The sequence below is a fragment of the Hakea prostrata genome, chromosome 1 (genome assembly GCF_041222555.1).
Source record: "Hakea prostrata isolate BN-2017 chromosome 1, UWA_Hpros_2, whole genome shotgun sequence".
NCBI lineage: Eukaryota > Viridiplantae > Streptophyta > Magnoliopsida > Proteales > Proteaceae > Hakea > Hakea prostrata.
The window spans coordinates 25,959,057-26,072,666 of NC_142600.1; the positions used below are offsets into that span (position 1 = coordinate 25,959,057).

At 37.7% G+C, this 113,610-nt stretch overlaps 2 protein-coding genes across 2 annotated transcripts; both read right to left on the reverse strand.

The window, feature by feature from the left end:
• Positions 1 to 14,021: 14,021 nt before the first annotated feature.
• Positions 14,022 to 16,291, reverse strand: LOC149028485 (heat stress transcription factor A-7a-like). Its single transcript, XM_089148566.1, has 2 exons — positions 15,515 to 16,291; positions 14,022 to 15,191 (listed from the first exon to the last, which is right to left on the reverse strand). The coding sequence occupies exons 1-2, from the start codon at positions 15,794 to 15,796 to the stop codon at positions 14,394 to 14,396; spliced, it is 1,080 nt and encodes a 359-aa protein (XP_089004692.1). The 5' UTR covers positions 15,797 to 16,291; the 3' UTR covers positions 14,022 to 14,393.
• Positions 16,292 to 33,022: 16,731 nt separating this feature from the next.
• On the reverse strand, positions 33,023 to 101,098 carry LOC149028486 (uncharacterized). The gene is made up of 22 exons (XM_089137067.1): positions 100,669 to 101,098; positions 99,087 to 99,321; positions 85,974 to 86,079; positions 85,755 to 85,896; positions 84,876 to 85,140; positions 83,535 to 83,902; positions 80,840 to 80,913; positions 75,459 to 75,612; positions 74,919 to 75,108; positions 59,172 to 59,351; positions 59,110 to 59,131; positions 51,601 to 52,107; positions 48,114 to 48,171; positions 47,116 to 47,203; positions 45,319 to 45,393; positions 42,019 to 42,102; positions 41,433 to 41,576; positions 40,784 to 40,865; positions 34,778 to 34,860; positions 34,635 to 34,689; positions 34,394 to 34,523; positions 33,023 to 34,288 (listed from the first exon to the last, which is right to left on the reverse strand). The coding sequence occupies exons 1-21, from the start codon at positions 100,934 to 100,936 to the stop codon at positions 34,461 to 34,463; spliced, it is 3,243 nt and encodes a 1,080-aa protein (XP_088993193.1). The 5' UTR covers positions 100,937 to 101,098; the 3' UTR covers positions 33,023 to 34,288; positions 34,394 to 34,460.
• Between the last annotated feature and the right edge of the window lie 12,512 nt (positions 101,099 to 113,610).

The following is a 113,610-nucleotide window of genomic DNA, read 5'->3' on the forward strand; positions in this document are numbered from 1 at the left end:
AGAAGAAGACCAGCTATGATGTGTAGACTGATCGAAATGCTAAGTATGATAAGGTAGCATAAGAATAAGTAAGTTTTTTTTTTTTTTTTTTTTTTTTTTTTTTAATAGAAATGAAGATATTTAAATCAAGGAACAAAAAAATTAGAAGATTTTTTGTTCGGGTAGTAAAATTTAAATGTAAACTAAGGAATAATCATACTAGAGCTAGGTTTGAGTAGCCCAAAAGAAGAGGATATTCAGGTGTTAATCAATTGCTCATCTTGGTGATGACTGATGAGAGTCCAACTTTATTTATAAAGTTCCTTCCAAGTTCTATACGTCTCAGAGTTCTACTTGAACCAGAATGGTTGGAGATAATTTAGGAAAGGATAAATATCATTTACCGCCCCTCTGTACGTCACAGAGTTCCACTTGAACCAGAATTGGTTGAAGATGTAGCTTGAGTGAAAATGGATTTGGGAAATAGACCTTGAGTACAGTGTTGATACATTCGAAAGGTCCTACACAATCAATTAAGACCCTTTTTTAAGTTGGATGAGGACCCAAGTGGTGAATTTGGCTTCCAGGAACCAAAATTCAGCAATTGACCTTGGACCACTGCCTTGGTGGATTGCCTTGGTCGCCCTACGCAACCAAAGCTGGCCAGGGATAGAATTGTCTCTTTTGGAAAAAATTAGGTTTTTGTAATCCTATATATTCAAACTTCAATCTAATCCGTATCACTTTGCCTCTTAGTTATTGGAGAACGTGAGAAGAATCTTAGAGCTTTCTTTTGAAGCCCAAGGTTGATCCCAAGCATCCGCGAGAGATTCCTCCATTGCATCTTCTTGTACAAGGTTAGTATTCACATCTACACTCTATTGATCTACTCTCTCTACTATTTCAACTCTTTATTTTGACTGTGAGGAAGGTTTTACACTACTGTAATGGCCTAAGTTTTTATCCTCATAGTCTTAGAGTGAATTCCCATTCACTCTATTCTTTTCGTGGAAAGCATGATATGATTTCGGTGTATAACCTAGCATGATGATCATGATTTATTCTCACTTGAGTTGTTTGATTTCTAATCTATGTTAGATTTGTTCCTAGGTTGTTTTATAATCATGATTACTGTTTTCTTATCTCTAGAATGAATCCTCATTCATTTTAGTCTTTTCTTCGAATCCACGGATCAAGCGTATTATGTGATTTATTAGATTTATATTCCAATGACTTTGTTTGATGTCTAGATCTTCATAGATAGTCTTCATATGTTATTTTAGAATTTCCTTATTAATTTCGGAGTGTTCCGATCGCGAAGAGTTTTCGACCAAAGTTGGAGTTTGTTGTCTATACACAGCAGGCTTGGTCGCCTACTTTGGTCGCCCCAAGAGACCAAGCCCAAGCGACCAAAGGGGTCTGTGACAGCAACTTCCTTTTGTTTTGTATCCATTTCGTCTCCGATCATTAGGGTTTGATCCTTATACCCTATACTTGTTTGTTTAATGCTATTTTGGTGATTTTGGATTTACCCTCTGATCTCATTCTTTGGAGTTTACGAATCAATTATAAGGTGAGTACGTTCACTCACAATTAATATGATTACATGCTTTGATATGCTAGGACTTGTATGCAAGTGTTAGCTACTGTAGTTATACTTCTTCTATAATGTTATACTTCTATAATTCCATAATATGTTTCATTAATTATGTAAATTGCTTACTTGTATGAATGTGATTGATTTGATTGTGAGTTGGACTTTGTTGTGATATTTATGGAATCATGATATGATGTGATTTGCCTAAGTGTGGTTGTGGATTGGGGAATGCACTTTTGGTGTTTCTGTCATTGGACACCAATGGAGGTGATATAAGACGCATTCCTATGGTGCCCCTTGGCACTTTTTGCAACTTCTAGATGACATACCTATGATTGGTTGGATGAGTTTGGCTAGAGAAACCTTGTCATATCTGACCCTATCGGAAGGGGTATTGACGCCAATTGACTCGTGGCAGCAATGTGGATTGATGGGCATTCAAGACTGGTAACCAACCCATGAGAGGACACAATCACATTGTGGGGGCCATTCATTGGTAGGGTCGCACATAATAAGCATAGGCTCATGAGTACTCAAGACCGGTAACAAACCCGTGAGAGGACATAAGAGCCTCCCGTTTATTATATGTGAATAGCCAATAGGGTTAAGAGTCTACGTAACCTAGAAAGAGATAGTAACTCTAGGGAGGGAGATACCTGAACGAACTGCCTAGGCATGGAAGGGAGGCTATCATACCATAACGGATTGTCTAGTGCACAGAAGGGAGGTATCCGACTCCGAGTAGTTTGACTCAGTAGATGACTTGCATTGGGCTAGGTATAACCTTGACAAGTGCCAATAGTCATACCAATGGCGGAGTGAGTGAGAGCGGTGACCTAAACCCCAACCATGGAATGTCCGAGAGGGATGCCCTGACCCAATTACTGCGAAGAACCCAAGATACCGAGATGGTTGAGGGAAGAGTGACTAAGACTACTCATAGGAGTATGGTGTTCTATCTTAATGCGTGTCTGCCACTAGAGATCATCATATAGAGAGTTAGAAGCATGCTTGCATTCATTGTTTCATATTATTTGCATTATGCTTGTTCTGAACTGCTTGTAGTTGTTTATTGTGATTGAACTACTTGCTGAGTTCTGTTAAGTTCACCCTTTGAGGGATATGTTTATAGATGATTTTGCATGTTCGGAAGAGATTCCGTGCACCAGCACGGAGGATCTTTCCTTATGTGATACAACTGCGGACTTAGTGGGAGAAACTGGTGACCAGTGGTACGACCTATACATCGATCTGGAACACTTTGATGGCTCCTATTGATAGCAGTAAACACCGTCTTGTTTGTCGTTGGGATCATGAGTTAGATGCTGATCCGAAAATGCAAGTGTATAAACCCAAGGTGAAGAAGATGAAGATTGAAGAAGAAGAAGAAGACGAAGAGCCAATGGAAGATTAGAATAGATTTAGTCTTATTCTTGTTCTTAGTTTATTTCGATTGTAATAGCTTTAGAGTTACTTTTGAGTTTTGATCTATTGTTCCTCATTTGATCTATAGATTATTTTTTGCAATACTCTATAGTTATTTTTTGATTAGTATTATTTTATTTTGCACTTTGATTATACTTTGAGATATATTTTGAAATCTTCATTTGATTAGTTTCTTAATATATATTTTTATACATTGATTATTCCTTGCTCGTAATAATGTTATTGTGCAATGTGGGTATATGATCGCCTTAAACTTGACCATGAGATTGTGGATCGCACCTTCAAGTATCGCGCTTAAGGTACTGGCTAGGGGATGTGACAAGAGGAATCAATATAAAATAATGCAATTTGACGGTCTAATGAAACAATAAATATGAACCATTAAATCAGGACAAAAGGATTGAATGGTAGGCGAAGAAAAGGGTGGAGTTCAGATAGAAGGTTAATTCATTTTCTGTTCTAAAAGAAGGAGAACGAGCTTTCTCTCTGCAACTCTAGATCTCAGTGCTCCAACACTCTTCCTCTCATAGGTTAAGCTCTTAGCTAACTTGATCATCGGAGATGGATCGCCAATCATAGCGATCGGCTCTATATCTAATGAATTCTCCTAGTGGTTGCAGAGTCAGAGTTGTTTGGTGACTCCCAGATTGTGTAGCTGAAGTTCGAACCAGATCAAATCATTTCAGTGTTGGAGTCAAGCGGTTCATCAACCTGCTAGATTTTACACCAACATTACGATTACAAATGAAATGAAGTTATTTAATGCCTATGCCAAGTTGTGTTTTAAACAAATGACTGAGCGCCATAGGGATGCTAGGATGAAGAAGGCTGCTAAGGCAGAGAAAGAAGACAATAAATAATAAGGTGTTGATCAGCTTTTTAATCTGTTGGTGGAGAGTTTTAGGTCATTGCCTTGGGGTTGATAAGTGTTCATTTACAGACAATACAATTGTGGTTTCTTAATCCTTCCGATAGAGGTTATTTTGTAGACCTTTTAATTTATTTCTGTTTGCCTTAAGAACCCGTATGCTAAGAACGGAAGTTGAAGAAGATGAGGATTTGTTTTTTTTTTTTTTTTTTTTTTAATTAATCAAAGGTGATTTAATTAAGAGTAATTAAGGTTTAAATTAAAATATGTTTCTAACCAAGGATAGTTTAGGGTCTTAGAAAAATGTTTAACATAAAAAGTTAACAGAGGGGAGGTGTTTGATATATTTATCCAAGTGAGAGGGGAGGTAAGTGATATTATCCAACTAAGTGGGGGTCAAAGTGCTATTTAGTCAACTAAGAGGAGAGGTAAGTGATATTATCCAACTAAGTGGGGTTCAAAGTGCTATTTAGTCAACTAAGAGGAGAGGTAAGTGATATTTAGCCTTTGGAGAATTACAAAAAGCACAAGAGTACAAAGATTTCAAATTTCAATTAACCAACGTGTATGGCTTTGTCTCTATCCGTTGGTTTATAAATCCCCCCCTCCAATTTTGGGGTGGTGACCACAATACTTTGGAACGGTGCTCCTTGAATATTGGAGATCGTATCCCTTTTGTAAAGATATCGACAACTTGAAATTGTGAGCACACGAAGTTGACTGAATTGTGTTGTTGAGGACTAATTCTCTAACAAAGTGGTATTTCACTTCTATATGCAAGAGGACTGGATTAGCACTCATTTGCGTGGTGGAGAGACTATCACAGTCCATTTTCATTGGTCATTTGATTGGTAATTGGAGATCCCGCATAAGATAAGATAGCCAAAGTAACTCAGATATTGTCACGACCAAGGCTTTGTACTCTTCCGCGTTGGATCTTGAAACAGTTGGTTGTTTCTTAGATGACTAGGAAATTATATTTTCACCAAGATAAGTACAAAACCCACTTGTAGATCTTCATGTATCAGAGCATTTTGCCTAGTCAGCATCCATGTATGCAGCTAGGTGAGACAATAAAGTTGGCTTTAAGTAAAGGCTTGCCCCTAGAGTGCTTTTAATATACTGCAAAATGCTCTTTGTTGCTTGGAAGTGTTCTAAAGTGAGATTGAGCATGTATTGGGATACTTGATTAACAAAATGTGAAATATCTGACCTAGTGATAGTAAGATACTGTAAAGCACCCACAACTTGTCTATACTCAGTGGGGTTGGTGAGAGGTGTCCCTTGGGAAGCAAACAATTTTGCTCCTAATGCAACTGGTGTGCTACAAGTTTTGGAATTCTCCATTCCTGTGTTATGTAGTAACTCTAGGATATAGTTGTTTTGAGCGAGGAGGGTCCCACTGGAGTCCTCTTGACTTGAATACCTAAGAAATAGTGAAGTTCTCCCAAGTCCGACATGGAAAATTCTGAATGTAATTTGTTGAGGACCTTTTTAATTAACCTGTGTTGGACTAGGCCCTGTTAAGATTATATAATCAACATATAATATAATAAGAGAGAAGTCACACCAGCTGAACTTTGTTTGGTGAACATGAAGTTGCCTGCTTGGCTTTGTAAAAAGCCTTCCGAGAAGATAAGTTTTGAACCTGTGAACCCAAGCGCTAGATACTTCTTGTAGGCCATAAATTGCTTTCTTCAAATGGCAAACATATAAGTGGGGTGATTTGGATCCACAAACTGTTAAGGTTGGGTCATATAAACATCTTCATTTAGCATTCCATTGAGGAACACATTCTTGATACCAAGCTAATGGATAGGCTAGTTGCAACAGCTTTGGGAACTGTTCGTATGGTTGCTGGCTTGACAACAGGGTTGAAGGTCTCATGAAAATCAATTCTAGGCTGTTAAATATAGCCATCTGCTACTAATATGGCCTTGTACCTCTCAATTGAGCTAGCACTCTTACTCTTGATTCGATACATCCATTTGCAGCCAACCGCATTCATGTCTGGGTGACGAGAAACCAACGTCCAAGTTCTATTGTCCGTTAAAAACTTCTGTACTACCAACATTGATCTCAACCATTTATGTCCTTCGAAGCCATTTTATAGGTCTTGGGTTCAGGTGGAATAATGTTTGTAGTGGCTATGAAGGCTTGAGGTAAGGGTGCCTAATGGTAAAAAGCATCATGGGAACTTTAGGTTTGGTGGATCTAGTTTGGCTTCTGGTAACCATTGGGTTTCTTGGGGCAGGTTGCGCACTAGTAGTAGGGGGTAATGTGAGTGGGAGTGGTGGCGGACTTGGTTGTGAAGTTGGAGAGGGTGTCTTTGGATGGTCAGATGTGGTGAGGGGTGGTGTGGGATCTATAGATGGAGGAGTGGAGTTAGAGGATTGGGTTGGATATTGTGGTTTAACTGATGTTGTAATAGGGCTTATGAGTGGGGGTGTGGATGATTGAAGTAGAGTTGGGCATGGCATTGGTATTTCTTTTGCATTACTTGATTTAGGAAAGGTTAGTGGAGTGAGATTGGCAAAGGGAAATTGGGTCTCATAAAAGTTGGCATGTTAGATATATAGATTCCTTTAGTGACTAGGTCTAAACATTGATACCCTTTGGGTGAAGGGTTGTAACCAAGAAATGCACACATGCAGTAGATTTTGGTGAGAGTTTATCTTCCCTTATAGCTTGAAGTTTGGATAGCAAAAACAGCCAAAATTTTGCAAGGCATTGTACCAAGTGGGACTTTATGGGGGTGAGTCCCCTTGTAACATAGGTGTTGGTAACCTGCTGATCAAATAGACTGCAGTTGTAAAGGCCTCCAACCAAAACCTTTTAGGCATTTTTGCCCAAAATAGCATAGGAAGACCCATCTCAGTGATATGTCGATGCTTTCTTTCAGCAATTCCATTCTGCTTGGATGTATGAGAGCAACTAATTCTGAAAATAATGCCACAATCATCAAGATATTTATTGAAAACAACTTTTGTAAGTTCATAGGCACCATCATTCTAAATTTATTTATTTATTTATTTATTTATAGTATGCAAAAGCATATTTTTTGCCATGGTTATAAAATGTTGAAGACAGTGAATGGCATTTGGTTTTTGTTTTAGAGGATAAAACCATGTGAATCTACTAAAGTCATCAATGAAAATTATGTAAGAATGAAATCCATAAACAAAATTGGCTCGAGTGGGTCCCAATAGATCACAATAAATAAGTTGCAATGGATGAGTGGTTTTACTTATTGAAATAGGAAATGGTAATTTGCAATGCTTACCAAGTTGACATGCTTCACACAAGGGTCTCTTTTTGAAAACACCAATGGAATCAAATGATAATCCAAAACATAATGATTTAAAACTTCAAGGGAGGGGTGACCAAGCTGGCGATGCCAAATCTGAGTGGAAATAGTTGTGTTGTAGAGAACCAAAGAGGCATAATTTTGGTCGAAAGTGTGAATAGATTATCCTTGACTAGACCTGTCAACTAAGTTTTGCTTATCTTCAAGTCCTTTATAGGAAATCCTTATGGGGGAAAAAAGTACAATCATTATCTCTTGTAAGTTGTGAAATAGAAACAAGATTCTTGGTAGGGGGATTGAAGCCGGATGACCCGTGACAACAGTGATGTGACAATGGTCCACTGTTGGTCATACAATGGTAGGGTTGCATATGTTAGGGTTGGGCTCATGGACATCCAAGGAACGGACTGGGTGTTGTGAGGAGTCATGAGAGCATTCCGCCCCAACAATATGTGGATGACCATAGGGTCAGGGAGTGTAGTCTAATAGCGGTAGCCAATCCGTGAGGGTTCTCATTCCTAGTGATGCGGATCAATTATGCTTCTGGATCCAACTGAGCCTCCTCTCGTATCCGGGACGATGAGTCCTGCAAGAAAGGTTAGATGCGGGCCGGCTTGTGTGCCGGGCAGCCGCCTCCGATGGCAAAGTTAGATGATGAACCGAATGAGGTCTCGTGCAAAAGCTACACAAGATTATGCTCAAAGTGTATTGTCCTGCTTAACGGAGGGGTAGATCTGTGCATTTATAGTGTGAGTGTTACCTTTCGTGTACATGTTAAGTCAGCTGGACGAGGGCTGATGTCTCTCCTTGGATCATGCTCCCTTGCCGTTAGTCCCTTTTAATTAGCTATTGAGTTGACCTTCTATAACAAGGACGATTGCCATATCTGTGGCGTGTGTTACGCTTTTGGTCATGGATGATCGGCATCCTTCCCGATTAACTGTCATGTGGAGCCCCATTCGGTCCGGACCCGATCACATTTCGTCCTGTTAGAACCAGGTGTAACCTGACTAATATGACAATGTGTAATATTCGGGTTATACCCGTTTGGTGCTCATCTTTCCGTATCACCTAGGTTGCGAAGGATACTGAACTGAGTTGGTTGGTGCCATAGGGGATGTATTTGGACTTCCTATAGTATGTCACCATTATGACTTGCATTGGATTAGAAATCTCGACATGCGCCAGTACTCATGCCAATGGTCGTGGTGAGAGAGTGTTGACTTAACCCCAGCCATGGTTTGAGAGCTAGGTGTGGGCTTACCCTTTTACCCAGGATCCCTACAGAGGTAGCCAGTCCTTGCCGGATCAGAGTGACTAGACCTACCCAGAGGAGGGCTGGTGTATATAAAGCATGTCAACTATTAGAGACTTGCATAGTTAGATCTTAGTGGCATTCATAATTTTGCACTTCATACATATTATATATGCATTTCTGATGATGATGACATACGGATGAGAATTATGTTGTTCTTACTGAGTTCGTCAAAACTCATTCTTTTGTTTTTCTATGTTATATTAGCCTGTACAAATGGAGGATATACGCCGGAAGATGGATTGGTTTCCAATGAAGGAACCTTTTTGCATGAAGAGGATGTGGCACCAGCAATGGAAAAAAGAGATAGCCTGTGCGGGAGCTCCTGTGAGTGCATGGAGTGCGCTTATAGCACCCATTGATGGGCGTAGGAGACAAGTTACTAGACATTTGCAGCCAACCACATTCATGTCTGAGTTACCAGACATTTTGTTGACCGTCTGGAGAAGAACTAGGGAACCCTTCACCTTGCTAAACTTGAGTCCCAGTTCTTAATTTTAGAGCAAGAAACTGGAAAGAAAATTATTTGAATTACTTCCGCTGAACTCATTATTCTTTTTGACCATTTATTCTTTCCTTGATTATTTTATTGGAGTATTTGTAATCCTTTTATTTAATTATTGAACTTATTCTTGCTCATCATTATCTTTACTTGCATTTATTATTATTGATGGGTAAGATCGTGGATCCTTTGACAGATCACTCTCACGGATTGTCGGGCAGATAACCGAGACCGGCGAGTGGGGTGTGACAATAAGCCAATTGTAATGGAAAAAACTTATGATAACTTGTTGGCCAGATGCGTATAAATGATGTTTTGTTCTCATAAACAATGGTTTAGCTCTTAATTATAAACATTTAGTAAATTTTGCCAAACTATTTTAGATATAAACATGAGCAATAAGCTATTCAACTGTGATCTCAGCTATTATACAAGAATCGTAAACCCTAAGATGTAAATTCACCAGTATTGCATTCACTTTAGGGAATGAAGCAGAACCAATAAGACGAACTTCATGATTTTTCATTTATAGTCAATTATTTTACTCAGCCACAAAAAGGCATGATATCATTCAGAATATTTCTTAAAATATTTTTTCATGATATTACTATTGTAATAGTACATTTGAAGCATGAAAAGTAAAAAAAATAAAATAATTGAGAACTGATTTTAAAAACTACAAAATTGTATTAATTTACAGTTTTAAATTTTGCAACTTCATGTGCATCTGCAAAACTGTATTCATTTACAGTTTCAAATCTTGCAATTTTATGTGCATCCAATAATATTTGTGGTACAAAATTCGCAAGTACAATATACAATAAATAAAATGTGAAATTAATTAATGATAAACCACAATTGTCAAAGCAACCAAAGTGTTATATGATCACATAAGTTACTATAACTAATATAACAATATAATTTTATATAATTACACTTATAAACAATACAGATTCCATACCAATAAATATTGGATATCATGCTAATACATATCTAATAGGATGGAATCAACAAATAATAAAACAAAACATGATATATAAATTATTTGTCAAAAAATGCACTTAACGTGTGTGTATATATATATATATATATATATTTTATATATATATATATATATATATATATATATATATATATATATTTTTTTTTTTTTTTTTTTATTTTTTTTTTTTTTTATATTTATTTATATATATATTTATATATATATATATATATATATATATATATATATATATTTATTTATTTATTTATTTATTTATTTATTTATTTACTTATATATAACACTTAACGTAATTATTAACCCAAGTGTCTAAAATCATAAAAGAAAATGTAAAAAAGGAAAATAGCAACAGAAAAAATTTAAGAATTAAAGCTTTAAATTATAGGTCATATCTAAAGAATTTTTTATTATCATATAAAAAATTCATATATTTTCAGTTTATCATAAGAATGAAATTTCTAAACATATTATCAATAAAATATTAAATCACAAAAAAGAAAAAGAAAAATACTAACAATCACCAAACTAATTAGAAGAAAAAAAAGAAGATGAAAAGATTCATGCAATAGTATTATAATATTTAATTTAATTTTAATTTTTTAACATGTTCAAATATTGATAAAACTCTCAAAAAGATCATATTATATCAATAAAACTTAATGATCTAATATCTTATCATGTTTTTATTTTAAGATTCAATAAATCACATACCTTAATCACGATGCACTTACATTATAAGATTGACAAGACAAACTCCATTGTTTACAAAAACGCGCGGGAAGGTTGATCATTTTTTTCACCTTGGAATAAAAAGCATAATGATACATAGTCTGTCGTCTTTCTTCTCAAATCTCAAAATGCAATACTTTGAGGGGAGTCGTTCACAATTACTTCGAGCGGAATCGTGCTGATAACGTGTTATAAAATAAATAAGATATATTGAATACAAAAAAGAAAGACAAGATGAGTTCAACTCTGTATTGAGTTATTAATTACATATTTATAATAGAACTAGCATTTTCACTGATATGGAATATCAGAGTCTACAAAGAAATACAATATATGATTTAGCACACAATAAGATATTCTTGATATGGAAGGATAGACTGCCGCCCAAGATAGAAGGTGCATAGAATGGAAATATTGACGGCCAACATTGTGTGTTGAGATGGCTGTGTTATTCAATTGAAAGTATAATCTCTTTGGAGGTAATGGACATCCATAAATAAATATTATTTATAACAAAAACTTAATTAGAAACTAATTTATTATCCATAAATTTATCCGTATTATTTATTCTCTCTTGAGTTTCCTTTTTTATTTCATGTATTTTTTTTTCTCTTCTTTCCTCACACCTCTCTCTCTCTCTCTCAATTTTTCTAGTATTCTTTTAGAAAACCTTAGAAAATCACCAAGGCATGAATCAATTAATTTTTCTTTTTCAATTTAATTACTGAACTAATTATTTTTTCTAACATTATATTTAAGTAATAGGTATTCTCAGTTTATATTTCTCAATTTATATTTCTCTCTCTATGTCTCTCTTTTTTCTGTTATTCATTTTAGAAAACAATGACCTAGTAGAATTTTTTTTTTAATTTAATTATCGAACAAATTGAATTATTTGTTTTTCTAACATAATATATTTGTATAGTTGTATTGAACTAATTATTGAAGTAATTGCTATATTAATTTTTTTTTTTTAAGTAATTGAACTAAAATATGATAAAATAACCCAATAGTGGGTTCCACATGAACCCATAAATTATGTGCGGTGGTTTAATGCTTGGTGATGGGGAGGTGATCCGGACTCATTATTCGCCCTCCCCCAAATGTTTAATCCTGACTCTTCCCCTAGGAGTGCAACTGCTATTTGGTCAATTACTAGGAAATTTTCAACCCAAAAAAAAAAAAAAAAAGTAAGGGAAGTTAAATGATATTTACCCTTTTTTTTTATGATACAAACTTTTATTATATATACCTATATATAGTCCAAGAAAAATAGAACTCCTGATCTCTTATTAAAAGGTGTTGATCTTTGCCAATCCAATAATTTCCTTAGTGATCGACAACCTTTTAGTTGTTTCTGTATGTATTCCTCTATTGTGACTAAAATATCCCAAATCCGGTTCAGGTCGGTTCGCTCCGATTTAAGGTGATTCGATTGATTTTAAGCTGATGAAGTAAAGCTATCTATGGGTCCGTTCAGGAACTAAGTGAAGGCCTAATCATGACCGTCCAACTCATCATTTTAATCTGACGATCACAGTTAAAAGGAGATGAGGCGGGAAATCTATATAAAGGGAAGACATGCTCACTCAAAGGGTAAGACACTCAGATCTATTAAAAACTCTCGTTCTTTCCTGTTTCATCCATTAAAGCTCTTGAGAAGCTCGCAAAGGGCTCAGAAACCCTACCTTAATCATCGTCTGACAAGATCGTCGGAGACGCGACGCCGATCAAGACGATTGGTTCCGTTTCTAACGAGTTCTCTGTTTACAGGAAGCAAGAGTTCAATGTTCAAATCAACCAGATTTGAGAGGTTTGGTGCTTGATTCACGGTCTAAGGATCACGGCAAAATTTACACCAACATCCTCTAAGCTCTTTATTATCTTAATCTACTGTTCATGATTGGTGGAAGTATTACAAAATATAAGGTTGGGTTTTTGCCCCTAACACCAGGAGAATTCAAACTCTGACCTTTACTTGGAAGCATTCATTTTTTTACCAACTAAACCACCCCTCCATGTTGACTTAGACACTGTTATATAATCTTTCTGCGGCTTCAGCACCACAGCAATGTGCATGTTATTGTGTTATCATAGGAAATAAACAGGACATATGCTTTAAATTTGTTATCATATAAAATGATACATGGATTAGAATTAATTGGGCATTAATGGAAGATCTTCGAGGAAACCATCCTACCAGAATGCTCTAACCCAGAAGATCTGATGCGAGTTTTGCAAAACCACCATTTACGTGCTTGGAAGAACAGTTTATGAGAATTAACCAACCCAAAAAAAAAAATAGAATTAATTGGGCATTAATGGAAGATCTTCGAGGAAACCATCCTACCTAGAACGCTCTAACCCAGAAGATCTGACGCGATTTTTGCGTAACCACCATTTACGTGATTGGAAGAATTAACCACCCCCCCCCCACCAAAAAAAAAAAAAAAAACACAAACACAACGCATGAGCAACAATGACTGAAACGATCCAAAAGACAATTTTCAACGATGTTACCTCGGCAGCTCAGGGCAAGGTGGTTTCGCTGAAGACAAAGGCTTTGATGGAACTGAAAGGGCAGGTATTTACTGTGAGTGATGAAACTTCTTCCTTTTTTTTTCCCCCTTTTCCTGGGGGTTCAGTGAGTGATGAAACTTTAGTACCTTATAAAAGCCATGTAGGTTGATGAATTTGTAGTCAGTCTGTCAGTCAATCTACCGATCTTCTGTTTGATAAATGGAGTCAACGGCAATCCATCCATCCACTGCTGTGAAAGAAAAATGAAAAAAAAAAAAAAAAAAAAAAATCCTTATCGGTAGAAAGAAAGCAATAAATATCTGACCGTTTACGTGCAAGTTGCAATTCTTTTTTGGATGAATTGCAAGTTGCAACTTTGGTCGGAGAAAAAAACCATCTTCCAGGTAGGGGTGGTAGACGGATCGATTCGGATTTTCTCCGGATTCGGATGATAACGGATGTTATTTCTTGAATAATTTTCTGGCATGTATGATGACGTTTCGCTCCGTAACATCTTCCACTTTATTTGTGTGTTGGTTTCAAATTTAAGATTTACACTTTATGTTATTTTATAAAAATCTGAAAATACTCACATATTTCAGTAAAATATATAAAATAAGAAAAACAAATCCAATAAGTAACCGGTATTCGGGGATCTTCCAGGTCCGCATCTCTGTTGGACGGATTCGGATCCTCCGGATGCGGATGCGACCCATTCTTCCGGGTTCTCCCGGGTCCGGGCCCAACCCTGACTTGCCCTTGTTGCCGGAAAGATCTACATTTCAATACTACAGATTTCAAAGGAAAGATGTTAAAACGGAAGATTGGATAAGTGGAATATACTGAATAGGTTAAGGCAAGGACTTCCCCCAAATTCTTTGTAGCAGAGCTTGCAATTTGACCCACTGAAGAGATGTCAACGATGGAGAACATCTGATGGTTGGGTTTCTTCTGATTACAGTACTCCCATCTTCGTCAAAATCTATTTCATTCTGATAATGGCAGAAGGAACCCAGATGACGTCTTGAGGATTCTAGACGCTAAACAGACTTGGACGTACGTTGCAGATTGTTGAAACGAAATAGAGGCTTGGAGTTAACAGCGCCAACTCTTCTCTAGCTACCTTTGAGCTAGAAGTCGAAATAATCGAACTCAGCCAAGACATTCATGTCTTCATCGGTAGCTAAGGAACCCATTTCTTCACCCAAACCCTCCTTAAACAGTTCTTCCCAGAACCCCGTATCCAGTGCTTTACCTTCTTCACTCTCAAGCTTCGTCGCTTGCCGCTTTTCTTCTCCTTCTTGTTGCTCCTTCCCAGCTTTACCCAATCCCTGCATCTCCATTGCTAGCTTCTCCAGCTCCGATTCTTCGAAAGGAAAGAAGCCTCCCAAGTCTTCTTGTTGGCTCTCGATTGGCTTCTGTCCTTTACATCCTCTTTGACTCGACTCGCCAACTTCAAAGACATTGCTGGGTCCATAATCGATGTGCCCCAGTTGCCTCCGTTTCCTTGTGATGGCTTCTTCTAGTTCCTTCCTTTTTTCTTTTTGTTGGGCTAACTGCTGGACAAAATTTGGGTTCCGCATTGCTCTTGCCAAGAAAGTCATCATTTGTTGCTGCTTTAACTCTGTCCCCTGTAGCTTTTTATCCATGGCTTGAAGGTGTGCACGGGTGTTCTGGTGTTGCTGTCTGAGTTTCATAAGTTCCATCAGGAGAACCTCTTTATCACGCCTCAGCCGTTCGACTTCTGCATCCAATCCAAATTGTCCGGAGACTTCGAGGTAAGGCTCCGGAGCTTGCTGCTGATGAGGAATGATTGATTGCAACGACGGTGCCTTTCTCCTCTTGATGTTCTTCAATAAACGCTTTTGACCTCTTAGAAATCCTTCATTTGCAAACTCCCATTTGTCTGGATCGATCTTTCTGAAGCCCTGCCAAAGAAAAATTCTCACATGAAATCAGAATGCTGGAAAATCCGACAACTTCCAGAGGATTGACGAACGAAGTTGGGCAATTCATTAAATTCTAACTGGAAGAGTGAAGAAACTGCGAAACAGTATCCAGAGTTATTTCGGGAAATTTAAAGATAACTGTGGAATGTACCATCCCTAGAGACTACGATAAATAAAAATACAATAATAGTAAGGATGATTAGGAAACAAACATTCTAGCTGTTTCATCAATCCTCCAGAGTCCAAACTTGAGACTCACTATAAGAATATAATGGGAATGGCTGATCAGGGGCGAAACTTACATAAGTGTTAAGTTGCCTGATGAAGCTTGAGAAGTTGTTGTGCTTGAAATTTCTGGGAAGAAGATTCATGGAGAATGTATTGGCATCCCAAACAACAAAGCTGTTGCCTGCTATACTCCAAGAAACTATATGGTCAGTGTTTGGGTCATCCACCATATCGAAGGTCTTAGTCAGGAAAGGTGGAGGGCCAATCTCATTAAGACCCTCCATAGGCTGGGGAGGCAGGAGATAAAAGCAATCCCCTTCAGGAAACTCTTCTTTGACTGAATGCGAAGGATCCATTGTTGGGAGTGAAGAAAAAAACGAAATTCAGAACTGCTCTGTAAATTTAATGGGTTATGTTCTTCACTATCTAGATTCTTAAACGACTAGCAATGCTGTAGAGAGATGTATTCATCGAAGGGCTTTCAACTTTCAAGTATTGGGGAGCTCCGCTAAAGGGTCCAATCAATTAGGTTGGAACAGAGATTTCCAAATGGGTTTTGAGAACTAGAATCTCTGAATTCGTCTGCAAGCAGCAACCAATTCGTTTTGGTCGATTATCTAATGCTGAGAAGAAAAGGATCATGATCAAATATGTGATGGAGCTGTAAGACTTGAAGAGGAAAAAATAAATCACCGACAGGAAAACAGAATATGATCTCAGTAAAATTATACTCCGAGAGACCTGAAAACGGAATTACGATTTCTGAGAGATGTTTTTCGCTGGGTAATTTCACTTCGTTACGTAGGAAGATTGTAGGTGCCGAGTTCCAAATAGCCGGAGCCGCATGAACACCAACGAACTACTGAAGATGGTAGTGGTGGAAGAGTTCCAAGCTTATATTGATCCACGAAGGAAACTTCTAGATTCCTTGGGCAATTGTTCAATTTTTTATTATGGTGGTGATTGGTGGCACCATTTCCTTTATTTATTGGGCAACTCATCCATGAAAAACAAATTAAAATTAGAAATAAAAATGGGGGCAACATCGAAAAAATTGCTTGGAAAGTTCTGGAAGAGTAGAACTTGGAAAGCGAAAAGGATTTTGGAACGAGAAAGGAGAAGGCAGAAAAAGGTTAGAATGTGGGACCTACTTAGCCCAGGAGCTAAGAACTAGAGCACCGGTTGGCCAGTAAATCAATCCGATCGGGTGGTTAGGTGGTAGCATACCTCTTCTTATGATTGGATGACATCATGGAAAATCTGTTCACTAGTTGTTGTGGGTAAAATCTTACCCAAAAAAAAAAAATAGAGTTGTTGTGGTAAACCACCCACTATCGATTCGTATCCTCGCTCATTGATTTAAGAATAATACAAGGCAAACTGTGAATTACATTGGAAGCTAATCCTGGCCTTCGATGGAGAAATAAACATCTGACGGTCCAAATGAGGTCTCACAGAAAGTAAAAACTATAAATAAGAAAGCGACGAAACCAAAGGTAGGTCATTTTGAAGAACCATTGAAGCTAGTCTGCAATTTCCCCACCTTTTGCTCTTTCAAACCTAGGCTTCTCAGGAGCTCTATATCTGATTCGTCCCAATCTCCATTGAATAGATCGTCGGAGGTGGATAGCCGATCAACTCGATAGGCTCCGTTTCTAGCTCTATTCTTCAAGTCATTCGCAGGTTAACAGTGATTCAATCAGTTAAGACTAAAGCAATCTAACTTGGTGCGGTTTACAATTTTGGGAGAACACAAATACTAATCAATATATTTTCGGCGCATTTTGCAGAGCCATGCTCCTAAGGCAATGTTGATTCAATGGTGCCTTTGACGTGGTGGTATCTATGTTATTCTTTGTTGGATAGTCGTCACCTACTCTTTCTTAAATCTCAGCTATTTAAGACGACACGTGCACTAAATACTGAATTAAGTGAAAGAAAATTGAAGCAAACCAACACAAATTGCATTTCAAGTATCACTTGGGATTTCAAACTTCATTCATTCACTTCAAAGAAGAAATAAAAGAAGAAAAAGGAGAACGAAACCGTCTGAACAACCCTAATTCTTGGATGTTGCTACACTTGCTTGGCATGAATGATAGCTGTTGCAACTTTTCTAAACTAAGCTTCGCACCATTGATCTGCCCTTCAACTTCATATATTCTTCCTCATTGTTAAACCGAATAGACAATCCCAATTGACTCTTCACCCTAACTGCTACAACTGTCCAACATTGCAGGTTCTCCCTTTTTACTTTTCAAGTTTCTCTTTTGGTCTACCTTTTTATGTTTTCCTAAGGGCATCTCTAGTTGGTACTTAGGTCTTTTTTTTTTTTTTGGAGGAAATCTCTTAATTACATGTGATGAGTGACGAAAATAGAACTTGAACAAGAAATGACCGCGTAAAACCAAACAAACCATTTTGTTCAATGGTGATCAGGCCTGTGGTTGGACCCTAGTAAGGCCAAAGGCATAAGTTAGAGAGACCCAATAATAGATCTTCAAGGATCCCACGAAATGCATAGGAAGAATCCAACCACTAAGGAAACTCTTGAGGATACCAGGATCTAAGTACACAAAGAACTCTTGCCTAAATAGGAAGGATTGGACCAAGGGCCTTCCAGAAGGAATAAAACTCTAGACCTAGATCAAATGTTGAAGAGCAAAGCAATCCCATTCCATTTGACAATCATCCTCCAGTAGGTGACAACTATAAATACCCTAAACCTATCCACACTAGAGGTAGCTGAATTCTCATCTCATTTGATCTAGAGGCTTTGCCAATTTACGAAGTCTCTCGGTGTTGCGTATTTACTGACTTGATCGTCGAAAACGGCTTCTTGACCACTTGAGGTTGGCCCAAGATCTAACATTGTTTTGCATGTTATAAAGGAGAACAACGACATAGTCTGAGTTTTAGACGCATCAATAAGTTATAAAATTTCATTCCAAATAATATTCTAATCTTAAGGTATGCATTAGTTTTATCTTATCCTTTAGACTAGAATATGTCACATAGCTGAATCCTATAACTCACTGGACCCTCACTGGGAGAGCCCATTAACGTAAAGAATCCAAACTTTCTCCAATCCTCCCAAATGATGTACATGTTTGTCCCATCAATGCCTAATGAGTATCTAAGGTATATGACCACCATGTTAACTATCCATATGGATGTCTTTCGCGGGGTACCTCATCGACATCTCGCATGGTCCCGTGGAGGACCAATGTCCTTTAAATGTTCCCCTAATTAGCAAGTATGAATTTTGCCATGCACACATTTCATGGTGCATCACCTAAAGATATTTTCTGAGTTGAGACTTGAGGTGAACCCATGGCTATGGGTTGAGGTTGGTCCAACTTCTCCACAAGGAGCACCCTGTCAAATGAGCATCCAGGGGGGATCAGGTGGGATTAATGAAAAATGAGACTATGCGATTCAATACATCCGTTGACTGTGTCACTGAAGAACACTTTGATAATATATCAATACCAAGGAATTAATAGAGTTATTACTGTTACCTAGAATTTAGATTCCACCTATCAGCCGGCCTTGTAGTTAATTAAACTATAAAAGGTTGGTCCCTCACCCATTCCCTCTCTTTGTAAGTCATCCAAAATAAAAAAGTATCAAAACCAACCAATGTCGTGTCAATTGCATAATACGGATAAGGGATAAAATGGTTAAAAAATGATTTTTTTTTTAATTTATTTTAAATCACAGGTAAATCAATTTCAATGGTATTGATCCCTGTCCATGTCCATTCAAAAACCGTATTGGTTTCTATGTCAACCATTAATGTTATGGTACCACATTGTTGGTGTGGGAATTGATTGGCAACAATCAACGGCCAAAAATCGAAGACTTTGTTGCCAATTTTATAATTTGATAGATTTTTAATTAAATCATTTGACTTTTTTTTTATCTAATTAACAAATATTACTTTACTTGTAAACATATATATTTTTTAGTTATGATGAATTTACAAATTTCTGTCACATGACTATTAGATAAAGCTGCGTTTAGATTATGTGGATAGAAGCCACAAGGAGGCCTCAACATTCGACTTTTGCATGTCAAATTTTGGTAAATTTAAAAAAATAATAATAATAAAAAAATTTGAATGACTGAATATGCAACAGAATTTAGCCACACATGATAAGGTGTAGCGAGAGACAAAGGCTCGCTAGACTACATGGTTTCAACTTGACTTTACTTATCATCGGTCTCATATTGAGATAATATTGTTAGTTTACATAAACAATGATAATGTTCTTTCGTCACCTCTCCTTCTCTCGAATGGTTGGTGTGGCTTTTGGAATGGAAATGAAGAGGTTCTGAAAAAAAGTAAGCGATCGTAGGTAAAGGACAGGGAAGACAACAAGAAACGTTAGGAGAACAATAATGAATTGGGACAACTCGTGCCACAAACTATCTGGTAGACTTGAGTCGACAAGTCACCATTCTTGAAAGCCTGAGACAAGTAAGCAGACTACGCTTTCTATTCTCGCCAGTCAATCCAGGGAAGGATTCCGAGAGTTTATTTTGAATTAGTAGGGCATTCTTTCCTTAGTTTATTTCTAGTTTACGTTGAAATAAGTAAGAGAACAAGGCATCAAACTAAACCAAAGAATCCATTTTCAACTTGAAGTTAGAGAATTGACTTTCGTAAACCAACTCTGGAAACTAAGAAAGAGGCTTTCCTATTTTCTTTGAGCCAAGCTTTTCGGTTAAGTCGAATGGCTTTTGCACCTATCCAATTCTGTCAAGGCGAGTGGTTTAGTATTGTTGTAAGCCCTTCCCTTGACGGGAGGTTGCCTTTTGGGTTGAAGATCTGGTTGCTTTAAAGACTTTTTGATCCCGGTATTCGATTTAAGTGTTGTTTCCCTTTCCTCTACCTTCCGAAGTGCATGAGAGACTTGTTGAAGTATCTTTCCTTGATTCTCTCGGAACTACTTCATTCAGTCTAGCATTTTTGCCCCTTGCCTCAAAGTCTTAGTCCAAAGGGTTGGACTTTGAATCTTGTCGATACCCAACTTTGTCTCGTACCCAAGTTTCTAAACAACAGTTGTAGCACCCAAAACCCTTGTGGGGGAATAGGTTTGGCACTAACGTCTTTAACCTCCAAACCTTGATTTGAACTGTCTGTCAACATCTACAAAGACCACCTTGAAAGAGAGGCTTTATCCCATACGAATAGTAAACAAAAGCATAGGTGGAAGTGGTGGTTGATGTTCATGAACTAGAAGCAGTCGAAGGAGTGAAAGCAAAGGCAAGGTGCTCAATAAACTTGGTTACAACCAGTTGTTTCGTATCCTTTGGCCCCTATCTCTCTCTATATATTGGAAAATCCAGTTGCAACTTATAATACAATGAATCCAACTATAGCACCTATTGAAAATGCAGCAGAAGAGCTAGCTTCAGATGACCTAGGCAAAGTTACTGGACGGGATCGAGATTAAGATTTTGATGATCAATAGAGAGATTATGATTTGGATTAGAGAGATGAAGATGAAGATTATTGAGCTGAAGATTCCGACCTTTGTGATCGTGATGCAATTACTGATGATTGTGATCCTACAGGTGTTCGAGATGCTTCGAATGTTCCAAATACAGTTATTCCTTTTTATAGGGATCTTCCAACCATAAATGACCAAAAATCTTAAAAATAATAAGACATTGCCAGTAAGAAAGATACTCCAAAAAAGGCCTACGCTATTTTTTCAACTTTAGCCCGTAGTTCTTCCAACTCAATAGGCCGTAGGAGATTGGCAATCTTAGCTGCATTGAGAATGTAGACAATAAAGAACAAATTAGTAATAGAGAACCTTGGAACTTGGGGTGTACACCAAAATCTTCTCCCGAATTCACATCTGCATCAGTTTAGCGATATTCGATTCCGTCCGATTACTAATAGGATGCGGATATGGTATATCCATTTCTTACCGATTATTATCTGTTTGATTAAATTATCTACTTAAGTTAGTCATTTGGATTTATTTTTCTTATTTTTATTATTTTTTACTTGAAATATGTGACTATTTTTCTAGATTTTCTATTAAAATAACTACAAAAATTGCTAAATTCCTAAATTTCAAACCTAGCCTCACAAATAAAATGGTAAAGATGTCAATAGGTAGTCAAAAACTTGTATTCAATTTGTATTCATGCCCATTTAGAAGAATCTACTAAAGAAAATAATTATCTGATTATCATCCGAATCCAACTGCATCCTTCCGAAAACCAATAGGATATTATCTGAATCCGTCAAATATGATAGGATGCGGATATGGTATTACCACTATCCGACCCAAATCGATCCGATCCTTTTACACCCCTACTTGGAACTGCAAACATGTGAAAAATAATCTCTTTTTATTATTTTTTTTTTCTTAAAAGAAATTTAAGCAAGTAACAATGGAGCATATACGAGTTTGGTCATACAATAGAGAGCTCTGGTGGTCTTGTAAGACTAGAAGATAAACTTGACAAATATAGAGAGGTATGCGAATAAAGAAAGTGGAGATGGTAACGTGATAAAAGATGGGCACTTCTTGTTAGTCAAATATATCTTCCCAAGAGGAAGGGCTCATGCGAATGTTAAAAAGTTGGATTAATAAACAGATAAATAGCCGTAATATTGTCAAACATATTAGACAATCGATAACTCACATAAACAGATAAATAGCCATAATATTGTTAGACATATTAGACAACCGATAACTCACAAAAGTAGATTTTAAGCTTCGTGAAGACATCCTTGAATACCTTACATCTTGAGAAAGAAAAAATTATGCATAATAATTACTAAATATGATTTTGTAATAGATAATATTTATTTATGGATGACCATCACTCCCAAAAATATCATATCAAAATATATTTCCAAATGAAGATCTCAGCCACCTTAGCGTGCAATCTTGGAGATTCACGTTGCCATATTAACTGAAGATCATAGCAATGCACCATTTAATATCAAGATTATCTTATTGTGTGCAAGAATCATATATTATATTTCCTAGTAGATTCTGATATTTTCATATCTGGAGAGATGTTACTTCTACTATAAATATGTAATGTACATAACTCAAAGATGAGTTTAATTCATCTTGTCCAAATTTTCTTTTTTGCATTTAATATATTTTATAACATGTTATCAGCACGACTTCGCTCAAAGTAATTGTGTTTTGAAAAAAATTACGACAGACTATATATCATTATGTTTTTCATTCAAATGTGAAAAGGATGATCGACCTCCCCACATCCACTTTGTGTAAACAATGGAGTTTGTCTTGTCTATCTTGCAATGTTAGTGTATCGTGATTAAAGTATGTGATTTATTGAATCTTAAAGTTAAATAAATGATAAGATATTAGATCACTAAGTGTTATTAGTACAATAAAGTTCCTTTGAAAGTTTTATCAATAGTTCATTCTTCTATTTTTAATTAGTTATTTGATTGGTATTGTCATTTTTTTAATAATTTAAGATTTTATTGATAATGTATTTAGAAAATTTTCATTTTTAGAGTAATCTAAAAATATATGAATCTTTCGATGTGATAATAGAAAATTAATTAGATATGACATATGATTCAATGTTTTAATTTTTAAATTTTTATATTGAAAGTAATGGTTTGCCATTATCCTTTCTTACATTTTCTTTTATGTTTCTGAACACTTGTTTTGATAATTACACTAAGTTTCATGATAAGTATCAGTTGTATATGTATGTATTTTGACATATAATTTATATTTCATGCTTTATTTTATTATGTATTGATTCCATCTTATTAGGTTTGCACTAATATTATATTCATTATTTTATTGGTATAAAATCCATATTGCTTATAGATACAATTATACAAAATTATAATGTTGTATTATTTATAGTAGCCTATGCGGTTGTACAATACTTTAGATTGCCTTGATAATTGTGGTTTGTCATTAATCAATATTAGGCATATTTTTGGAAATTCAACCAAAACCCAAGCTGTCACTCCATCTCAAGCTTATGCAACTAGGGTTGCTTCTAAGAGTTCCATAGTCAATCAAACACTAGCCTTTATACTCAAGAAGGTCTCTACAATTGGTACTCACAAAGACTCTAACTAATCCAAAGAAGAGTTTATAGATTACAATTGCTACAAAACCCTCGTCAATATTTTATATAATCTAAAACACTTACCTTCATGTAAATCCAAACATTGTAACTTAAGGAATCTAGAAGATCACAACTACAAGAGTCTTATAACACTGATCAACAATGACTTTATCTCTACATAAGGAACCCATGTGTACAACTCTTAACATAGTGAAAAATATCTGAAACTCTCCCGTGGACGTAGGTTGAATTCAACTAAACCATGTAAATTTGGTCTCTTGCCCTCTCTCTCTCTCTCTCTCTCTCTCTCTCTCTCTCTCTCTCTCTCTCTCTCTCTCTCTCTCTCTAGCATGGCATCAGAGCACCAAGTTCTTTCTTCCCCCTTGCTCCGCTTCCCTCCATCAACAATCTCCTAACCATTAAGCTCACGGACAACAACTACTTACTATAGAGGTCACAACTTGTTCCTCTCTTGAAGACTTATGACTTATTTCCTCTTGTGGATGGCTCCTCAATATGCCCTCTTGCAACTACCATCATTTAAGAAGACTCAATCCCATATGCAAACTGAATCTTGCCTATAATTCAAATATTCGTCAAGACCAACTTCTCATGTGTTGGCTTATTGCCTCACTCACAAAATTTGTTCATGCTCAAGTTGTTGGATGTTCTACCACCAGAGTAGTCTACATCATCTTGAAACTACCTACGCAACACCATCTACAACGGAGATTATGCAACTTTGTCTTCAGTTATAAAACATAAAACGAGGTAAGAGTACGATACATGACTATCTTTTTTCACATTAAGCATACTACCGATCAACTTGCGGCTGCCGATAAGACTATTTCAGATGATGATATTTGTTTGATGTTCTCAATGGTTTGGGCCTTGATTATTCAACCTATGTTACTCCTGTAACCACTGTGGCCTCCTTATCACTTTTTTTGAGTTAAAAGGAATGTTACTCACTCAAGAAATTTGTCTTAAAGATGTCTTAACCTATGACTCCTCTTCACCTTTGGCTAATCTCGCTCAGACAGCCAATGCTCGCCATTATCGTCCTCCCTTTCATGGTCGATCGCACAACAAAGGCATATCTTTTTGTGGATGTTCTTCTCGCTATTGTCATCCACTTCTTGCCACTCAATTTCACCCTTTATTGGTGGTTACAAACAACAACAACCGTCTCTCATTATTTGCCAAATTTGTGATCGTCACGATCATAAAGCTCGTGATTATCAACACTACAATCATGCTATTCAAAGTACAACCAATGCTCCATTTATGAACTCTTTGGAGGCACTTATGTAGACGAAACTTGGTATCCTGACTTTGGGGCTACACATCATATCACCAATGCCCTTGACAATCTTTAAATTCCTCAACCTTATACTGGTTCGGATCAGGTGTTAGTAGGTAACGGTACAGGCTTGCCGATCACTCACACTAGTAGCTTTTCTATTCCTACAAAGCATTCTCCTGTTTTTCTACATAATGTTTTTCATGTTCCTTCCATTCAGAAAAATTTATTATCAGCTTCTCAGTTTACTCGTGATAATAATGTTATTTCGAGTTTCATCCCGACATGTTTTATGTGAAGGATCGAGCAACAAGGATTTGTCTTCTCCAGGGAACCGTTAGGAATGGGCTTTACTAGATGCATTTGGGAAACTTTGTTCCACTGGTTTTCATTGGTGGATGAGTTTTTGTATCCCAATGACACTCCAGACTTGATCATCCTGCTTTTAAATTAGTCTTTAGTATTGTTTCTCAATTTAAATTACCTATTACTTTTGAGAAAGTTTAATTTCTATGTGATGCTTGTCAAAAGGGAAAGAGTCATAAACTCCCCTTCTCCTCTTCTACTTCTGTTTTTACAGCACCTTTGGATTTGATCTATTTGGATATGTGGGGACCTTCTGCAATTACTTCTATTGATGGATTTCGATATTATGTTATTTTTGTGGATGCCTTTAGTAAGCATACTTGGTTGTATCATATGCATCTAAAGTCTGAGGTTGTTGGGATTCTTCAAAAGTTTAAACTACTTGTTGATTTCAAAGTAATTGGGGGTGGTGAATATCACACTATCTCTACTTTTCTCACTTATTGTGGAATTGATCATCACCTTCTTGTCCTCACATGTATGAGCAAAATGGGGCTGTCGAGCGCCGTCATCGCCATATTGTTGAAACTGGCCTAATCCTGTTAGCCTATTTTCTTGCCCTATAAAATTTTGGAACTATGCTTTTGAAACTGCAGTATTTATTATCAATAGGACTCCTATCCCTGTTTTGGGCAATGTTTCATCCCATTACAAACTCTTTTAAGTCCATCCTGATTATGCTTCCTTAAGAGTAATTGGTTGTGCATGCTACCCTTACCTTCGCCCTTACAATAAACACAAGCTAGAGTTTCGATCTAACATGCATGTCTTTCTTGGGTACGGTCCTCGTCATCATGGTTATCGTTGCTTTAATCCTCAAACAAGTAAACTCTTAATCTCCCTCCATGTTATTTTTTTATGAAAAATAGTTTCACTTTCACCCTTAATCACCCACTGAGGTTACCCATCCATCTCAACCACCTTTATCCTCTCTCCTTGGTCCTACTCCTATGCTCCCTACTCTTACTCCATCTCCTCCACCTACGGTCCCACCACCCCTATCCCCACCCTTGGCCAAGTCCCCTCCCCTTGAGCTCCACGTCTCCCCTCCCCAACTAACACCTCCACCTCATCCTTATCCTCTTCTCCTTCTTTGGATCTCATAATTGATTTCCCTTATGATCCTCACCTTCCATCTCATTCCCCACCTCCTCTAAGCTCTTCTCTTAATACTCACCCCATGGTTACTCGCTCCAAAGCCCACCCACTACCTAGAGCCCTTCTTACGTCCATCTCTGATGACAGCCAACTTGAGCCTATCTCCTTCATTATTGCCCAACGAATACCCTCACTGGCGAATGGCTATGGATGAAGAATTTAATGCCCTACTAAAGAATGGCACTTGGTCTCTTGTCCCTCCTCCTCCTCCTTAGACAAATGTTATTGGTTGCAAGTGGGTGTTTCGAATTAAAAGGAAGGTTGATGGTTCCATTGAAAGAAACAAAACCTACTTGGTGGCTAAGGGGTTCAATCAACAAAAGGGTATTGACTACGATGAAACCTTTAGCCCTATTGTCAAACCCACTGCTACCCGCCTTGTTCTATCTCTTGTTGTCTCCCATTCTTGGCCTATTCGCCAACAAGACATACAAAATGCCTTTTTACATGGCTTTCTTAATGAAACACTCTACATGAAACAACCACCAGGGTTTGCTAATTCTCTTCATCTTGATTATATTTGTCGTCTTCACAGATCTCTATATGGTCTCAAAGAAGCCCCTCGTGCTTGGTTTGATCACCTCAGTTCCTTCTTTTTGAAATTTGGTTTTGTTGGATCTAAAACTAACACTTGTCTATTCATCTCTCATGGTATTTCTGGTACACTTTATATCTTAATTTAAGTGGGTGACATCATTGTTATTGGAAGCTCTGATTTGTTACTTTCTAAATTCATGATTGTTATTGCCTCAATGTTTGTTGTCAAAGATCTTGGTCCCTTACATTATTTTTCTTGGAATGTTTGTCTCCATTTTCTAATGTTCTTCATCTTTGTCAGCATTAATTCATTACTGACATTTTTCACAGAGCCAACATGGGTGATTGCAAGCTTGATACCAACCCTCTTTCTCCTTCTACCTAGTTGAGCAAATTTTCGGGGGAGCTAATGGTTGATCCTACCTTGTACGGAAGTATTGTGGGGGCTCTACAATATGTTACTATGACTCGCCCTAACATACAGTTTGTAGTCAACAAGGTCTATCAGTGTATGCAAAGTTTGACTCTTGATCATTAGTCTGCTGTCAAAAGGATTCTGCGATACTTAAAGGGTAACAATATCTCATGGAATTGTCATATAATCAAAATGACTCAAGGTCAAAATCAAGGCGTATATCAAGGCTAATATAAAGATCAGGGCAAAAATTAAGGACATGATTGGGTTAAGATTAATGATAAAATTAGCGTCAAGATTAGGAGCATAATTATGGTCAGAATCATGGTAAAATTCATGGTCAAGATCAAAGACAAATTTAGGGATAGGATCAAGGACAAAATAAGGACCAGGCCAAAATCAAAGAGTTAGGACAAAAAATCATGGACGAACCCTGCTGGCCAAAGATTAATCCTAAGCCCGCCCTTAGTCCTAGTCGGGGTTAAAATACGCCCTCAGTGCTAAAATCTTAAGTCCAAACTCTATTCGAGCTCAGGGCATATCTGGACTACTAGAGCCAAACTTGCACCCTTAGATATGATGATATCTTTTAATTCACTTGAGTGAACAGCCAATCTTTTAATTAACTTGGGGTGTTGCCAAGTTTTGTTCTCCTCTCCTTGACAATACACACCCAAAATAAAAAAAAAACCTTTAATTGGAGGTTTATGCTTTCGAAAACGAAAGCAACTTCTGGGCATGTGTAAAATAACACACGTTACACGTCAGAAAACTCAGGAAGAAGCATGAATGGCACTGAGGATCCTACCAAAAAAAAAGGAAAAAGAAAAATTGGCATGGGATTGCAAGTTGCAACTTGCGCAGGAGACATGAACACTTTCAGAAAAGACTTCAGTGCCGAGAAAGACTGTATATGTATATATTTAAAACACACAACTTGCTCTTATTTTAATCAGCACTTAAAGAATATGAAACATCCAGAGACTCTTTTGGTCTAATTTATTGAGATTTGTTTAGTGAAATAATATAAAAAATGACCAATTGGAGACAGGATATATAGGTTGGCTTCAAATTTCGAGTACTAGGCCATCAAAACCAATAAATCAATCTGTTTTACACGAATATTGTCCTTTCAAGTTTCACCTTTCCATCTAGAGTTTTCCAGAACCTACTACGTTGACCACGGGTCAAATTTGGATAAGACGGTTTTTGTATATCTTTATAGGTGCAAGTGTCTTATTTCTATATGTGTGAAATTATATACATGATCAACTGATGCCTTGACAATTCGGCAACTTACATAGGATAGTGAGCTTCACTGTACTTTCGATGACCGACCATACAGGAATTTTCTTATTTTAATTAGCTTTCCTTTTAATGTAATAAACACATAACAATTCTTTTCATTAATTATTCTTATTATATGCAGTACGCCACCTGGGAAGCAGTAAGTTTATTTTTAAATTTATTTTTTTATTCAAAATATCTTTGAGACCACGTCAGCATCGTCTAGAGTTTTCCAGAACCTGCTACGGTTCCTTCGTACGACTCCATTTTGGATGGATTTTCAGATAGAAAATACTTCAAAGGAACCCGATTTGATTGTCAATAGTGAAGTACTGAAGCAGAGAAATCAACGGCTTGCGTCACCTGGCTGCACCAGTTTACCGTACATGATGTTCTACCAGATCCAGACGAACATTCTCCAACTTGACCATTTAACCTCCGAAAAGGTCATGTGATGGTCACGTGCATGTTTGACCAATCAGATCTCTATCATTTTTTTTTAACTTCACAAAAGATATCGTCAAATTATAGTGGAGGTATCCAGGGTTTAATTTCCGGTTGATACCGATAGAGACTTCTGTTACATGCATTGATTACTTACCATCCAATAGGCAAATCAGTTGCTTTGTCAGTGGGTTGCGTGATTACATCAAGACGGATGTTTTGACTACATGTTTAAGATGCAATCGGGCTTGTACATTTATATGAAGCCAAGAGCACGTCATGCAAACTGCCAGCAATCAACAAGGAACCACCAGATGAAGGGGCACCATTACCAATCCGACAGATAACAACTAGTGAAATACAAGGAGAGCCAAAGGACTTTGTTACAATTGTAATGAGCGATTTGTCTTAGGCCATAGGTGCAAGAAAATTTTCCTAATTGAAGGATACGAAGTTGAAGACGAAGAAGACGAAGTAACACCTGGCATTGCAATTTTCAGAAATTGACCTTGAGGACAAAGTCAATCTCAAGAGGGGAGAAACATGTTACATGCATGAGTAGGAATAGAATTGTTTAGTGGTTATACTTTTATTAGGTTGTGGTTATTTGATTCAATTGTGGTTATTGAGTTAAATGCAATAAAGTAGACAAAAAAACGAGTCGAGCATGAAATTTTTTTTAAAGATGATTCTTGCGCTTTTGAAATATTTGTCTTGATTACATCAATACTTAAATGTGAGTTCCTAATGGCATGGGACGTCTTTGATATACTTTTATTTTATAAGGAGTTTGATTAATATATTAGATAACTCAAGAGATAGTATTAATTTTAAGGGATGGGGCTGAAATTTCCTTTAGATTTGGTTGATCATCGAAATTGCAACAACACTAATGCCCACATGAGAATGACGATCAGATGTGTTATGGTCATTATAGTGCAAACCTCTGAACCGGAGCAAACCACTTGAACCAAACCAAGGGCTCAAGTTTGGTCCGAAATAGTTCAATTGACACTTCTCAGTCATAGGGCTTCTTAGAGGAGATGTCAGCTGGCAAAGCCAAGAATCATGCATCACTGTGACACACAGCTATCATCATGTGACTTCTTGGTAGAAGCAGTGATGGTCCATAGATTCGGTGTTTCCTTATCTAAATGTCAAACCCCAACATCTAATTTAGCATTAAAAACACTGATTTCATTAAATGCACATGAATAGCTCAAAAGCTTCTCATTCGCCCAAAGCTTGCCTTGAGTACTGTGTACCCTTGTTTTATTTCTTCAATTGAGGAATGATGTCACATCAAGATCAATTTAACGTTGATCTCTTGATTCATTTATGAGAACACCAGCTGTCTTGGGGGTCACGCGTATCAACTTGTTGTCCAAGTCCACGTCGAGAGGCCATCTCCACCAATCATCTAAGCCGTCCTCATCGTAGGGCTTCGGCGAATCCATCATCAGTTTACGTATGGACCAATTATATATATACCAGCACTATGAATGAGTGACAGTAAAACTTGAAGACTCCAGCCATTATTCTTCTACATTAACTCCTGAAGAACATGCTCTTCTTCATTCCTTTAGAGCCTGTTTGGTTACATGAGTCTGGAGATTTCAAATCTATGGAGTCATAATTTATAAAATTAAATGTTTGGTTGTGGAATGAAATATGTGGATTCATCCTAAAAAACTATTTGATCACGTGATTTTGTGAATGTGCAATGATAGCTTTTTGAAATCTCGAATTCACCTTCCATTCGATTCCGTTTTGTGTAAAAATGTGAATCTTGATTCGGTAGATTTCACCACGGTATAATTTTCAGATTCATATAACCAAACAGGCCCTTAGGCATTTATTCCTTAGGGGAATTCTCTGGTTTTCCTACTTGAATTGACTTATTCATTGGAGATGGCTCTTGTCTCCAGAGGCGGTTCACTTTCACCATTGTTTTGGTTTTAGGAATCCGACTTAAATCAGGAGCGAACCAAGGAGTTCCAAGCACATTTTCACCACAACAAGATGGATTACTAGATTCGCGAGTGAACCTTTATTTCATCTTTTCAACCACAAAAAAGAAAAGGAAAGAAAGAAAATAAAAGAAAAGAAAAGAGAAAACAAAAAAAATAAGAATTTGTCTTCTTCCTTCCGAAAAAGTTTGTCTTTTTATTTTGTGTCCTTGGAAGGGGACAATTTGCAGGTTTGGATTTGGCCCGACCAATAGAAAAGCTCACTTGTGTGTTGTGTGGACCTATCCATTTATTACCCTTTTCCTCCTTTTTAAAATCCACAAACCAAAAGAGGTAAACAAACGAATATGGAACAATAATATTTAACAATCATAGATATCAACTTGCCATTTTAAAATGCTAAACTCTGATATCATGAATAATTTATTCTCATTTCACTAAAAAAGTAAAAATAATTTATTATATTATAATCAATAATATGCTCAACTAAGCTACGTCATTCTGCTATTTTTTATTATTATCTATTTCTGGCAAAGATTCTGGAATTTTTTCATTACTCTAAAATATCTAGAGGGTAACGTGGAGGTCTCTGCTTCACAGAATTGGGAATATATAATCATTCATTAATTAAAGAATAAAAGAAGAAACCCTTTTTCCTTTTGTCTTTTGGAAGAAATTGGGAAGGAGATGGCCAACCAATTAAAAATAAAGAAAAGCCAACCTGTGCAGATTTATCCATTTCTACTGTTTTTTTTCATTTTCTTTTTGAAATCTGGAGTCTAAAGCTAACTGGCAAACAAGAAAAACAATAATATCTTCGCATAATGGATACTAATTAATCTTTTAATAATGAATGTGTTGTCGCAGATTCATAAACCCTATCAGTTGCTCCAAAAATATGGTCCAGGATCACGTGGAGCTCTCTGCTTCACAGGCTCTGTGTAATTAATTCTTTTTTTATTTTTTTGGATGAACACTCGCATCAAATGATTTTTTCTTCTTTCTGTTTTAAGTGCAGAAGCCAGAGAGTAATTTCCCCCTATACATGTAATTGTTAGGGAAAACAGAAAGAAGAGAAATTTCAGAGTTGTTGTCTGGTTCCAAATTTGATAACCTATCAACCCGGTTCCAATTCTTGAAACATTAGATTATGGTGTCAGAGTCCAGCATAGATAGTGAAAATAACTACCTAAATAAATTCCCTATGCATGTTAGGCTGTTCATCCTTTCATCTGTGCTGGTCATCTGGTCAGCTGAAGTGATTCCTGTGATGTTTTGGATGGGAGAACTCTTAATATTTTACAACTGAAATGATAAAGCTAAAACCATTTTGATGTTTGAATATATTTCTAGCACAATGGTAGCAGCCTCTTATATCATAAGGCAATAAATTCAAGGAGATCATGGGTTTAGACCCACTGCTCCTACCATACCTTCGCACCTTATCCCCTGGGCCTGTGGGCCTCTAGTCGCTACGACTGGTTGATGATGACCCAAATAAAAATGAAAAGAAAAATGTTGTATACCCGAGATGAGAAAAATCTTGCAAGCTAATAGTGAATATTTTCACCATGGGCTAGTTCATATTATTACCACAACCCCCAGTCATCAAACATAAAGAAGCCCAACCCCATAAGCTTGGGTTAAAAAACAAAGCAACATAGAAAAAGAATCATCAGTCTTATCTATAGATTCCATGCCTTTTGAATGCAGGGTTACCAGGTTCAATCATCAGTCTTATCTATAGATTCTATGCCTTTTGAATGCAGGGTTACCAGGTTCAATTTTTTCTTTCCCAGTGAACAGAGATCGACTATGTTTGTGGGAACAAGGCAAAGACAACGTGACACATTTTCATATCATGTGAATGGACCAAAAAAGTTTGGGCAGCCAGAGCACGCAGTCTAAGAAGTAAGTACAGACCAGCTGAGCAATAATTCACTGTAACTCATTTGAAGCTGACCCACAGCTGGAGAATAGAACAAATGGGTGGTTTTTTTTTTCAATTTGCATAATCACATTGTATTTTGTCTAGAAAGAAAGGAATAATTTTTGCTTCAACAAAGGAAATGAATAGTAGATGTACTTCTAACACAAGTGGTGACAACCTCTTTTATCGAGGTAATAAGTCCAAGTAAGTCATGGGTTTGAACCTCCACTCTTACCACACCTCCTTGCACTTATGGCCCCTAGTCACTATGACTGGTTGACAATGGCAATATTGACAAAAAAAAATTAACAAGGAGGGAAACCCCAATTCCCATGAACTACTAAACAACATAAATAAATGGATATATGATCTATAAGCGTATCCTACAAGTACTAGGAGAACAGGAGAAGGGCGATGCAACTGTCACTTTGAACAGAGGTAAAAACATAGTTGGGGGTTCCATGACAATGCAGGCCAAGGACTCTTCAGTTTTTGGTTGGTATAACTGGTCGTATACATGGGAGTATGGATCATTTCCCTCAACAAAATCATAGAGTATTCCCCGATGGCTTTACAACTACAAATATACAAGGGTCCACAAGGGAAAATAATATAATTTTTTTAAATGAGACCCATCACTAGTACCTTGTGGTCCCCTGTAGTCTGTGGTCGACAAGCCAAGCGATGGGGAGCACAAGAGAGAGGGATCCAGACTCGAATACATTTGGCATTCTAGCACAAAAATTGAAGAACAATTTTCTGCTTCCAAGTATCTCACATGATTAATGACACGAGCAATGAAAAGTAAATGTTGCTCCTTTTTGACGAATCAACAATCTTACCCCATTAGGGATCCACTCATGAAAGCGAAGGCTTGGTTTAGATGCTGATTTATGGATAACACTGGAGAAGATCCAGCCGCATGTTGAATATCTTCCTGAGTTCCAACAACTAGATGGTATCTAATTTAACCAGGAAAATCAAGAACATTTCCAGGATCTTAATTTGATGTGTCCTTTCCAAGGCCAAGGTGATCTCTAAAGTGGTGGTAATTAGCATAACAAAGAGATATTTCATGGGCAACCTGATGCCAGAGTTTCTGAGAGATTCTGTTGGATCCTTTAGTCACAGTGTGGCCTTCAGTATTAACTTGTGGCTCCAGGTGCTGTGTCAGTGTGCCATATATTTGGAAGACTGCTGCATCGTATAATATTCTTCTTAGCCACATGCTCCCCTGACAACTTATGCTGTGAAAAGCTCCTATGGTTACTCTTGAAACAGTTGGAACTGGTGTTTCAAATTCAGATGATAACACAGAAAAGATAGAATAACAGCCTGCAAAATAGATTAAAATCTGGTAAAAATGGGGATATAAAGGTTGGAAGTTGTCAGGAACCTCCAATTTGCAATAGCTAGCATTGAAGAAGAAATGGTGAATACCTTTCCCTGAAGCAGTGTAAGACAGCAATAAGCAGAAGGTTGTACACATACGATCACAGCTATGAACTCATCTGGGAGGAGGTTGAAAATAAGGATGCTGCAAAGCATCATCAATGCTTAATCGATCTTCCTGTAATCCAAACATGTCAGCTTTTTTGCATTGTCAAACAAAATGTGAGCTGTACAACAGAAAAGTATAGGTAATTTCCATATGATCTCTAGATTGTCAAAATGCACTTACTGGATCCCATAGCAATAGCTGGCGCACTAGACGCAGAGCCCGGATATCTGGAAACCTGCTTGACAAAACATGTTTTTTCAACAAGAAGAAAGATTACAATAGGGGAAATATCATCTTAAGTAAGGCATGTGATTGGAACAAACCCTAGTTTGACAGGATCTCTTCTCTTCACATGATCTGCAAATGACTCTTCAGAGCATTTCCAGGAAGCTGGCCAAACCCCAACCTTAATTCCAGGAGATGAACTTCAATCAATACACATGCAGCAGGATAGAAGAAATGATGTGTCTTTAAGGTTTGAAGTCTACCAAGGATGCCCTACTAGGCTGAAACAGTGTATACAAACAACATCTCTAACGATAAATACACTGATTCCTAAAGCATGGTAGGTTGGAGAAATGTTCAACAACAAACAGGGAATATACAAACATAAATAGTCTGGAGGATACCTCAATCTGTTGGAAATTGGAATACATATATGATAGAGAATAAAAAAAAAAAAGAGTAACATCTTAACCATGAAGTATATTCTGTCTTCTGATTGTTGATATAGCACAAGACCCAGGTTATGAGTTCACAATCTCATATGACTCACGTTCCTACAGATTCTATATTCTGTCTATAGATTCAAATTTCTCTTCCTCTTATCAATCGAACTTGGTATGAGTAAATTATTACTAACTACTCATATGTTTTCTGTAAGTATCAACATTCCAATTAAATGTTTCACCCCCCCCACCCCCACCCCTTGCAAAAAGAAAGAAAAAATCCAATGAAATGCACATATAAGTTACACCTGGCAGCAATCTCAGTATCTTCACGTCAGTTAAACAAAGAAAGGGAATTGAATTTCAACTAACACAAAGTTGTTTAGTGGTCCAACTATATTTTCTTCACTCATGGATGGCAATCCAGTTGAATAATGATTTGCAGAAAATAGTTCTAGGCAGGGATTTTTGTTTGCATAGTTGTAAATACCATCTGCATGGGCCCAATTTGGGACACATTTAATGTATTAATCCAATGGATGAGATGAGGGGTAAGAAGGTAATTAAACTGCTCATGTTAAACAAGTTTTCAAACTTACAAAAACCCACCACTGGTGACAACCAAATTCACGATACCAGGCCCAAATAACCCTCAACCCCAAGGTTCTTGCTGCCCTCATCTCCGGTGAACCCAATCCACCTTGTACGTCATGGTTGCAGTGGTTAGGGTCTCCAGAGAATTGGTGGACACACCATCAAAGCCATGCACAAAATTTGTAATAAGGTACAAAGGCAACATTGTAACAGATTAGAAATTGGCAGCCGTTTACCTGCTCTGGTTTTCTGCACCCTCATGTAGTCATACTCACAAAACCATTTCCCTCTCTCTCTCTCTCTTCACCAAACCCAAGCAAACATCGCTGAAGAAAGAGAAGAAACAACAACAGATCTGCCCCTCAAAAAACAGAGATAAGCCATGCAGCATGACCTTTCCCTCTTTCTCTCTCATCCCTAATGGCCCAGCTGGACCAAAATTTATGTAAAAGAAAGAAAGGAAGAAAGAAGCAAAGACAGGGTAGAAGATGGAAGGAAGCATGCCACCTCTGCTGTTTCAGAACCCCCAAAATTCTATCTTCATCAAGAAAAAAAAGGGCAAACCGGGTGCTGAAGGCTTCCGCACAAGCAGAATCCGGGGTTGATAGCAGCTGGCTACTAAGGATAAGATGGAAGTGATTGATAAGTTGGTACTTTGAGATACCATAATATACTAATGGAATACAATACCTATGGACTGAGAAATTACAGAATCTTCAGGACAAGAAAAAAGCAGTTAGTAGCAGCCATAATGATGCAACAACCATTTAGTACCAGCCATAATGATGCAACAACCAGCTGTATAGCCATTCCTATCTCCAGGAAAAGAAATGCAGACAGAGTCTTTATGCATAGGTGAGAAGTGGAATACTAATAAAGAATGGAGTTGTAGGTTCCTAAGCTAGTACCTGCTCAAACCAGATCCAACTTGCAGGCCTTTCATTGTGATGGAGCACTATCTAACCTGGCATCAACCTATGGGGAGTAGTTAGAGATGCAAATGGAGTGTCTAAATTTTCCCATGCAGGAAAAGGCGAGTATTGGTCTTAGCGATTGGAGCTACAGGCAATCCAATAGGGGCTGCAAGTGTGCAATTAGAAAGGCTTCCAGGACTTATCTATTATGTCTGATTCTAAGCTGGCACTTGACATTATAAACAGGAGAGTTCAAGGTCCATGCAAGGGATTAAAAGGAAAATCCTTGAAGTAGCTTCCTTGCTATGGGTAAAAGGAGTTTAGGCATGTTTGATGTGAACAAAACCAGCAAGCAGATTACACGACAGGTGTTGGGGTGAATTGTGATCAGGTGCAATGGAAGCTGCTGCATTTCCCTAGTGAACTACTTGATCTAATTAAGAAGGATGTGGAGTCACCCTTTTACTACAGATTTGTAATTGGGCTTTTATTCCTGTGTCGGGGCAGTGGAGCGTAAGGAATGCTCTCCTGCGTAGAAACCCGCCCTCTCTCTTCCTCTCTCTTTGTCACTCTCTGTTGGGGGTTTTTGGAGGTTGCCTTTTTATGTACTAGCTTGCTTTATATAACACCAAAAGTTTCCCACATAAAAAAATAAAAAAATGTGCCCCAAAATAATGGGGGCATTCTAGTCTTTTTACTTACTATTCCTTATTACTATTCACAATATTGTGTCAATCTGTAAACAGTAACCTTATCTATAATTTTGTTCTCGCCTCTGTTATTATAAATAAAGATGGCTGGTGATCTAGTTAATTATTCAAGCATCATATGCAAATATGCCTTTTAACATGGCAACAGAGCCAAATCTGATCCAGTAAAGAACACCAATCACCTCTCCATCATTTCTCTCTTCTTTTTTCTCTCTCCTGTACCTTCTCACAAATGGGAGGCATGAAGTGACCAATTGATCTAGTTGCTCCCTGCTCACTACCTCAGTCATTCAATGAGATAAGTTCTTTCTTGGTTCAATAGCTGGAGCCCCTTTCTGCAACTTTGTGAATACACACCATCAAGAAGATTGAGTTCTTATAAGAATCTGAGTTCTGTCCTCTTATCTTGGAGATCCAAATCAGCAACCTTGGACAGAATCTAACAATTTTTGAATATCGTAACTAGGAGCTGTCATGAATAGTGAAGCTACGCTACCATCATGAATAGTAACCATCATGAACAGTGTCACAATATACAATTGTGAATGGTGACGCTGCAGTATCAATCCTTTGGTATTTTCCATCTTGGTTTTCAAAAACCCTAAGGCCTATCAATTTTGGGGAATACCCCAGTCATTAAGAGTTTGGGACATTATGTCAGAAATGACATCCTATTACTTCCGGAACTTGAAAGCCAGCTCAAAATGAGCATCATCCTATTGCCGCTTCAATCAAACTTGATGGAACCAACTATTTGATGCAACCACTGATACCTACTTAACTACTGCTAATTGAGTTATTCTTGGACATGTCTCTATTGAGCAACCAATGCAACAGTCTACTTTATGCCCTCTTCAATATTCCTGGATCTCCAATGACTCTATGGTAATGTCTCATTCACTTAATTCTATGCAACCAGATCTTGTCATTGGGTATTTGTTACTGAAGATTCTTAATCAAGTATGGATTCCTGCTAAAGAAATCTACGGTCAGGTTGGGAATGATGCTCGTGTGCAAAGCCCAGCATGATGTCACACTAAAAGAGGTGTCCATCTCTCAATACTATGTTGGTTTTTCATAGTTTATGGTAGAAGCTGGACAACAATTCAGAATACCACTCTCCAATGCAACTGAAATTGCTGCCTACCTAAAAAAACTGCATATTAGAGCATATGACTTATTGGGTGGACTGGATGTTAAATATAATCAGATTTGTGTCCAGGTTCTTAGTTGATCATCTTTCCAACTTATGAATAGTCTCGTGTGTTGGTACACATTGAAAAGACATATCAGGATGCTATGCTTCATGCTCTTATTGTAGATTGATTTCTCCTACAATTAAGTTCCAACCCTACTACTTACACCAATAGAGCTCTCCTGATTTCTTGTTTTAAAGAACCGGTTAAGTGTGAGCATTCAATAAGCCATACTATACAAGGTTGAATGCTGGAAATTGCATGAAAGACCCACTGATTGAGACTAAATGCGGGATGGCGCAAATCTAGAAACAAGGCAAATCACAAGGAAAGTGCAGCTGCAAACCTACTTCTGGATCTGGGCTCTCTCAAGAGGAATTACAAACTTTTAGGCATGAGTTACAAGCTTCTGCTACGTATCATTCTATGCACCTTCTTCCAAACAGCTATGTTCTAACTTTACCTCGGGTGTCACTAACCAGCTGATAAATTTTTCCAGTATTTTGTTCAATTACTCTCCTACTTCTAGCGAAGAGAAAATCTTACTCATCAGGGATCCCCTCTAATCTGTTTCTGGAAAGGGATCCATTAGCTGCTCTCCCTCACTCACCACATCTTCTGTTTTGCATTGTCTTTCTATTAGTAGTTTGCCTGAAGATTTAAATTGTAACATTCTTATCAACTCACAGCCTTATTCAAGAGCTGGTGATAGGGAAAACAATCAGATGCAATAAAGTGCATGGTGGATTGTACCTGCTTGATGATGGTTGTCAATCTCTCATGGCTTTACCTTCTCAATAACAGGATTCTTTTTTCCCTCTGTATTACATCAGTGGCATGCTAGATTAAGTCATCCCCCTTTTGGAACTTCTATCACATTTATTTCCACATTAGCGAGAACTCTAAAAAAAGGGATGAAGTTTTCTGCTAAGCAAGCAAATGTGTTCAGCATATTCAATTTCCAGTTTCAGATGTTCTACACTAATTTATTTAGTTCATACTGATATATGGGATCCAGTTCACAACGTTTCTCTTTCATGTCAATACTGGTTTGCCACTTTAATAATGTCACTTCAGGAACACCATTGTTTATATGATGCACACTGTACGATGAAGTTTTCCTGCAGTCAGAATTTTTCTAAAATGGTTCAGATCCAAATCTATGCCACTCCTAAAATTTTGAGAATTGACAATGGGGAAGAATATGTGGAGAATCAATTCTTTAAATACCTAGCTAACCATAGAATAATTCATCAAACTGCTTGTGTTGATACTGAAGTCAAATGGGTTGGTGAAAATGAAAAATCACCTGAAAGTTGCTAGAACACTTAGGCTGCGTTTGTTTGCTGGAATAAAGGTGGGGTGGGAAATTTCTTGAAAAGAGTGCAGATTTCTTACTTTTCCCTTAAATCCCAAAATGGTAGATTGTTTGGTTGCTTGGGGGGGGAAAGTGAGAGACAAGGTTCCTTGAATCAAGGAAACTTGTCTGCTGATGTGGCAGTCCAACTTTCCCAACCCAAGCCATTTTAAAACCCCACATATTTGGTGGGACTTTGTGGGAAAGTTGGGAAAAGTAAAAGTGGGACCCACCACTATCACTTTTCCACAAAACCCTTTCCTTTCCTTTTCTTCTCCCTCACCCCACTACACATGGGACCCACATGTTTTTTTTTCCCACCCCACTTTTGCAAACAAACGCAGCCTTACGTCTTCTCCCCATCTCCCCCCTCAATAATGAGGGGATGCTTTCCTCATTATGACTTACCTAATAAATAGGATGCTTATCTAGGTCCTTGGCTCTCATTCCCTGGATGACCTTTATGTGGTTTCTCATCCTATATATTTCCTTTCAAGGTCTCTGGCTGTGTTCAGCATGCCAAGTATACTAGAACTCAAAAAACTAGACCTCTTTAGTTTTCTAAGCAGCACTCTTGGCATCCAGGGGCTGTAGTTGACGTAAGCTCTTGGTTGCCTAGGCACCACCGCTTCAGAGGGAGAGTGTTAGTGAAAATGCGTCGACTGTAGAGGCTCCCCTATAGTATGTTTACAGTGAGTGTGCTAATGTTCATTCAAGGATGTTCAGTCTCCTTGATTTAATATATGGTTGCTACAGGTTAACCAAAAACGAAAATCTCTCAAAACTGCCACAAGAGACCAACCAGATCTACATGTCTTGAAATTACATAGGCAGAAACCAGGAAGCCAACAAACAAACAATAATAGAAATGGAAAAAGATGTAGCCATACCCCATTCTTTGTATTCATGCCATTATTACGTTTTGTAGAACTCCCGGGAATCAAGATGCACATTTCCATAAAGGATCTCAATCTGGTACCATAAAAATCAAGATTAGAATCTTCCACTACAAAAAACTTTTCTCGGAAGCAACTACTCAGGTACATATTTTAATCAAGAGGAACACTTGGCTTTAGCATTGAAAGAGAAGTATCAAATAACCAAAACACAATTTTACAGATCTAAGTAAAAATGGATTTCACTATTTTCAAATCAAGGTAAATATAGAACAGAAGCATTAACTGAAGTTCTGTTCTTATTCAATTTCAGAACTGCTGCCTCTGAAGAAAAAGAAAAACCAGATACTTAGAAGGGCTAACGTCATATATTGTGATCTATGACAAAGTTCAGACTCTATTTAGTTAGAACACCAGTAGAGCCACAACTACAGACTCAAACTAACAAAATCATATGCCCTTGGTCTACAGTTTTAGCCCCACATATAGTTCACTATAGAGAATTTTGGCCAGGCTTATGGATCTGATGTGCGCTGGCCTGGTTTTTTCTGTTTGGTACTTATGAAGGTTTTCTATTTTTTCTATTATTATTATTTTTTTTACTATTATTATTTAACTCAAATTTGTAGGAGGTGGGACTTACTTGCTTGCGAGCTCTTTCATGCCTTCATTCCAACCTTCAAGTTGCTGATCTAGAAGAGCACGAGTCCGAGCACTTATTTGAAAAACTTGGGGTGATCCTAGAATTAATTCCAAAATCACGACGCCCACACTCCACATATCGTATCTGTCCAATGAAACAAGTGCTGTTACAATCTTTTTTTTCCCTTGGGGGTGGTGGCTGGGGGAGGACTAAATGCTTACATTTAATGCAATGTACATGAGGACATAAGATGACTTTTGGTTTGCTAAAGATTAGAAAAGGGATATATTAATCAAGATAAAATATAAAACACATCTTGGCATACCCGAAAGACCTGGATTCAAGAATCCACCAACAACAAAGATGAAACAAGACATTCTAGAATAAGTAAACCCCTAATCATATGTTCCTTGAACAAATATAACCTCAATCCCATTCTCTTGTGTGCAAACTGATAATATTGGTGCATAAGTTGATGCATATATATACAAGTTGCTGAGAAAATAGATTTTAAAATCCTGCAAGCTACAACAAGACCCCAGAGTGCACAAACTTCCACCAGTAAAAGTAAAAGAACCTCACATACTTCATAGTTAGGGTAGTGGGTCCTTGAAACCAACTGGCATTCAAAAGAGCTTCTGGCGGAGTATACTCATAAGTCTGCTCAGAACTGGAAGACCACAAAAACAGGAAAACAAAAGAAACCCTTCAGTTAATATAAGCAAATGACTGGAACAGATAGTCAGAAGTCAAATTTTGCAAGGAAGACAAGCAAATCAAACTATCAAGCATAACTACGAAAAGGAGACAAAACTAGAACTGAATATTGAAGTAAGCAAAAATTTGCCCCTCCCAATTAAAATAAAAAATAAAATAAAAAATTGGACTACCCTGAAACTGTATTCAAGCAGTTATCCGACATAGTTTATGCAACCAAGTTTGTTTTTAAGTTGCAACCTTTTACTTCTAAATCCGACTCCTGGATATCAGAATTCTTTTTATCTTATCCTATCCAACCCCATTCCTTTCTTCGGCTGTGAGACTTTCTATTGGACTTCAATCATCAAGTTGTATCAATCAATCATCCAAGATGTAGATAATTATTAAAGAGGGCTTCGGTCCAAATGGTCTCTCTGGAGGCTAGTAGCCTTTTCAACATTGTATTGGTAGGGGTATTCTAGGGTATTTTCGCTCTTACATTAGTTGCAGGGTGCGCAATTTCGCCGAATTTCAGTTCAGGGCAAATCGAAACCCTGACCAAAAGTCGAACCGGCGAGATTTTGCCAATTTCTAGGCGATATCTCGCCATTTTATAGCTGAACTGACGATATATCGCTGTTTATTGCTGAAAATAGCGATATTTTTTGCAATAAATATGAAAGATCACCGATTTTTGGGCGAATTAACTCATTATTTATCCTGATTTTCTCTCTCCTCTCCAAACCTCCCCCATAGCTTCTCTCTCCTAGTTATTGGCATTTTTGCCATATTTTCGTCCGATCTTTGGCATAAAACCTTAGTTCTCACTTCATTGTTGACGGGTATAACATTATTCGCGATGATCAAACAAGATTTCACACAGATCTGGGTGTTTTGTGGAGTTTTTCGTCTGAGAGGTAACTATTGTTCTCTAAACTGTTCTTTTTGAAAATGCATGCCATAATGTTGTTGGATGGATATGAAATTAATATATGTTGGTCCAGCTTGTTATTAGGATCCTATCTCTACTTTTGTTTTTGCTTTGAGACATTATTTTGTGAGTTATTGAAGAGTCCTCTAGGTGTGATTCCTAAGTTGTGAAGGAATCCCTTAGTTTCAGTTTGTTTCTTGTTAGGATTCGATAACTACTATTAGAATCCAAATTGGATCTCTCTTAGACTGAGATGTGATATATATCCAGGATGTAAAAACCAGCCATTCCTCTACCTCTTAAGCCCACGCAACCCTCCCCCAATTCTCAGCAGCAGCAGCTGCTTCACACAACCCCTCTTAACTCCCTAATACCCACCCCTTTACACCCCCTCCCCCCTAGTGGGATTGCACCTCGCCCTCACCCCATCCCAACTCTTACTTTCTATTAAAAGACCTAAAAACTAGTAGTTCTAAATTTCCTGCATTTCATCTTCTTCAGTAAAATTCAGCAGTTCATCTTAAACCTCTAGGCCTAAACCCTCACCCACAATCCAAAACCAAATAGGCGATCTCAAACTAAACCCAAACCCTTTAAAACTGAATGTGAAATTATAAACTAGCAACAACAACCTACTCCTAACCTAGCCGAACCCTAGTAACCTTCCTTTCAGTCCTACATTCCTTTAAACCCATAACCACAATTTCAGATCTGAAACCATAATTACAGCAAGGTTTCAACCCTTAAACAGAAAACCCTAAGGCTCCTTAGCCTGGCCGAGACCTAATCCAGCCCTAAACTAACCCTACCACCTATCCTTTGTTGCAAATGACCTATATATAAAGTAATTAAAGCCCTAGAAGACTGCTGATTCTATTGAAGAGGATCTTGGAGGGAGCCTAAATCTAGCATATTCCCCAAATCAGTCAAATCCTAGATCTTGGTTCCCATCGCTTACACAAGAAACCTTCATTATCTCACTCTAGAAGAGTACAAATTGATCTCTCAGAGTAGATATGGGATCCTTGCAAGAAGTAGGACAAAGCTAGAGGGCTTCTTCACAACTCAAGAATCCTTCCCTAATAAGGACTCTTTAATAAGTTAACCAACATGGGTTCAAATTGAAAAACAAAAGTAGATCTAGGATCCTACAAACATACTAGACCCAACAAAACCATAAGTAGACTCAACTGAAAATAGAAAAATTACCAAAATACCCCTATACTTGGATGAAATTGCCTGGGTTTCTGGTAGGGCTGTAGGGCAGTGGTAAACCCCCAAGGTCCTCTTTGGGTGGTCTTGGATCTGGTTTACATGAAATATTGTTTCAAAGTTACTCTTTTCCTTTCATTTAGGCAATTCAAATTGTTGAAATTTTGAAACAAGGTTGAAATATCAAGATCTCAAGAGATACCGGTTGAAACATCATACTTTTTTGTTTCGCATGTGTTTCATTTTGCTAACCTTGAAATACTCAAAATTTGGGAGATTTTCCCGAGTTTTATAACATGGTCTTGGCAATTGTGTCTTAGTCTATCAACTACGTATTTGGAATCTGAATGGATTGACACATCCAACAGCTGCCTCCCCCTCTCTACATAGTACTTCCATTGCCAAAACCAAAGCCTCCTCACCTTTCCTTGCGAAGGCAATAATTGGATTGCCTTGAACAACAACAACAGCAGCAGCAGCAGCAGCTACAAGCCTTTTCCCAACTAAATGGGTTGACTAAATGGATCCTTGCCTTCTAATCAGCTCTACTTGAGGTCATACTAGATACAAGGCCTGCATACCCTTTCTCACCACTTCTCCTAAGGTTATTTTAGGTCCGCCCCAACTCTTTTTGTTCCTTCAATCTTGATTAAATCACTCCTCAGTACAAGGTAACTTAAAAGGTCTTCAATGAACATGGCTATGCCACCTCAAACGACTTTCTCGTAGCTTATCATTTATCGGCGCTACTCCTAAACCAGCTCTAAGATGACCATTCCTTAAATTATCCTCTTCTTAGTTTTGCTACTCATCTATCATAGTCTACTCATTTTTGCTAATTGTGTAGATCTATTTGATGCTTCTTAACCAAAAACACTCTGCACCATACATCTTTGTTGGTTATACATCATAGACCCTAATTTAGACTACAAGGGTCTATGATTTTGTAGTCTAAATTTATTTTGGAAAAATTGTTACTCTACATGAAAAACAATAGCACATCATTGACTGAAAAACAGTAACAATAGGATCAATAACCCATACCTGGAGGGTCCATTTGATCCATATAAACGCTTCATGGTGAACTCATCAATTGCACTACCAAAGTCAATAATGCGCCTATGAATTGGGGGGGGGGGGGGGGGAACACCTTAAAATTAATCAGCTCAAATCTATGTTCCATCAGCACACAATACTACAATCATCACTTTTAACAATAAGGAAATTACTTTTATAAGGTGATTAAGTAGCACGGCGATATAACAGCCTCATGCTTAATGAATAAAACTTCATATCCCAACTTTTTTAAATGCATAGAGATCTAGACTAGACAACTTACAAGGTAATAATTACTAGCGCCTACAGCATTTCTACTGTCAGCCCAGAAAACAAGCATGGGTTTACCAGTAAAATGCAATCAACACCTTGTCTAGGAAAATAGTAACAAAAGAATAAAAAAGCAACCCAAATTAACCCAACAGACCTATCCAGTATCAGGTTTAACCCAGATGGTACAGGCAAGTAAGCCCAAATTCAGACAGTGAAAATACCCTGTCAGTATCTTGGTGGAAATGCATGTGGCAGACAAAAGATTTCATTTATATTTTGTGTTTCAAACATGAAAAACGTTGTGTAATTTTTTGGGTGTATTAGCATGTGTGCTAATGTGGTAAGTATTTGATGCAACCGAAGCTGCTGAATTAATTGAATAAGGACAAGGCATGTATATTGAATGGAGAACTATTGAATATGGTCTTCCATGTATAGGGACATTGTCTTAACTCTTATGTGTCATTAAAGGTCAAGGAGCTGAAAGCTAAATCAAGTTGAAGGATTATTTCAAGAAACACCATGTAGCTGACCTCATTAAGTTGGGATAGAACTGAGTTCTTGTCATTAAAATCCTAATTCCGGGTTTAAATTATATCAGTATCAAGTATCATATCCACTGGGTAATTTTAGGAGGCATTATATGCTTTTTGTGAGGCCAATTTTTCCTTGCTTTGTATCCTTTTTCTGAATAATTTTTCATGTCACATGAAGCTTTAGTATTATACTTCTTTGCCTTCTATTCATGCTTATCCTGAAAAACAAAATTCATTTACTTGGTGGATGGGGATTTCAAAACAGTGGATACTGCTTGACTTAATTTGTAAGCCCAGGCACATATGCCATACTCCTGAGCTTATGAAGCTCTAGTGTACCTTCCTTGTCATTCAATATAACTTTCTTCGGAATTTATAAAATGTGAATTCTTCTCCCTGGGCATCCATAATATTTTGAAGTGTTCTTCTCAACATCCACAATTAAAAATATTTAGATTCCAATGAAAGTTATATCAAATGACAAAGACAGTACACGAGAGTTTTATAAGCAAGGTTCAAGAGTAAGGTCCATACTCCTTCAACTAACAAATTAAGTCATGCACGATTTCCAGAAATCCCCATTCTTAAGTATATGAATTTTGGAAATTTACCTAATTCAATAATCAATTAGTGATATGAACTGAAACTAATAGTTGGTTGAGTACATAATGGGGGAAAAAATCAATTCCCAGGCAAACCTTGGTGCCACGAGCAGAGACAGATCTATGGATAGTGTACAACAAAAATTAAAACATAAATGCCTAAGCAAACAAAAATAATAATAATAATAATAATAGCAATGACAATAACAATAATGGAAGATGCTTCACATATGACACCTTTTAGTTCACTAGCAAAGGATTGTAAAAGAATTCAACCATTAAGATATCAAGATTTGAGTCCAAAAGAAAATTGAAAGTAAGGACTAGGAAAAAAAAGGGTGAAGAGAAAGTTCAAAATTACAGCAAGGGTGTACATTCTAATGTGATGGTGCTGGTCTCCATTTGGGATTTCTTTCAAGCATCTTCCAGAATCTTCATCTTTGAAGCATATCACCATGTTCTCTTATATATAAGAGGTGAGAAACTCATCTAGTTAGCAAACACCTTGCATGCTAAATTTTTGCTTCTGAAAGAATAATATAATGATGTAATCTATTTCCTTCAACAGTACACATATATCATATGCAAACAAAAAAAAGTGAAGTCTCAATGAGAATCATTTCTGGAGTTGAAACTTGAAAGATGTAGATGCTTTATTAAAAGATACAAGGGGTAAGGGAAGTTGATGCAAAGTCCAGCAAGAAAAAGCAGAATGAAAAGTGGTGGTAAAGAGAAAAGCCTATTTAAACGTATGAAGTAAACACTAAACACAAGAAGTATATAAATTTGATTGGGAGAATGTCATTAAGTTTGACATCCAGAGAGTAGAGATAAGAGAAGAATGCCAAGCCACCTTTAGAACCAAAGCAAGAACAAGTATATTAACTTAAATACAATTGCTAACAACCAATAGCATTCCTAACTATAAAAACACAACCTAGAACCCCTGAAGAGAAGCAAATGACAGTAGTATACAATTTTAAGTTAGAAAGGAAGTCATTATTATGTAAAAGGCAACTAGGGAATCCCAATGCCTCACAAAAATAAAAAATTGTTCCTGGATGTCAGTGGACAAAGATGATAAACTGGTTGCCAATCTTGAATCACAATGGGTCAATATATCCAATTATCCGTTTAACGCTGCCTTATCTAAATTACTCCTCCTAAGCAGCTCATGCATCAACTTCCAAGAATTTTTACACCTGCTGGGAGGTTTTGTATTATGATCAATGACAAGAACCGTCAGTCCATGAAATAGTATGTATCTCAAACAAAGGCACTGTGGGACCAAGAATAAAATTATCAATGTAGCATCCCCAGAAAATTCTTTATATGGCTGAAAAGCCCTTTAGGTAAATGAGAATGTCATTACCAGGTTTTATATCTCTGTGGGTGATGTTGCGATCATGACAGGATTTAAGTGCCATCAACTGAGATAAATGAAACATTACAGAATTAGCTTCAGACAGGGAAAAAATAAAAATGAAATACAACAGAATATTATAAAAGGCAGACTAGTAAGCCCGCAGAAAAAGCAATTAGACATGTAGGCATGTGTTCCCTCCACCCTCAATTGCTGACAAAAGAAATTACTTCAAGATACAAAAGTAGACTGATGCAAAGGAGAAACAACAGAGATGTTGTCTTTGTATTTGTACAAAAGCTTGATGAACAAACAAATGGCAAAAACAGAGAAATAAATCCAAAACCAAAAACAAGGACATTAGATCATTTGACAAAGGAAAAGGATTCCAAGCCTCAAGGGAAAATGAGGAATTGCAAAGTTTCTGGCAAAAGCAACAAGGGGGAGGGAGTGACAGTGCACTGGCTTATTCAAGGCCTCCTAGACAGTTTGAAGAAAAAGGGGGTGAGAGGACATCAAAGAACATGAAGGACTTGGGAAGCAGTCATAATTGGTGAGGAGGGACCAAGTGGGGGGCAATCACGGAAGCATAAAGCAGACATTATCCTGCTGAACGTGGATTTCAAGCAAGGGACAAAGAGAGGCCTTGGAAGAATGGAGGACAGCTTTGACATCCACCTGCTTAGCTAGGGAATTGAGCCCCCTAAAATTCCAGTTCAGAATATTGTCAGACATGGAGAGGGTGGGGAAGGTGCTAGAATGACAGACACAGCAGCCATTTATACCACGAATGTAGGCATGTGAAGCTCGGGCATAAATAAGGGGAGGATCTACAACCCGGGGCTCACTCGAGTGGTCCAAGGGAGGGAGGGGATTTCCAATTAAATTTGGATCAGCCCTTGATAGGAAGAGTTTGGATTAAAGGAGGTTAATGGGAAGTTCCAAGAGGGACCAAAGGAATCGATAAAAGATAAAATACTAGAAATGGAGGAAGCATCAGCTTTGTAGAAGACCATGAAGTCATATGCAAAGCAAGGTGATTAAGGTTCAAAGATTTGTACTTGGTAAGGGAGGAGATGATTGCTTCCACTAGAGAGGGCCCAAGCTCCATTTTGGGGCTGCAAAATAAATTAAGAGAAGAGTAGAAAGAAGGAAGAAGGTACTTGTTTGGGCCAGCCAGAAACCAAGATCTGGCCAAAATTTCAAGAAACCTAGGTGAAACCAGGGAATTTTCCTCGTAAATTTGAACAGGTGGTTTTGACACTATTTAGTGTGTGTGATTGTTGGTACACAGGCTATTTAAAGGGTTTTAAACATAACAGATGAGCTCTTTTCTATGCAAAATAAACATTGAAAAGATCAAAAGATATAATTCATATCCTACTAATTTAGGGACAAATAGTAAGTCATGACAAATACAAAGAGTTTTGATGTACTTTAAATCTTTAATACAACCAAGATCCCATAAAAAACAAAATGATCCATAAACTAAAGAAGCAAAAGAAATGATTGCCAAAGCCTTCACTTTGAAACAACAACTTAAATTCCATGAAGAGTTCCTGGGTGGATCTGTCCCACAAGCTGTATATGATTGCACCTGTCCAAGCCTCTCCTCCAAATGTGCAACATGTGCATCCCATGGCATGGTGTGGGGCCAACGTATTTGGGTCTTCAAACCACATTCAATCAACATTCCAATAGCATACAAGAGCTTAAATGTTGAAGAAATGAGGAAAAATTCAACCAAAAATCAAACTGGAAATGATCTGTGAAACAGCGAAAGCGGTGAGATCTCGTCAAGATAGGTGAGTTAAAGTCTAGAAGTACAGTTTTGACCAACTTGGTATCGAGTTGGATACGGAGTTGGGCCATCTCTGTCAAGATGTCATTAGCTTGAACCAAGATGGGTTACTTTTTTTCCTTATACGTCGTCTCAGTTCAGCCAGAAACTGAGTTCAGCAAAACTTCTGTCAGTTCTGACCGAAATTTGTACCATGCTAACAACTAATAGTCCATTAATACTGCTAGGTTTTTGGATCCAACTGTAATTAGTCCAATTCAAGGAGGGCATCTAATTATAACCAAAATCCTAAAAAAAAAATCTAACATAAAAAATAAAATTACAGAATAAATAAACAAAAACCAATATAGGACAATTGAACAAAAAGAAATAAGGAGTTACCTATATGAATCCGCAACTAAGGGTTCAAAAAATAATCTAAAACAAAACTACCAAAATAAAATTGTGCACAGCTGAATGAAATTTAAATTAGGTGCAATATTACAACAATAGTTATCTCCCCCCGCACCCCCAACCCTACATAAAGCTATCAGTGCCAAAAGATTGCAATCATTAAATTATCTAGTAGAGTAATAGCCTCCATAAACCAAACAAAAATGTTCAATCCTTGGGAAATAATTTAATTTCAGCCAAGGTTGTCAAGGCGGCAAGGCGACTGGGGCTCCGCCAAGGCGATTAGGTGGCACATAGGTGACAATAAGGTGACTAAAGCGGTTGGGTCAAAATTTTTCAATACAACTACTTTGTATAATAAGTTAAAAATAAAAATAAAAAATAAAAAAATTTTCAATAGTCACATTCATCAAAAAAAGAAAGAATTCAAGAATCATAATTATGAAAAATTATCCAAAAAAAAAGAACACAAACATAAGTTCATCTCATCAAGCATCATAACAATGACTATGTACTAACAGAGCAAACACGATAAATTAATAGATCTCATTATTCCGATTTCAAAGTCATTGTCCATTAAATGATTCATTGATTCTCGATGTTGAGTATGGCTCATGCTTAACATTCTGTTGCCGATGAGCATGGGGTCCTGGGAGGCCACCCAGGTAGGGGTGTGGGTGCAGCGCCCCCGGAGCTTGTAGAGGTCCTATGTCACTTTGAGACTCGGAGTTCCTTTGCAATTTGGGACTCAATTCCGAAATGACTAAGCTATTAAATTTATATATGGTTTCGTAGAATAAATTTTGATTTAAAAAAAAAACGAAAAAAATATTATGTACAAAATGTAAAAAAAAGGCTACTTTAGTGTTCAGACGGAAATAAGGCACACAAGGTGAAAAAGCGGAAAAAAAACAACGCGTCAATTAAGCGGTTCAAAACAAAGCGGCTGAAAAACCGCTTTCCCACCCAGACGGATGCTTTGACAACACTAATTTCAGCTACTAATCCTCTATTTGTTTGAGGAAATTCATTACACATCAAAACTTCATGCTGTTTAAAGAAAATCATTGGGCAACATGACAATAATATGTTTAATTTCTCTGCAGCAGCATGGTGGATTGAAGTATCAAATACTAGCCATATCTAGCAATGGTTTTAGCCTCTTTGTTATTAATTTTTCTTAATAAGACTGTATCTTGTTTAATGGCAAAAGAAGGATAGAAATGAAACACTTAACAACTAAAAATGCCAAAGCAGAGAAAATTTCAGGGCCAGAATGATAGGAATACTCTTTTTACGTACCAATTGCCAGATAAGGCTGCGCATCTCCTCTTTCCCTGCTTCTGTCGTCCTCAACCAATGCCACCACATAGACGGACGAAGCACCTGAAAATTTTTAGTTTGCTCACCCCTTTCTTCAGCCGGACTTTGCTGTACTTCTTCTGTTGTATACATCAACTTTGACAAAGATACACCTTCATTCTGGAATACAAGCCATATTTCCTTCGACTGAGACTCAAAAGACTCTACATACCTGGCAATATGATTGAGACCTTCTTCATGGTCAACTCTGCGTATTGAGTCTCTACCCAGGAATTTATTATCAGTATTCACTCCATATCTTTTATTGTGTGGAGTTGATTTGTTAAATTCCAGTGTGCTATAGAAACTAGACTCAGACTCTTCTGATTGTGAACTGAAGGATTCTGAGGATAACGAACCTCTAAGAGATACTGAGGCATTCAAGAAAACTTCCCCAAAATACTTCTCACGTAACCCACTTAAGTAAACATTGGTTCCTCTCTCCACCTGTTATGAGAAACCATGAAAACAATTTAAATAATTCAGAGCTTTAATAACAATAGATACATAAAACTGATAAGTCATTCTATGAAATTACGGAAAAGGATAATTTAAACTTATTTGAGACAAGAATACTATCATGATGAATCAATTGGTTTTATGCTACGGAGATAATCAAGGAAAGGTATTTACCTAATTAGCAAACTTATGGAAAGGTTTAGAGATTGTAAGAAGGATCCTTAATTGTTATATGGTTTTTATTGACCAGGAAAAAGCCTAAATGAGTCCCTATAGAGTTAATTTCATAAGTACCATAGAAGAGAAGTGTTTCAAGTAAATATACGGACATGGTTCAGTAACAAATGCAAAAATGGTAAGGGACCAAGGTAGTGAAATCTCAAATACAATTGGCTTACGTCGAGGATCAACTTTAAGCCCTTGTTTATTTGACTTATCACCGATGATTTAACCAAATACATTCAAGATGAGTTTGCTTAGTATATGCCTTTTGCTGATGAAATTGTTTTTGTAGATGAGACATAAGCATAGACTAATGCCTAGTTAGAGTTATAGAGATCAATTTTGAAATCAAAAGGTTTTAAGCTAAGTAGAACGAAGATAAAAAAAATCTGGTGTGTACAACAATAAAAACCCCCTTATCCCAACTAAATGGGGTTGGCCACATGGACTCTTGCCTTCCAATCAGCTTTGTTTGAGACCATATTAGATACAAGGCTTAAGCTATGCATATCCTTTATCACCACTTCCCTTAAAGTTATTTTAGGTTGGCCCCTAGTTCTTCTAGTTTCTTCAATCTAGATTAAATTGCTTCTCCAAGAAAGGCATTTACAGGCTTCCGTTAAATGTGGTTGCACCACATCAAATGACTCTCTCGTAGCTTATCATTTACTGGAGCTACTCCCAAACCAGCTCTAATATGATCATTCCTTATCTTACACTTCCTAGTTTGCTACTCATCCATCTTAAAAACTTCATTTCTACTACATTGAGTTTATCTATATGATGCTTATTAACAGCCCAACACTCTGCTCCATACATCATAGCTGGTCATACGATGGTCCAATAGAATTTTCCTTTAAGCTTTAACAGAATACGTCGATCACACAAGACTAGAAGACCCCGAACGCACCTCCCCACTTTTAAAATCGGTTATGTAGCTTCGGTTATACTAGGATGGATAATGTTGTGGTGAAACTTGTAGCATCACTTGCTTAGTTAGACCAGCCTAGACTTTGGAAGCCCAAACTTAGGAAGAACATGGGCTGGAATCGATTATTATTATTATTTTGGGTTCAAGTTAACCATGTAGAATGAAGTTAGAATTAGAATTAAGTTGCAAGTTGTTTTTTCATTTTCCTAGTTTTATTAGTAGTCTTGCCATTTCGTCTATAAATTTGCTTATAACCAATGTCCAATTTTTTTTCAGAATCGGGGATTCGTTGGCTAGCAAAACCCTGAAATGTAGCCGAAATTTCAGCGACATTTGTAGGGGTTTCGGTCAAGTTTCTTTTTTTATAAATAGTAATTATATTAGGAGGTACAAATATCACCTTATGATTTGATTTTTAATTATAAATTTCAATTACATCTTTGTTTCCAATTATACTTTCAATCAACCTTACCTTTACAATTTGGTTTCCAAATATAATTTAAATCAATCTTACTTGTTTCTAATTATGCATTTCAAATTTTCAATCAAACTTACATTACTTTGTGTTTCGGTCAATCAAACCTTACTTTTCGCCCTAATTTCGTATCGGAGGAACATTTTGTGTAGCCTCCTTCCGAAATGGTGAAATATCGCCGAGTATTTCACTGAAAAATCCTACCTCGCTTATAACTAAGCCATTATTAGAGTTAGATTAAATTGAAGCTCCAGTTTAGTTTGAGGGTGTGTGCTTGTGTGGTCTCTCTTCCCCTTCCTAAGCAACCTTTACTTTCTCCCTACAAGTCCGCCATTATGATTATATAGGTATCTAGGCTTAGTCATAAATAAAGTAGGTAGAGGAAGTTGTTTCTTAGAAAACTAGAACAGGCTGAAGGAAGTGGAGCATGAGGGGTTTAATGTGATTGATGTATTCCTTTAAAACATAAAAAGGAAAATTTTAGGGGTCGTTATACCATCAGCTATAATGTATAGTATAGAGTTTTGGACAATTAAGAAACATCATGATGTACCTACCAAGACCATCCCAAGAAAGGCCAAATAAAGACCTAAGGCAGCAGCCTTTTTCCTTGTGGCTCCTCAGGAAGGCCAAACCCAGCTAGGGGCAACGTGGTCATTTTCCCCCTCCCTTTTGCAGTCCTAGTGGGTCTAGTTGAATTAGTAATTTTGGGAGTCCATATCTACTTCTGTTTTCATTTTGAAGTCATTTTATGACTACTTAGATAAAAGTCCCAGTCCAAGTAGGAGTCCTATCTTAAATAGAAACTCCTTTTAGTTGTTAGCTTATTTTAATTAGCACTCTTTTGTTATGCTGAGTCCTAGTAGGTTCTCCTTATTTCAGGCAATTCAAGCCCTAGGCTTGTAAACAAATCAATTATTGAGAAATTGAAACGAATTTATGGCTGAGAGTTTAATTGGGTGAGTAGGGTTTCCAAGTTGGAGGAAACCATATGCATCCTTTTGTTAGGTGTTCTTCTTCAACAATCATTTAACAAACTGTCAATCATCAGCGGCCACAACAAGTAAGCAACCACCCATCTGCTCTTTTGTCTCCTACCTTCCCTCCATCTCTCTAAATCACCCTCTCTCGCTTGCAGCACATTGAAGCCCTTCCACAAACCCTGACACCTAATCCCTTCCCCAAATCCCATTCCCTCTAGGAATTAGCCTTCCCTCTTCCCCCTTTCCCTTAGACCTTAGGGGCAGCCCTAACCCTACCCTCAATACAAATTCTAATCCCCTCCTTTTCCCCAAGACCATAAACCCTAGAATTGATTCTGAAATTGAAGTACTAAAGTTCAGCTTCAATTCTCAGTCAATTAACATCATTGAACCCCATTGCCAAGTCTGAACAGCACTTCCCTCAATTCTAATCTCATCCCTAAACCCTAGAAACCCTAGCCGCGAGGTCTAAAAACAGTAACCAGCCCCGCTGTTCCTTAAGGATCCTGTTGCAATTGGTCCTCTTCCTATGGAGGCTACATCACATCATATAGATACACTCAGTGTAACAGAAATGAAGATGTTGAGATGAATGAGTGGAAAAACTAAAAGTAGCTTCATGTTGTAATTCTGAGGATTAAAGGGTATAACTGTTTTTAGGATATTATTTGTAATAATCCCACATCGGGAATTATCTTCTTCTTTTTTTCCCTGTACTCTTCTCTTATTATAAATAAAGGCTGATTATGTCTCTAACACAAGTCAGAAGTTCTCAAACCATTCAACATGGTATTAGAGCCACAGATCCTAGAGTTTCTGAGAAACCCTAAGAACCATCGCCACCAGCCTCCTTCCATCAAAACCACCACCACCACCACCCTTCCACCTCTCTTGCACTTGGTACTATGACCTCTACCAGCCTTTGCTAGCCTCTCTAGATCCTTTGGCGAGGCTATTAGGGCATCGCCCTCTAACTGCGATCCCATTAGTGACTTGTCTGGGCCCTCCTAGTAGCTTCTGCCACCTCCCTTGACCCTGTTCTGAGCTCACCCCTTACCTATATGTTCCTGTTCACTTGGTAGTGAGAACTTTTCTCCTGGTAAGGGCCTTTATTATCCCATTCATTATATATTCCCTCTTGTATGAAGGATCTATAATTTTTCAACATCTGTTATTGCTCGGATCAGTGCAATGCCTATCTAGTACTACCGCCTCTTCTAGCCAGTCTGTTGGGATTTGTCCCCATTCCAGATGGACCCAGTTAAACTCAAAGGCACAAATTATCTTTGATGGTCTCGTTTAGTTGCTTTTGTTGTAGACACTCATGGTCTTACTAGACATCTCCATGGTAGGACGGAGAAACCAACAACGCCTAGTTCAGCTCAAGAAAATGGGAAACTGATCAGTACCTTATTACGGGATTTTTACTTAATTCCATTGAACCTGTTATTGCCAAAAGTTACCCCCTTCCTAATGTTGCTACAGTCAAGAAAGTTACGAAAGATACATATTCTAAGGTTGGCAATGATACACTATGTTTAGAAATATGGAGGAATTTCATCTATTACAGCAAAAAGACCTCACCCTCTCTCAGTGCTACAACACCATTTGAGGATATTACCAGGAACTTGATTTCATTGGGTGGTTCACTCCGACGTGCGCCACTAATGTTGTTGTCATTCAAAAGTGGGAAACAACCTTCATGTGTATGATTTTCTGAATCTTCTGAATAAAGAATATGATCAGCTACCTGCACACATCCTTTTGTGGGGAACCTTTTCCCTCCTTGGAACAGGCATATACCATGGTTGATACAAAGGAAAGCTGCATAACTACTATGATTCACACTTTTAAACCAAAGAGATCTGCCTTGTTTGCTGGTACGGGTAATTCTTAAACTCATATCGGTGACTATGAACACGGTACGAGTGGTTCTGTCATGTGCAGTGAATCAAGGTGGGATCTTCAACAACTTGATGTGAAGAATGCCTTCCTTTGTGGGAGATTCAAGAGGTCTATATGGATGTACCACCATGGAAAGGCATTTAAACTGAAACGTGCCTATATGGATTGAAGCAATCCCATGAGCATGGTTTAAAAGATTTCACAGAGCTTGTGTACATTGGTTATAGACTAAGTAATGTTAATTATACCTTGTTTATCAAGCAGACTAGAACTCACAAAACAGTACCACTAATATGTGTGGACGACATTATTATCACAGGCAGTAGTGAGGCAAAGATTTAAGCTCTGGAGGCATTTTGGGGGTATATGGGGAAACTCAAATATTTTCTTAGGATTCTCTCATTCTTAAGAGGAAATATACTTCGGATCTATCAATCAAGACCACTGAACAAAATTCACTCAAAACTTGCAAAATTTCAACTTTGGGAACTTGAAATGAAACTTTAGGGGACCGAAAAAAGTACAAAGTTTCAATTGAAATTGTCAAAATTTTGACGTTGGGTCGAAACATGAACCAAACCGGCTGAACCAGCCGGTTCACTTTTATAACGTCCCTTTTGTTGCACGAAACTCTACATTGCGTAGAGTTTTGAGCGCGATACCAGGCAGAAAGTTTATGTTCCAATCAAATTCCCCCCCCCCCATTTTTCGACCTTCTTTGCATGTTTTTGGATCATTTCAAGCACTTTTACAAACTCCTTTGTTGATTTCGTCCCTTCTTGGTGGATTATTTCAATGTTCCAAGCTATGTTGTAGGGTAACCTAGGTTTCCCTAATTTTTTTTCCCTTTTCTTTCACGGTCAAATGGTATTGGATTATTTTGAAATTTTTTTTCCATGGTCTCTAGTTGGTAGATTTACAAGTGGTTGTTGTTGGATTTGCACTGTTCAAATGATGTTGGATTGAATTGAAATCGTTGTGGTGTCTCTAATAGGTAGATTTACGTTGACCAAAAAAAAAAAAAAGTAGATTTACATATGTAATTGATTGAATCTGATTTTTTAAGTGTTCTACAATGTTTTCTGAATTTTCTTGTATTTAATAATTATTATAAAAAATATTTTATTTGTAAAAAAGAAGAAGTTTTAATTAGGAAAAAAATTCCAAACTTTGTGAATACCTTAGTTTACAAGTAATGTGTGTTTAGGGTCTTTATGCTAAGATTAAAGTGTTGGGTTTGTGTTTTAACCATGATTATTATGTATGTTTGTATCAAGCACAAACTTTTCAATTAGAAACACTACGTCAGACATAGCTTGGCAACATGGTAGGCCTTTGAAGGATGACAGGAAAAGTTAGAGTGTAAATATTGTTTGAAAAAGATTGGCTCAGGTGGGGCCACTCAATTGAAGATCCATTTAGCGCGAGGGGACCACAATGTCGTTGGATGCCCCAATGTCCCTTATGAAGTTAAAGTGGCAATGGAAAAATATGTGAGAGGGCAAGAGAACAGGCAGAGAAGAGGCAAAGATGGATGAGTTCCACGCAGGCCGCAGCATGCCTAAAGGAGGTGGGAGAGCAAGATGTGGATCCAAATGATGCATCATCCCCAGAGCCAGAGATGGAAAGAGTACTCAGGATGAGTAGGGAGTCTCATAGACTCGATGAGATCAGGAGGACATAGAGGGCCCTGGGCGCAAGGTCATCTAGAGATCCAAATTTTGAGAGGGCAAGGGGAGGCAGCTTTAGTATGAGGAGGAGCCAAAGTGTTAAAAAGTCAACTCCCTTACCACAAGCTCCACGGCCTTGACCTAGTGCCACATCTGCTACACCTAAACCTAGTGTTAAATTCATCAATATCTTTAACAGTATATTAGCTTATCTTGTGTCTATTCTATGTTCTAGGTTCATTATTTCTAATTTACACAAGGGTCTATCTATTTCCCAGTGTTTTAACAGATTTTTATTACTTATTATATCTATTTTTTCTAAATTTCTTATGACTTGTTGAATATCTTTATTAGTTTCTATGCTATAATATAAAGTTTCTCTTATTATATTAGTTCCGAAATCTTGTGGGTTCATTTGACAAAAGTCTCTGGGTATGTTTCTAGCAGATTTTCTGAGAGGTTTCTAGGGAGGTTTCTAAGAGTTGTGAAGGGGGTAACCCGCACTGGTTCCTTGTCCAGGAACAAGTTTGTTGTTGTAACTGTTGTTTTGAATTTTGTTTTAAATTTATTTTCACTATATCTCCACCACGTTGAATATATATATATATATATATATATATATATATATATATATATATATATATATATATATATATATATATAGTAGATAGATACATAGATAGAAAAGTAGAAGAAACATCCAATGGGAGAAATACACATCAAAATCATGAAGAAAGCATCATGAAGAATTCAAAAGAAAGTCAACCAACGAGAAGAAAACAATAGGACTATTTCATTACTAACCATTATTCTCTTCAGAATGAAGAAAAACATCATCACAAGGATCAATTTGGAAAGAGCAACTAGATGAATTAGTAGATGTGCTGGTGTTCCACTCGTATGGGTGCAAATGATGCTTATCGAATGAAAAGCTTTTGTTCTTTTGCATCCAATTCATAGCATTATCCCCTTGAGAACAGTTCCAATGAAATGCCAACCACACTTCGCCATATGATCCACGGTTAAATCTTCTCCTCAGTACATACCTGAAAAACCAAGAAGTTCAAATAGTCTCCAAAGGTAAAAACACAACCTGAAACTAAATCCAGAACACCCAAAGAGAATCTTTTTCATCTTGATCTCTCTTTCTCTCCCAATAAATCTTCAAAATGTAAATCAGTACCCAACTACACAACAAGAATTTAGGATAAAAAATTTGTGCAGATTAGATGTCAAAGTGTCCGCCTAGGCGGCGGCAAAGTGGTTTTTAAGCCGCTTAATTTTTTACTACTTAATTGACAACTACTTTTCCCCCCGCTTTTTTGCCTAGGCACTACCACTTTGCTGCCTTATTGCCGCCTAAACGCTAAAGTAGCCGCTTTTTTTACATTTTGTAATTTGTGCATATATTTTTTTTAATCATAATTTATTCTACAAAGCCGTCTATAAATTTAAATAGGTGAGTCATTTCAGAATCGAGGCCCAATTCACAATTGAACTCCGAGGCCCAAAGTGCCTGTCGGCAACAGAATGTTGAAGCACGAGTCATACTCAACATCAATAATCAATGAATCATTAAATAAACAATGACTTGGAAATCGGAATAATGATATCTATTAATTTATCATGTCGACACTGTTTGGTTAAAAAAAGGAAAAAATGGATACATCAATTCTGATTCCAATTCAAATATTATTCATGTATATTTAAGAAAAAAGTCATGTTAAAAATAATTTCACTAAACTATAAATAAATAATATTGTTATTTATTTCAGATTTGCGAGTGATTAAATGGTGGATTGTTCAAAATAACAAAAAATGTAATCCATTAATTTATTGCGGCAAACAAATGCAATTATGATTCTTTAATTTTTTTATTTTTTATTTTTTTATGAATGTGATTGTTGAATGTTTGTTTAGCTTGTTATAAAAAGTATTTGTATTAAAAAGTAGTTTAAAAGTAGTTGCATTAACAAAAATTAACCCAACCGCTTTGGTCGCTTTATTGCTGCCTAAGAGCCGCTTTGTCGCCTAAACACCTCGACTAAACCCCAATCGCTTTGCCGCTTTGACAACTATGGTGCAAAAGATGTGAATTAGTAGTTATTAGTATTCAACTGACAAGGATAAAAAATTGCTAAAGGTATCAATGTATGAAATGATAAACTATGCAACACTAGTTCCAGAATAATGTAGTTAAAAGTGATTTTCAGCTGAAAGGCACATGACTCACTGCACAATCCTCCATGGCCAACGAACAGTCTTAAACACACCTTATCACCTACATTTGGGATGAATTTCATAAAAGAGAGAAAAGCATAAAGACCACGTGAGGTCAAGAATTCAAGTCCTAGCTGGACCCAATTTCTTAATCGACATCATCATGACAAACATAGTTCCAGATTCCATATGTGACCTGATTAAGATATCATTGTGAAACAAAATCCAAATGCAAAACATGACACCTAACAATTCAATCATCTATGGCACAATTATGGAGGATGTAAAGACAGTGTGCTGCTGTTTGCAATTCTGGAGTAAGATATGCCAAGTGAGCTTTATCGAGAAGTCGAACATCCAAATCTGTTGGAGGGTTAGTACGCATAGCGCTTCTTCATGGTTAAGGTCACCTTCATGCATAATTGCATTACATTTTCATGGAGCCTTATCAAATATAGCTGCAACCTATGGGAGAATGACAAGACTTGCTACAGGAAGGCCTATTCCAGGTTATGCAGGAAAAGGGGAGGAGTTGTCAGAGATCTCAACAGAAATGCACGCTGTTCTAAGAGGGCTGCAGAGTTGTAACTAAGGTTCATGAATATCTCTATTAGTTCAGACTCTAAGTTGGTAACTAATATTATCAAGAGGATTATTCAAGGGCCTTGGAAAGTGCAAGCTATATTAGAGAGGATCTTACAGCTGGCAGCCTTGCTCCATGACAAGGAATTCATACCTGTTTGGAGGGAACAGAACAAGCAGACAGATTACATAGTGGGGTTACAGCTGGACCAACATCAGCTGATGTAGGAACATATAGAGAGTTCCTTGTTGATCTTAAGGACCTAATTCAGAAAAATGCAGAAGTGCATGTTTATTGCAGAATGTAATTTGGCTCGTTTTCCTGTTCGGGCCACTGGCTAGGAGGGAATGTCCTCCCTGTTAGTATTCTTTGCACTCTTGTGTCCTGTTCCTCTGTAACACAAAACTACTTATTGGAAGAAAAGAAAGAAAAAAAATCTATAGCGCTGTGAATTTCATAAAAGTAAAGATAAAGAAGGAAAGAATTGGGCCCAGCCAAATCCACTTTACTTTTTTTTTTTTTTGTGTTGTGACAAATGCCCTTCAATCCAATTCATAAGCTAATTCAGAGTGAACTGAAAAATGAGAAGAATACTAGAACATTCAAAAAAAAAACCCCAAAATATCAAATCATAGACAAAGTAACATCATACCCTCCAATGATATGACACAACACTATCATTGTTTTATGTAGAGGTTTTTTCATGCTGCCCACATTGGCCATTTTGAGAAATTATAAGTTACCCACTGTTAGATTTTGACCATTTGACCGTTACACTTTCAAGTTTTGAATGTCAATGGATCAAAATACCCCTTAGCACTGTAAATGACAATAATGCTCCTCACCCTCACCCTTAAATGGTTCACCCATCTTCTACCTAAACCTTGGCCCCCTGCTGGAAAATACCCACCATCATCCCTGGCCGGAAAAATCTCTCTGCAAAGAGGAACAGAAAATCTGAAAACCTCTTAAATGAATCGGTGGTCTGAATTCTGAAACCCTGTAAGTTCTTTCCGTTCTACTTAGATTTTCCCCCCGAAAGTTCAGTTAAACATTATCAACTATAGCTGGTTCCAATTTCTTGACTTTTGTGACCTATTTGGAGGATCCATGGTGTTCTCTATGAAGTATGAACCAATGTGTTCTGAATTGGGTTTAAGTTGTTTTGATTGATCATTCGGGATTTTGTTTCCCTTTCTGTGAATTGGGTTCTGATTTAGTAGAATCTTCTTCAATGAAAATGAAAGAAAAAACCGGAAGATATGTGTATAAAATTTATAACTCAAGAAAGGGAGATTCGGGATTGAATGGATGTAACTGTATAAAATTTCCTTCCCTTTGTTTGTTATTTTTTCAATCTGTTTGTTTGAATCTGTGATATGCGTTGATGTCTAAAGATTACTCTACAAAATGTCTTTTTAGTACAACAGTACAACTCATGAGCTTAAGGCTTCCTTTGCAAGCCTAATCCATTACAATATAGCTTGCTGCTTGCCACTGAACAGTGGAGGAAGATGGATCTTGAAGATAATCAGAGAGGAGTTTGGGTCAGTGATGGTAGTGGTGGCTGTGTTTGATGGGCTGGATTTCACAGAGAACTTAGCGGAACAAGGTTGAGACAGGGTATGGGTAGAGAGATTTGGAAGTAAGGCAAAGAGAAAAATCCACCTGAGAAAACTTAAAGACAGTAAACTTTTCAGAAGCAAGGGGAACCGTGAAGTACTCAAACCCTAACTATCAATTACAACTCCTTCCTTCCTTAACGATCATTGTTGCCCTGAATGCTGACACTTCTGGCAGGTTGAGAAACCTTAATGAAATAAAGACAAATGCAACTGGTAGTCTGAGAAGGTTGTGGGTATTTTTCCAGCCAGGGAGTATGTTTGTAGACACCAATTCTCAGAGAGAGAGAGAGCGCAAATCAGAGCTCAAAAGCTCAGATTAGAGCAAAGAGATCAATTGATTCGAGAAGATCCATATCAGATTTTTGCTGTGACTGATCGAAACCAGTCTCTTTTTTTTTTATCTCTAATGAGACGATCGTCAGCGATGGGGGAGACATTCACATGGAAAACGAACTCGGGTGAACTAGTGAACCCAAGGACATTTTTTGTAAATTTAAGAAAATTAAGTGAGGTCTTTGTAAAATAAAAAACTTATATTTTCCTTCACCCATGGGCAAAATGGTCATTTCAATTTCAAAGTTAACAAAAAAGTAAGAGTGAGTAACTTGAAATTTCTCAAAATGGCCAGTATGGGCAGCATGTAATTATGCCACTTAAGCGGGTAGACAAGAGTTTCGGCCCAACTTAAGTGGGCATCATGAAAAAAAAACTCTTTTATATATTTATCTAGCATGGAAGAAATTCAACCGAAATTATCGAAATTTTGGTCAAAATGTCTGCAAAATCACAAATCAAAACGAAAGACACAGATAGGCACTCGAAAAGTACCATATCATATCGTACCAATCAATATTTCGGTCGATACAATACGATATTCCGACTGATACTGTATCGACCCAAAACAACACCATTCAATGTTATAAAATGTACATTTTCGACCCAGTTTTCAACCTATTGTCAATTTCGAGCATACCGAGCGATATCGCCTCTTACATTTCAACCATATTTTCAACTTTTTTTTTTTATTTCTCTTGATTTCATCCCTCTTTTCACCTAATTTCTACAACTCCATTTCATTCAAACACTAGATTTGTTCCTCTATTTGTGAATTTTCTCAAATCTTGCAAGGTGAGTAACCAACTTCCTCATTTTTTTTATTTTTGTTTTGTTTGTGCCTTAAATCTTTTTGGATTGCTTCCGAATTTTAGTATGTTTACTTTAGAGTGTTAATCTATGAATTTGTAGTGTAAAAATCAATTGTTTATTCTTCCTACTATTTTTTTTTCAATTATTAAAAATTATTTTGTAAATTATGTATATTGCTAAAAATTGTATATGTATAGTAGATGTATAAGCTTCAAATTAATGTATGTGAGAATTGAGACACCATATTGTTGTGATGGTGTTGAATCAATTTTTTTCCTGTTAATTATCTATTTTTACTGTATTTAATATATATTTAAATAATTTATAAAAAAATAATTAATTTCTGTTTTAAATTTAAAAATAGGAGAGTATTAGTGGAAGCATGTATGCAATTTTTAGAGCATGTTGTGGAGCTTTTTAAGATAGTTAGTGCGTATTTTATATATTTTTAAATTATTTATATATTAAAAAATACTTATATTTTTTTTATATTTAAAAATATGAGGTTATTATTAGAAGCATGTATGTAATTTTTTGAGCATATTGTGGAGCTTTTCAAGATACTTAGTGTGTTTTCTTGTATTAGGTACTCTCTTCCAAAGATGGCAGACATAGCTTGGTAACACGGGAGGCCACTGACAACTGATAAGAGGAAGAGCGAGTGTAACTACTGCAAGAAACAAATAGGAGGAGGCCGGCCACTAGACTAAGGTGCATCCAGCTGGTGGAAACAGGGATGTAGTAGGGTGCCAAAAGGTGCCCTCAAGAGGTCAAAAGGCAATGGCCTCATATATTAATGAGGGAAAGCAAAAGAAGAAAGAGAAGAGAACACAGAGGGAGGAGTTTGAGGATGCATGCTTAAATGACCTTCCAGATCCCGAGGATTATGGTCTAGATGAGCTAGGAGAGTATGGATGTGACCCTGACCCAGAGGCAAAACAAATTAGGAGGGTGATGATGATGAGTAGGGAGCAACAGAGGGTTGATGACATGAGGAAGCAACAAAGGTCTTTGGGTTATAGGTCCTCTAGAGAGCCAGTAGGTATGGGAGGCACAGGCAGCTCCCAAGTCCCAATAAGGAGGAGTCAAAGTGTGAGGCAGGAGGTTCCTATCCCACGGGCCCCAACAAGGGGTCGAGCTTCATCAAGACATCCTACAAATCCGGATCTGGAGATTCTTCACAATGATCCGGCCCTATTTAGAAGGCTTGAGCAAAAGCAGAGAAAGTTGAAGCACTTATGAGGGAGTGTGAAGGAAAAAGTGGGGATGGCTTTCCCTAAATGGACTTATTACCATAGTATTCCAACACATACAGCCCAAAGGCCCTACTATAGGGATATGATTAAGGAGATAGGCAAGGCTGGGAGTGGTGTACAGGGACCCACTCCATATGAGATATATAATGTCTATTTGCCTAAGCATAAGGAGGAGTTAAATGAGTATATTAATGGATTAAAGGTCATGTGGGCTCATTATGGATTGACTGTGATGCTGATGGTTGGACTGGTCCCACTAGACAGTCCATCATCAATTTCATGTTGAATTATAATCGATGGACAGTGTTCCTCAATTCAGTAGATGCATCCAGTGATAAGAAAGATGCAAAATACATTTATAAATTATTAAAGCAAAGTGGTGAAGAAGGTTGAAGTGGATAATGTGATCCAAATTATGACTGATAATGGCTCCAACTACAAGAAAGTTGGGTCGAAGATACAGAGGAACCCCAAGTATCAAAACATATAGTACTAATTTTCATTTTTAAATACATTTATTTACATTATATGTACACTTTATGACTTTGTATTGATGCCTTGATGGATGGACTCCATGTGTTGGCTTTTTGGACTCTATGTGTTGCTCACTGCATTGACTTAATGTTGAAGGACTTCGGAAAGGTCAAGCTTGTGAAGAAGACCGTGAGCAAGCCCAAAAAGTTAGCACCTTCATCTATAACCACACATATGCATTAAAGATGATAAGGGACAAGTGTCAAGGTGACTTAATAAGGCCAAGCATTACCAGATTTGCTACTAATTGGATAACATTGCAGAGCTTTGAGAGTAGGAAGACTAGCCTTAAGAGCATGTTTGCATCAGAGTAGTGGTTTACCTGGGAGGGTTCTTCATCCGTGGGAGGAAGGAGAGCACAATTGACTATACGCGATGAGACATTCTGGCATAATGTGAGGATAGTGGTGAAGATGCTTGAGCCTGTGGTGCATGTGTTAAGGATGGTAGATCAGCAGAGAAGACCTACTTTACCACACATACTTGTTGCAATAAAGAGGATGAAGCAGCAAGTTGCTTAGGTCCACCCACACGGCAACAAGAAAGTCCTCAAAATCATCCAAGTTAGATGGCAGTCTATGTTGCAACATCCACTGCATAAGGATGGTGAGTTGTTAAGTATAGTATTCAATTTAATTTTCATTATGTTAGCACACTATTAAGTATTAACTATTCCCTTTTATGACATACTTTTTCTTACACAACATACTATTTAAATCCCAAGTACCATTACAAGGACAATCTTGGGATGAGGCAAGATTTTAATGGATGCCGTCCAAATTGTAGTGGAGAAGTTGGAACCAGATCCATCTAAACAAGCAATCATCCTTATGGAGGTGAGATAGTGATTTGATATTCACAATTTATAGTTTTATACTAAGTTATTAACCTAGTAATTAGTTTTTTTTTTTTTATATATTAGATAAATGCATTTAGGGATGCCACTCAGAGCTTCGGTCGTTCCATGGCCATATCAGGACAGGAATCTGCCCCTGGGGTTAAGTTCATTCATTTATTTCACTATATATTTAAGTATTATATTCTATCTTTAATTTAGTTATTTGAGTATTGAAATGACTTGGAGTCTATGCTTGTTACAGCTAAGTGGTGGTTGCCATTTGGACGTGACTCCCCCCACTTAAGTGCGATTGCAACCAAAGTGTTCTCCCAGACATGTTCTGCCACTAATTGTCAGCGAAATTGGAGCACCTTCAGCCTCATTCACTCAAAGAGGTGCAACCGATTGGGTGTGAAGCGTCTAGAAGACTTTGTCTACAATCACTATAATATGAGACCGAGGGAGGATCATATTAGATAGGGGATGAACAGAGAGAGTAACAATATCGAGTTGGCCAACATCTTTGAGATGGATGATGATGATAACCCAATAGTTGACTGGATTAGGGACAGTGGAGAGCCATCACTAGATGAGGAGGGAGGTTGTCCCAGTAGACAAATTGCAAAGGAGATGGGGGCTGATGTGGAGGACTTCATGGCTCAGGAGGGGAGTGCATATGCAGAGCCCGCCCATCCCTTCATGCCACACCCTAGTGCATCACCCTTGATTGTCTAGTCCAACACTGAGGATGATGTGACTCAGGCCTCCGGCGACGACGACGATGGTGGTGATGATGATGATGATGATGACGATAGAGGGGATGAGGAGGGTGTTGGACCTCATGATCAGGATTCAGTTGATCCTAGGGACAGACCACCACCACCACTACGAGAGAGTCAGGGGGGAGGACGACCACTGAGATTCATAAGCGAGAGTTAGTTCACCCATGCGACATAGGAGTCAGACCATAGTGGAGCTGCATCTCGAGGCCAAAATGTTTCCTCTACATATTTGAGGAAGGGGAAGGGGAGACAACACGGCTATAGCACAAAGGACACGACATCATATGGGTTTTACCATCGGGCTGATGTCGAGAGCTTGGTGGGATCTATGAAATCGATGAGCATAAATGATACCAAGAGACTCCTCCACCTTCTAAGGATCCAGATGGCATAGGCCTGCAGAGTCCTCATATGATACTGTTGTGGAGAGTACTGGTTCTACTAGGTCAACTTATGGAGCTTATGGTTATGAACCATATGATGTCCCTCCTGGCTATTAGACTCAGGGTCAGCCACTAGTGGAGCCTTATGGTTATGGAGCTTATGGTGTCCCTCCCACTGTCACCTATCGGAGTTAGCCACTGGAACCTTATTGTCAATATGGACCTTATGCTGAAAACAAAGGTGCTCCCTCATTTGTTAAGCAGATCTTCCACTCTATACCACAGCCACCACCAGCCTTTCCATATGCAGTTGAGCCAGTTCCTTATTCGGAGATTCACAACTTCCCACCGTTAGAAAATCTTAGGCATGTGGATGAGGCCACGTACAAGGCTGCAGTTGCTGACTATGTCGACAACTATATGGGGCAAACATCACGGGGCTTGTATTGTAATTTGTATGGGGTGCAGACGGAAGAGGGAGACATGGAATAAAGTAGACTTGTAATTGGTAACATTCTCAATTCTCATATTTAGTAAATACTTGGATGCTACATTTTCAATGGTTTTTTGGTAAACTAGTAGTTTTATAGTGTTTACTATGCTTGAAATAGGTAGTATGTAAGAATCCAAATCATTTTGAGTCCAAGAGGCCCAAAATTGAAGTTCCAATTTCCAAAAAAAAAGTGTCTAGTTTAAACCGAAACATAGAAATTTCAGCCTTTTGCAAGGTCGAGATTCCTATTTCGGTCAAATTTTCTTCCTTGATATCTAGTAAGCTTCAACCAAAGCTAATAATCTTTGGGTGAATAAAAACATATACAAACCCCAAAGGAAAAGAAAAAAGAACCCTGGGGGGGGGGGGAGCTTGGCTTCTAAAACTTGAGAGAAGACAAATGAGAGCTATCTACACCCAAGTAACAACAATGAGCATGCTCCTTGGGGTATTCACAAAGGGTATCTATGGGGGAGGTTGGGTTATCTAGAACTAACATCATTGCAGATGGTCTTCCAAATCTAGTTAGGAAATCTAAATTTGGTAGTCCATATGAGCAAATTTCGCTTAGTTCAAATCTACTACATGCAAGCACCAAACATTATCTTCCCAACAGTGTTAGGCAAGGAAAGGCCTTTAAGGGTAAAAAGACTAACCAACAGTACCCAATCTCAAACAGCCATGGGGTTTGTAGGTCGGCCAAAAGGAGGCAATGGCTTAAAGCCAGATGGATCTAGCAAAGGGGCAGGAAAAGAAGAGATAGGGAACTTCTTCGCCAAAGGGGCATAAAATGCAGGAGGGCGGGGAGAAGGGCAGGGATTAAGTGGCTAATGAGAAGGGATTGGGTGGCAAGATAGAGAGTGAGAGTTTCTCAAGACCATTAGGGAGTGGCTATAGGATGTGTCCGAAGAACCAGGCAAGGTTGGACCAAGGCGCAAAGTGGGAGTGGAGCGGATGAGGGCCCAAGCAGAAGACATGGAAAAAGCAGTGGATCTGGAAGGGAGCCAAAGGAGCTTTATCATAAGGCAGGGCAAGGTTAGGCTAGGGGAAGGGAGGGGCAAATCATGCCAAGATCCTGAGGGAAGGGGGAAAGGAGGGAACTATGAGCCCGAGGTAATGAACAAGGAGAGGAGGGAGTTTTTAAGGATGTTCGAGGAGTGGACAACTCAAGCTCCCAAAACATAAAAAAGGATGCCAGAAGGGTGCCATCTGTCTAGCCAAAAGGAAATGCTAGACACATCCATGACGGAGAACAATAGAGATTTAAAAGGGCAAGGAGGCATAGGGTTTGGAGCTTTTCCAAATCTAAGAGGAGCTGGAGGGGGAAGAGGGGTCCAAAAAGAGTCACGCTTCCTGAGGCAAGAGTAGACCCAACTAATCCAAATGAAAGAGTATTTTATCGATGGCCCAATGGGGGTGAAACTCTAGGCACCCCCCCCTCTTTTAAGTGCCAAATATTACTGGTTACCCACTATTAGAGAATGGATTTGATTCTGTAAACTAATTCAAATTTTGAAATTGAAACGACTCTAATGCCCATAAGTGGAGAGTTAACCAAGTTACCATCCCATACCCAACCCTTACTCTCCCTTCACCCATCTTCTTCCTACACCTCACCTAAAACCGCCAACCACCGCCGAAAACCACCACATCACCTCCCCCTAGCAGCGACCACTGCCCCTACCTTCCCCCCTCCCCCTGCCGGAAATCATTCCACCCAATCTTGATCCAAACCCTAATTGACATAGGAAAACCAAAGAGCAAAACAACATAAACAAAACTGAAAAACATCGAAATCAATAAGCCTGTGAGGATATTGCTTCACTTCCTCATACTCTCGAGGAAGAAATAAAAGAGAAAATTGATGATCCATGGAAAAAAACTAATACAACCGCACGATCCTCAATCAACGAAAAAGAGAGAAAACTAACATCTAGGTCCTCTACTTCTGTTGGTAATCATTTTACCAATTGATTTCATGGAGGGAAAACTAACACCTAGGTCCCTGCCATGGAGGGAACAACACCAAGAGGCAGGAGAAGAATGTAAGTGCTTGGCAAAGAAATTGTTGGTGGCAGTGCAGATTTCAGTGAAACCATAGATTTGGGGGGGGGGGGGTTTCAGGTAGGGCTTCACGGAGGCTTGAAAGGAAAGTTTTGCTGGAAACAGAAGCCTTGGAAGAATCCCTATTTGTGAAATATCAGACCAGTCAATGATAATGGGTTGCAAACTCTACTTGGCTTGGAGAAGAATCTGATCGAGTTGACCACTATGGGCAATAGGTACCAACTCAACTATGGCCTGGACACATCTTGCTGCCAAAAAGCTTCTGCTTTCCATTCTCTTCGAGAATTTCTCTCTGCTTAATATCGTTTTTATAGTAGGAAGAAGATGTCAAACCCACTGCATTTACAGTCACCGAACAGCTTCCACTACTTGATGATGGTTGATGTTGCTGTTGATCTCTCTGAGATACTTCTTTATGTAGAATCAAACAGAAGTGTAATTTAGGCCGATGATGGGCATTCACTAAGAAATCACAAGTTAAAACTAAAAGTTCTAATGAGCAAATCAAATGACTCGAAATGGTAAATTTCTAACTTGCAGGATTTATTATTCTGGTTTATTACACTTGGAAATTTTGAATAGTTAAAATTGCTAGAGATGACAGAAGCTGTTTGCTTAGATGGATCTTGGAGCTGGTTGAATTGGGGGAGAACCTCATCCAGAAGAAAATGGTCTATAGTAGAAAATTGGTTACTTTCTAATTTTCTTACTTCTTGGTTGACAAGTAATCTCCCTAGGATAGTTTCCTTTTTAGTTTAGGAGCTTCTATGAAATATGTAATTTTCCTTTTTGATGCAACTTTCCTACACTAAGACTTAATTTTACATTATAATAAAGTATTAGCTGAGAGCCAAAATACATACAAGCAAGCTCTCTCCCTTTTCCTTCTCTTCTTCTTCTTCAGTCTTCTTCTGTTCTTTTAATTTCTGAGTTTCCTTTAAGCCCTTAGGCTGATTACAGGTGCTGAAATTCTAACATGGTATCAAAGCTGGTTTCATCAGCCTAGGGACTGCTTCTTCTCTCTTGACTGCTCAGTTTTTCTCTTGCTCCCTTTTTTTCTTTTTTCTTTTTTGGAAAAAAAAAAAGAGAAACCCTGGTGCACAGCCACCTATAGTTGTTATAATGATGTGGTAGTAACTTCTCCAACGACACATTAGTCATCTACCAGTCCTACAGTTGGAGACCCAGGGTGATGTTTTCTTATTGAACAAGATTTGAATCTTTGCATGAAAGTCTCTGGTATTTTGGATTGATCTGCTATTTTTTCTTTCCGTTTGGGTTATGATGGATATGCTGCCTCCTCATTTTGCAATCGATGTTTTTTATGCTAAAAATTTGAGGGATTATTGTATCTACCTAAAAGGAAACTCAATCACAATTTGAGAAATTTCTGTTGGTTTGGTTACCAGTTACCACATCCTATTACCTTCTTTTCTCCTGGAGGAGACTGTTTCACTGGGATTTTCTAGTTCAACTTCTAGGTCATGACTTGTTGAATCAGATTATTTTCTTGTTTCTCAAAATATTGAGGACACATTGTTGGTTATTGCAACACCAAAGTATTGTTGCCTCCTTCTCTAGTTTTTGGTAACTAAAGTTGAATTTCACCTTATATTTTTCTATTTTCCTACAAAAACCTCTACTTTGTTTTTCCTTCCCCTCCCCCCCAACCGACAGTTTATTTGCTAGCCAAATTGAGGGATAAGATTATCACGTTACTTACCTGTTTTTTTTTTATTTCAGCTTCTCTTTACTCAATTACCAAAAATTCTCTTCCTTTATTCCATATTCCTCGTGTCCCATGATACTCATTCATCTTATTGGGTTTCCTTATTTATAATTACTTCCAAATTTGTTTTCCCATTATTACTCCTCCATGCAACCCCTCTGTCCATTATTAGTGCTCCACCTATTACCTTTCTTTCCAGCTTAAGTTATCCTTTCCTTATTTACCATAGTTCTCATGACTTGGTCACTGCTTAAGTCATGCTACTTGCCTCTCTCTATTTAGCTACCTTTTTATGCTATTCTTTATTTGGAGACCTAGAAGAAAAAAACGAATTTACAGAGCTGCCATTGGGTTATTTTGCAAGGTGGATCCCTCTTTGTCATCAGAATTTACAGAACTGCCATTGGGCTTATATGTTAACCATTTTATTTGGTGAACTCCATTTACATCAGCTTGAAATTCCAATTTTTTGAAGATCGACATTTTCCGTCATTATTTATATCGTCAAATTACTTCCAAATTTATAATTACTTCCAAATTACATCTTATTGGGTTTCCTTATTTAGAACTACTTCCAAATTCGTTTTCCCATTATTACTCCTCCATGCAGCCCCTCTGTCCATTATTAGTGCTCGACCTATTACCTTTCTTTCCAGCATAAGTTATCCTTTCCTTATTTACCATAGTTCTCATGACTTGGTCACTGCTTAAGTCATGCTACTTGCCTCTCTTTATTTAGCTACCTTTTTATGCTATTCTTTATTTGGAGACCTAGAAGAAAAAAACGAATTTACAGAACTGCCATTGGGTTATTTTGCAAAGTGGATCCCTCTTTGTCATCAGAATTTACAGAACTGCCATTGGGCTTATCTGTTAACCATTTTATTTGGTGAACTCCATTTACATCAGCTTGAAATTCCAATTTTTTGAAGATCGACATTTTCCGTCATTATTTCTATAGTCAAAGGTGCATTGGTAATTATTGGAATCTAGTTGAAAAGCTATTTTTTTATTATTTTCTCCAGTCTATGTGTAATGCTACACGTGAGGAGGAGACTAGAGACTCTTTCTATATCTAGTCAAGATTTGTTGAAGAATATTATTGGTGAAGATCTTTGTCCTCCTAAGATGGTGTTCTATAGCAACACCTAACTAATTACCTATACTACCTTTACCTGCCTACTTGGCCTATAGTAATCTATAGATTCTATACTACCTCAATCTACCTACTTGGTCCGTAATAACCCATACTACCTTACCTACTTGGTCTGCAGTTACCTATACTATCTTTTTCCTTCCTACTTGGTCCACAGTAACCAATACTGTGTTATACCTACTACTTAGTCCACAGTAACAAATACTGCATTTTACCAACCCATACCTTTGTGTACTACTTTGCCTTCTTGTAAAAGGTTGAGTGGACATTGGAGCTACAATTTTTATCTATTAGTGTGGAGACTCCTCCCTATAACTAACATTATTTGGATAGTGTCTTTGATGCTGCTAGACTTATGGATAGCCGATTGTTTTCATTTATTGAATGGTTTGTTTGACATGAAGAATTAAAGATTTTTTTTAAGATGATATTAATTATCTCCTAGTTGAAGTTCTCTCAATGTTTGCCGGTGTCTACTATTGCTACTTGTGTTTAAGATGATGAAGCTTTAATATATCTTCTTGTTATTTCAAGAGTGGTGTTGCCTTTTAAGTTTATTCTTATCCAAGCTGGAGCTTTTTTTGTGTATACTCCAATTTGAGGGGAAGTGTTGAGAATTGCAGTAGCCTTGGTGCACAAGTTGCACAATTTTCTATTTTGGAGAAGCAGTCTTGGTGCACAAGTTTTGAAAATTAAGGTTTCTATTTTGGTTATTTTTTGTTTTAGTTACTTTCTAATTTTCGTATTAAGTAATCTCCCTTGGATAGTTTCATTTTTAGTAGATTTGGGAGATTCTATGCAAGATGTAATTTTCCTTTTCACTGTAACTTTCCTAATCTAAGACTTAATTTTACATTATAAATAGAGTACCAAGGGAGAGCCAAAATACACACATGTAATCTCTCTCCCTTTTCCTTCTCTTCTTTGTTTTCTTCTTCTTTAGTCTTCTTCTATTCTTCTTCTTAATTCTGAATTTCCTTTCAATCCCTAGGCTGATTACAAGTGCTGAAATTCTAACACTCCCAAACAATTTATAAAGAAAAAACAGAAAAGAAAGAGAGAAGAAACCATAGATTAAAGATAGTGGATGGTGGTTATTAGGGTTTAGGGCGACGATGGTGGGTGATTTCCGGAAGGGAGAGAGGGGAAGGTGGTGGTAGCGGTCACTAGTAGGGGGAGGGGGTGTTTGGCGGTGGCAAACGGTTTTCGGCGAGGTGTAGGAAGATGGGTGACCTAAGGGTTGGGTATGGGAGGGTAATTTGGTCATAACACTACACTTAAGGGCATTATGGGCATTTTAATTTCAATTTTGAATTACTTAACAGAATCAAGCCCATTCTCTAACAGTGGGTAACAAGTAATTTTGAAATTGGGGAACCAGTAATATTTGGCACTTAAGGGGGTTGCCTAGAGTTTCACCCCCACTTAAGTGGGCCACCCGTAAATTACTCCAAATGAAATTCTATTTAGTGGAGATTTCCCAGATGAATTTAAGGAGGCTAGCAATGTTGTAATCCTTAAAAAATGCAATGAATGCCAAGGCCACCAAAGCTAATTGTACTACATGGAAATGTGAAACTTAAAAAACATTTGAAGAAATAAAATCAATTGAAAAACTTTGGCTTAACATCTGAAAATAAAACGGTATGAGGTAGCACATTGTGGGCCACATAGGACCTCAAATTTGACGTGTGGGATAACTCAAGGTTTATAACACTCAAATAATAGTATGGTTGACAGGAACAAGTATTGTGGACAACTGTTATCCTAACACACAAGTATATGGATATAGAGAGCTTACTTTGAGTCAGGTGAGGCATATTCAAATGACTCAGAAGAATTATACCCAGCATCAGAAAATGGAATTGATTCAAGCAGAACAAGAAATCTTGAAAAGTCTTCCAGATTAAGGCACTGGCCCTTATCTTCGTCAACATTCATACCAAATTGCAAGCACAAATTTTGGTCATTATACAGATCTAAATTACAACCTGAAATCACAAAAAATACAGTCAGGCTTCGTACGTATATCAACTTTTTACCCAAATATTAAAAAAAACCTATATAATTGGCAATGTGTAATAACAAAACCAACATAACAATGATACCATATTAAATCTTTTATGACTCAAGTGGTAACAGATTGTTATTTTGTTCGAGTTACTTTCCCCATTTGGTTTCTAGGGGATTGCCTATTATGTATCTATAACACAAAAATATACATATCCAAAAGACAATAATATTAAAATCCACTGAAAATTCACCTAAACTACAAGTAAAATTCTTCAATTGCAAATAACTGAAATTACACCAATAGCAGGTGATTATACTTATTACTTACCATACTGATGCCCTAGCACTTCAGGTAAAGCTTGTGGCAGGTCCTCTGCATTTTCTTCCTGGACATGCTTTAGAGTCCTAAATGCATAATCTACGTATTCATTGAGATTTTCAGATAAATAGAAGCAGCCAGTTCTGTCATCTGTTCCTTCAACCTAATGAAGGGAAATGATTAAAATCAGTCAGACTCAAAGAAATCCTGCTATAATTTTTTAGACGTATTATCCCCCCCCCCCCCCAAACAAAAAAAATCATAGAATATGCTGGGTTGTTGAGCAGCTATGGTTACAGGACACAACAGAGATACTCTAGCTAATTTCATTGACACGAAAAAGAAATGCTTAAAACCAAGTTTCCAACACAAGAAGAAGCTTTTCTAACTTTAAATTTCTCAGAAATATCACTCCCAAATGTAACTCCTGAAATATCTTTTTACGATATGAAACCAATAAAATTTCACCATCATTATATCTAAGCAAATAACTACTGGTAATCCCATCAAAAAATAAAAATAAAAACAAAATACTGGTCATAAAACAATAAGACCCTCCACACAAAAGTTTTTCAGAAGTATTAAACCACAACACCCTTCCAGTCATAACTTTAAACAGGACAAATCAAAGCCTCCAACTGCTTAGTATCTTTGAATGTAGCAAATAGTATGTAATATGTCGTCAAGAGCCTCAGGTTCCTCTAACTTACACTGAAGCTACAGCATGTTCATTCCTGAACTTTTTCCATCACATGTTCTAAATGTAGATAAGATGATAATTAGAGCACCAAAACATTAAGGTTCTAAGTCTAAAAAGGATGGGGATTGACCAGCCAATTAAATATACCAGTGCAATTTAAGTTGCAAAAACCTGCTTCAGGATTGCTATGGGTCCACAAGAGTTACTGACATGGTGGTCAAGGTGACCAAAGTGGTTGGGGCACCACTTGAGCACCTAGGTGGCTATACAGCGACCAAAGTGGTTGGGGCACATTTTTTAAATTCAACTATTTTATTTAGCATATATAATACACCGAAAACTAACATAGTTTTACTCTAAGCTAAATAAATATTAAAGAATCATAATAATGAAAGATTATCATACAAAAACAAACATATGTTCATCTCATCATAATACAAATATACAGTAGCAATTAGCAACAGAATGTAGTGAGATTATAACATATGATTCCCAAATCCAAAGTAAATAGCTATTTTATTCGTATATGATTTTGTAGAATCATTTAACCAAATTCTTTTCGATAAAAGAATAATTAGCCTAACAAAGGATTCAAGAATAATAAAAATCCTTTATATTACAAAATTTAAAAACTCATTCTATACATTAAGGGGAAAACACTCTTTATTGCTTGAGGAAAATTACGCATGATGTGGTCTACAATATATAGAACTGTTTGCTTGTTGCTCAAGTTAAACATCTGATTTTTTTTACAAGTAAACAAATAATTCTAGAATCCGAATCAGGATTTAATTTGTCCCTTTTTACCCAACTAATAAATTAATACATTGCATTGTTCAAAATAAATCTCCATCTAATGATTCCCAAATCCAAAATGAATAACTATTATATCCATCTATGGTTTCGAATAATAAAATATGATGTTTTAAAAATATTCAAAATAAAATAGTAAAATTAGAAAATGTTGAAAAAGTGTCTGCTTTAGCACTTAGGTGGCAATATGTTGCACAAGGCAACAAAGTGGTAGTGCCTATAAGATAAAGTGGATTAAATCTTGCATGTCAAAAAATCCGCTTAGTGCCTAGTTGGTCAAAAAACCGCCTAGGTGTGCCTAGGCGCACACCTTGATAACAAAGGTTACTGATAACTCAAATAAGAGTTCCGCAGACATGCAAAACTGTAAATAAATGAAGTTCTTGATCTCCTTTGGTTAGGAACTAGATCAAGGACGAAACAGGAATTTAAAGTAAAGAAAAAGGACTAAATTGGTTTTCTCAAAAGATTGAGGATTAACAAAGAACAAGACTACTATGATGATGGAATTTATGCAAAACTGCAATTTATACAAAAATTAGCCTTAGATGCAATACAAGGAATTCATGTCTTTTTCTTCCTTACATCAATCAGGAAAGAAGTCAAGATAGGGACTGCTATTGCAGAACCTTCTCATATTGATCTCCAACTAAAGTAAAGTTCTGAATGATGGTTACTGTCAACCCTTTGAATAGCAAGCAACAACAGCCACAGAGAACTGATATTAACTTAAATAATATATTCTGCAGCTGAGGTCATGGTGGGAGATCTCGCGAGATCTCGGCGAGATCTCGCGAGATATCTCGGTTTTTTCATAAACCGAGACGAGATCAAGGGCGAGATCTGCGAGATGGGATATCTCGCTCGAGATCTCGCCATATCTCGCCATATCTCACCCCAAATCTCGTCATATCTCGCCCCAAATCTCGCCATATCTCGCTGGAACTCTCAATTTTTACCAAATTTTTTGTAGATTTCAGCCAAAGTTTCACTTGCAACTACTCTTAGCACATCTACAACATCAAAGAAAGCTCAATCATCCTTTACTTGTCTTATGAACTTATGCGTTAATGACTTATATAAAACTTCTAACGGTTGTATACTTTTATCATTCTATTCTTGAAAGTTAAGATTGTAATACTCATATGAATGTTATCTTGATGACATTTAAGTTATTTGATGCATTTGATACACATGATTTTCATTTATATGCCTTAAGGTTTTATATTACATGTTATATAACCTTGCATTCCCTAATCCTACAGCATTAATGGTTTTATATTATATGTTATATAACCTTGCATTCTCTAATCCTACAGCATTTCGATTTCACAATATGGGTAGACTTAGAAATCATACTTAGGGCTGTTTTCTCACAAATCCAAGGCCACTAGTGTGTTTAAAAGACATCAAATAGGCTAAATACCAAGTTTTAGCCTAACTGGGACCCTAAAACCCACCGAGATGGGCTACCGAGTTGACGCCCAAAAATGGCATATCTCGCCGAGATGGTTGAGATCTCGGTTTTTCATGGTAGCGAGATCTCGCTCGAGAGCGAGATCTCCCACCATGCCTGAGGTTGCTAGAAGAGAAGGCTAAACTGGTGGAGTTTCTGTAATGCTATCCAAAGCAGGATCGGGAGGCCATGGGTCAAAACCACATGATCAAAAACACTTTAGATAGTGAACTAAAATCCATTAGTTCTCATCATGAAATTCATGATCATATATGTACACAGTGGAAGACTCAGACAACCATTAATCATTATCCAATTCAACTGTTCTATTTCAAATGTTCAGGTTGCATCAAAACTAAAACTGAAAGTAATCTCAATTACATCATAACTGTTTGAAATCCTTCAACAAATCAAGGAATCTAAAGCAAATTATAGACATGTACAATTTTTTCCAGCCATAAGAAATTAGAGTGAAAATATCAGAAATCCTTAAATCTGGAAATCATTCCCTTTGACAATCACAATGCCTTCCTCACTCAATATTTTTTTCTCAACATCATCTAGATGTGAAACGTAGATCATTGCCGTTCTTAACCGAGACTCAGATTAAGCTCTGTCTCGGAACCTTGTGGGGTTAGGAGTAAAGCATCCCGAGGTTGGCGCATCTCGTTGGGCGTGGAGAAGCATTGGGAACCCCAATTTCTTTCTTCGGAGCAGTTTCCTTTCCGTCCCCCCACCCCGGCATAGCCCTTCGCTTCCGTTTATTCGGAAGAATCAACTGACTTCTCCCTTCTTCATTGATCTGGGGGAAAAGGAACCATCTACCAGTTGGGAAGCTAGACATCAAGTAAGTGGCTTGATGAGGATAACTAAGCTGACACGCCGGAGTTGGCTGCTGGCACAACAGGGTGGTGCCTTACCACACCACAGGCGGACACGCGGTAGCGTTCGTGGTGGTGCTTCAGGATTCCAATTTAATGCGTCCAAGATAAGAACGAGCTTGCAGGCGGACCACTGCCGTCCCATTCTTGAGTGAGCTGGAGCGCAGCCATCTTATCCACTGAACTAGCTAGAAGCTATCGCTTCGGGTCGAAGCACTAAAAGAAAAGGACCAGGAAAGGCGGCAGCATAGGAACCACGGGACCCAGGGTAAAAAGGGCATGCTAGGGAAAGATTAATGAGTAAAAGGAAACAAAACCAAACTATCAACAAATCATCTGAAACCTCCCAACATCAGAAGATAATTCAAAACACGTTTGGTATGCAGTTCTGTATACAGAAATTTAACAGATTTCAAACTGTTTGAAGTCGTGCTAAAAATTCCAGAAGTTGCAAAACAGAGAATTCCATTGCTTAGTTCAGCAAGATTCATATTGTTAGCACTTCCAAAGATCACACATTTCATAAAACACTAACAATAGGAAGAGAACTCAGACTTTTGTCTCATAGAAGGGTTAAATGGGTAACAATCTAGGGGAACCACGCACAGCATATGCTGTCACTCAGCCATAGGCTGCCCATACACTTATCAAATATTCCCTGCCCTTTCCTTCCTCACACCTTCCCCCAACCAACATTAACACTCTCTCTCCTCCACATAGTATGGTCTCAGGGCCCTAACAGATATTTACTTAGGTTTTAATAGGAAATTTTGTGCATGCTGATTTTAAGTATTTTGAGCATACCATACCTCAAATCAAGGGTATTTCTTGACAAGAAGACTGAAAACCACATAAGAGGAAGGGTTGAAGCTTCCAACACCAAGATTGAAGTTTTCTTTATTCATCTAGAGGTAACCCCTTTTCTCCAGACTATCATTTTGAAAAATGTATAACCACTACTTGTTCAATGGTGTAGAAATAAAAATAAAAAATAAAAAGAATAAAAAGAAAATTGAACACCATAGTTGATTTACGAACTCATTGCATCGAACTCTTTTTTTCACAAGGGCTTTCTTTTTCCACGTACATGCTTAAACAAATCTATTTTCCAACATCAAATATGTAAAGAAAAAATGTGACGAGTTGAAGTATTGGGTAAATACTTATTTGTCGAGGTGTTATTGATGCTTTCCAGTTTCTAGAATCACAATTCTGAAACCACTTACATGTGCAGGCTGCATGTGCCATGAGTTCATGTGTATATTAATATACATCATCGTGGCCCTCAACAGCTCAATTTTCTAGTTATAAAAGCATTCACAGAACTAAAATTTACAGTGAACAGGGAGGTGTAGGAGCATATACATAAAAAGTTTCCAGATAATCTCTGAGATATCCTCAGCAAACCTATGTTATGTCAATATAATTTGTTCTGTATAGCAGGCACTACTTGTGCAATTCAAACAGTCAATGTAAAAGATATAATGAAGTTAATTACTTGAGAGAGTGAGAGCAGTAAATGCTTGCCTGAAAGACTTACCAATAACCTGTTGACATTTGCCAGAGCCTGCTGAGTATGCTTCACCGGTACTAGGCCAGAGCTGATGATGTTAGCTGACCAGAAATAAACATATCAAGTCAGCAACATAGCAAGCATCAATTGTTAACAAAATAGAGTTTAGCATAAGGTGGCAGTAAACTGTGGACTTCTACATAAGCGTCTATACTCTGGAAAATAGAAATTCACAGCAAGTTTTTTGGTAAAATAGAAATAAATCCAACAATAAAGAGACGATATAGTAGTTAAAAAACTATTACAATCATTTGTTAATAAGTTGCAGTTGGACATGAACTGGCAGTAGACTGTGGACTTCTAGATAAGCATCCATAATTTTGGAAAATAGAAATTGACAGAAGCTTTGTGATAAAATGAAAGAATCCAACAATAGAGAGATGATGGAGTGCTTAAAAGATTATTAATAATTATAATATAATCAAACCATGTCAGCATTGTTAGGTAACTTGAACTAGATTAAATCAGAACCATGAATTCAGCAGTCCACACTCCACCACACCAACACACATCACAGACATGGCTAATGAACAGACTACAGTAAGTTTTTTGGTATGCTTTTGTTAGGTTTGCTCTCATCAGCCTATGCTACTGTTAACTTCATCTTTTCCAATAATAATTTGATATATTAGTTACTAATCAATTGCCAAAAAAAATTATCATACTGATATTCTTAAATGCACAGTCAGACTCTGCCAACCATCTGCCAAGAATAATGTAGAAACGACATGGAAAGAAGTTGAGGATCTTGGATGAGTGTTTACATATATAAACTTTACCAACATGTTTAAATTTTCACATATCTAATGCTATTAGGACAAGTCGTAAGTTTGAGAATTATTGCTCAAAAAGTATGATTTATTCATACACCACAATGGCTATTTATAGTTACAATTTGAGTAAGTCCTACTCTGAGTAGGGAAAAAATTATAAATACAAGAAGGAATAGAAAACCAATCTAGAACTGAATATGAAAATTAACAAGGTACAACAACAAAAACAACAAGAAGCCTTGTCCCAACTAAACAGGATCAGCTATATGGATGCTTCCCTGCCAATCTGCTTTGTTTGAAGGTTTAAGATACAAGGCCTAAGCTATGCATATCCTTTCTCACCACTTTTCTTAAGGTTATCATAGGTCTGTCCCTAGTTCTTCTAATTCTTTAAATCTGAATAAAATCGCTTCTCGATACAGGGGCATTACAAGCCTCCAATTAGGAAACCTCAGTCTTACTCAAATTAGGAAACCTCCCGCTACAGGATATTTATAAACATCCAGACTTATGGACCATTTTAGAACATTATAACAAAGAATCACAAAAGAAATAAAAAGGACTTCAAGCTGCAAAACATAATCTTTTGCATCTTAATATCAATATAAGCATCTCCAGTGATGATCAAGTGAAGGTAGAGGGTGACACATCCTTGATTACCCCTATTTCTGTTGCTCCTCTCAGCGTCGTTGGTCTATTAGTACCTTGGCTACTCATGCTGTTTCCATGATATGACTTGGTCAGGGGGTGAAAGCCTCTGGTATGGAGAACCCTTTGGTGACTAAGAAGGCCTAAGGGGCATGGAAGATCAAGATCATAATGTGTGTGGAACATCAAGAAGAAGGTTCAATCCCAAACCCACCAAGTATTCTGTCACTCCACTAAACTACAAGTCTCCATAATTCATCAGCAGCATTACTGGTCGACTCCAATCCTGGACTTGCTGGGAAAGTGCATCTGTCAAGATTTGAGAAGGTTATTGCAGAAGTTCTTGCCACCAGCAAAAGTAGTAACCCCACAAAATGAAGTGTATTAGGCAAGAATTAAGGAGCTTGGAGGTCAGGTATCAATTTGGGCCCAGCAAAGGAGGACCAAAGAATCAGGACCAACATAGGAGGACCAAAGAATCAGGACCAAAAAGGCATTGAAGTTGTTGAAACGGCCAGAAACAAAGAAGAAGCCACTCTGGGAATTGATTTTGATGCTTTAGATGGCCACGCTTTTCCTTAACATTTCTTTCTCAGGGTAGTTGGCTAATTGCTTGCTAAGGGTTATTACAGGAGGGTTTTTGTGGCATTATGGGCTACAATTGTACCTCCTTCAGCACTTTCAAGTGTCAGGGGTCCTACCTCTCCTTCCAGGCTTTTAGTATACGTATGTTACAACCACACGACCGTTTTTTTTTTTTTTTTTTTTCTCTCTCCTTTGTTAAAAACAAATAAAAAAAATAAAATTGATGCAGACCCAAGATTATATATATGCTTGGACAGTTACTCGTGATACCAAAAGCAGCATGCAACCCACATCATAACTAAACCAGTAAATAAGAAGAAAACCACAATAGTAACAACTACAATAATTATAGATTTAGTTAACTAATTATCATGATAATATTATATAGTGCAAAGAGAACCAAGTCTTAGGAGTTAGGAGAAGTGATGAGAAAAGATATGCATAGCATAGGCCTTGATTCCAATATGGCCTCAAATATAGCTGAATGGAAAGTAAGGATCCATAGTTGGTAAAAGGCTTGTTGTTGCTGCATAGAATCATGCCTTGTTACAGCAAATCTATATATATTATAACCATAGCAAGCAAAACTATCTTAAGATGCAACTAAAATTGCTAATTAGGAAGCTGAATGAGAAAACCACAATAGGAAAAGTCACCTGGCTCTGAATTAACAAACTCTTGCAGTCCAAGAGCAGAGGAATCAATGCTTCGCTCCTCATCATATCTTTCCATTACCAGTTTTCCAGAAAAACCAGTTGGTCTCAATGGAACCACCACAGCAGCCAAGTTATCCATGCTTCCTTTCTCGAAAGCAATATTCACTATGCAATCAGCTAGCGAGTGCATGCATGAAGAAAAGGAATTTGATTTTTCATTGCCTTCTACATGCACATCCCATAACAGATCACAGATATCCTGTGTCGTCAACTTCTCAAATATGCCATCTGATGCAACCACCAGATAGCTATCATCAATAGTTAAAGGTTGCCAATCTGTCACCTCAGGTGCGGGTATTACACCATAACTGAAAAGAAGCAGAAGAAAAAGAATGACAAGAAAGTTCATTTCTAGTTTATAAGTTCCTACTTGCTACTATGAACACTGGTAGCAAAAGAAGTACACATGGAAGTACAAAACTGAAAGAGTCATGCAAAGGATATGTGTAAGGGGTGCAACTCAGGTGTGGCTAAACCAAATCCAATTTTTGGTTTCTCTAGGTCGGTCCAGCTTGTTAATCTGGATTAAGCTTGAAATAATCCAACCCACAGTTAGATTTGATGGGCATAGGATTGGCACCATGGTGGTCAAGCCATCACCTAGGTGTCAGGTCCCGGTCTGTGGGTCACATAGGGGCCATGTCGGTGTCCTCTTGCATCCAGGTGCCCTCCAATTCGTTAGTGATGCAGTGACAACAATAATTTGGCATGGTGCTCTAGTGTGCTCATGCCTATTCATCTTCACTTAGCTCATTCCTATTCGTCTTTCTTTTTATGGCTGTCACAAACTGTTTGTTCATTACATAACAAGTTTTCGTACATTTACCACATAAACACTTGAATTAATTAGGGAATCTGAAAAGTTATTTACATCAAGTGCTGGAAGGACAATATTGGAAAACAAGGGACCTTTCATACATTAACCACTATTTTCTTTGTAATGGTTTTTCTTCAAAGGGATAGTAATTGCAGGAGACAGGGACTCAGAGGGTATATTTTTCATTGAATAGAAAAAAAAGCATCTCAGAAGCTTCACTTTCTTTAATATACAGAAAACTTGCATTCAATTACCATGAACGACAGTCACGCACTATTTTACAAGCTAGGTAGATAGCCAACCAAAAGAATTTGATTATTTTGAGATGGACTGTCTGAACATGGCAGGTTAGAAATGGTTAGAATTTACTTCATCCCAGTAGAAATTGCACCATAAACAGCACTGAAATGCCTCGAGAGAAGAGAGAGACAAGCTAAACTGTATCTTTTAGTAGAATGCCCTACCTTTTAAAGGAAACATCACCAATGGCTCGAGACACTGCTAGCTCACCATTGACTCGATGAACACCTGCCCATTCAACAACATAACCACCAGCAGCTTCCACTCGGGATCTTTCATCTTCTCTATCAGGATGATGATCACTTGTCAGTTCCTTTACCAAAAGATGCGTCATTCTATCCGAGGTTGCCAACTTCAAGCTCCCAGCACCTTCTATAGGCGATGTGACGCCACTGCGCTTTCTCCGCTTATACATTTTTGATAAGCTTCCTACAGTATACAATTTTGATAAACTGCCTACATTTTACAAGTGCCAAATCCAACCAAACATTGCACCAAATGCAGGAAATAAAAAATCACTGGAGTTCATTACCTGCCTCACAAGTCATAACCACTAAATTATTAAAAATACAAAACTACTAAAAAAGTATGTCAAATGAGATGAACTCATAACCTATCTAGAAGGACCAAGACAACACTTATATTTGACAAAAGTTTCTAAGGAATCTCTCTAAACCTAAAAACAAAACCATTGTCTGATAGTCACATGGGCCTTTAATGGGTATCTCAATGTGTATCGGTTGGTATCGAATAGACACTCTCACAAAACCTTTCAATGTATGTATCATCAGTATCAGTACACAGTTGACTGTATCATATTGAATTGGTTGATAAATGCTAATCCAGACATGCTATTCCAATTGACAAGGATATGTATACAATGGACCCATACTTTAAGCTACTGATGTCCATACTTTAAGCTACGTAGACATCAGAACCACATTAAGTTATTTAAATTTTCTGTTAAGAATGTCAATCATACAAGTCTTTAGACATCTTGGATCAATGAAATTAACCACAGAATTTTTGCATAAAATTCAAACCTCTAGCTTCTTGAGGAGACTGATAATCTTTGGAGCATAGGAAAGCCTTTGAGTCTCCAACATTGGCAGCCAAAACTTGCCCATCCACTATAAGAACAATGGTGGCTGTAGATCCTGACTTAAGATTGCTTCTGAGAGCTTCCTACATGCATTTAGTGTAACAAAAATGAAGCTAATGAAATAACAATGGAGAATAAACCATAAGAAAATTATCCGTGCCTTGGAAAATGTTGAATCAATGTCATGAATAGCCCTCAACAATGACTCCTTCAAGATTTCCATGTGAAATGTTCCATCAAAAATCTCAGGCAGCACCCACTTAGACCTGTCAAAATACAGTGATCTACATTGCACAGATGTTTTTTTGGACAAATATATCAAATTTCAAGAACATTTGGCCCACAATAAATGGTGAAATCATGAATAGGCAATGGTCAACCTTGTCCAATCCAGGCATCAGCCAGATAGATCACAATTAGTTCAGGCCCAAATGGAATCACATTTGGGTCCAGTGATCAAAGCTCACCTAATTGACGTCAAAATTTTTGGCAGAAGCCAGTGGACCTGTATATCGTATTGCTGGTTTTTATTTTTACAATTTATCTTTTTAGAAGATGGCCTATGGAAGTAATTTAGGTTCCATACATTTCCTTAATATGTACCTGGTTTAAGCTTTTATTACTATATTGTTTCTTACATTGGAAACTAGTGTCTCATTGTTATTGTTCTTGGTTCACATTTGACTTTGTCATGCAAATTGAGTACAAGCACAGCCGGAATGTCCATGCTCCATTTATACATCAGACTTTGGATTTCCTTTGTCAAGTTTATTTCTGTTAAAGGGCATTTTGGGAAAGGAAATTAGGGCTCGAGATTTAACCAGATTTTGGGGAGATATTTGAGTCCATATCATAGTTGTCAAAGCATCTGCCTAGGTGGCAAGGCGGTTTTTTTTGAACCGCTTAATTGACGCCCAATCTCAGACTTTGGATTTCCTTTGTCAAGTTTATTTGCTTTTGGGAAAGGAAATTAGGGCTCGAGATTTAACCAGATTTTGGGGAGATATTTGAGTCCATATCATAGTTGTCAAAGCATCTGCCTAGGTGGCAAGGCGGTTTTTTTTGAACCGCTTAATTGACGCCCAATCTCAGACTTTGGATTTCCTTTGTCAAGTTTATTTCTGTTAAAGGGCATTTTGGGAAAGGAAATTAGGGCTCGAGATTTAGCCAAATTTTGGGGAGATATTTGAGTCCATATCATGGTTGTCAAAGCGTCCGCCTAGGTGGCAAGGCGGTTTTTCAACCGCCTTGTTTTGAACCACTTAATTGACGCCCAATCTGCAAAAGAACTCCAAGGCCCAAAGTGACATAGAACCCCCATGCCCGTCAGCAACAGAATGTGAATCATGAGTCATACTCAACATTAAGAATCAATGAATCAGTAAATGCCTAGGCGGACGGTTTGACAACCATGGTTTGATGAGATTAACTTATGTTTGTGTTCTTTTTTGAATAATTTTTATAATTATGATTTTTGAATGCTTGTTTTTTTGGGACGATGTGACTATTGAATATTTGTTTAGCTTATTATAGAAAGTAGTTGTATTGAAAAGTAATTTAAAAGTAGTTGCATTGAACATTTTTTATCCAATTGCTTTGGTCGCCTTATTGCCGCCTAAGCGCCGCTTTGTCACCTAATTGCCTAGTCAAATACTTGGAGATCCTCACAACAAGAGTGATGACTCCCACAAATTCTCGATCAATCTCACTTCTTCTCCTCTCTCTCTTGTGCTTTCCTCTTTCTCTCAAGCTCTTCTCTATCTTTCTTCTTCTACCTATTGTCATGGTATCAGAGCTAAAGGGATTATAAGCACCTGCAGTCCGATCAACATATGGACTGCAAACATGTTGTTAAGGCATCACCAAGGCGTCCGAGCGCCCTCGGAGGCCTTAAATCACATGTCGCCTTATTTATAGACCATAAGGCAGTCATCTTGGGGTTTGAGGCGCCTCAGATGCCTTGGACCCATAGGCGACCGACTTTTTGTTGTTTTTATGACCAAACATAAAAGATGCCAAATTGAAGGCAAAGAATTAATTGCTTATTAGATTCCAATTGGAAATCAACTATTGGTTGGAACTAATTGTTGAGAATGCACCAAAAATATAGGAGTAGAATGGATCAAGAGGAACGTTAGTAGAAGTTGTTATTAAAAGTATAATAGGTCAAGAGGAACGTTGGTAGAAGTTGTTACAACTTACAACTCCTAACTCCCGTTTCTTTAGCTGTTTTTTGAATTCAAAATAATGCTCAATATTTATCTTTATTGTTAAAGACATTGAGCACTAGAGTCCTGATTATTAGGAGTTAGTTTTTATATTTCAGTTGCATGAAGTTGTTAAATAGGCCTGCTGTATCCATTCATTTAAGGCAGCTACAGTTCCAGTTTTGATTTAATATATTCATTGCCATCATCGTTCCTGTTTTCTGCTATCTTTTTACTAACAGTGTGGTATCAGAGCTGTGTTCCATCTTAACTGGGCGTAAAGAGAGAAACACGAAGGATTGAGTGATTATGGCAGCAACAAATGGATCTTCATCATCGCAACTACCAATTCCCTTGTTCAACGGGGAAAAGTACCAGTTTTGGAGTGTGAAGATGCAAACCTTATTCAAGTCTCAAGACTTGTGGGAGTTAGTTGAGGAGGGCCTTGCCGAGACAAATGATGCTGCCAAGATGAAAGAAAACAAGAAGAGGGATGCAAAGGCTCTTTATTTATTGCAACAGGCAATCCATGATGATATTTTTCCAACCATCTTGAGTGCTTCTTCCTTTAGGGAAGCATGGTTGACAATGCAGCGAGAGTATCGAGGGGATAGCAAGGTCATCACCGTGAGACTACAGACTCTCAGGCGGGAGTTTGAAACATCAATGATGAAGAAGGATGAAACAATACAAGACTTTCTCTCTAGAGTTAAGTCAATTGTGAACCAGATGCAAAATTATGGTGAAAAATGCAATGATCACATCGTTGTCACTAAAGTTTTGAGAAGTTTAACTTCACGATTTGATCATGTTGTTGCAGCTATAGAAGAATCAAAGGATTTAACTCTACTGTCATTCGATGAGTTAATGGGATCCTTACAAGCACATGAAGCAAGGATCATTCGGCCAGAAGAAAAAATAGAAGAAAAGGCATTTCATGTTAAGGGGGAGTACGCTTCAGCAGCAGAAGATTTAAAGCGTGAAGACCTATGGTAGAGGTCGTGGACAGACATATGACAGAGGTCGTGGACAGACGTATGACAGAGGTCGTGGAAGAATTACTGGTCGAGGACAAGGAAGAGGAAGAGCTCAAGGAGTTCAATGCCATTATTGCAAAAGGTATGGACATGTTCAAGCAAATTGCTGGAAAAAACAAACTCAAGCTAATTATGCTAAAGAAGGAGAACCTGGTGAAGAAGAAGATGATTGCAGATTGTTCATGGCACTGGTGGAACAAGAACCTCACCCTCAACAAGTTTGGATCTTGGACAGCGGGTGTTCAAATCACATGACAGGGACAAAAATCATGTTCAAGGAGTTGGATGAAAGCTACAAGATGAATGTCACACTTGGTGACAACAAACGACTTCAAGTTGAAGGGAAAGGTACGGTTGCAGTTGGAAAAGTAAATGGTAAGACTAGTTACCTTACCAATGTATTTTTTGTTCCATGCTTATCTCAAAATTTGTAAAGTGTGGGGCAATTAATATTAGATGGGTACTATTTGGTATTTGATAATTCTTCTTGCTTGATCAAAACCAAGGAAGCTAACCAAGTTATAGCTGAAATTAATATGACAAAAAACAAGTTATTTCTAGTTAATTTTTCAAGTTTAGAGAATTATCTCATGGCTGCCAAAGGAGAAATAGAAACAACACTTTGGCACAAGAGGTATGGCCATCTCAATTTGAACAGCATGAAGCTACTACAGCAATCAGAGATGGTGCTAGGGATGCCCAAGATTGATGCTTTAGGAGTATGTGAAGCCTGCATTTTTGGGAAACAAAGCAAAAGACCTTTTCCTATTGGAAAGGCATGGAGAGCACCACACAATCTCAACCTAATCCATGCAGATTTGTGTGGACCCATGAAGACAGAGACATTTGGAGGAAGTAAATATCTCTTACTTTTAACTAATGATCATAGTCGAATGAGTTGGGTGTATTTTTTGCAGAACAAAAAATGAAGCTTTTGATGCTTTCAAAAAATTCAAGGCTTTGGTTAAAGCACTGAGAACATATCGAGGGGGAGAATTCACTTCACAAACTTTCAACTCCTTCTGTGAAGAGCATGGCATTCATAGGGAGCTTAATGCTCCATACACTCCGGAGCAAAATGGAGTAGCTGAGCGCAAAAACCGAACAGTGGTAGAGATGGCACAAAGCTTGCTCCAAGAAAAAGGACTACCCACTCAGTTTTGGGGAGAAGCAGTTGCTACAGCAGTATATCTCTTAAATATCTCACCAACAAGAAGTGTTCCAAATCAAACTCCTTATGAAGTATGGACAGGTAGAAGACCAGGGGTAAGCCACTTACAGATTTTTGGAAGTGTTGCTTATACTTTAATCAACTCTCAAATTTGTAGCAAACTTGATGACAAAGCCATAAAGTGTGTATTTGTTGGTTATAGTATCAATTCAAAAGCATACAGACTATTCAATCCTGAGAGTGGGAAGATCATCATCAGTAGAAATGTAATATTTAATGAAGAAGGTCATTGGACGTGGCATGAAGACACTGAAGGAATGATTCGCCTTCAAGAAATAGCCATGTGGAACAAGACAACACAGTAGATGAGGAGCAAGACCAAGTTGATAGTCAACCACAACCTCCGTCACTTGGTAGTTTTGAATGTCTCAACACCACCCACTACGCCTTCAACAAGCAAATCACCTTCAAAGTCATCAAGCTCAACTGATGAAGAAGGACCACGAGGCTACAGATCCTTGCAGGACATCTATGCATCTACACAAGCGTTGTATGTAGCAGAACCGAATTCCTTTGAAGAAGCAATCAGAAAAGCAAAATGGAAGCAAGCTATGGAGGAAGAATTAAATGCAATTAAAAAGAATGACACATGGGAGCTAGTTGAATTGCCTAAAAATAAGAAAGCAATTGACTTGAAGTGGGTGTTCAGAACCAAGTACAATGCAAATGGAAGCATTCAAAAGCACAAAGCTCGACTAGTGGCGAAGGGGTATTCTCAATAGCAAGGCATAGATTACGAAGATACATTCTCACCGGTTGCTCACTTTGAAACTGTAAGAACTCTCTTAGCCCTTTTTGCACAATTGGGTTGGTTAGTTTATCAATTTGATGTTAAATCAGCCTTTCTTAATGGTGAGTTAGAGGAGGAGGTCTATGTAACACAACCTACAGATTTGAAATTCAAAATGAAGAAATGAAGGTATACAAGTTAAAGAAGGCACTTTATGGATTAAAACAAGCCCCAAGAGCTTGGTATGGAAAGATAAGACTCCTACTTCATCAAGAATGGTTTTGAAAGGAGCAAAAGCGAACCCACATTGTACATCAAAAGGGAAGGTAATGATGCTCTATTTGTTAGCCTCTATGTAGATAATATGATATATATGAACTCATTATCAATTTTGGTTGGTAAGTTTAAAGCAAGTATGAAGAATGAGTTTGAAATGTCCGATTTAGGATCGTTGCATTATTTTCTTGGAATAGAAATGAAGCAAGTGAAAGGGGCATCTTCATCTCACAAAAGAAGTATGCTACGGATTTGTTGAAGGGTTCCATATGTTGGGATGTAAGGAAGCATACACGCCAATGAATATGAATGAGAAATTGCAACTAGAAGATGGCACAGGACCAGCAAATGAACATCACTTCAAGAGTCTAGTAGGTGGATTAATTTATTTAACTCACACTAGACCTGATATTTCCTATTCAGTGAGTTTAATTTTCAGGTTCATGCATTCTCCTTCAAAGCATCATTTTGGAGCTGCAAAACGTATTCTACGTTATGTGGCAGGAACACTTGAATTTGGACTTTGGTATGAACACTTGAAGCAATGTGAGCTGGTTGGATATACAGATAGTGACTGGGCTGGTTGCTTAGAGGATAGAAGAAGCACCTCAGGTCACGTTTTCAGCCTTGGTTCAGGAGTAGTCTCATGGAGCTCAAAGAAACAAGCAACTGTTGCATTATCCTCATTAGAGGCAAAATATATGGCAGCAACTACAGCAGCGTGTCAAGGTGTTAGGTTGAGAAGAGTGCTAGAAGAGCTTGGTTAGAAGCAAAACGAGCAACAAAAATCTATTGCGACAATCAATCAGCAATAGCCATGTCAAAAAATCATGTGTATCATGGTAGATTAAGCATGTGGATATAAGGGTGCATTTTATTAGAGAACTTGTTGCTGAAGGAAAGATAGTTCTTAAGTACTGCAACACTGAAGAACAAGCAGCTGATATTTTGACAAAACCTTTGCCAAGAAATAAACACAAATATCTAAGGTCTTTGTTGGGTGTGTGTGATTTTGGAGCAAGGGGGAGTGTTGAGAATGCACCAAAAATATAGGAGTAGAATGGATCAAGAGGAACGTTAGTAGAAGTTGTTATTAAGAGTAGAATAGGTCAAGAGGAACGTTGGTAGAAGTTGTTACAACTTACAACTCCTAACTCCCGTTTCTTTAGCTGTTTTTTGAATTCAAAATAATGCTCAATATTTATCTTTATTGTTGAAGACGTTGAGCACTAGAGTCCTGGTTATTAGGAGTTAGTTTTTATATTTCAGTTGTATGAAGTTGTTAAATAGGCCTGCTGTATTCGTTCATTTAAGGCAGCTACGGTTCCAGTTTTGATTTAATATATTCATTGCCTTCATCGTTCCTATTTTCTGCTATCTTTTTACTAACACCAATATGCATATTTATAGTGATGCTACATGGGATCAAATTGTTAAATTTAAAAAATAAAAATAAAATAAAAAGGAAAGAACAATCGAATGACTCAAGTCTAAAGCCCTAAAGCAATATCATTGTTCTCTTTCTATGTTCCTCTCTTCCCATTGACGACTGAGAGTCCGCACTTTTAGCGATAACTCAGAGGCTTGCGGCGACCAACCGGTAAGTGCTTCTACTCCCTCCGGCTTCTTTCTTCTTTTTCCTTTTTTTTCCTTCTAAAAAATCATGTACAAACCAGTTGCAGCACTGATAGTCTCAAGTTGTAGAGGCACTCAAGGGAAGAGAATAACATCATTGGAATGATCTCAAATTGCAGCGGCACTTCAGTAGGTGCTTCTACTCTCTCCGGCAACTTCTTTCTTCTTCTTTATCCTTTTTGTTCCCCTAAAAAAATCTGGTACAAACTAGTTGCAAGATTGCAGCACCAATAGTCTGAAGTTGCAGGGGCACTCCGGCGAAGGACAAAGGTTGGAGTCGCCATTTTCTTCTGCTTCCCCTTTTTTTCTTTTTTTTTTCTTTCGTTAATCCATGATTTTGTTAAGCCTAATAATCTTAACAAAATCAATGATCAATTTGCAGTAAACTCCAGCGATATTTTACATGCTTGTTCACCATCTTCTCAGGCAATGGTATGTCTTCAACATTTTTTTTTTTTTAACTCACAATCTTTTTCCAGAAATAAACAATGCTTAATTAAGGACTTTGTATGACTCTTATTAAATACCCTCATGCTCTAAGCCTCTGATTGTTGCTTATGAGATTCTCAACCTTTTTTCTTTTTTTTCTCTGTATTCATAAATGCTTAATCAATATGATCTGCCATTGGGGACTTTGTATGACCTGTTATTGAATGCCCACATGCTCTAATAGTTGCTTTTGAGATTCTCTTACTTTCCTCATTTTGAAAAAGAATTAGAAGACACACTCATGTGTGAATCATCAAGCTTTGTGACTCTAGAAAATTTTGTAATAAATGACATGACATTTGAGTAGTTCAACGTCGAAGCTTCATAGATGTTTAATTGGCTTTGTGGTATCATCATTATTATTATTGTTTTTTATTTTGGCTGATTACATGTATATGTTAATGTTTTTATTTGTAGATATTTCCTAGTTATTTATAATGGCCTCGAGTGATAATCCGATGCCTATTGCTAGTGGGGGTGACGCAAGTTATGATCCCTCCAAAGACTTAAAGAGAAAGGCCAAGTCAAATGACCCAAGGTAGTATGGGTATTGGCCAAATGTGGCTTATAGGAATATAGTTAGATGCACTTTGAGCAACAGAGACCTTAAAGGAGGAATTAGAAGATTAAACCAACATCTAGTGGGTGGATATTGGGATGTTGCAAAGTGCACCAAGACCACTGTAGCAATTGCTCAAGAGCTAAATGCAATGTTGTTGAGAAATTAGAAGAGGGCAGTTGTTACTGATTTAGATGATGTTCAACAAGTAACTAGAGAAGCACATTCTATTCCTGACTCTCTTGAAGGAGGGACGTGTCCTAGTGTTGGGTTTGAGGTGTCCTCCAAGAAACCAAGCTCTGGGACTGCATCAAAGAGATTGAAAAGTGCCTTCATTAAGGCACTAGTAAGGGGTCCTATGGATATGCACGTTAGACGCACCCCTGAAGAAGTTGTTGATGATAGGGGGGCAAAAGGTATTACTCAAACAACAATCTTGAATAGAATGAGATCCTCGGAAGAAAAGAAGAGAGTGGATAATCATATCGCTGATTGGGTGTATCAGTGTAGCATTCCATTCAATGCAATTAAAGCTAAAAGCTTTGAGGTGATGGTGGAGTCTATTGCACAATATAGTTCTAAGTATAAGCCCCCAACCTACCATGAAGTCAGGGTGCCTTTATTGAAGAATGCAAAAGAAAGAACGATGGAGATGAGGAAAAGTTATGAAAGGTATTGGAAGATGTATGGACGCATACTCATGTCTAATGGGTGGACTAATAAAAAGGGTAGGCATCTCATCAATTTTCTTGTGAATTGTCCAGAGGGAACATTCTTCCTTAGTTCTATGGATGCATTTAGCCATGTGCAAGATGTAAAAATGCTCTTTCAGTTATTGGATAGAAAAGTTGAAGAAATTAGGGAAGAGCATATAGTTCAAGTGGTGATTGATAATGCCTTAGATTACGAAGCAGCAGAGGCATTATTAATAAAGAAGAGGACTACATTATATTGGACTCCCTATGCAGCCCATTGTCTTGATTTGATGCTAGAAGACATTAGAAATTTGAAGCAACATAACAGGGTGATAATTCAAACGAAAAGAATAACCACTTTCATTTATAGGCACAAAAGATTGCTAGAGGCCTTGAGACAAAAGACAAATGACAGGGATCTTGTGAGGGTTGTAGTGACTAGATTTACCACTTCATTCTTGACACTCCAAAGCTTATTGAAACACAAGGATGATTTAAGGCACTTATTCATTTTTGAGGAGTGGACAAAATCCAATTTGTCTAAGACAGAAGCAGGGAAGAAAGTAGTTGAAACAACATTTGCTATAGCATTTTGGCATGGTGTGGAGGATTGCATTAGAGCATCACAACCTCTTACGATTGTATTGAAGATTGTAAATGCTAGTGAAAGACCCACATTGCCTGAAGTGTTTGTAGCCAAACAAAAAGCTAAGAGAAGAATAAAGGACAAATTTGGAGGCAAATAACGACTCTAAAAAAAATCATACAAATAATTGATAGGCGATGGGAGTGTCAGATGGAGAGACCTCCATATGGTGCAGCCTTATTTTTGAATCCTGGGAAGTTCTACAATTTAAATGTTGTGGATGATTGTGAGTTGATTAGTTCTCTCCAAACTTCTTTCAATGAAGTTGTTGCAAGACTAGTGTCTAATGTAAATCTACATGATAAGGTATTGCACCAAGCAAGTGAATACAAGAAAGTTAGAGGTCTTTTCTTCAAAAGTACGAATATCAAACAACATACAACTAAGAATATCAAACAACATACAACTATGAGCCCATATAAGTTTTTACTTGTATGCTTTTTGTTTTTAGTTATACTTATTTTGTTTGTAACTCTAGTTTTTATGTTAATGTATTTTTTCTATTATTATATAGGTACTTGGTGGGATACACATGGAGGAAATGTTTTTGAGCCTACAAGGATTGCATGGAGGATATTAGGCCTTTGTTGTGCCTCCTCTGGTTGTGAACGGAATTGGTGCACATTTGAGTTTGTAAGTATCAAGTGATTTAATTATTTAAATACTTTTAAGTTTAAATTTTGGAAGAATAACTTAGGATTCTCTTCAATTGCTTATGAATTCAAATTCACACCAAGAAGAGGAATAGACTAGAACATGAGCGGTTAAATGATCTAATTTTTATTTAGTACAATTGTCGTTTTCAAGAAAGGTTCAATGAAAGGCGATTACATTATAGAAATTATGAACCCTTACTCCTTGATGAGCTTGACTGAAGTAGTGAGTGGATGTTTAGTCAGCCTGATGATTTTGTCCATCCTGAGGGTGATCTTACTTAGAGCACTATTAATATAGCTATGGGGGCATCTACATCACTTGAGGGCCAGAAAAGACTGAGGAGAGGTCAACCAAGTGAATCAACACCCACTGAAGTTAATTTATGCTACTCACCTCGCAAGTCTTTGGAGAGGATGGTTGAGGAACATAAATCTGAGTTTGATGGAGACATGGAACGAGTGGAAGATTTGAATGATGATGAAAATATTGTAGATGATTATGGTTTGAGGTCTGGTCTACAACAAGTACCTCTTCGGAGCAACAACAACTTCGAGAAGATCTCCCACTTGCTACCAATTTGCTTGATGATGATTATAGCTAGTTGATTTATACTTTTCTATTGGGAATTTTGGATATGGATTATGGATTTTTATTGGGAATTTGGGATATGGATTTCTTGTTATATTTGGGATTTGGACTTCAAATTTCAGATATAAACGGGATTGTTTGTTTAAATATTTAAAACTTTATATTTGGATATTTGGCTATATGTTTTGTTTCAATTTCTCCTTCTACTTATGAGAATAGTTAGTTATATGTTTTGTATCATTTTCTTCTCCTATTTCCTAATACTAGACAATGCAAATGAGGATATTGCTTGGCAACATGGAGTCCCTATGGGCAAAAGATGACAAAGTACAATGTGTAACTACTGTGATAGAGTCATCCATGGAGGTAATAGAAGGTTCAAGCAACACTGCGTTGGAGGTTATGTAGATACACCCAAGCGCCACCAAGTCCCTTCAGAGGTGCAGGAAGCGATTGCTGAAAACTTATATCATGTGGAATTGGCTAGAGCTCAACAACATAGAGGAGCTGGTGGAGGATGTGGAGCTGCAGGTGCTGGTGGAGGTGGAGTTGCAGGTGGTGCTAGTGCTGGAGCTGGTGATGTTTAATGAAGGTATTTTGTATGTATACTTGTTTTGCTTATGCATCTATATATTTACAACATTTGAATCTTGATTTGCTGCACAACAGCATCATTTGGAGCATAGTTCAAAACCTTGTCAAGACTCAAGATCACAAAAATCTCAAAAATCTCAATCTGGTTGAAGATAGCATACAAGATATGAAACTATCATATCTCAATTGAGATGTAGTCAAGGTATCAAGGTCTCAATATTTTGGGTCACATGCCTTTTATGAAGAAGCTACAACTTGAACAATGTTGTTTAGTATTGGGAGAAAGGGCTCCAAATTTGGTTTAGAGAGGGGGAAACCCTTTTTTCATCTCCTTTTGGCCCTATTTTCACTCATTGTTAAAAGATTACACAACAAAAGTTTTTGTTTGGAAAGTTGACTCCAAACATGATTCCACCCAGGTCAATTGCATGTACTCCTACCTCCTCAAAGATAACTCCATCTAGATTGCTCCCCTAACTTCCAAATTCCAATCCCTCTTGATTCTGGCAAAATTTTCTGCAACTATGCCCCTTGGCCCTCCATTCTATCTCATTCATATCTTGAATGGTGAGAACATCTCCTTCTAGCTAGAACCCTGGCACCCTCTATCATCTACCACCTTGTGGGTCCTAGATCCGTCTTCTCCTTTGCCATTGCCAAATATACACCCCTTTCCACCTTCCTTACCTCAGGCTTTGGTATCCTCCCCCGTCCCAACCCTCCATCTATAGATGCCATTTGGTCTACCCTATCCCCCAAACTACCCCTCCCCCTCAAACACAATCTTGTGGCTCCTTTCCAAAAATGGCCTATTCTCTCTACCTGGAACCTTCTTTGCTCCCCTACCCCAAAGATCCCCTAGTCCAAACTTATATGGTGAAAAGGCGCATTCTAGACACTCGTTTGCCTCCTGAAGAGCCCCATCTCATTGTCTCCCTATCCAATCCTTTCTCTCCCACCGCCTTAGCCACCAACCCCTCCGCTACACTATTTGTACCTCTAGCCTTGAAGGTATCCCTCGCCTCTTCTTCTCTTGCCCCAAATCCTTGACTATTTGGAACCTTGACCTCTCCTCTATTTGGTTTCAAAATAGATGGCCGCTAATCTTTAATCGTGAGTGCCAATGGTTAACACCTTTAAGGGTACAACTGTTGCTAACACTTTTTTTTTTTTTTTTTTTTGGGGGGGGGGGGGGGGTAAGAATGTTGCTCACACTATATATTCTTTTTTTGGTTAGTATGTTGTTGATACTATTAGGATGCTAGTTTCAGGGCCACTATATCTCACATCTGGTGGAACAAAACCTTCATCGATGGACCTCCAAATCTCATTCCATAGGCTTCATTTGGATGGCCATCCAAAGGAATGTCAGTTCCAAGATACCCCTTCTAGCCCTTAGATTAGTAATAAGTTCCCCAAGGAACAGGCACATTGCGGTTACCAAGGACCAAAATCCTTCTATTTTGCAAAGCTCTTCCCCCTCCTAACATAGCTCCATCCCCCTCCCTACTCAATCCTTTTGTATTTCCTTTCAAGGCTGTTGTTGTTTGTAATATAATTCTTTTATTCATCTGGGAAAAAAAACGTTGATCTGACTATTCCCCAAGATTTACGTGCATTCAACAATTTTGGTTTATAACTTTTTATGAATTATGTGATGTAATTGTTCACTTTACTTGGCAGTTGGTAGTCAATACTTAGTAGTTAGTAGGTGCTTGGTACTTGAAAGTTGGAAACATGCAATATTGACTTATAATTGTTCGACGTGAGTTTGGACCTTAAGGTAGAAACTTTGAAGTGTATGATTTATGTTTCATCTGTCAAGTACTGCTTTCTGGGTGCTAGGCATCAAGCCCAAGAGCAATGAGTTGTTGCTGGACCTGCATTGCACCTACTGATAGACATAAAGAGAATAAAACAAGACCATACCTTCCAGGATCCAGATCCCAGTTAAGTACATGAAAATCACTCAGCTCCCCCTCATGCAGCAATCTTCCCATGGACTTCTTCAATACAGCAGAATATAGGCCATCAAGAAGAAAATAAATGTGCAAGGTAAAATACTCAAGCAGAAGTTTCGAAGCCATCTCACTCGCTTCATAACCATTATGACCATCAAAAACTGCCACGATTCCAACTTGTACATCCTTAAGACCTTTTGTACCTGCTCCGTGTCAAACTTAAAAAGTTACAGTAATCCTTGTTGTAAAATTTAGAAAAATAAATCTAGTGAACTCCACCATTCATCACAAGGAAGCAAAAGAAGTCTCAAGGGAAGCCTGTATGTCAACAGCAACGAATTGGAGCTTTTTTTCTGCATTCTCTTATGATTTTAGCACTTTTTAAGGTAAAATTAAATTTTCCCTTTGGAATGGTGTGGCATTAGAAAAGAAAAGTTAACATACTTATGTCTTCTATGTCCAACAGAATTCTATGTACATTGACAGCTTGTGGCTGTTTACATGGTGGCAGGACACCCAGTCACTTTTTTGTCTCATTAAAAAAATCTCTTACACTATGAATTCTAAAAGATCCAACTATACTACTGTTTTCTTCAGCAGGCATAACCAACACATTTTTTGAGGCAACATCCTTCATCTTCTACTAGCAAAAATGAAGATGGACACGAATGAGTGGGGTTTATCGCAGGAATCAGCATGTAAAAACCCAAGTTGTCAAGGCATCACCTCAGCATTCTGGGCCTTCCTTGGGTCAGGGGTCCTGGTGTTGCCATGTTGCCTTGCTTGATGTCACCTTTGCCCCTCTATCGCCCTGGCTTGTCACCATGACAACTATGGACTAAACATTTTAACTTACTTGATCAACTCCCTTTGCAATCAGCAACCAAAAGATAAAATAGTCATTCATTTTATTAAAAACACAATTGCAATTGACATGCCATATTGACATCCAAAAAAAGTAGTCAGACGCAGAGCAATAGGCTCCGCCATTGTGGGGTCTGATTTCTGAGAGAGGATCAATATGTAAAAGTCTTAGTTTTGCTTCACAAAGAGGTCATCTCCAAACTCAAACCTTTGACCACTTGGTCATAACGATGCGACCTCCATTATTGCACCAAGGCCTGCCGTCAATTGTAATCCACAACCATCAAAAAAGTAAAACAGGAATGCTAGAAATATGCATTAAACGAGACAGGATGGTGAAGAATACATCAATCTAAAGAGCAGCAGCTAGAAGAAAAACTATCTTCCTATTCACCACCCCTAAATACTTAGAGTAGTCAAGGTTTCAATATAAGCATTTAAGCAATGGGTATTGGGAGGTAAACATTTTGAACGGCCTGAAGAAACAATTTCTCAACTGGACTCGCTAAAGACAGACTAAAACTACCCCAGAAACACTACAAAATCGTTCCTTCTTTTATTTTTCCTGCAAATTCCTTTAGTATTTGAATCTCAAGTGAACGCCTTAAACCCCTATTACCTTGAATAAGGAAGGAGAAAAAGAAACCTATCTATCCTCAGTCAATTGTACAGGGCTAGGGACTTGCCGGGAAATGGGATCAGCAGGTCGAGAGAGCATAAAGTGCGATCCTCCTGACTCCTCCTCCTTCCCTGAAGCAAGGCAACCTCACAATTCACCGTCCGTCTATGGAAAGCGTCAGCTGATAGAGTCCAACGAGGGCATTTTGGAGACTGGAAAACCGCCGGAGCACCACCTTCTTTGTAAACGATAAGACATTTGGACGACTCTCCACAGAAACATCGAATCAAAGAAAGGAACGACAGTAGTACAAGAGGCACACGTCTATGGATCATCGTTTGATACTTTAGAGCATCATTTTCTCCGCAAAATCAAAGGGGAAGAAGGAATTCGCGGGTTCTATTGGGACTGAGGAATTTGATTTTTTTTTTTTTTTTTTTTTTTTTCGCCCAAGAATTTGATTGATGAATGCCGGAGGAAAGGAATTTTAAAGGAACGCACATGCAGAACGGACAAGCTGTTTGAATGATACATTTTCTTGTTGATCTATAATAAGTGTTCCAACATTACATCAAGGGGTAAAAATCTATTTACAGGTCACATCAATCAATTGAATGATGTGACTTATAAATGAATTTCTATCATTTGATGTGATGTTGGGACATTTGTCACACATTTGCAACGAAATGAATGATCTATTTTTTACAAGAAAATGGACCTAATAAATTTCTCATGCATAACAGTTCGCTCATTCGCCCAGGCCTGCCATTGAATAACATGAGCCCGTGTTCTGATGTTTCAAGACTGTTGGGCTCTTTCTCTCCGTTCTAGGAAGATTGTTAGCCCTCCTAGACCTCTAGGACCATCCGAAGTGGGAGAACTAAATTCAAAAGCTATTAGATATTTAGATCCCTCTCTTCCACTCAAGAAACTGAAACAATTCTTGAGATTTCTCCTTTTCCCTCTCCTCTGACCTTGGTTGTGGTAACATGATAAAAGAGGAAAAATCTACTTACCGGCTAATGCATAGAGCTAACTGATTCAGTTAATCAAGGCTATGCATCAACAAACCAAAAAGTTTGGCACCAAGTTTGGAGGATTAAAACCCTACCAAAAATCCAAAATTTTATTTGAAAAGTAGCCAATGCAGCATTTCCCCACAATCAACCCCTTTCATGGGCGTTACATCTCTTCTCCCCTTTGTTTTTTATGTGAATCTGATTTCGAGACTATTAGTCATGCTCATTTTTTTTCCGTTCCCATGCACAAAACCATGGTGGGAGATCTCGCGAGATATCTCGGTTTTTTCATAAACCGAGACGAGATCAAGGGCGAGATCTGCGAGATGGGATATCTCGCTCGAGATCTCGTCATATCTCACTATATCTCGCCATCTCGCCCCAAATCTCGCCATATCTTGCTGGAACTCTCAATTTTTACCAAATTTTTTTGTAGATTTCAGCCAAAGTTTCACTTGCAACTACTCTTAGCAAATCTACAACATCAAAGAAAGCTCAATCATCCTCTACTTGTCTTATGAACTTATGTGTTAATGACTTATATAAAACTTCTAACGGTTTTATACTTTTATCATTCTATTCTCGAAAGTTAAGATTGTAATACTCATATGAATGTTATCTTGATGACATTTAAGTTATTTGATGTATTTGATACACATGATTTTCATTTATATGCCTTAAGGTTTTATATTACATGTTATATAACCTTGCATTCTCTAATCCTACAGCATTAATGGTTTTATATTATATGTTATATAACCTTGCATTCTCTAATCCTACAGCATTTTGGTTTCACAATATGGGTAGACTTAGAAATCATACTTAGGGCTGTTTTCTCACAAATCCAAGGCCACTAGTGTGTTCAAAAGGCATCAAATAGGCTAAATACCAAGTTTTAGCCTAATTGGGACCCTAAAACCCACCAAGATGGGCTACCGAGTTGACGTCCAAAAAATGGCATATCTCGACCGAGATGGTCGAGATCTCGGTTTTTCATGGTAGCGAGATCTTGCTCGAGAGTGAGATCTCCCACCATGCACAGAACTATTGGAAGGCATCCCCTTGAGGCTTGATGTCAGTGAATCCTAAGGAGACTCTATACCCAAATGGATGAAGTTCCTTCATCATAAATACAAAGCAATAGGAGATGTTGATCTTATTGATACATATTGGACCACAATGTGTTGGCAAATATGGAAGAGTAGAAATAATGCAATATATAGAGGGCATATACCTTCATTTCCAAGTACCTTAGCAAGATTTTCGAGTTGTCAATGAAATTCAATCTAGACAAGCACAACTCAGATCAGAGACACATTCGATTACACAACAATCTCAGCACCAGCAGCAACACCAAGGTGCTTTCAGAATATTCATTGATGCTTCGTGCGATAAATCATCCATGAAAGGAGAATGAGGATGCATCATATGGGATCCAGGCAATGGTTTTTTGGCCATTCAATCAGTGACCTGTTGGGGCTCCTCAGCTGTCCATTTGGAACTAGAGGCAATTCGGGATGCATTTCACCTGGCATCCACTCTTCAACTGTCCCATATCAGCATTTTTTTCAGATTGTGAGTTGGTAATGCAGGCACTCAATCAACAGAGAAACTATCTAGAGTGGATTAGCATTGGTTTGCTCGATGAAATTCACCACTTCTCTTCTTCTCTTCAACTTTTGCTTTTGGCTTTTGTTAGCTCTAGTTATATCAATAGAAATCAAAACTCCCAAGCAAATTTTTTGGCAAAGGGAGATAGAAAGCTTAGTTTTGTCTCAGCTCTAGTGGCTAACTCCACCAAAGTTCATTGTAAATAACCAATTTTTCTCTAAAAGGTCATTTGTATAAGAGCGAAAAAAGAAATACAACATTAATTTACCCAAATCCACCATCCTTACTGGTTCCTCTCATCACTGACAACTCACTCAAAATACGTTAATCTAATATCAGAAGAAAAACCAAGAACAACAACTACATATCTCAGTCAAAACCAATATAGACCAGACGCGACCCAATAGAATTCTATATGGACCATAGCCAACCATGAAAGATTCATATAAGAAACTGAAGTTCTTGCTGTTGGTCCAACTAAGAAGTTTGCTACTGAATTCATTTCTCTATAGCATGGGAAAATTTTTCATTCAATGCTATTTATAAAAGACAACAAATGTAAAAGCCAAGACCCAATCCAAAGATATGGGTAATTTAACAAATCACCCAAAATAGACAAGAAATCCAAGGATCTTGTGCAAATAACTTGAAGACAATTATAAAACAAATAATAACAAACCACCACAAGAATGAAAGATAAATGAAAACAACACACAAGATTTTATCATGGTTCACTAACCCGAAATATTCGAGATTAGCTACATCCACAAAGAGGGATTCCATTGTTTTAAAATTCAAAATAGTACAACATTTAAAAATAATACAATGTTACCTCAAATTGGTCACAACACTTCTCAAACCTCCTTAAAAACATGCTTCCACCTTCAAATTCTTGAATGGGAATGGGAACCATCCTACCTCTGCGAGCAGCCATTTGAGTGAAACTTGAATTATTTTGGAGAAAAAGAAAAAAGAGGAAGTTAGAAATTGTCAATGAGATTCCCATGGGTGTCTGAAAGCATAAAGAATGGTAGATCTATGCCTAGACATCATTAATAAAAGAAAAGACATGGTTTTGAAGTCTAGTGGTAAACTTTCAACCAAACCATGAAAAAGGGTTTTGGCGAGTTGATTACCTATGCGGTTTGAGTGGAACACGTAGAAGGCAGATCCGTAGTCACAGAGTCTTCAAAAGTTCTCTCTTGATCTAAGACCGAAGTTCCCCAAAGCTTTAAGGGTTTCGAGAAGTGTAGAAGTGAAAATGAAATGCCAAAGCACGTTTTTATTCACGTTTTCATCGTAGATAATGGGGCGATCACTCAGGCCGGTTGATTGGACCAATTGACTGCCATTAGAAACTGGTCCTGTCTCTGTTGCCAGTTTTGCTAGATTTTGGTCTTGTTTTGGAATTTTGAAATGTGTGTTGAATTCAACCTTTGTATACTTATGTTTGCATGAAATGAGGTATGTTTGGTGCGAAGAAATGTTTTCTTGGGCTTAACATTGCCATGTTTGTTAAAATTTGAAATTCACAGGATGGTGCAATTATGGAACCGAAGTGTGAATGATGGCCAAAATGATGATGGAATCAATGTGAATGTCCAGTATAATGTTGACAATATTGCTAGTAATATGAATGCTGAAAATTCAAGAACTGGAGCCTTTAGCTGGTGGAAACCTAACCCAACGGATCCCCCTGTTGTAGTTTCAATACAGGATGTAATGAATATTTTGGGAAATATGATGCATCAGCAGCAAACTTGGTTCAATAATATGATGAAAGGTTTTATGACTATCCAGCAGGCCGGGCAAGCAACTTATAACCATCATGGGGCTAGTATTGCAACAGTAGGTGCCAATGTTGATTGTTTTGCTCCTGGAGTCATGCAAAGTTGATGGAGCATTTATGAAACTTCAAGCCCCTGCTTTTTCTGGAATAACCAAGGTTGTTCTGCTACCAAATAAGTGGTTGAGGGAGATGGAGAAAGCTTTCCATAATCTCCACTGTAATGAAGCTCAAAAGATCCTTTGTGCTGAACAAAACTGCAACATGAGGCAGATGCTTGGTGGAATGCCACTTGGCCAGTTTTAGAAGCGTTGCATCAGAATATTACCTGGGATATATTCAAAGAAACCTTTTGCAAGAATTACTTTACGGAGTCTGTGAATGATGCTAAGGAGTCTGAGTTTATGGTTCTTATTCAAGGATCTAGTACGGTCTTGGGATATCAACAGAAATTTGAATAACTTTTCTTCTTTGCCCCTAAAGCTACAAGGATTGATTGGGAGAAGGCAAATAAATTCTTCAAAGGGCTGAGACCATTATTCAGACTTACCTTACCATTCAGCCGATAGAAAGCTATGCTCAAATGGTTCAGAATGCCAAGAAAGTTGAAGAGAATGAAAGAGAGAAATATCAACTGCAGAGATCAGTGGCAAACATGAATAATCTGGTGGACCGCAACAGAAGATTTTCTAGGCCTACCCCATACCCTGCACCTACATATAAGTCTAGAGGTGCTAGCACTAGATTTAGCTCTGGATCAAGTTATGGGTCAAATAGTATCTCGATACGTCCATCTTTGGGAAGTCATGCTACTGGACTTGTGTATGCTAACCCTCATTCAGTGGTGAGTAATTAGAGACCTGTAGTTCCAACCCCAACAACATCAGCAGGAAAGAGAGATGTTACTTGCTTCACCTATGGAAAGGCAGGCAACTATTCTCGTAATTGCACTCAAAGGCCTAATCCGCAAATGTTAGCTATGACAAGACCATCACAGAATCCTCCAACTGGGGAAGTCTTTAGTGTCACTGGCATTGAACTCGAGTCGATCATGATGTGGTCACAAGTATTATTCCAACGTCTTACGTTCTGAATGGGAAGTGCTTTTTCACCCTAAAGATACTCTTCCATTCGAATATCAAGGAAATCAAGGAAAGCTGAGCAAGAAGATAGTTGTTGTGATTGTGAAAGTCAAAGAGTTAACGAAAGATGTTGGACTACTTCCCTCTTCTGTGGATGTTCTAGAAGGTGCAAAGCAGTTGTTTGATATTGAAGTAGTCAAAGATTTTGCCGATGTTTTTCCGGAAGAATTGTACGGTTTACCCCCACAAAAGGAATTAAAGTTCACCATTGATCTAGTTCCATATATGAGTAAATGGTTCTCAATACCAATGGTCAATGGTCCAACCACAAGTTGACCTTGGAGGTCGACCAAATGGTTCGATCACTTCAAACTCTGGAGTATTTGCATCAAGCGAAGGGCAGAAGGAGAGTTATTCTCAAACTCCTCAAATACAAAGATAAGGAGTCCATCCTAGTAAAGAGATATATAAACAACTAAGAGTTCCAACCTTAGTTGGATTCGATAGTTACAATTCGAAGAGTGTACTATTAAAGGATCAGCATTAATATTAGAGTTTGGCTCGAACTCTAATACTTGAAAGAAAGGAGATCCAGAAGGAACCTATAAATACTCTAGCGTCCAAGACTTGAGGGTAAGTATTCAAGAGTGAGAAGTTCAGGCTTTTGGAGTATTATCGATTCTCTCATCTTTAGGATCTGATTCCTTGCTAACTAGCTTGTTGGAGACGATACTCAACCAACACAGTCAAGCTCGTCTTTGCATGTTCACGTGTTCGACCAAGCCGAGCAGGATTCTGCAACAACACACAGACTAGACATAAAATGCCAAATGAGTCTTTTCAAAATAAGAAAACAGGATGACATATGGTGGGCACCCCAATGGTGTTTCAGTTTCACTGTTTCTTGCCTTTTCCCCCTTAATTATAGACTGCCAAAATTTTCTTAAATTACAACTATACTATTTTATGTATACCTAACTTGTTCTTACATATTCGTGTTATAATTCATTTTTTGAGTTCCCTCCTCCCAAAGTTTTCCTTCTACAGTCATGATTTTGACTCAAAAGTCTTAGAATTAATTCTGGAAACCAGATATTTAAATGGTTCTTAGAGCCAACAAGATGAGAGCTTATTATTTTCACATAAAAAATGTGTGGCTTAGTTTCTTTGCACCAATGTTTATCTTCTTAATTATATAAAATATGGGATATCAACCATTTCATTCTTTTAATAGTATCATAAATAAGACGTTTTTCATCTTTCACATGGAGAAAATGGGAAATTACAGAATAAATTCAGTTAACGGCTGGCAACAAATCCTTTTTCTTTTCACTGATTTTACAAAAAATTCCTATCTATATTAATTCAGGTCGTACCTCCATGCAAAAAGCACAACTCATTCTCACGAAAGCGTAGACCAAACTCATTCCCTTCTCTCTTTCAATTCAACTATGGCTCATGTCATGTTGTTGCTTGGACTTCTAATAATAACATGCTTTAATGTAAGTCAAACAATGTTTTTGCATTAATCTTCCGTTTCAACATTCACTAACTTTTTTTATTTGATTAATTTTTTTCTTATGAAATTTCAGGATTCTCAAGCTGAAGAATCCTTTTTACACTATTGGGAAGAGCATATTGGTCTTCCATTACCTCCACATTGGCTAGTTGCAAAAACATCACCCCTAAGCGAGCATCAAATGATATTTTTTATGAAACTTATGGAGGCAAATGAATTAGCTTTCCACTTGCATTCTTTCTGTAAGCAAGCTAATATCATGTGTTCCACAAATATGAATAACACAAACCTTCCGCCAGTAGCCCTGTAATACCCCCCGTATTTCTAACCCGAGATCCGTATTCCAGGTCCGAGAACCCGAAGGTCTAGTCGGGTGAACTTGTGGAGTATCCGGATTGAAGCCCATGATCCATACCCAGGACCCATGGATCTGGATCCTATGTCCGAAAAGCCTGCCTTGGCTGGTGTGGGAAATTCTGGAAGTCAAGTGTCGTTCAGAGATGTCCGGAATGAAGGTAAGATCTCCCCCATCTCTTATTTAGGGCTAGGTTGACCTTGGGTATCAACCCCCTAGTAAAAGCACCCTTGTATGGCAAATTACATGGGGGCGGTTACTAGTGGCGGTCGCTTAACCTAAGCGACCGGCCCAAGCGACCGCCCCGGTCTGCTTTCGGGGATTTTGCCCTATTTTGCCCCCGCGACTTCTATAAAAGGCAAACTCCGTCTCATTAACGATTACTTTATTCGTTATTTCTTATTTGGGAGTTAAGACGGCTGCGGGGAAGATCCGAAAGAGTCTCGAGTACGACGATCGTGGTTTGGAGGATCGGTTCTCTTCTTCTCGGCTTTCGGTGTGTGAGGTATTGAACTAACCCTTCGTTCTCTACTCTCTTATCTCCGTTAATTTGGTTTTACCCTTTTTCCTCGTCACCGTGATTACCCCTTGGTTATTCTTTACCTTTTTTTTTAATCTGCGTGAGATGGAATAACCATAAACGGAACCCCCGTTCGTGAGATGGAAAATCCAATAAAGGAGAGGGTTAGGGATAATCCACTGATGATAGGGGATTGTTTTCTCTTACCTTTTTGGCTTAGGGAGTGTTTAATTCGAGACTTAGGATGAGATTACTCGAAAACCGGATTGAAATCGAGTAATCGAAGCTCGAGTTTCGGATTGAAGCTCATCATTTTTGGGGCGGTCACTAGTGGCGGTCGCTTAACCTAAGCGACCGGTTTGTCATGACCAAATAGATTTCGGTTTTGATTCAATTTGGTTTATGTGACTTATATATTCTAATAACCCTGTGTTTAGGTGATTCTTGTTTAAAAGAAAAGTCTACTAATAATTCTTGGATTCCATTTTACGGACGTTTCGGTATATGCAAGTAAGGACAGTCTATCTTATCTATTTATGTATACTTCACATGTTGATTTAGTAATTGTTATTCTTAATCTGTACCAATATATACTTGTAGTTTCATATATAATCTTGTCATACTACTGTGTTTACTTTGATTTCATGTGTACTTTATGGTTTGTGATTGTTATGAGATGGTGGTAGTTGGTATATGATTATGATAGTTGGGGTATTCCTTTTGGGATATCTTGGCCGATGTTATCGGAGAGGTGTGGAATGGGACACAAGCTCTGCTGATGTCTTCGATACTATCATGATTAATTGATGACATTGTTAGGATGAGTCTAGATTGCATGGCTAGGTACCCCACATGCTACTACCCTTTCGGTAGGGGAATTGAAACCGAGTGACCCGTGATGACGGTGATGTGACTTGGTGGTCCACTTGTTGGTCATGAAATGGTAGGGTTGCATATGTTAGGGTTGGGCTCATGGATGTCCAAGGACCGGACCGGGTGTCGGGAGGAATCATGAGAGCATCCGCCCCAATGATATGTGGATGACCATAGGGTTATGGAGTAGAGTCCAACAGAGGTCCGGTCCGTGAGGATTCTTACTCCTAGGTTGCGAAGGATCCTGAACCGAGTTGGTCGGTGCCATAGGGGATGTATCTGGACTTCATGTAGACATGTAACCATTATGACCTTGCATTGGATTAGAAACCCGGACATGCGCCGGTACTCATTACCAATGGTCGTGGTGAGAGAGTGTGGACTTAACCCCTAACCATGGTTTGTGAGCCGGGTGTGGACTTTCCCTTTTTCCCCTGGATCCCTGAGGGGGTAACCGAGTCCTTGCCGGATCGAGTGATGAGACTTACCCGGGGGAGGGCTGGTGTTTATCTTAAAGCATGTCGGCTATTAGAGACTTGCATAGTTAGAAATCATAGCATCATTCATGTTTTGCATTCATTCATATTCTTGTTGTATCATGGTATTTTTGGATAATGGATGAGATATATGATTGTTTCTTCTTGAGTTCTTTAGAACTCATTCCTTTATTCTTTGTATGTTTTTAGCCTATACGACAGGGAAGGAATTGTATCGAAGATGGATTGGTTCCCTATGAAGGAACCATCCCGTTTGAAGAAGACGTGGCACCGCCAGTGGGAGATGGAAATAGCATGTGCGGGAGTTCCTGCGGGTGCATGGAGTGCGCTTATCGCACCGGTTGATGGTCTTACTGGAGAAGAATTGGAGGACCCCTCACCTCATTAAACTGGAATCTAAGTTCATTAACTTAGAGAAACAAACTGGAAAGAAACTGATTTAAACTCTTTTATTCCGCTGCCCTCATTTTTGACTTATTCATTATTCTTTATTTTCTTTCCTTTGTTATTGGAGCATTTTGGGCTTCTGTAATTCATTTAATTTAGTTATTGGATATTCTTGCTCATGATTATCTGTATTTGTCTTAAATATTGTTGATAGACTAAAACCTTGGATCTTGTGACGGATCGCACCCACGGGTTGTCGGGCGGGTAACCGAGACCGACGGGTGGGGTGTGACAAGCCCAATGGAATGCTGACATAGTGGTTTATGAACACTCTCCAAATGATGCACCTTTATCGGTTGCCAACCAAGGGGGGTTACCATTTTTTCGGGAGTCAATGGTGACAAGTGGAGGTTTTCTATCTATCCCTGATCTAAATGACCCAATGTCACATACATCATTCTTACCACAACCTTTGGCTTCAAAAATCCCATTTTCCTTAGCACATATAGAGGAGTTAAAGAAGTTCTTTAGTGTGGCAAATGAATCAAACATGAATGGATATATTCACGACACCCTCGTGACATGTGAAGAAAGAACCGTTAAAGGCAAGCAAAGCACTTGTGTTACTTCTATCAACGATCTTATTGATTTTGCTGTGGACAAACTAGGGCACCAAGTACACGTATGGAGTACTGAGAGTAGCGAAGGATCTTATGAAAATGTACTAATAGGAGCAGTAAAACTCATAAATAGAAACCTCTCTGAACCACTAGTTTTATGTCATAGTCAGCCATTCCCATTTCAAGTCTATTATTGTCATGTTTTACCAAAAGTAAAAATATATGCAGTTGATATACATGCATGGAAGAAAATAAATCATGCAATCATGGCATGTCACTATAACACATCAACTTGGAATACAAGCCATCATGCTTTTAAGCTATTGGGTTTCGGCCCTGGCTTGATTGAAGTTTGTCATTGGATAAATGAGAATGATTTGGTTTGGACAAAAAATATAGGTTGAAGTGCAGTCATACACAAGATAATCTTCCGGTCTTATTTTTATGCTTCATGTAAGTGCTTACTTTATGTGATAGATGAATAATAAACTATTTGGGCTTGCTTATTATACCATTCTAATCGAAAGCATATTAGGTATAGCTTGGTCCTTTCTTCTTTTCTTTAGTCTTATATACGCTGCAGCCACTTGGTTTTTTGAATTTCATTAGGTTCCATTTGGTTAGAATGGAAGTGAAAGTGGAATTAAAACAGATACTTGTGTGATGCTCGAAGAGTAGGAAAATGGTAGTAGACATGGAAAAACGCAAAACTTACGCAAAACTTGAGGCAATATGGAAAATGAATGAGCTATTCTAAGCATTATTGTAAAAAAAAAAAATTTGAGTAATAGTAAATTAAATTTATTTGTTCTACCAAAAAAATCTTGTCGTGGAGTGTATTCGTAATTTTGTTTCTCTTCAATTTTGTAATAAATGATTATAAGATAAATATCACTTGTCTTCTCTGATCAGTTGACCAAATGGCATTTGGATTTCCTCTTAATTATTTTACTTGAAAAATATCAAATCCTTCATTCTTTTAACCTTTTCAATTAAACTGTATTTTAGTGATTTAAAACACGCAAAATACCCTTGATGGATAAACCTCAAATTACCCTCAATTAAAACCATATATTACCCTTAATTAATTCTCCAAAATACTCATATAATCTTTTTATTAGATGTAATCACCTTCCTCTCATGAAAGAAAAAAAAAACACGGAACTCCTCATCTTTTCCAACCTCTGTCTTCCTTTCTGGCACCAACTCCACCACTTCATTGCCGTTGATGCTTTCTCTCCTAGATGACTATTAATTCAGCCACTTCATCGTCCTTGTCTTCCTTCTCTTCCACACAGCTTCGCCATCTTTTAATCTCTTGCTTTTTCCAGTAGACCTAACCAGAAATTGGACTAGATGATCCGTGGCATCTCCCAGTTCATCAATTGAGTATGTTAGTTCAGTACTATAAGAAGCACAAGGAAGGGAAGTAGAGTTGAATTTGAAAGCCAAGTTGTAGATATAATTAGGGGAATAAAGAATTAATAAATAATTAGAAAGACACGTGAATGAAATCTGAACCGATAGAAAAAAAATAAAGGAAAACCGTCGAGGTGTGTCAGACGCTTTCCTTAAAACAGATTCGTCCCCTTCATTATGTACTTGAGAATTCAATGGACGTCTATCTCCCAAGATACAACGACGAACAATGGTTTACCAACACAATGTAAACCCCCACGATGAACATGAATTGTGCCTTCTTTCTATTACTGGAATAAAAAAAAGGACAATACTCTTAAAATACTACATGACTCTCAAAATAATTTTAAGCATGACTTTAAAACTAAAAGAGAGAATAGTCCAAAAACCTCTTGCTCATCAAGGAGGGAAAATTTAAATTTATAGTGGAGATCTTTGGTAGGTACAATAAACATACCAAATGACCATAAATACCTCATTAAAAAGCTTTGGCCATTTATGGACCAAGCTTTAGAAATGAAGCGGCTCCTAGGAAATAAAAGTCCCTAAAATCCCATTCATGAACCTTGCTTGGAAAATGTAAAGCCCAAATTTTTATTAACACTTCATGCATGAACCATCCTTGGGATCTGAATCACCCAACCAACCATAATTATTTCATGCACTCATTACCCCAAAATCTCCTTAATGAATAATTTCCATTCACATATGCCCATTTTCCAACAACCCCCAACATGAATGAAAATTGACAATGGATATATAAAAAATCCGACATGGTGATAGAGTTTAATGGTTAATGCCTACCTAGGATAGGTAGGTTTTGCATTTGAACATTCCCTTGTGAAAATATGTTTATTTTACTGGTTGATCAGTAGACGCAATGTCTTTGAACTATTATACCATTTGTATAAACAATGATATACTCCACATAGACATTCCCCTCATACAACTTTAGTTTTCATGGTTATGTTAGTTTTGGTGGTGGACATTGTCCAAGTTCTACAAGAGTTTCTAGAGAATTGAGCCCTCATAATTCTCCTTTGAAGTGGCCCATTTTCTCTCTCAAATATATGATTTTTTACTTAAGAGTAACCTACACTATTCCGCTTGGATCTAACATTTGTCCAATGCGTAAGAATCATTAAAAGCATAAGTTTTACCTATTTCTTATGGGAATCATTGTTTACGTTTTAAGAATGGATAGAGGATGAACCCCTACAGTGATCTTGCTCGGTCTTTATAGTTTAGTTGTCCTATTGAACCTAGATCTTAGGATCTCCACTCAACTATGTTAAGTTTCCACTATAACCACCTATTCATC

Bases quoted from the DNA above. Each gene is read 5' to 3' on its own strand.
- LOC149028485 (XM_089148566.1), bottom strand. From the start codon at position 15,796: ATGGATCCTTCGCATTCAGTCAAAGAAGAGTTTCCTGAAGGGGATTGC. The intron at 15,192-15,514 runs GTAAGTTTCGCC...TTTCTTTGGCAG, and splicing joins TCAGGCAACTTAACACTTAT to GGCTTCAGAAAGATCGATCC.
- LOC149028486 (XM_089137067.1), bottom strand. From the start codon at position 100,936: ATGATCCATAGACGTGTGCCTCTTGTACTACTGTCGTTCCTTTCTTTG. The intron at 86,080-99,086 runs GTATGGTCTTGT...GTATTTTGACAG, and splicing joins TGGGATCTGGATCCTGGAAG to GTCTAAGTGGGTGCTGCCTG. The intron at 75,109-75,458 runs GTAAGTAATAAG...TTGTGATTTCAG, and splicing joins AGTGCTAGGGCATCAGTATG to GTTGTAATTTAGATCTGTAT.